Consider the following 126,961-nt stretch of genomic DNA (forward strand, 5'->3'; position numbering starts at 1 on the left):
CTTGATTTAACCCTAAAAAGACGGGGGGGGGGGGGGGCTGATTTAGCCCCACCCCCTCGATATTTTTCGTGATAAATCCGCCCCTTGATATTTTTTGACCCCGTCGCTCGCTGAATTTTTACTTTCAAGTCTCACGCAACTTTTGAGACCAAAAATGTGACCCCCGGGTACGCGGTTCCGAAATTACGCAACATTTCGTAAGTGCATGCAGACCCAAAATTACTCAAAAACGTGAATTTGTGTACAAATCCAATGCAAATAGTGTTTTTAGCCAAAATTCATAAATGTATCATTATTTTTCCTTTTACTGCTTAAAATCAATTAATTTTATCTTTTTTATGGTCAAAATAAAGTCCCCGACAATTTCCATTGAGAAAACAATAAAAAACAAAAAGTCGAAAAACAAAGAAATACATAAGAAATTTATAAAACAATAGAATATATAAGAAAATAAATGTGATGTTGAAATTTTATCAGATGCCTATCTAGAGTTTGTGAAACAAAAATTAGCACTTTTCTGGGCATTATTTTATTAATTAGAGCAAACTAATGATTTTACGCATAAATTGGCATAATTAATGAGCCATGAGATTTTTCGCAGAATTTGATATTGTACTTTTGTAGATAATGTCATGGGTAACGCGCGTGCCAATTTTTCGTCGCGATCGTGCAATCGACGGCAGAGATCATTAGGTCTTAGGCGTTAAAATAGCCCAGTCTATTTAGGGTTAAGGATGGACAATCAATTCAGTGTCCCTTATTTTCAGAATATTCTCATATAAATAAGTTCAGGAAGTCCCTATTTAAAAATAAAACAAAGAAACTCTCTCAATTACTTTTTCAAATTGACGTTACCCATGTCCATGTAATTATCAAACTTATTAATATTAGGGGAGGGAACTTTTGGAAATGAAAAGAGTACTCCTCAGGCAAGAATGACATAACATGGGATATAAATATTTATCTTCCCAGAAAGTTATCAAATGGAAATAAATGATCAGTACATTTTTCAAAAAGAGAAAAAGAATTTTCATTGTAAGGAATGATAAAGACATCACTTTATTTTTTTTTAGTAGAAAGACAGGTAAAACAGAGGCAAAATATGAAACACAGGAACAGTTGAATAGCAATAATTACATAAATTAGGGCATTTACACAGTTGACTGCTTGATTGCATTTGAATAGGGTGTGATCAATGGCATGGACTACTGTTAAAACAGGTTGGCTCCTATCTAGGTCAGGATAAGCACATGGAGAAGGAATTTGAAATATGTTGTTACAGATGAATTGTATGTCTGGCATACCTGAGTGGGTATATTCCATTGGCCATGAGTCATCATTTAGGGGAGGACAGGTCCCTGGTTAATTTTAGACTTCCACATTTACATTGTAAACCAGTCTATTCTGGTTTTAACAGATGTTTAAAAAAGTAGAATCTTCTACCTATGTTTTTTTTATTGATGTTTTATTTTGTGATTGTACTTTGGGAAAATTCAAAAGCCTGATGCTTTTTTGTTGACCTTTGAACTATATGATTCTCAGAGGCTTCGTAGGACTACCTGGTTAATGAAGGAACTAGATTAACCTGTTGTCATTCCTATAGGCATTGTGTAGGGACAACCTGGTTCCAGTTGGCAATGGGTTAATTATGAGAAAATGCTGAAGAATACTTACATGTAAACCAGGGCAAGGTAGAACTTAAGACACAAAAAGAGAGATAATGTACTGTTGCTTCTGAACAAGAATTTTAAATCAGATGCCTAATCCATATGAAGAATCATGTAAACTTTAAAATAGAAACAAAAATGACTGAATATAGAAATCTATCTTATTAGAAAGTGTTCATGATCATACTAATGAAGACATTGATATAGATATGAAGGTAAAATCCACCTTCATATCAACACTGCAATTAGTGAACTCTTACTTCCCTGACACAATTAACCACAGGAACAAACTCAGAAGGGAAATTTATACTTCAACAAGCACTGAAACCTTCAAAGTCAAATTACAACGGCCCCCTCAGAAAAACCCCCAAACCCCCAAATCAGAAGTAATATCACCACTCTCATCAGCCAGGAGTAATACTTCCTGGTGGAAGACATGTGTGTAAACAACAAGGTGTTCAAGGTGAATGGTAGATATTAAAGTCTAGCAGACTGCCAATCTTTGTCCTTTGTTCCTCACTGTGTCAAACATCAATATCAGCATCCTCTAATAAGTCAACACTGTCAGTGACGTACCGTGGGTCATGGCATGGGGGGGGGGGAGCCACCACAAAAATTTTGAGTCACTTAGTGTCCTAATTAAGGACAGTGCCATTTAACGGATATGTATCTCATTGATTACATAATGCGAGCATGAAGCATTATAAGCAAATTATAAGCAAATTTTTGTAATCATGATATGTACCTGTCTTGCTAAACAAACAATTCAAGTGCAAAGCGCAAGCGGAAATTCTTGTATATATTGACCCCAAACAGACATTTTAAGGACTATTTTAGGAATCCATTACAGAGTATACATGTCTCACTTTAGTCATCTAATGCGAGTGCCAAGCGCTTGCTGATTTTGTTAGGATTATATACATCTAAACACATGAAGCACTTTTAGTCATTGTAATTATGATTAACATGCGCATCTCATTAATCAAATATTGTTAGCGCGAAATGCAAGCTGAAAATGTAGGAAATTCAGACCTGAAGAGGGGCATTCTAAGGCTTTTTTGTAGGAATTCATGAACACCATGTGTATTTCACTATTTTTTATTTTTAGATCAGAAAAAGGGACATTTTAACCCTAAATCTCCCGGGTATTTTGATTCTTGTCATTCTGGGGGGGGGCCATTATGGGGGGCCCCCCCTTAAGATCTCGGCCGCCGATCGTGCGAGCGACGCAAAAATTTGCACGCTGGTAGTGTGCGATGTAATCTACAAGGCTGTATGGTAAAATTTTCCAAAATAATGAGATTTTATTTTATATGAATTAATTATGCTAATTTATGCATAAATCATACTTTTTGCTCTAATTCACTATATAAAGCTCCTAGAATGCTGATTTTTGTTAAAAATTTTCTTTGTAGCATTCTTAACAATCGTAATTCAAAAAAACTTTGGTTTGGAAATAAATTTCTTATGTATTTTATTGTTTTATGAATTTCTTATGTATTTCTTTGTTTTTTTACTTTTTGTTTTTATTGTTTTTTCAATGGAAATTGTTCCAGACATAATTCTGATCATAAACAAGGCAAAATTAATTAAGTTTAATCAGTAAAAGTAGAAATAATGATACATTTATGAATTTTGGCTAAATACGCAATTTGCATTGGATTTGTACATGAAATCACGTTTATGAGCAATTTTGGGTCTGACATGCACTTGCATAATGTTGCGTAATGTCGTAACCGCGTACCCGGGCGTCACAACTTTGGTCTCAAAATTTGCGCGAGACTTGAATGTAAAAAGTCAGTGAGCTGTGAGGTGAAAAAATTTCGCGCAGCAGATATATCGCGAAAATTGTTGAGGGGGGGCCATTATGGCCTTTCCCCCCCCCCCCCCCGGGAGAATTAGGGTTAAGGACTGATTTTAGGAATTCATGAAGAGCAGACATATCTCACTAATCCACTAATGCAAACATAAGCACGTACAGGAAATGTTTTATATTAAGACCTTAAAAAAGGGGGCAATCACTTTATGTAGCATATGTCACTACATAATACAATAATAACTCAAAGTGTAAGGAAATATATTTGGTGTATATTGACTCGAAAACAGGAGGTTTTAGTGCAATAGGATTATATATCTCATTAAACAGTCTATGCGAGCACCCGTTACAGCGAAGACATACATGTAGGCCCTGAGCAAATTATGTTTCATAAAGTTATGATTTTTAAAAATTTTTCTGTAATATAACATAACATAATAATAATATAACATTATAATGAATTTTGTGTCCCCCCCACCCGTAGTTATGCCACTGAACACTGTTGAATAATTTTTATCATTTCTTTTTAAGAGGCCTCAAATATGGGCTGTTTCCTTGGTGAATAGAATTGTATTGACACTGCTATTGTACCATCAATCAAGATTTGCAGGTCCCTATTGCAACATTCCTTTTTACTCCCAACAACCTTGACACACAATTCTGTTATGTTTTGATCAAAGAGGAGGATGAATTTATTGCAAAATAATGGCTATTTTGGTAATAAATAAACTGGTATTGACACTTTTATTGTCCAATTGATGAAAACAATTGTGGCTCATTTCAACCTTGGATCATAGTACCTATTCTAACCCCACAGACTAGACAAGATCATAATATAGGAAAACAAAACATCATAAAATGCTCTAAATACAGTACAAAAGGTAACTAAATCAAGATAACAAAAGTTAGAAATTGGGTAATACATGTAGGAAAGTGGAAAATAGTGCTATTACTTTAATGTAAAATTATTACTGAACGTTTAAATTGAATTTATCAAATGTTTCATTATCATAAGGGGCACTTTTTATTAATGGGAATGTGTAATTTTTTATTATCTTTGAGAGGCTTTAGTTACTAGTATTACATTTCCCCCTTTCTCGGCAGCTTTGAGGAGTACATTACTCAGGGGAAAAAAAGGCGTTTGATTTTACAATCTGATATTGCATTGCATTATGACTTCTTATATGAGTGGTTGTTAGCTCAAGGTAAACATTGTAGTGATTGTATTACAAAATCAAGCTACCGGTACTTCTCATGTTCAGAATTGACACGTGCCAAAGGGTTGATATCAGGTCAGAGCATGGGTACCATTGTGAGACACCTCGAAAGAATCTGAAATATTTGTAATGGAACACATGGCTTGGTATCCAGGGTACAGTGATGTCTGCTTTGTGTGCTTCATAGGGATAAGTATAAAGATTGATTCTAGATCCTTGATGGAATCCATCTTCATTTTTCCAATAAAATTGCCATTACTCTCAATAACCACTTAATTTTGGTTTTGATAGATGTTTATTGAGCTAGCAATACCTTCTAGGGTACCCCCCCCCCCTTTAAAATGGTAGAGAAAATTCAAATTTTGAAAAATATTTCTATTTTTAATATGAAATTGGGCACTCCAACATGACGAAAAACTTCCATTTGAGAACACTATACCCCAGTTCCCCTTCTCATCAATTCTCTTCTCCAGCCGTAACTGCCTCAAGCAAGCAATTTAAGTATCAAAACACCTGTTTCTTGACGTTGGTCCGAAGATAAAACAACAGCCCGGCATATACAGTCACAGCAGGGGGCCACACACGATGGGATGCATGCGCAGCGCTGAGTGCGGTCCCTGTAAGCATGCCGTCATTTTTATTCGCTTACTTTCCTTATTCCGAGGTCGATTTTCTTCGTTCGAAATTGAAAATGGACTAACATTGGGTTACTGAATACAATATGCCTTTGAAAACGTGATTAAATATGGAATACAATAATTTCATTCCGAAGGTCCTACTACAGGCAGAGAAGTCTTACGTAATAGCGCAGCTGTTGTTTATCTTTTTGTCCTTTGCTCAACGCTCATATACTGGCCTGTGGGGGTGAAATTGAGACAGCGGGGATTACCCCTGGATTACTTGGCCAAGCGCGGTTGATAAGGGCTTGGAAATGATTTTTAAGAGATCCAAATGGAAAATGGGGTACAACACCGCAGTTCGCAATCTGAACTGCGGTATTTTTTCAAATGAAGGTTTGACGTAATGAAAACAAACTCAAGCCTCATAGAATCTGCTAAGTGTGCAGTCCCACTGGTCTTATCCAGACAGGTAGGGACTAGCACTAATTTTGATAAGGGATTTGGTCAGAAACACAGATCCGTGGGCTTGATATTGAAGAACCAAATGTTTAATAAATGCAGCTGCCTCCTCACAGGTGGTAGCTGCATCTGATTCATTGTAGGAGGTTATAATAACACTATATCACTGCTGTCAATGCAAAATGATAATATAGGCAAGTTTTTACGCAAATGAATCAATTTGATATCAAACACTTGGAAAATTTACCTGCATGAATTATTGGAGGATGTGTTTAACAGGTGTTGGACAGAAAGAGGATTGAGTCGATGAAATTGAGTTTCAAAATTCAATCACAGCATTTTAAAGTCTTCCATTGTTAGACTGATTGTAGGCTCAAATTGGATAGATGGTGCTGTAATGCAAGACAAGTGTTGCTTTTTTCCCCTGAAGTTAAAAAAATACAAAGCTCATACATGTATTTTCCTAATTCTTGTCTTTTATGTCTTTAGAATATTAACGAAGTGTTTTTATTTAATTTCAGGGCTGTGTTACATTGTGCATATGTAAACTACATGTGGGAGGAGCATGATAAATGGTTTATTTACAATTCGTCTAATGCCAACTTATTTAATATCATTTGGTATACCACCAGTTCTTCCACTTTCCACTTGGTCTAATTGCCGATTCGTCCACTCACCATTTTGTCTTATAATCAGTTGGTCCAATAGCAATGTATTTCATATACCATTTGGTCTAATTGTACTAAGTGTTTATTGTGCAAAATGATTGAAGAGCAAATGTATATTAGAACAACTTGTTATAAGACAAAATGTTCATAGACAAATGATGATTAGATGAAGTGATGATTGGACCGATTGGTTATTGGGCAAAATGGTTGTTAGATGAAATGTTGATGGACAGAATCAGAACTGCCAACCAGTACGTTTTTGGCGTATTTTAATACGTTTTTGCAACCAAAATACGGCAGTACATTTTTCTTTTAAAAATATGTTTTTGTAAAAAAATATATATATTTTACAAAATCTTAATTTATTGAGAAAAATCATCTCTATATGTCTCTTTTTCATGAAACTTACACAAATATGGTTATTAGATCAATGTAATTTCAGGTGACTTGTTTTTTTTTCAATCATTTTGTTAAAACCAGGGTAAGATATACACATACATGTTTAAATTTTTTTTTAATCTGCAAGAGCAGTGCACATTTTAGCTTTCATGCTGCTTGAGCATTGTTCGAAATAGAAATTAGTTGAATAATACTCACATTGATGTGCATAAATGTATAGCCTATAAAAAGTTTATGTCTACCGTGGGAAGTGGTTTCCAATGTTTCAAGTTTGACTGTATGAATTTGATAATTTCAGGTTGGCCCAAAGACAAATATTCAAATTTGCGTAGTTGGGAAGGGACCCCATCCCCTTTTCCGACAAGTCTTGACTCTTGACAATTCCTGCAACAAAGAAAAAATGATAAAATTATGTTTTACAAGACAATTTTTTTTGCTTTTGCCATATACAGAAAAATTCTTCCAACAAATGGGGTTATCAAATTTGTATAGGTGGCAACCAATTCATTTATTTAAGTTTTAAATGTAAGAAAACCCCTTTGTTGCATGAATTTCTTTGTTGCATCAAGGTGGTTTCATCAGATGGAGTAATAGCAAATAAAATCTCTTTGAACAAGGTTAAAAGCCGCCAGCAGAAAGTATTTAGGCCTACACTTTGCTCAACATCTCTTGCAATTGTGTAGACAAATGATTTCCGCATGACTCCGCAGCTATAGATCATACATAAAGGGAAATATGCTTTTGAGATGACAATTACATTTCGCTGCATCTTGGTTTTGGTATATGTGTAGTACATAATTCGGAGGCATGCAAAAATAAACTACGCAATATTTCCTGAAATATGACTCAGATTTGCTCGACTGGGCATGTGTGGGCACTCGTCTGGCATAGACAGTCATGAACAACAATATTTTACAGACCACATTTGAAATGTTCATTAGCCGCAAACGATCAAGTGTTAAAATCTGGTTTCAGTAAAGGTCAAATTCTTTACTTTTTCACTAAATACAGGTTAATTGATATAATCTGAGCAAATATCTCGTCATAATAGTGCTTGGTTATTGATGTTTTGTCATGCATTCAAATTTCAGTTTGTTTATTAATATAGGTTTTCCAGGTCAAATGTCCGCAGATTGGAACCAATCGTCCATGTAGGTATTTCAAATGTCCGTGTACATGAACAAATGTCCGAATAAGAAAATGGATGTCCGATTAGGGATTTCAAATGTCCATGTAGGTTCAAAGTGTCCATATAGCCAAATCAAATATCTGATTCGGGAAACCAAAAGTCATATAGGGAACTAAATGCCCAATTAGAGAGTGTAATATCCCACTTGTGAAAACAAATGTCGTATATAGATCTCAATTGTCCACGGTTTGAAATAATGATGACTCGAGCGTGATAACTTCATTTTGTCATCTTTCGCTTTTTTATTTTCTGTCACTCAGCTTTCTCTTTTTCTTCCTGCTCGATCTATCCATTTGTTAGACAAGGGATTCCCCCCTCCCTCGTTTCACAACTTCGCTGACCTCCTTAATTTTTATCGTTATTTTTATTTATTTATTTATTCATTTTTTATCTACTCTTTTTTTTGGGGGGGATGGGGGGGGGGGGTCTTGGCCCAGTATGTTTTCATTGTCTTATTTATTTATTTTTGTAAACATTTATATATTTCTTCCCTTTTCATTCTACCCTGCCCCTATTTTGGAGCCGTTTATGTCTTGGTGGAGATGGAGCGCCTTTTTGTATCAGGCTCTTTTTTCTTCCCTCCATTCATTCCACCTTTTCAACCTTTCCTTCTCTACTCAGTTAGGCAAACAAACAAATGTCATATAGTGATTTCAATAGTCTCTATGGGTGTAAAATTTTAAGTTTCTTGCATATTCTGTTGTTTATTTATCAAATAACTACATTCCTTCCACTACATATCCAACGCCACACAACATGATCTACAAACAAAGTATGGATATTATTTACAATATTTTTTACTCCAACCCAGAATATATAAATTTTAACATGGCATTTAATTTCATAATTCATATGAAAAACTCATTATTTGTGAAAAGGTTTGTTCCATACAGTTATGAAACATATTTAACTCATAAAAATAATTATTGTTCAATTCTTCTTGTAAAGTATCAGTTTATATATAAATGAATTTTCTCAGTCTCTCACCCATCCCAAACATGTCATTCATCTTCTTGCAGGCACAAATGAAAATTATTTCTATTTATGTCTGTATTTTTATGATGAATATATCTACAACCTTATTTTTTGTGTCATATACTAAATCATCTCTTCATGAAAATGCATGATATTAATTCAAAACGGTTACATTTCATACACTCATTTGCAATACCGGAGGCATAGCGTGCAACAATCTTGAATGCTGTTAGAAATCCTCTTAATTTTATTTTGGTAATTCAGATAAACATCTTAGACAATATAATTTTCAATGTTGGATTTGATTTTGATTACTTTAAGTCGCTTTGATTAGATGGGGTGTGTAGGGTGTATCTACATGTAATTCGATAAGAAGTAATTATTTTGATAGGCTCACTCAGGCAGGGTAGCCATTTCAAATTCTTGTTGTTAAAAAAATCATTATTATGCAACTAACCTTTATTTAATAAAAGTACTTCCTATTCCTTAATTGATTCAAACAATAGTTCTGTCATAAATAATGATTATTCATTTTTTATATCTTTTTAATCATTGGTTAATAACCTTGTTTCGGATCCTCCTGCTATATGGAAGACTAGCAGAGTGATGCCTACATTGTCAATTTTTGATGAGAACAGATATTTAGACATAACAATCAATTTCAGTGCATTTTCCTTTAAATAAATGTTATTTATGTTACACTCTCGATATAAAGCATTTTTTTTCTGTTAAGCTTTCAAAAAATTTTCAAGTATTTTCCCCTTTTTTTCCCAATAAACCAAGTTGTAATTGGTTTTACCCTATTGATTGAATAATCTTTACTGCTGAACAGAATTTTGATACTTAATGTGTACATTTGTCATACATTATAAGAAAAATTCAATCTCTTTTCAGCATCATAAGCAAATGAACATTTGAATTACCTAAACGACATTTGATTTACCTATGTACGACATGATGTCTTAATTTATGCATGATTATGTAACATTTGCTATTGAACGGATATTTGAATTCCCTATGGACATCTTATTTACCTATTAGGACATATCATTTGCATGATGGACATTTGATTTACCTATTGAAAATAAATTCTATTCCACGAGGTTGGGTCAAAAAGTGTGACAGAGAAGTGCAAAATTAAATTCTTCCAAAACGATTCCTTACTGATCTACATGTTTTCCAGCACTATTGAACTAACTGATTTCAATAAAATTATGTGTGTTCACCTTCATACTTCTATGTCATGCATCATAACAATCGGAATGGAATAACAACGTTACATGGACTTTTTTTAACAACTAGTATATTTTCTATTCTAAAGTAACACAAAATGATTATTATAATACTTTTTCTCATGGAAACTATGGTCATGACAGTAACATTCAATGACAATACTTCTCAAATGAATTTTACAACATTATAACAATGATTATAGTAACTACACAAACATCAAGTAGTTTCTCACCTATTTAAATTTTTCATAGCTTAACTTTTCTGTGATAATTTTTTTTTTTTGACAGATAACTGACCCAAAACAGGTTTATATAAACCTTGAAACATGTCAAATATAGAGACAGGATGGAAAAACTTATAATCCTCATGTACTTTCTTCTATGATGTGGAATAATATTTGTAACTACGTTACATGGACTTCTTGTCCATGTAACAAAGGTGCAATGTAAATGACTTGCTTATATTATACTCTAGTGACACAAAAAGGTTTTCAAAACATTTTTTCATAGAAACTGTGGTAATGATGAATAACATTCAATGACAGAACTTCTCAAATGCATTTGACAACATTTTAACAATGATTATAGAAACTACACAAACATCAAGTAGTTTCTCACTTAGTTTTTGAATTTTTCATAGCTTATCTTTTCTGTGATAATTTTTTTTTGATAGATAACTGACCCATAACAGGTTTATAAAACTTTGAAACTGTCAAATACAGAGACAGGATGGAAAAACAATATCCTCATGTCCTTTTTTGAGTTTTCTCTATGATGTGGAATAATATTTGTAACTACGTTACATGGACTTCATGTCCATGTAACAAAACAGAAAAAAAGGGTTTAATATCTGAAACAGGTACTGTTTGTAATATGTACATGTAGATGTGGCAACATTTATATGAAACAGAAAATAACAAACTTTCTAAACTTATTTTTCCTCCAAGTTTAAATATAGATGGTAACAAAACATATCTATGAAGTAAACTTTGAGCATATGTAAAATTTTGAGGGTAAGTATCAAATAAATACTTTGTCTTCAATAAATGGTGTTAAACATTTTTTTCTTTGGCACCAAGATAAAAATGTAGCACACTAAAACAAGTTTCAGCTTTACAAATATATGTCAAGTAATAAAAAGTTGAATATTCTTTTTCACACACTGAGTTGTAGAGTCATGTTCACACACTGAGTTGCAAGGTGATGTTCACACACCGAGTTGCATAGTAATTTTCACATACTGAATTGTAATAGTTTTGAAATTTTAATAAGAGGTTAATTGTCTCTGCATTTGAGAAAATGTTTGGTTTACTTTCTGATAAATTTCTTACATATTTATTTCTTTTGCTCAAATACTATGTTTACATTTGTAAATTTCAGAGCAAACCACCTAACTTGAAGGTTATAAATGTTATGTTTAAAAAACCAGCAAAGACGTTGAATATTCTATTGCTAAAAAGAAAAATAACACACTTTCTTGTCACTTCAAAAACTTGAGATTCCAAGTTTGATCACCCCTATCATGACTATATTGTATATGCTTTACAAGATAATTCAAGTTTGATTTCTTTTTCCAAGTGATTAGAGCTGATGTAAAATTTGATAATTTATAAAAAGACTGCCTTTTTATATTTATCTCTTTTTTTTCTTTTTATTTCTTTTTCTTTTTTCTTTTTTTTAATGATACAATATTTTGTAAATCTGTTGATGGCTTGTGATTGTTTGTGATTTGTTCAATAAAAACATTAAAAAAATACATAGTTTTGAAATTTGGCAAAGATAATCTGTACTGGAAGATGTTTTTGAAATTTACCTGAAATTACATTCATCTAATTACCAAAGTTGTGTAAGTTTTATGAAATAGAGACATATAGAGATGATTTTTCTCAATAAAATACGATTTACTAAAAAAAAAAATTATATACTTTTTAAAGAAAAAAACTTAGAATCTACAGGCACATTTTGGTTGCAAAAACGTACTAATTACACTAAAGACGTACTGGTTGGCATCTCTGGAATATATTAATATTTGATGTTGCTATTTATTATAAGCTAAAGAGAGAATATATTGGATTGGGTGGCACAGCTGTAGTATTCCTATTTTTAAATCGGGACATTAATCCACTCCTGTCCTATTAGATTACTGGTACTACTTGTCGGGTATAATTTTATTAATAAAAAGGGGGCCAGCAATATAATCCTAACTTCATCTTGAGCTATAAGTATAGTCCTAAGTTCTTCCACCACTGAATTAAAGGGGGATGCATTTCAAGTTTATGCAGTGGCATACCTAGGATTTTCCACAGGGGGGGGGGGGGGGTGGGCAAAACCGGCCGAAAAATTTGACGGGCAAAAAAAAAAGAAAAAAAGGTCTTCAATCGCAGCAGAAAAAATTTGACAAGCAAAAAAAAAAGAACAAAAGGTCTTCAATCGTACAAAAAAAATTCAAGAGCTTGTCAGGGGGGGGGGAAATAGGTCTTCAAGCCCCCCCCCCCCGTAGGTACGCTAGTGTATGAGGATAATTAAATACCAGATACGATCACAAACCAGAATTTATAAGTTGAGAAAATTTCTGTAGCAAAAAGGCCAACTTTTGACATCACATCTTCACTGATAAGCTGCTCTTAAAATTTATGAAAAGTACGGTTAAAACCTCATGAAGATGCATTTTTTTATCAACAGAATCCTCACCTAGCTATTCAGCATATTCAATGTTGAGTTCAGATATTGAAAGCTACATTTGGAAGCGAGAAATCTACATTTTTTTAAACGAAACGTTTTATCCAGCAAAAAATGCAATAGGTATGACTGTAGTAACATATTTTCCATATATTAGGATGATTTATGCTGACAAAATCGGAAAAATTCATGCATAAATTGTAAGTACTAAAGCGAGAACGAATGTTCCTTTCAGAAAAACACAACAAGGAACAAGAAAAATTACCACGCGGTGAATATTCAGATTAAACCTTATACGACGTTACACAGGACAGAGGCAATTTCGCGGCTCTCCACCGGCCAAACGAAATAGGAGATCGACCGATAATGGTTTCCTGCTATTGACACTTAAATAGCTGATAACTTCAGCACACACCAATGAAGCTAGTCGCTTAGTACAATACGATAGCCGTGATTTTTCTTCACAATGTTACAAATTCACGGCAGACTTTCTTCAAATTTTGAAGGAAACTTCGTCCGATTAAATATACTTTTTTTTTAGTATGTATTTAGTGATGTTTGAATAACATATTCAGATGAAATTTGTGAGAAAAATACTTCACAATTTTGTACACCGATGTGCAATAACGACGTTACAAAAAAAATTTTGGCGGACTTTTTATGTCCCAACTTTTTGAAACGGGATTTTATAATGAATTTGTGTCAAGCCAAGACTCTCATTTGGGGCATGATGAGGGTTTGGTGTGGGTCATATTTTGTACTGATCTTACTTATTTATGATGCTTTGTATGAAAATGAGAGCATTCTGATTTTTTGATATTTTCTTGTCACAAATTTTACTCACATTTTAGTAAGACATCCACACTTTCACTCTTAAAAATAAAAACACATGACAACCAAGCTGTTATTGTATTATATATTTGTATCCTCATATATATCTCATAAAAATACAAAATTTGAATACCCAATATCATATTACTTTGACAACAATTGATGATGATACTAAAAATGACCCATTTATCTGGATTGATCCCAACCTCGTGGAAACACCCTTCTCTAAGGACATTTTATTCATCTATTGGGATGCAAGTCTGGCTAATGGGACATTTGAATTCCCTATTGACATTTGAATTACTTAATTGGATACTTGCTCTGACACGGCGGATATTTGACCTGGAAAACCTATATGAAAGATGGAAAATTGATACAAATGGATATTCATAAAATTTCACCCCTCTGCTTTCTTCACTGAAACTGGTGGCTTCGAAGGCAGACATGAAAAGGTCCTTATTGCCGTTCTTTCTTTTGTGCTTCTTTGGAAATGAACAGCTGGTTTGTTGCCTGTTGGAACTCCAGTCATAGAATCGTCTTGGTCCATGAATTTCTTTGTTGCAAAGGCATTTCCTATGTCTTGTGGAACTCTGCGGAGCCTGGCAGCCTGCCAACAATTTCTATTGAATTGAGTTGATAGAACCTGCTAATATTAACATTGATTTTGTGGGGGTGGATAGTACTGAATGATACATGTATTTAGCAGCCAGTTTCTTTGTTTACCAAATGTATGATATTTTCAACACTGAAAAGCCCTATTATTGTTCAATGTCAATTTTTTTTTAGCAATGCGATGTACATGTAACACCCCATATTTTTTCAAATAATAGAATGGTATTTTGACTGTTGTCACCATTAGGGTTTTATTCTTCGAGGCACATGACCCCTTTGGCGTTAAATTGACTGGTTTTACATCGTTGAAAAGTTAAAGCACTTATTTTTCTTTGTGAATGCTATTGATAATTGTAGTCCAATGACTTTTGCCCAGAAAAGGAAGAAATGCCATTTATATTACAACAATATTAATAGAATATTCAAAACATAGTTAAATACAACAGACATGCATACAGTAGACCCATCTTTTATGATTTATTTTCTTATCTTATTAACATATACAATCACCCCCCCCCCATTTTTCAAGACAGAAACAACATCTTCTTTAAGTTTAATTCAAAATTTTCAACTATTCATTCTAAAAACGCAAAGTTTCTTGTGTGGTCGCCCCACTCAGGTGCTAAATCTTTCATGTACCCCTGAATTAAGGATGGTTCTCAATATCAATTGATATTTGATATGTTTGATTATACCGGGGTAATCAATTTTATGTGTAATATTAATACGTTGTCCCTGAATACATGTGCATGTATGAAAGTAGAATACTGTTATCATTGAAAAAGTAGAACAGAACTTAATGGCACTTGGTATCATTACTCTTTTTCTTTTAATTTTTAGCTGATCCAATGGATGACTTCACGGAAATGGCCGGCAAATTCCTTCCAAATAGGGAGCCCTCTGTCATCTACATGGAGAAAACAGCCGAGGAATGCGCCAGATTCTGCGTTTCCGCCATGACCTTCATATGTCGTTCCTTTGATTACATTGCTGCCGAACGAACATGTAATTTATTTGACGTTAGCAGGTCGCAAAACGGAAGACTTTTCAGTCGTCAGGGTGTTACGCATTATGAGAGGATTTCTCAGACAAGTATGTTGCATTAATAACGTATTGTTCAGATAATAAAAAGTATTTGGTAATACATACATGTACATATGTAATTCTTGGAAACCATTTAATATTTGTGTGTATATGACATTCCAAATTGTTTTGTACAAACAAATTGATTTTCCATAATATATTAGATTGAATCATGGAAAATAAAAATATCTGAATTTGAATCTGAATCCATCCATTAAAAAAAATTGCTGTTAATATAGGAGCTATATTAAGTTAATGGACAACTTTGTTTGTCCCAATTGTCATTGTTTTGAAAATAAAAACATATTCATACAACGTAAACAGACAAAGAGCAAGATGAGACAGTATGGGGCTGTATGTGGGTCAGGGTTACAAAAGAGAAATCCTTTCCTGTTGCCCAGAGGCATTTGAACCCTCGATTATTACTCTTTTTAGCTACATGTATAAAGGGAAACATTTTTTTGTTCAAACTTTTTTTTTTGGCTGTAGTGGTTTTCCATCTGAAAGCTATTATTATTATTCATGTCATGACACAAAGACATGCCATTCCTTGTTACATGACCAAACAGCATATTTTTTTTTTAATTCTATGGGACAAAGAGTTTCTGGGTGAAAGGTTTTTTTTATTGTCTATTAGAGAAGGAAATTGTGTTGCAAATGTGCAAGATTCTATTATGTGTATTGAGTGTTGATAGAACAGCCCTGGTAAAATCTGATTTCATAAGATTTCATTGTTCCTTTACATCCTGGTTCTCCTTATGTCCATATTTGCTGGTATATTACTCCGCTTCCAGTTTAGTATGAAATTGAAATAATTTGTTTTCAAAAATAAGTACATGTAAGAACTTTTTTGTGGAGTTGAGTATAGGTTAGTTTCCATTGTCTACAGATTCCCATGGGAAACTGATGACAAATTGATTCCTGAGATATGTCATATAGCATTTTTCCAGCAGTAACAATATTGTGGGGTTTTCTTTTGTCTGAATGGTACTAAGAAAAATGATACCACCCAGCCCAATGGCTAGGATAGGCTAATACATGCTCGAGTACAGCCATAATATACTGTCATATCATCAGCATTCATGCGAGCTGTGGTATCAGTCAATTTTGGTCAAAACCTCGATTATGAAATTTTTGCAGAAAATAAGAGTTCATAACTAAATTCCTAGGCAGCAATTTATTTCAGTGTCTGAGATATTAGGGGATTTCCACTACTATGCCATACAAATTGTTGATAAAATGCAAAATCCCATTGGAAACGTATACTGTAGCAAATACATATTATAATATAATAAAGTCATATTAGACTGTCATATCATTGGCATTCATCCAAACTATCATATCAGTCAATTTTGGTCAAAATATTCATTTTGAGGTGCTTGCAGAAAATGAAAGTATAAGTCCTATTCAATTCATAATTCCTGGCAGCAATTTGTTTTAGTTTCTGAGATATGAGGGGATTTCCATGACAATTTCTTTACAATTTTCATACAAATTGTTTGTAAAAATGCGAAAATGCCATTGGAAACGTACTGTAGCAAAGCAAACAATAGCTGTGCGCACTTAATAAGCAAATTAAAAGTAGCAGTCAGCCAAATCGTTTTATCAACACTGCATAGACTTTGCACATGAAAAAGCGATACAACATTTTGCCTGACCGCGTGCATTGAAATCGCCGTCAGGTTCGTTGTATCCTCTTGGCATTTTTGTACAGGGGAAATCTAAACTGCTCAAACCAAAATTACAAGCATGTACAAATAGTTCTCTTGCGATTTTATCTGATCCTTGGTTTTATGTGAAAATAAAGATACCAATGTCTAGCAATTGTCTTGGTCTTTCCAACCATGTATTTTTCTCACAGTGAATATGTTGTAAGGCTGGGGAAGTGTGAAAACTTTGAAGTTGATTTTCTCTGAAAAAAGGTTTACGCTGTCGTATGTGTGATTTGGATGAACGGCAACGATATAATAATAATAATAGCTAGATTTAAAAATTTTCCAAGAAATAGGCAAAATACGACAAAAGGTGGGGGTGAATTTAGCAGGCCCTGAAGGGGGTAGGCTTTAGTTTGCCAGCATGTGTTTGTATGTAGCTGATAGAAAAATCCTACTTTTTTGTCTCCAAATGGTTATAAAACAATAAATGTGGCCTTACTGCAAAGCAGAAACGCCTTTTGCCTCAATTACATGTATGCCACATTGGGGGCTCCAAAAAGCACAATATTTTAATAGTCAAGCTATAGATAAGGGTGGGGTACCTTTGACAGGCCCTTGCGGGACTATGCTTTGAGGTTCCCAAACTTTATTGCATGCAACATGCAGAGCAATGCCTCCTCTAAGTTTTCCAAGAGGTTCCATTCACATAAAAGTTGTTTTAATTGGTAAAAATGCCTTTTGCCTTCCGATACCATCTCAGTAATATATACTTTTCCAACGCTTTGCACAATACATGCTTTCTGCGTGTACGTCACACCAACAAAGGTGATACAATACCGATTCAAGCCATTGTACTCTCTTGAAAGGAATGCCAGCGATCGCACTTGTAGCAGTATCATTAGTGTGACTAAGATGCAGAGGTTGCTTTTTGGTGTCACTTTGTAATATCATGTAATACCATAGAAAGTATTTGCCCTTTGTCAGGGATTGCATATCCCTGGTCTAAGCATATAAATACATTAATGCTGTCATGAAGCACATCAATATTCTAATTAATATATCCTCTTTCATGTCAAATGCTGGTGTTATGCATTAGTTGTTGTTTATAATAAAACAGATAAATATCAATGCAAATGCAAATTCTAGACCAAAAACATGAAAATTTTGGCATAAATTCTCGTTTTTTTTTTTTTTATAATTCGGACTGTCCAGAAAACAATTGCAATCGATTTCTACTATCTAAACTATATTAAAAAGCACATTTATTTAGAATTTTCCTTTTGTCTACTCGAGAGCAATATTACCATTACTGGTTTCTACTATTGTAGATAATGTATACATTAGGGTATGTTAAAATATAATCTTGTTTCACATATTGTTGTTTGCTTCAGATGTTTGCATATTATTTGACTGATGGATATGTATGTATGTATTTTATTATTTTTTTACCATATTCCAGTTTTGTTACAATATGTTAATGTTTTGTACTAACTATAGGACCCCATTGGAAATAAGCCTTTCAGCTTTCATGGGCTATCCTGTCAAGGTTATCTTCAATTTCATTGTAATCTCTTGTGATATTCTTGACAAATACAATCAATCAATCAATGAATCAAAAATATGAAAATAAATCCAAGATGGCTGCCTAAATCGCCAATTTTTAACCCCGTGGGACACAATTTGGCTAAGGGAACATTAAGATTCATTAACATGGCTATTACAATAATGACAAAGTTACCAAAGTTGTGGTAGGCTCTCTTGAGACTAAAAAAGATTTCTTTGTTTTACAGCTGATTGTACTAATGTGAATGGAATCCAGTATCACCCATGTCCATCTGGTCGATGTATCCCTAATGATTGGTTATGTGATGGAGATAACGATTGTGGTGACTTTACTGATGAATCAAATTGTGGTATGTAGGATACTTTATTCCATATTTCTACATTTGATCACAAATCTTTCTGTACCATAATTCAAATTGATTAAGTGTTTCATACCGCAAAACTGTAAAATAGCCTTAAAAGGGACACACTGAAACTTTTGGACATGCACTCATCAGAGTGAAATCGCAAACATGACAAGAACGCTGGAGCGAAAGAATATATAAATTCCAATCAAATAACTTGAATTAAGCCCTTCAAAATGTATTTCAAAGCAGTATCATTTGTTGGAGTGTTGAAGAATTTTTTAGAAATAGACTTCCTCAAATAGATTATACTTCAGTGTTTAACTTTATAAGAATGCAGTGATCGGTTGATGCTTTGATGATTATGGATTTCAAAAGTTTCAAAACTCTTCATGTATTACATCTACCAGTCGAGCACCAGCTAATCATCTAATAAGATTTAATGTTATGTCAAATAAAAAAGAAAATCCCAAATCAGATTTTATTCCAAGTATCCCGTATTGCTTTATTCCAAGCCCCTTAATTATCCTTTTTTATCTTTGGATAATTACTTTAGGTACATCAGCGGAAGCATTTGAAGTCCGTATCGTCAACGGGACTGCGCCTAATGAAGGTCGCGTTGAAGTAAAGTACCGTGGCGAGTGGGGATTGGTATGCGACGATGAGTGGGATCTGAATGATGGACATGTCGTTTGTCGGCAGTTAGGATACAGCAGGTATTCACTCATATTATTCTCAGGAAAATGGCCATTTAATCCTCAGATCTTTGAAAGTCTTCCAAGAATCAAAGTCCAGGGGTTGTTTGCGAGAAGAGATGCAATCAATCACAACTCTCAAAATCAATCATTATTGATTTTCAACCAATCAAAAGTGTGCACTTGGGACTTGCAATTGATATTTTGACTTATTTCTAATTGCAATTCTTTTTGTAATGGGCCCCTCAGCTTGCATGTTTACAATAAGTAGCGAGACTGACCTATTTGTTACAAAAATCTGTAGAGTGGTGCTAATAATTTAATGAACTTAACCAGAAAATGAACATATTTGAAGTGTTCACATCCTGCCATGTTTGGATATTCAATTGTGAAGTCAGGTGATACAATATTACATTCAATGAAGTTTGTTTTTCTGGGATTGGCGGATATTGTATTGCTGTTGTCTTTATTCAAATCTCAGCATGAAGGAGTGCATTTACTGTTGGGGATTACTAACTGTTTTGCACCACTGTACATGTACATGTATGTGTAATAAATTCTGTTTGCCATAACTTATAATATAGAAGGTGGTAGAAAGGATGACTTCCACAAAGTAAGATGAAAGATGTTTAAGATTGAGTTCAGGGAAAATAAGTTAAACAAAATTCTAGGTGCTAATTTTTTGCCTCACCCAAAATGTCTTCTTTCTATTCCAGTTTATATTGGATGATATTGGGATTGTAGGTGCTCTTCTTCGTTTTCTTATTGCTTTTATGGGAATGTTATAGTCAAATTTGGCCTGAGCCATGATGTATATCCCCCCCCCCCCCCGGAGTTACTTAATATGATTAATACATGTATGAGATTGAAAATCATATACATTTTAGTATATGAATAAGCAAATACTGGGGATACTCAAATCCCCAGCAGTTGATGAAAAAATGAGGATGGTGATAATGAGAGTTCGGTTTAATGTGTATAGCACTTTTTGCCACAGGATGCCGAATACAACTATTATTATCCTGGCTCAAGCTACGACTTTGTCAGCAGCAATCAGTGCATTCTAGGAATTAAACCTGCCGGTCTTGCCTGCTAGGTACAGTAGATTATTCCTAACATCATTATCTGTTTTCATTTATGTCAATCACCCTCCCCCCCCTTAAATCAGAGGTGCATCAGATGTCTATATTGTAGGTGAATTTGGTCATGGAAGCCTGACAGAAATCTTGTTGGATGATGTACAATGTACTGGAACTGAACAATCCTTAGCAGACTGCACCCATGCTGGATGGAACTTACATAACTGTGTGGTTGGAGAGGCTGCAGGTGTACTCTGCAAACCAGATCAAGGTCTGATATGTTCTATTTGAAGTTTGATTTTTGTATAGGGATACAAACTTTCAGACAAATATATGTAACCCTACTTTTTAACAGGTGTGGAGGTGTCTTGATGTAGTTGTTCAGTCACTTGACTCTTAACCCTAAATAGACTTGGCTATTTCGACGCCTAAGAAGACTGGGGGGGGGGCTGATACAGCCCCCTTATGACCTCAGCCATCAATTGCGAAATCGCGACATAAATTGACACACACGTTATCCGTGGCATAATGTACAAAACTGTAAGATCAAATTTTGCAAAAAATCTCATTGCCAATTAATTTTGCTAATTTATGCATAAAATCAAAGTTTGCTCTAAGTGACTAAATAATGCCCCTAAATGCTAATTTTTTGTTCACAGACTCTTTATAGGAAGCTGATCAAATATACCCAAAAATACCTACTTTAAGCCCTGTTTCAATTTTATGTGAGGATATACATGTAAAGTAAATAGATGAACTGTCCTAATAACTCAATTTGTCAGTTTAGGTGGTAAAACCAATTTGCCCTTGCACTGACTTTTGTTGGGAATACAAACCGCACAGAGGAGTGGTTTTGAATTGAAACCACAGACCAAATCTTTAGTGTCTTCTTGGGTGAATGATGTTTGATCATCTAGTTCCATTCAAGCTTGAAATGGTCTGAAATATCAATTTGGCTATCAAAAAAATTAAGTCTTTTAACCATAAAGTGGGGGGGGGGGGCATGCCATCAGGCCCCCCCCCTCCCCTCAATGCTTCATGCAATATTTCTGAATCGCAAAAAGATAGGGGTGCAAAATTTTATGACTTTTTTCTTTGAAGTCTCACGCAACTTTTGAGACCAAATTTGAGATGTATGGGTAAAGTGCTGTGACGCCACATGACTTTTTATGAGACAATGTCATGCCGAAAATGGCTAATTTTTTATACATGTACAAAGGCTATGGGAGATGAAATTCATAAAAGGTTGATTAGCTTTCATTCTTATTGATAATTAATTTAGGGTTTAATTTAGTTAAATAGTTTGTAATTGTTTCCATAAAAAAAACAAAGAAATACATAAGGAAAAATTTGGCTTTTGCAACAAAGGTGATATTTCTTTATTTATTTATTAGAACATATTTATTCAGGTACAGCATAAAACTTTTTCATCAATGACCTGATAAAAACATAAAGAACAACATAAATCATCAAATCATACATGAAAATAAAGTCAAAATCTAAATCAAAGCTAACAATACTTAGTAACATTAATAAACAAATATTGTTACTTAAATGATAATATGAATCAAACTAAAATATATTAAGTTATCAAAGGGAACAGTTACTAATTTTAAAACTACTAATTGTATGATTTATTCATTGATAAAACGCTGAACAATAAAATGATTATGGCATTATACAAAATCGAGTGAAACAATTGGCAATCAGTTATAAATATATGTCTAAAACTATAAAATATCGAAGGGTTAATATCATTACAAATAATAGCAACTTGACAACAATGTTAAAGATGAATAAGGGAATTGTATATTATAACAAATGAAATATAATATAATTAATATATATTTATTTCGATGCCATCATGTGAATCGCGGCTGAGATCAGAAGGGGGGGAGGGGCCATCATGGCCCACCCAGTTCTCAATACATCTCAAATAGCCCAGTCCTTTTAGGGTTTAATTTCCGTATATCGTCCCTAAATGATTTGCCCCTTTAGACTAGGCTTGTGCGGTTCTAGTCTTGGCGAGAGTCGACTCTGATTCTTGCCCCAGGCGTCGGTTCCAAAGAGAGTCGACTCCCAGTGCCGATAATGAGCTTTGAGACAATGCCTCAATTATTCCCCTACCGTATAGACATACCCCTATCTCAGTGTGCACTCGCTTCGGTTCTTCTCCCAACTCCCTGGTCCTTCCATTCTCTCCCAGTTATCACATATCCAACTCACTGCAGACATTCTCTCCCCATCACAGGCGCATAGCCAGGGGGCGGTGAGGGCGGTCGCCCCCCCAAAAAAACGTCCCCAAAAAGAAAAAAAGAAGGGGAAAAAGAGAGGAGAAAAGGAAAAGGGAGGGAGGAAAGGGAAGAAAGGTAGCTTTGTGTTTTTTTTTTCTCAAAAGACAAACTCCTCCACTCTTGCTCTAAATTTATATATGAATTTCGCTTAAGTGCTGCGTGCGGTTAAATGACAATATTGAAGTTCTCGATCGTTTCCCCCACCCTTTCTCTGACCCTGTTTTTCCACCTCTGTTATATGTGTTTCTTGCCAGTTAAAGTTCAAATGTACAGTATAAGAATTTTTTTTTAAATTGATCGCGCAACTTCTGGTCGGGTCGGCTGCGTGCGGGTAAAATCTTTATATCAATTTCTGCCGTCACCTCCATAAAGTAAACTTTTCCTGCTTTTCAGCTCATTACTAAACAACCATAATTTTGTGGCAAACAAGTTCCTGATGTGAAAAGAGGAAGGTATAAAATTTGTGTCGTATTAAATAAAAAAGTACAATATTTCATGTTATTTCCCTGCACATTCATCTCCTGTCCTGTTTTGCACCCTCAGTTTGAAATTTTGAATCTCCCTAAAGTTCTTATAATTCAAAATGAAGCGCTTCATGATAAGTCAAAGAAATTAGGCATCCTTTTTTATGTAATTTCAATAAATCACAGAAGTTTCAACTTTTTGTGGATTATTTTCCTTGTAATGAAGTTTAATAATCTTAGAAAATCAATTGAATGAGAGCCGATGTGGTATTAGAGATATCTGCATTTGATGAAACGTCCGCCCTTTGAAATTTCAGAGTTTCATTGCTCTGCGCGGGGAGGAATATCTTCCTCCCGGCATCTACAATTCTCTGTTTTGCGAGTTAAAGATATCCACTGTCGCTAAACTGTTTGTAATCATATCTGATCTTTCCAAGGGAAGTATTTAATATATTTTTGAGAATACCCTTTTCTCGGGACCCTTTTCATGGCAAAAAAAATGATAAAACGCTTTAGCTTTGCGCTTCTCGCGGGGTTATTATCATTTTAATTTCCTCTATTGTATTCTTTTTTTGTGCGTTCACAATCACTTTTGAAAACAAGGTTCAAAATCACAATATAGTCAACTGAATTGGAGCTGATATAGATACTAGAGACAAGAGAGACGGCTCTTTTTCATTTCAATTTATGAAACACCAGAAGATTTGTGCTTCGTGAGGGAGGGGGAAACACCCACCCCCTAGGGAGCGCGCTCTGTAAGTGTTGGCATGCTTCGCGTGCATTTACCGCCCCCTCCAAAATGAAATCCTGGCTACTTGGTTGCCCCATCATCACAAGATCAACTCACTGTAAACATAACTACTCACACAGGACACATTGCAATTTGCAAGCACATGTTTGACCGTGGTTTGACCCTGGCAATTGTTTCTTCGAAGCGATTGTTTATAATTTTTAGTGTTGTGATGATAGAGTGACTTCTCTGCTTGACCGATATCTGATTTGATTTAATCCAAGTTTGAATGTGTGATACTTGGATGACGTGAGTTTTGTGTGTTTACTGTATAGCATTTTAGCCCATCAAGTTGTCAAATTAATCGAGAAAAATCTGCATTTGTGTCCAAATACAATGTAAGAAAATAACAAAGTTCTACTTCTGTACAATTCTGAGACAATAAATTTTATCATACAGTATACCTGCAAGCCTGCAAATGTTATGAAGTTGAACAAATATCATTCATATATATTTGACTGAAATTATTTAAATGATGCATTAAAAAAAGACCTTTTAAATATTCTTAAAAGTTTAAGTCATGAAGGTCATTGAATTCGTATTGACATAGATTCATGACAAATACCAAAACTGGCAATTTCCGAAATGCATCATCCATCATAAATGCCGTCTAACGCCTCTCTTTGCAATTAAATTTGCCCTGACCTAATTTCTCAATACAGTGAGAGGCAAGGTTCTAACAGTCATGGAAAATCCTGGAAAAATTTGTGGTCCTGGAAAGTCAGGGAATTTTGAAAATGTGTGAAAAGTCATGGAATTGCATTTACCTCATAGCTATGGCAGCTTTCCGTTTTGTTGTGTCTCGCAAAGTTCTCTCATACTTAAATATCATACCTTGCTATTATAATTGGTGTTCACAATTTCAATTTTTCCCAGTTTTGTGACATCCCAAATTCTACAAAACTTCTGGGATATAGTTTCCAGTGGAAAGCTGAAAGGGTGTGGCGTCCCTTGCCTCCAGAGCTTTCACTATGATTGCAGTGTTACTTACATGTAGTTTCCAGTACTACTGCTAAATGATTTGTTCCCTGCGGTTTAATAGTGTTAGGGCTAACAAGGTTGTATAATAAAAAAGGTTTTTGTGAATACATGTATAACACAGCCACAATCCACATTCCTCACTCAAAATACTCCTGGCCATTTAAATTTCAAGTTTTGTACAATTTTACTCAACATTCATGGCAATTAGTTGACATATCAAGTCACAACTGATCAAGCACTACCAGCATGGCTATCAGAACACAATACATTCAAAAGGTTCTGAATCTCTTAGTTACACAAGATGTTTCAATTGCTATTTTAGCGTCAAATAATGTGTCCTCTCTGGAAAAGTTACTTGAAAATGAAGTTTAATGAAATACCAAAATAGGCATCAAATGTCCAATTTTCAAGATATCCTCATTTAATTTTGGAGCATATAGAGAAATACACTTATTAATTTAGCTGGTGTCCTCAAGTTGTATCACAAATGGCCTCATTTTTTGTAATGTAGAGTGAAATGCAGCACTATGTTGAGAATTTTAGGATGAGGATGTCTTTGTTAGCCTTTTTTTCATGTCACCTTATTGTAAAACTTAAATGTCACTCTTTTGTAATAATTTGCTCATGTGTGACATATGTAAAGTGTTTCATCTTCATATAATTCAGGGTCCCCCAGAAATTTGAAAACAGAATTCCATGACTTTTATGTGGAAGTTTTGTAGTAAAGGTGAATTCAGGATCCTAATTTCAATATGCCTGGAAAATTTGACATTTACATCTATTGTATAGTTCACTTTTGTGACAAGATCTGCATGCTATGCTCTGAAAATTTGGAAATAGTTCATGGAAATCTGTCAGTTCAAGAAATTACATGAGTTTGTGTTCAAGACTGAAACAAAAATGGTACTGTACCCTGGACAGAAACAGACCATATACCAATGATATGTAGATGTACATGTCATGAGTAAGGCAGTGGGTTGAATGGATGGCTGTGAGGGGAGGTCATCATGATGTGTCTGATTTTGGAAACTGTGCCAGAAAACAAGTCATGGAAAGCAGCAATTTAGTCATGGAAAAGTCATGGAATTCTGTTTTCAAATTTCTGTGGGAACCCGGGAGAGGCCGTGTATGTAGCAGCCAATTTGCAAACCCAACACAGAATGAATAGGGCTGCAATCTTGTAACCCCCCCCCCACCGCAAGAATGTCAGATTTCCAAACGTGCTTCTCAAGATTGTGCAATACTAGCGGTATGTAAACAAATCACGGAGGGTTGATGTTCCTGAATGAAGAGACTACGGTAGTCTTTGTTTTCAGTCACTTAAGAAATTGGCGAACTGGATAAAGGTGAAATACATCATTTAAAAAAAATGATTGTTTGGATTGAAAAGACTAACTTTAAAGGAAATACGACTGAAAAATATCCATAGTTTTATCGCTACTATCATTACTGACAGAACAGTAATAATTTTTATTAACTTCTTGTCAATATTCCAATAAGCCAAGCCTCCCATTTAAGACTAGCAAGCAAACATTATTGATGGGGTTCCGGAATGAAAGTAAAAAAAAAAATTCTCACACAAGCCACACACAATCCCAATACACTAATTGATGATACAATCACAAGTGTTGCTCAACACAACGCACGTGGTCTCTACTGGCATTGTACGGTCAAATACACAGAAATACACATAACACCCGGGCATAACACACACGATGCATCACCTTACACTGCAAGCTCCAAGCAGAGAAATGTGTCTGCTCAAAGTACATGACTCTGGTCTCAGTGCTTGGATTCGGCGCTGGGAGTCGACCTGGGGCCGATTCTTGTCCATGAATGAGAGAGCACGGCAAAGACTCGAGCCCATAAATACTATTTAACTCCATGCTCGAGCCCCTTTACATGTATCTCAGAACCGCCGCCGCTTGGTACTCGAGTCTCCAGAGATTAGGGTCGAATCCCCAACTCTGGCATTGAGAATCGGGTATACTCGAGTACTCGGCGCTGGCTCCCAAGCCTACTTTAGATGTGTATATGCCCTATATAAAGCAATGGTCTTGGATCAAAACTTAATTGTTGTCCTTTGTTAAAGGGCCCAGCAACTGACAAATCATGGGAAAATTGAAACAACACGAAATTTGCAAAAGGCCAATTGACTTGCATAATATAATCCTTCCATCATGAGCGCCCGTCGGACTGATGCGATAAAAGTTTCGGACAGCACGAATTTGACCGAACTCGTGATACTTCGGATCATCGCAGTTCCACTTTCCAACAATCCCAATTCCTAGACTCATAGCAGGTCTCTTGATTGCTAACCCAAAATAAATAACCAGTGTGAAGGTACATGTTTCAAAGTGAAAACACTCAGTTTACTTCTGGTTGGTTAGTCTATGAACTATTGCTCTCCTATAGACCTCCCAGACATGCTGGTGTCTATTACATAACACCCTCAGGCAGCCGAGTGAAAGGCAGACTTGAATCCCTTTGAGATAATTAAACCTTGATTTCCCCATGATTTGTCAATAAAAGGTCGCTTTAAGGCAATCATCCAGTTGCAAGGGCACAAGTAGAGGTCACCAAAACCAAATATTTTGTACATTTTGCTACAAGATCAATTAAAATCAGTTAAAAATTCAATATTTTCTTATCTTTTATTGTTTTTGCTGTTTTATGCTTCCAACAGATTGTCCAGCGAATCACTTTGAATGCAACAATCTCAAGTGTGTTCGTCAGACGGTCGTTTGTAATGGTGTGGATGATTGTAATGATAGATCTGATGAACTGAATTGCTTCCAAGGTAAGTTTGAAAGCTGGAGAATGTACTGAAAATATCTATGATTTTTATGAATCCCATGAAGCATGTATATTGTACTTTTTCCATATGTGGTATTGAAAATTTGAAAAAAATTGAAACATTTGATACCTGTACATTAACATTATACATCATACAGTGCTGTTAACAATGACATTTGCATTGATAATGTGATGTTAGCATTTTAACACTATATTTTCTACCTCTTTCCTCTTTGTCATATGGAATTCCTGTAGTCAAATGCCATTCAGGTAGAAACAAAGTTGTCACAAATTGTACAAATATCCATCCCTAAAAATCCATTTGGTAAATGCTTTTGATCCAAACAGAATGCCCAATGATTGAGAAATAATGTAGGACATCTTTTCTTTCTCACTCAACTATTTTGCAATGAACTGTCTGGTCATGCATTTGGCCTTCAAGTCAGACAATGGGCATAATTAGCATGAAATATGTTAATATGAACACACTGTCTGGAATTAGCACACGTATATATAAAGGAAGTTACTGAGTTTCTTCAAATTGATTGGTGTGATCATGTGCGTTCATGATTGTACATTCAGGTGTGCTATAATTGAACTTAACCTCAGTCTAAAAGTAACACAGAGATTGAAAAGTTGAAGTTAATTCCATTTGATTCAAACTACATTTATTTTGTTCTCAATTTTGAAAAGTACATAGTGCAAGACATGGGAATTTATAAACAAATTAAGGTAACTATTTTGGATGGAATTAGAACTACGAACATATTAAAGCCAAAAGACACTTGGCATTGCATTATCGATAACAATGTAATTATCTTCAGGTTCAACCTCATAAACACACATTTTAATGTTAACAATTAAAACAACGTATATTCATTTATAATACATTTGATGCAAATGATTCAATAGCTTGATTGAATGTAAATCGGATATCTTTAGCAAATATACATGTCTTTTATGTAGTTTTTATTTGATATACTCCTTTTTCTCGTATAAGAAATTACTTTTGAAGAATCTAAATTTACATTGATATATATTTTGTAACGTTTTGATGAGATCACTTCAGACTTTTCACTCACTATATTTCTTCATATATTTAAACTCAGACTGAATAAACAGTGATCTCTTTGACATGACAAATATATATTGATATGTCTCTTTTTTCAGTATTAGTTACATGTATTTGACTTTGAATTCATTTGACAAAATGCATAATAAATAGCAACATCCTTTCTTTCAATTATTTTCGTTCACATTCAAACTTTAAGAGCACCGTGGTATTAGGCACAACATACAATACTTGTTCCTTTCAATACATCTATATAACACTCTTTGGTCATGCTACATGGGTGGATGATTTACATGAGTTAACTATAACTCAAATTGCATAATAGAACTTGATATACTAGTTGTAATCTCACTGTAAACTGTTGAGTACATCCTATGAGCATTATTTGACCAATGCTGTGATGCATGTGTATACCATACAAACTGGGAATTCAAGTGGATTTTTTTGGTGGAACATACCCCCAGGGCCAGGCCTGTTGCAATGTATACGGTATACCTGTAGTCCGTGCATTTTCAACAGAAAGTATTTAAGTAGTCTGGCTTTATACATATCCACATAATAACATATAAAACAATTCTAAGAAATGTGATTGGAGGAAGAAATTTATGAAATAAAGAAAATTGTGATTATGATTGTGATTTGAAGCATTATATGCATGATTATAAAGTTGGATGACTTTTCCGTAGTTGAACATTACAAAAAAAAATGCTAAACTTTGTTGCATCATATCTTCCAGTAAACAGTTTTCATATTCCATGATTCTTTTCGTCTATATTATATGCATTAAAATGGTGAGCTGTATTGCTGAAATTATACTTCTGATGAAACTTTTAAATAGCAATGGAAAGTGTCTTTCCCAAGGAATGTACATCGCTACTGGTTAACCCTTTATTTTCAACTAAAATGCGACAAACCTTAGTAAGGAAATGCAAATGCATGTACATGTAGGCCATAAAATATATATACATTGTAACATGTACATGCATATGAACTAATAAACAAGCTTTAGATTCCTCACATACATGCACAATCAGCTTTGTAGTCTTAGTAGAAGATTCTACAGAATAAGTTATTAAATATGAGACTAGAAAACAAAATAATGTCATGTGCAGTTTTCAGCCTTAAAAAACCTACTGGCCCCATTATCTATCCACAAAAAAATACAGCAAATGAATAATGATATTGCTATGAAGTTAGGAAGCACTTCCACACCAGTACCAATGCTGATACCTCGCCATGAAAAATGCAATACTCAGATAATATTTATTGCAGCATCAGCTGATAACTGCAGTCTGCTATGACCACAAACATCTCTTTAAGAGCTCATGACGAGCTAGTCATGACCCCCCCCAATTATTCAGGGTTCAAAGGGTTGAATCAATCAACAAAACAACAATATATATATGGTAGCTCTTTCAGCATTTAAACTGTCTAGTCCAAACATCCATCTAAGTATTTACAGTGACTAAATAATGTTATAATTTATATTGCTAAGAATTTTGCACACAAATTTGTCCACTTGTTAATTCATCTTATTAAAATAAAAAATTTTAGAAAAGGAAAATGGGTGAAATTGAAATCATACATGCTAATTGTTATTTGGTTGTGTTTTCGATGGCGCCACAGCCATTGCATCTTGCCAACATGAGTTAAAAAAAGAATTCCCCAAACAATTCTTCATGTGTTCATGGTCTAGTGTACATAGCATTGTCTAAATCTGGTTTACCCACAGTTGAATACCATTAATAAATAGCACTTCTGCATCTAAACCATGTACTAATGCTGTAACCGATTTTTATTCCGATTCCCGATCCGATCCGATTTTCCCCTTTTTTCTACATTTTTCCGAACTCCGATTTTTGACCAGTGGGGAAAAAATCGGATCGGAAAAACCAAAACATAGCAAGACAAAAAAAACATGTTGCGACATGTTTGCCGTCAAAATGCGCTGGTGATTTGTTTTGATCTCAGACAAAAGCGGTGGAAGGAAAAGAAGATAAAGGGGAAGAAAATTATGATTTGTTTTTATCTCCGATATTAGCGGAAAGGCAGGTGGAGAAGAAGATTATGATTTGTTTTGATCTCCGACATAATCGGGGAAGAACAAAACGATAATGATGATAATTGGTGATAATTTGTTTTGATCTCCGACAAAAATGGAGGAAGAAAAACAACGAAAAGACGATATGTTTTGATCTTAAGCGGAGGCAAATAAGATTTAGTTGAACACGCTGACATGCGCGGTAATATTTACAACTATCTGACTATACGTCCTCTAAGAGTTTACGATTACCTCCGCCATCACTACAATGTTGTAGAGAAGGTGAATATCATGGTAAACAACTCTGGATAATAATGCGTCTTTTTCGGGAGGTCATGCGACCTTTAAGAGTTTACGATTACCTCCGCCATCACTACGATGTTGTAGAGAAGGTGAATATCATGGTAAACAACTCTGGATAATAATGCGTCTTTTTCGGGAGGTCATGCGACCTTTAAGAGTTTACGATTACCTCCGCCATCACTACGATGTTGTAGAGAAGGTGAATATCATGGTAAACAACTTTGGATAATAATGCGTCTTTTTCGGGAGGTCATGCGACCTTTAAGAGTTTACGATTACCTCCGCCATCACTATGATATTGTAGAGAAGGTGAATATCATCGTAAACAACTCTTGATAATAGTGCGTCTTTTTCGGTAAGTAATGCGGCCTCTAAAAGTTCACGACGGACTCCGCCATCACCACGATGTTGTAGAGAAGAGGCCTATCGTTGATCGGCGGTAGTGTCGCGCGCTGGAACGTCATTATCTTATTTTCCTTCCTCCGATTATGTCGGAGATCAAAACAAATTCTGCCATCAGTGTAGCGTGCCGCATTTGTCCACGCGCCGGCCACATACAAATTTTAATGTATTTTTTTTGTTTTTGAATATCTTCCGATCCGATATCCGAACCGATTCCGATTTTAGGAGCAAAACTTCCGAACCGAACTCCGATCCCGTAATTGCTCTAACTTACAACATTACCATGTACATGTACATACCCCAACAGATAACAGTATTTTGTCTTTTGAGGATCAATGTAAACCAGAACTTATTCCTAGTCCACTTGAGTATCTTTGCAAAGATATAAAGTGACTCTACCTCATAATTGTTAAAAACATAAAATTTGGTTTGTGCATAGTAAATTTCATTGGAAGAATAAATATTATGTATGCAGAAAAAAATGGGTTTTTTTTCTCTGACTCTTTGCCATTTTAGGCAAGCGTTAATTTTGAACTCTTGAGAATGATATCATTCCATAAATGTGCTCTCATTATCATGAGAGGCCTACTGAGACAACAAAATAGTGATATGGAAATGAGTACTTTGGTGATAATACTCGCTATTTCTTTTGTATATATATTGTCTGAATAGTCATTATTTCATTTTTGTGTAGATTTGAAAATGAGAACTTCTGTGTTACAATATTTGCAGACCCACATTCTCAGGGAGAATTCAAACTTTGCCTGCTTTACACTATAATATGGAGAAATTTAAAATATTACCTTTTTCAAATAATAAGATACAATAGAAAAATATTGAATGGGTGACATCATCAGTTTCTCCATTTTCATACCAACCAGGATATTCCTTCAACTGTTTTGTAAAATTAATGTATGCAATGGGTAAAACTAAAGTAGACTCCAGATAGCTTGAAGGTCCTTTAAATCTTCCATATGAAATTGATAGAAACCTAGGTGAGGTAAATGGTTACCCGGCAAGATTTTATTCCTTGAATCCAACAGGCACTGCTAGCAGCTGGAGCTACAGCCAGGATAATATATAGTGCATCATTGAATAGGAAAGTAGATAATCACCAATATCGCACACCGAGGCACATGGGTTCAAGAGTTGACCATTCACAATTAGATTAATATTCATTATGACATCAGGCAACAGCTGGTTTATTGCAGAAACAAGGAATTGCAGAAATCTAATGCTGAATATCAGTCACACATTATAGCTGTACCTTCTTGTTTCCTACATCTCAAGGTTTCTTTCTCCTCTTCTTCCTTATCCAACTTGACTGTCTCAGGACATACCGGGACTGGTAATGGCAAGGTACACTTATCTGGAAGTACATGTTGCTTACTTTCCTGGTCCAGTCCATCATCAATGAGCCTTCCTCCACAAGTTTGGCAGATCATTGCCAGACCACACCGTTGACGTGAAAAAATGACTCCCATTTTCCTGTATGAATGGAAGGTTATACAAGAATTGATTTCTCACTTTGTGCTCCATGTTTATAACAATTGGTCTACACTAAATATCTACTGTCTAGAATTTTCAATAGAAGACACATTTTAGTATCAAAATGTTTTCAAAAGTACAAAATGACTGCCCAAAAAATCTCTTTGCAGCATTCAGTATCTCGCAGTAAGTACACATAATGGTTCCATGAATATCCTCAGAACAAGTGGTACAATACATGAAGTGATTTGCTTACTATGATCAAAGTCAATACATGTTCTTTTGCAATTTATGCTTTTTGCTCATTGAACTATAACTTGGTTTGTAAAAGAGCTACCTTTGCACTCTAATCATTCATTTTAATATTTAGCTTGCACTTTAGCTCTTACCTTGAATAGTGATCAAGCGGTGTATTTGTGTATTGTTATTACACAGTGCACTATGCATAACATGCTCCCAGATCGTTCGATGGTGATCCAGAATGCCGTGTCTCGACGAACGCATTGGGTTTTTATACAAATTCTGTGCGTGCGTTTCATTCAGATTGTGCTACTCGAGAACATTTGATGATTATCCAGAATGCCGTGTCTCGACGAACGCATTGGGTTTTATACAAATTATGTGCGCGCGTTTCATTCAGATTGTACTACTCGAGAACGAGCGGTCTATAGCATTAATCAAACCACTGCTTATAACATTCTAGTGATGTCAAAACATAAACATAATTGACATCATAAACCTGACTATTGGCAATCAGTGATCTAACAAGATTTTGATTCATCACTGACATATGAATTTACACCCACCTTTTTCTAATTGTGATTTTTACATGGTTCAATGTTTTGATTTTGTAAATTTAATATTTGTAAAGTTTCCCCTTCTTATTCCCATTGGGTAAATAGTGTTCAGATTTGGATGACCTAATTAAAAAGAGGAAAAGTTACAAAAAAAAGCAGTGCTATTTGCTTATCTGATAAATATGTAGGAATAAAGAATGTGCATATGAAATAGATTTAAACTCAATATACACTGAACTTTGATTAACTGATAAAATTATTAATATATACACAACAAAAAAAGTAAGTCCCCCTAAATCAAATTGCTATAACTTTTGAACGGAATTATTTTGAGATATGACATTTCGTAGGTGAATTTCTACACTCATTAGGCAACTCCTGGAGAAATATGAAATTGATCGGTTGAGTCATGCATGAGTAATCAAAGATTGAATTAAAAATGACCATTTTTGAAAGTCACAAGAGTCGTGTTTCAGATTGTGCAAATACAATGTTGGACAAAAGTTTTTTTTAGGTGAATTTTATGGTGTTATACTGGTTTACTATCCATCATTTAGCCACTCCACACACAATTTTGATATCGTATGTTCATGGTTGAGTGAGCACATTGTATTGCAGGGGCCGCGGAAGCGGGGGGAGGGGGTTCAGCCCCCCCCCCACTTTTTCAAAAAGCATGTACAAAAATGTAAAAATGACCATACGATTGTGATTTTTTGCATGGTCAGCCCCCACCCTCCCACTTTTGGCTCAACTCCCCCCCACCCCACTTTGAAAACCGTTCCGCGGCCCCTGTATTGTGATGTATCATCATAGGGGGTTATGGTAGTATCCTTAACAACTTGCTATAGATCATGTTAAAATTTGAAAATGTTGGTGGCTCCCCCGATTATAGGCCCCTCCCCCATTTTAAAATTCTGGGTCCACCACTAATTTGCCCATAGATTAAACCGATCATGAGAAATTGTTACGAAAAGAATACATTTCTGCCGTATAAAGAGTATTGATTCCTAAGTTGTCGAATGTGCTCGCTCAACCATGAAAATGTTTTAAGTTCGAAAAGTGTGTGGTGATAGAAATGATGATTAAACAAAAACATTTGAAACCAAATTTGCCCTTAATATGCACTTTATGACCCTTTAAAATGAGTCTGTGACATTGAAAATACCAATTTTCCCACTTTGATGCGTGCTTACTCATCCATGAATAAACATATCGATTTCATTTTTGCACAGAATTCTACCCATAGGTTAATAAACATTACTGCCAAATGACATTGCTAAAGACAGCCTTGAAAAAAAGTTCCACCATATTTAATGAGGGGTTACTTATTCTTAAACGTATGCACTCATAATGTACACAAGTCTATGAGAGAAGAAGTCAAAATTTTCACAAATATGAAATGAGGGTTTGTTTCATGGATGATTTTTGCTACTTCTGCCTAAGCCTGAGTCATGTCGATTATTTTGAAAACCGGTGTTCGACAGCTCTAATTCGATCGAACATCGATGCATCGAATATTGAAGGCGGGGAAAATTTAGTCTTTTGTTTTTGCGTCGATGCGATGCGCTTTGCATATGCACTACGCACTGACGGTATGCACTGGCGCGTTGGCCGGGTGAGCGTTGCACAAGCAGATGACAGAGCAAAGTTCGTTTGTATTTTCCGTGATCACAAAACACACAAAAAAGGCCGGGGACCAAAGCAGAATTCTTCCCAAAATATCTTCAACAATGATATTTGCAGATGACAACATATAAGTTTAAAATGAAACAATAATAAAGACATGAATCACGCAGAGTCGATCCGAATGATTTTCGGTCGACTAGCATTCGCAGTCCATTCACCAGCCCCGTCCGCAGCTCCGTACACTCACTCTCCCGAAACGACAGGCGAGCTTGACGTCAGCGCCAGCAAACAAGTGCAATCAACGGAGAGCGCTGTAACTTGCCTGAGATTGTGTAGTTGGATCCAAAATGAGCTCCAAATAAATTTATGGGAATAAATACGTAATTTTCTCTGGATGGTCATTTGAATTGCTATTCAATGCTGATATAACGATTGTGAGAAAAGATTGTGGAATATGAGTTATGACGATGTTCGAGAATTAATCCTGATAATGACAATCCAGTTTTTTAGACGCAATTGAGCATGCGATCAAAATAAATACGAATGTTTCGAATCGAGCCCTAAATTCATCTAAATTATTACGATTTAACAAGATTTTATGGTCATACTAAGAATATTGATGATGTTAGCAAAGTATGTTATGTTCATATGGAAGAAATAATACTGGGATTATTTCTATTGTTATTCCATCTCTGGACGTCTCCTCCAAGCTCCGAGAAAATAAGCACAATGCGCATGCGTGTTTGATGACGTATGACATATTTTCCCATTCATGAAATCAGAGCCCAAAGTTGGGCACAAACTAGCTTCAAATTGATGGGAAAAAATATCAAACGCAATTTTCTCTGTTTTGTCATGTAAAATGTTATTATATGGTGATATTACGAACTTGAACAGAGTTTTTGCATGTAGACAATGTTCAAGAATCAATCCTGACGTGATGATTATTTTTTTTAGACATGTGCACTAGCTCGACTCAAGAAGTCAAGTCGATCGTCATGAGATGTCCGCCATTGAAAATTGAAACGAAATACAAACGTTTCACATCAAGCTCTAAATTCATATTAATGATTATCATATGCAAATTATTGTTAAATATTACGATTAAATAATGTTCTATGGTCATGATTTTAATATTGTTCATGAAAGCAAGATTTATTTTATGTTGATCGCGTCAATTTCCGGCCATTTTCTGGTTTGATTAAAGAACAGTACTGCGCATGCACGATCGATGGCCATGACTTCCATTCATGAATTAATCGTGCATAAATTATCTCGGCACGAGCAGACGAGGAAGACTCGAACTATTATCGAAATAAACTTCAAATTAATGGTGAATAGCATCATTATTACTCATTCGGTTTCATTTTGGGGGCAATAGAAATCAAGTAAGTAGTAGTAAAGTTGGACATTACTGATATTTTGATGATTGATTGTGTAAACCAAACGAATCGGCCGGCCGACATATTTTTTTTTTTTTCGATGCAACGATTTTGCAAAATCTGCACCGGTGTTCGATGACATCGATCGAACACCGATTTTAAAATCGATTCGCCTCAGGCTTACAACAGTTTTTTCATGAAACTTCGCACATGGCTTCAGAGTAACACTATCCAAAAGGCGCGCACACCAAAATAACCATTCAACGCGGCACAGAGTGGGGCCAAGGCTTTAAACTATCTTCTCATTTTCATAATTTTCGAATATAATGTGCTCACTGATGCATTAAACATCGGGATTTTCATAAAAATCAAATCAAATGAACTATGCCAGGAAGTTTTTAACAGATATCCATAGTTACGAATTGCATTTTTTCCAATAACGTAAAAAAGAGAGCATCACATTCCACATGTTCATTCAAGCGTGAATGTTTAATTAAACGCCTTTGAATCATTGAAGCATGTTAAATGGTCGTGAACATAACGAAAAAGTTGAGAAAAGATCATTTTCAGTTACCAAAATGAAACAATCCTTGCCTATGATATTTGAAAATCGTATTTTTTGTTTTTAATTAATGTTCATTGAACCGTGAAACAATGAATATTGTTGAAGATACTCTTCCCAAAAATAACTGTCATCATATTCTTTCATTCTTACTGATATAAATGTGTAAAAAATCCAATTATTGCAAATTTGGACTTGTGTTTATTCAACCATGAATTTAGCAAAAAAAAGTTGTATCGTACTTTAGAAAGTACCTTTTACAAGCCTTCTGACTATTTTTCATGATGAGAATGTCGAATTAGTTCCAGTAAAATTGAATCAAAGTTATGATATTTGGCTTGTGACTTTTGAAAAGTGACATTTTTCCTTCTGACGGTGCTCACTGTAGCATGACGCAAAATAAGTCCACAACATTCACTCAGAGGGTAGCTTATAAAATTACCTACACGCTCACGTAAAATATACTAAAAACTCGCATTGGTTCGGAAATTATTAATGCTTGTTTAAGGGGGACTTACTTTTTTTGTTGTGTATATTACTGAGCAGTGTAGTGTAAAGTGAAGTGAAGGCAGGTTTTTATTTGTATTGTTGGATTGGTGAATGGAGTGAGTGCTGTGGCCGGAATCGAACCTCTGACTTTCATGTCTCTAGTCAGATGCCTTAGACTACTCAGCCACAGCACTCACACAGTGTTGTGTTGCGCTATGTAACCTTTCGAGATAACCCCCCCCCCCCCTTGACTCAAAGTATTGTGCTTAGAATGGAGCGTTCTACACAACACTTTGAGACAAGGGGGGGGGAGTCTTGAAGAGTTGTGTTAACCTGTTTTCCACATCATTCATCTACAATGTAAATGAAAATATTGAAGTACTGACAATGGAATTCAGATGAATATAATAATGAAAAAAAGTTTGCTTAATAAGCAAGTTCGAGGGGGGGGGGGGGCTGGCTAGGGAGGGGCTTTTTCCAATACCATGGACAAAAACATACAAATTACCATCTAATTGTGATTTTTTTTATTGCACAGTCAGCATTTTTTTCCACTTTCAAAACTGTTCCGCGGTCACTGCTACATAAGACATTTTTCAGTAATTAATTAATTAATTTGATTGTGTTTCTTATTATACAAGATTAGATATTTGTAAATTCCATATACAGAAAGATCTAGATGATTTTTTTTCTTTTTTCATTAACTGGTCAGATAGTGCTGATGGCATTAATCTACTAAATGGTATGTTGGGTATAGGAAGCTGATCAAGAAATGTAGTTGAAAAATTAATCATTTAGACCTATGACAGCCAACTTTAATTTATGCATAAAGCATCAACCAACCATTTTCTCCTATCTTGTAGAGCCTGAACGATTGCCAGTGCGACTTGTTGGTGGAAACGGACAAACGTCTGGAAGGGTAGAGGTCTTTCATAACAACCAATGGGGTACGGTCTGTGATGATTATTTTAGTGAAGCAGCTGCAAGAGTCGTCTGTAATCAGCTCAACATCAAGTAAGAAATTAAATTTAAAAAAAAAACTCACGTCCCACTTCTAAAAAATACTTTCATTATGAAATAACAAAACAAAGTGATATGTACATAAATGTTTTGGCCTTTAATTTGGCCATATACAAGTATACATATTTTCTACATCTTTTGAATAAATACTCTTATGCAGTATACATATATTGCAAGGAACACTTTCTTTAAACAAATAAACCCAGAAACTTGTCTGCAGCTCTTTGTATGATTAAATAGTTAAAATACCTCATGCCTCTCTGGTTTTACGATTTATAATCTATACTGCACATCGATTGTAGAAATTTGCCATGACTTGTATATTGAAGAACAAGGGGGGGGGGTATGTCATTTATATTGTCTTTGGCAGTCTTATTAAACCTGCAATACAGCAAGTCACAGAAATTCCAGGGGCCTGTTGCATAAAACTTTTTACCTGAGAAAACTCTGGTAAAAACTGAAAACTAAGGTTAGTCTGATTTCTGCCATTGACTTTAACACAGGGCAAAAAAAAACAACCTGAGTTTTCTCAGGTAAAAAGTTTTATGCAATGGGCTCCAGGTTATCATGGATTATAATGCTTAAAGTGTGAAGAATGTAGACAAATTTGGGTTAACAACAGAACTTCAAAACAGTAATTATTGGATTATTGGAAATATTTTCTTTCCAATTATGTCATTCAATAGAGGAGATGTTCGTGTGTACCCTCAGGCCTCATTTGGTGAAGGGACAGGACAGATTTGGCTTGATGATGTGAGATGTTCTGGTACGGAACCATCGTTACGTCAGTGCACCACTCCTGAACTCGGTCGGCATAACTGCCAGCACAATGAAGACGTCGGTGTTGAATGCGGCTTAGAGACACGTGAGTTACAGATAATGTTAACAATTTATCTTGTCTAACTCATTCATGATATTCATTGCATCAATCCGTCAATTTGAATTCAAATTCATTTTCGACTCTTATATATCAATATATAGTTTTTTTATTACATGTTGTTCAGGACATAGTTTGCGTGTATGTTATACTTTTTGTGAAGCATCATAAGTATTGAAAGGTAGACATGTACGCCTTATAGGTAGTCACACTATCATCATTAAATCAAATATGTACAGTTATGAATATCTATTGTCACTCTAAGAAGAAATTTTCTTCAATGTGCTCGCAGTAATCTATCACATTGTTACGTGGTAGAGCCACTACTTTGTTACCAGTAGATGATCAGCTCAAATCCAGTGCTTTCAAGAAAATTCAGACTAATATTTGAGAACGGTACAGTAGGGAGAACACTGCCTTGAAAAAGTCCAGGAATTTATATATTTTTAGTATCTATCTTTGATGTCTAGTTTTATGAAACAGTTCCACTTTTTCTTTGTTGTTCCTTGTGGAGAACGAAATATTTATGATATTATTGCTAGAATATATGGGGGTAGCACTGCGAAGAGAGGCAATAAATATCTAGTTTAATGAAACGGTTCGTTTCTTTCTTGTGAACTTGTAGTTCCTTGTGGAGTCCGGGGCATTGAGAATGGTAACATCATGGCAAGGATCATTGGAGGAAGTTCTGCTAAAAGAGGCAATTGGCCATGGCAAGCTCAGCTGATCTTAAGAGGGAGCGGTCACTACTGTGGTGGGACACTCATTGATGAATCCCATGTGCTTACAGCAGCTCATTGCTTTCAAAGGTCAGGTTTTACTTTTGTTTTTCAGTGTTGGAAGCTTACAAGATTTAAGATTAAATCTAATGAATTTGTAGAGAAGAAGGTATCCCATGGTGCCTCATTGACTTCAATTCAGCAAGAAATTTTATCCACATTGTGCTGCACTCAACCCAGGTGAGGTGAATGGGTACCTGACAGGATTAATTCTTTGAATGCATGAGCGTTTAAGGCAGCTTGCGCTAAAACCGGGGTAATAGTAATAATAACGCGCCTCGGAATAGAATATTTCTAGATAGATGGTACTATATAAATGCCTATTAAATTATTATTATAGAATTTGTGTGATTCCAGAAATCAATTATGAGGAATGTCATAAAGCGTGATTTTTGCATAGTTTGCAAACGTTTTGCAAAGGATGCGAATGTAAAAATAAAAAGGGCAAGGTCTCTGAATATTTTGCAATGACGGAGTCCTACAACAATTGCTAAACTGCAGCCAGCCAGTAGACGTGGAGTATACAGAAAGGAAATGTTAATTTTCAAATCATCACAAGCTAAATATTTGAGGAAACTTTGTGGCTTTCATGAAGCATACAAAGATTTACTTTGCAAACCTCAGTATATTCATTTGTTTGGTGGGCTTATTGTATAAAAAGGGTAAGTTTTTTACTGTTCCATGTTGGGGCATGGAGTTCTTTGGATTCATTGATTGGTTCCCATCAACAAACAGTGAAGAAAAAACACTGAGCAAACTCTTTGGTGAAATGATACTTCTTACAGTATGTTAAATCCATTGAATTAGAGCTTAGTCTGACAAAATACAATATAATCATTCAAAATTAACTATTACTTATTTTTTGCTTGCATAGATCAGATGCTCAGCTTGTTCTCTTGGCTATTTTTACAATACTTATAATTATGTAGAAGTGTTGTCAGTGATGTTGGTTACTTTTCATTTCATTGCTTAGGTATTAATGACAAATGTGTATTAGTTTTATTGTGTTTTATGCTAATTGACTTTATTGATTAATTGCCTCTGATTAGGTATGGTAAGAGCTCCTTCAAGGTCCGGCTAGGTGAACACCATCAATTCATCAATGAATCGTCTGAACAAGACTTCCGTATTAGTTGCCTGTACAAGCATCCTGAATACAACTCTAGGACTACCAATAATGACATTGCTGTAATAAGATTGGATCGGCCCGCCCAAATCACATCATTTGTTACACCAGCCTGCCTACCGACAGAGGGAGAGTTTGGGAATAACCACCAGTGTTGGATTTCTGGTTGGGGTAATACAGGTAAATAACATACACTTGTTAATATTGTGTATCCATAGGGTTTACTAATAGATTCTTTGATCATCTTAAGACACTTGGACTCCTTTCATTTGGTCTAACAACCACTTGTTTTAACCATCATTGGTATAAACTCATTTAGTCTAATACTAATTTTCACTTTAATCTACTTATTATTTTGCACTTTCTCAAATGAAAATTTGGTTTATCTAATCATTAGACCAATTTGCTTTTGGACAAATTAGCAGTAGCCTAACTGGTAATTAGCCAAAACTGTAAATGGACTAAACGATAATCATACCATATTGGGTGAGGCAAAATGGAACGTAGACTCAGGTGGCATTTTATGGTTGTAAAGAGCAATCAAGATCATGTTATCAATCACACTTCAATATTTATAGCACTCAGATCAATTGGTTTCAGAGTGATGACATTAATGACCTTATGCTGGTTCATTGAAAACCATTGATTGTTTTATTACTTTCACATGTGGCTGCTGGATCCACAATCAATTAGACAAAATGAGTTTTCTGAGTGTTTTTCCAGCACAGATTTCAATTGGAACAAAATATTGATTTTTTCTCTCTTTTGTTGATGAACATTTAATGTAAGCAGAATTAATAGAGAAAAAGAAAAGGAGGAAGAGAAGGAGTCAGGCTTTTGTGCTTTTAATTTCTATCTGCCCCATTCCTTATCTTTACAGTAATCTCTTTACACTTTTATTAAGATGTGAACAACTCTTCTTCTCTCCTACCTGACCAGGTAATGACAGGTATCCCAGTCGATTACAAGAGGCTAGAGTTCCCCTCTTACCACGGGACACCTGTACTAGAGCTAACGTCTATGGAAGGAAGCTTACCGATAAGATGCTATGTGCTGGGTATCTACAGGGCGGTATTGACAGCTGTGATGGTGACAGCGGTGGTCCATTGGTCTGTGAGAATAGTGAATCCATATGGAAGGTCGTTGGTGTGACATCATGGGGGTATGGCTGCGCTCAGCCTAATGCACCAGGCGTGTATGCAGTGGTTACTCAATACTTAAGTTGGATTAATGAGAAGAAAATTACCCGGACCTGTTTGTAATGTGGTCCTTTGAGTGAATTCAACCATCATCTTCATATCATGGAATTCATATGACAGTTCAATATGTATATAAAAAAATATGTTACAAATCTGAGCAAGTTCATAAGTTAACCCATGGGAGACTGATCTAGCATGTATGCTGGTTGGAGTATAGCGAGAACATGTGTTATATCAAAATCATAGTCTTTAAATGGTTAAGAGGTCAGGGAATTTTATTGATAGCATTTTTCAGATAACATTTGATAGAATAACACGTGATCCTAGTAATCTTCAAGCTTGCAATTTGGATGCGACAACTTAGACTACGATCCATGAGTTAAAAAATATAGAATTGAGATTCATGAACTTCCAATGATTCAATCAATACCTTTTCTCTTTCAGCAAGATATACTAAATTCATTCAAAGGCTTACAGGATGTTATTAAAGCCCCATTCACAATTGTTTTAGCACTATTTGAGAGGGTGTGTGTGAGGAATAACTTAATTGTCATCATAATATCTCTAATGTAGTGTAAGCATGTGTTCCATGCATTCAAATGAAGATCCCATTCTGATTTGATTTATTCTTCATCCATGTATGTTTTTTAGAGATTATATTCTTTGCAATGTAACTATTCATGCTTTTCATAATCAGTGCTTTTGAATCCTGGGTTTTGCATCACTGCCTTTGATGATTGTATCAATAATACATGCTGCTCTAAGATATCAGTTTTAATGTTGACTTACATGTAGATGAATGGGTAACACATCATAGGGTATAATCTCATGAGATCAGATGTTACACATGCCTTCATTCATTGATTTAGGAATGTACACGTGGATCAAAATCATTGTTGAAGTCAAAATGAAATAGTCCATTTACCTCATTTGCCTGGATATTTGTTTCTATCTCATTCTCTTTAAGTAATACATAAATGTTTAAAGAGTGGGTACAAAAAGTCTTTTTTATAAAACAGTGCATATCATAGAAATACATAAAATCAGAAAATTAGACAATAAATATATTTTTGTATTTCAAATGTGAACAAATATTGAGTGTGACCACATGTAAAGATAATTTTGCAGAAAAAGAAACTTTTCCCTAAAAGTCCAAATATTTGTATTATCAAGCAATAATAATTGGGTTTTAGCCTATTTGTGCATCTCAGCAGTGTACCAGTTGTAGCTGTCAGATTATATTTCATTAATTGTAAGTTATTCCTGCCTACTATTGTTTTTAGGAGAGGAGAAATTAGTAATCTGGGCAAAAAAAGCCAAAGTCTTGATTTGATTTGTGTCCTTTGTCATTATGTCTGCTGGAATCATACCAAGGGACTTGTGCCATCCATCACAGATTGTATGACTTTTAGTGTCTATTCATACAGAACCAATAGGTTACTGTAATTGGCCGATATTAGTTTTATGGGAAGTAAATTGTGTCATTATTCAATGATTCAAGGTCTCTGTGGCAATTGTGAGTTATTCATGAAAACATGTTTTGTTAATGCAAAGGTGGTGTGGTTACTTCTTTGTTATATTTGAGAAGTAACACATTTCTTGCCTTTCTGGGCAGCGGAAAGATTTCCCTCTTGTGTAGCTGCTAATACAAACACATTGTGTTTGTTGAATAAGTGACTAAAGTGATGAAAGGCATATCAAACTATTACAATAGGAGGAAAAGGTAAGCTAATTGGGAAAGAGGAGAGGGACGTTGCTAGATAAATACAACCATCTAAAGTTTATGATCTAATAAATGTAAATAGATATAACTCTGGCACTGATAAAACGGTGGTCCCTTGCATATCTCCTGATTACTCACATGGATTTGTCTAGATATACTGTAGTCCAATTTAAAATGTTTTTTCCTCTATTCTAAATACTGGAATACTCTAAAAAGTCATATGGATTTTGTGCAAAGTGTAGGCAGTCCTGCTGTAATAATGTAAAATACCCCGATGAAAATAACCTCATTACGTTTTCTGTTGAATTGTTCAGAAGTCTTCTCCCATTGTAGTGTGTATTGTAGATTATAGCAATATCAAACTGTTAATACCATCCTGCTTTTTTGTTTGATTCTTGATTAAAGAATAAGGCTTTTTTATGTAATGATGTAGAAATGTTTATCAGTGGAAGATGTTGCTCATGTGCCTGTAATTGTTTTGCTTCTAAACAATGGTTAACATAACATTGACATGATGCGAAATTTCAATTAAATTACAATATTAGGATTTGAACATTAATTGATGGTAAGATTATTTGTTGAAATATTAATGAAGTGATCATGTGAACTATATTTGCAATTATTTTAATATTCAATGTACACATTATATTTTTAATACACTGTTTGTTTGTTAGAACTGTGGTTGACTCTTTCCCCATTGGAAACAAATGAAACATTGTGATCTTTAATAAAAGGCAACTGATTAAAAAGTTATATTTTTTTCTGTTTATTTTTGAAAGATAGAAAAAGGAGATGAATTTAAGGGTTATACATGTTTATATAAAAATGTAACAGTCTAATTTTAGACAGATCATCTCTGTTTAACCCTAAAACATCGGGGGATTCAGCCCCCCCTCGACATTTTTCGTGATAAATCCGCCGCGCAAATTTTTTTTACTGTGTCGCTTGCTGACTTTTTACTTTCAAGTCTGGCGCAAATTTTGAGACCAAAATTGTGACCCCCGGGTACGCGTTTCCGAAATTACGCAACATTTTGTAAGTGCATGCAGACCCCAAATTACTCAAAAATGTGAATTTGTGTACAAATCCAATGCAAATAGTGTTTTTAGCCAAAATTCATAAATGTACCATTATTTTTCCTTTTACTGCTTAAAATCAATTAATTTTATCTTTTTATGGTCAAAATAAAGTCCCCGACAATGTCCATCGAAAAAAACAATAAAAAACAAAAAGTAGAAAAACAAAGAAATACATAAGAAAATAAATGTGATGTTGAAATTTTTTTTAATTTGATCAGATGCCTATCTATAGTATGTGAAACAAAAATTAGCATTTCAGGGGCATTATTTTGTTAATTAGAGCAAACTTATGATCTTATGCATAAATTAGCATAATTAATGAGACATGAGATTTTTGCAGAATTTGATGCTACAGTTTTGTAGATAATGCCATGGGTAATGCGTGTGCCAATTTTCGTCGCGATCACGCGATCGACGGCCGAGATCATAAGGGGGGCTGAATCAGCCCCCCCCCCCCGTCTTCTTAGGCGTTGAAATAGCCCAGTCTATTTAGGGTTAATACATGCATTATGAAATAAAGATTGTTTGCATGTTGTGAAGTAAACACCAAACACTGACTGATTGCATTATTTGTACCTTGTGTATAAAAGGAGTTGAACGAGTTATGCTAAACTTACTTCAGACAAGACTTGGGCAATAAAGTATATAGGGAAGAGCATTTGGACTGTATACCTGTAAATAGAAGAGGGGGTCAAACTGACTAATCTTGAAATAATTGAGAACCTTTCTGCCAGATCAGGAAATATTAGAACAATTCCCTTCTTTCACTTTTTTATAGTCTCACCTGAATAGCAGAGCGAGACCCCGGCGCGATATGAAGTTCAATCATATTGAATGAATTTCTGATCACGTTAAGCGGGGGCATCTGAGTCCTTTGGACAAGTCAAATTTTTAGTTCCACTCAAAATAACTTTCCATTTTGTAGGATTTAATCCAGGTCTAATCATATTGGTTCTCACACCCAATCGTGAATTGTTTTGGAACCCATTCATGATTGAAAACTCCTAAAGAATGTAATACAAAGAAGAAAAGAATATTCATACGATTGGAAAGTAATCCACTTTAGAGGTGGAAATATTTGAAGAGGAGTTAATTGGAGAGGAAAAACATTTTCTTATATTAACTCCAGTTCAAAAGTCAAATCAAACTACAAAAATATTTCCTATCATTGTATGTGTCCTATATTCTACATATAGTAAAGATCTACATGTACATTGCTAAGTGCATCAAACCATTGTAAAGTTCATGTTTGCTCTGGTAATTACATTTTGAAACATGACTTGACAGCTTTGATGAATTGGTTTATTTTTCTAGATGAGACAATGAAAAAGCAATCAAGAAATTCTAGTTCTGCTTCAAAGATTTTGGGTGTGATCGTTAACGCATGGCTTCATTGTTCCTCTACAATCACGTGACATTACATGCCTCCAGGGCAAATATTTCCCTCCACAGAACTATTCCTTTGTACCGATACTATCTCTCTTTCACCTCCTCTCCCCTATGCATCTCCAGTTCTAACATAATTTTATTTCTTCTCTCCACCTCTTATTCTACTTCCTCAACTTTTTTCTATTCTTTCCTCTTAGGCCCGTATTCTGAAGTCACGGTTTAATTTAAACTCTGATTTAAAGTTGTGGTTTAACCATGGATAGCCAATAGCGGGATAAAACAGAAGAATTTAAATGTACATGTATAGGCTAATTGTTCTCTCAAATCATTCTTTACTGTTTTTAGGATAAATAAGATTTTTGTTCACCATTCAGGAGTGAGGAAAGAGCACAGTCAACATAAAAAACATATTATGTAAGGAAAATTGTGAAAATGTTGCTTTCCATAATTTTAACACAGAGATAGACCATGGCCCAAGTCAAACCTAACAGCATACTGGCTAATGTCTCAATATACAGTACTCCTTTCTCCTTGGCTTGCTCTTCCCTATTGGATCAATACCCATTACACCTTTTACTCTTCTCCCCTTTCACCCTTTGAAGCCTGTACCCCCCCCCCCCCCCCTTCACTATGGATAACATGTATTAAACAAATCACAGTACAAGAAAAGAGATAATCTAAATTGAAAACTTCTGTTCAGCAAGACAAAAATTTAATGCAGAAACCATGGATACAGCTCGAAACACGCAAGAGTACACATAGATACAATGCTACAACTTGCAAGTTAAAACATCAAAGAGAATTGGGGCTCTACAAGTCCCATGCACACACACACACTCACACACACTTCATAAGCATACAAACAGGAGAAGACTCAAATATATGCATCCACACACAAACATTCATAAAACTTTGCTAAACCATCTGGGTGCAGCCTTACAAAGAGCTATGATTAATCCAATCAATCTTACCAATGGAAATCAATGTCATAATTATTCATCTAGGATATGTACACAATGTCCTTTTAAAAATAAATTAAGGTGCAAATTGAATTTTCAAGAAATTAATATATGCATGAGTCTATTTAAAGCAAGCACAAATCCAGAGTCACACCTCAATAGGGTGCGAATTGCCTGAAATATTTGACAAGCCCCCCCCAAAAAAAATTATAATCATTAGCCCCAAATACTGGACATACATGTATCTATCGGATAAAATTCGACAAGCCAAAAAATGTATTAAAAATGTCAAAAGGGTTCTCGCTGTTATTACGGGATGCGCAATTACTGCATTTTTCACATTTTACTCTAGACCTGTGCCATACAAGTAGTAATAAGTCATCAAGATATACACTTTAAACAGTCATATATATTCTAGATGTAAGCATTGCTAGCTTTCTATAGTTGAGATTAATCAGATCACTTGTAGCTCTTTGTAAGACAGTGACCTGGTGTTATCTTTGGTTGTTTCATTCAAACAAAGTCATGCTAATTCTCAAACTCACTCACATTTTACTATCATACTTAAAAAGAAGACATATATCTATATATTACACATTTCTATTGTATTCATCTCGAGTTTTGAGTAAAACATGTAAAATAGACTTTTTGTTTTGTTTCCTCCTTACATTGGGGAGCTAAAACACACAGTCATGATTCAACATAAATGCATCATTCATGGTTTCATAGTTTCATTTTGTTTGAATTTTGAGGTAAAATTGTAGGATAGGAAATGAAATATAACTTTGAAATCAACTAATAACAAAGTCAGGGCGGAAAATTCAGTTTTTAACCAGAATTACCTTAAACATGTATCCAGTGATAAATTCAGTGTGTAATTAATCTTATGTAATTTGAACACAGTATCATGCTGTGTAATTGCACGTTTAAAATGTTGTATGTACATCTTTGTAGATAGAAAATGGTGCATTTTGCTAAAAAAGTGAAATATGTTGTATATTTGGGTAAGAAGTGCAGAAATTCATTGCCATCTCTTTCAGTTGCATTTTTTTTAATCATAAAAGATTGGGCTATTTTTATGCCTACATAGACAGGGATACAAGAGTCTTTCATTTTTTTGAATGATTCTTTCTTTTCTTAAAATAGGACAAATATAATATGTTTCAACTATCCTATTTAAGAAAAAGGAATTATATTTTTCTCTCTTTTCAGTGGTTTTCCGAATCATACAGATGAATGATCCTATAGTGATGCATCCTTGTAAGACCAGAATTATAACATATCACATTCAAAGACTAAATGCCTAAGGGCAAAACTTGTTTCCTTTTTATGCAAGCCAATTCTGTTGCCATTCATCTGCACCTGCCCTGCAAAAAGAAGTGAACACTCTGGTTGTTATGATGACAAATGTGTATGAATGACAATCTTTACAATATATTAGACTCTGTATTTGAAGTTCATGAAAATGTGAAAATCAAGTTGGTTCTCCGGGTGTTTCCGAAATGGTTTCAAAATCCAAAATACAGTTACATTTTCAATAATATGCTCTAATAAAATCGTGATTGAAATCCTTATTGCTCCTGTTGAGTATTCTCAATTCTTGTTATTCCAACAATTAGAACAATATAGCTTAGGGAGTAATTAGGGAGTTTTCGATTTGTACATTCACCAGTGGACTGCTACGTAGTACATGTATGCCATACATAATACTCCACATTCTGCTTAGTGGTTCACAACATTCAAAGTTGATTGAGCAAAGCAATCTGAGACAATCATCATGCCCAGCCTTGACTAATGTATCAATGTATATCAACTGTTTGCTATGACATCTTTTAACAGGATAATATGCTAAGTCACAGAGTTCCATTAAAAAAACATTGTATGGACAAAAGCATATTGTTGCAACATAATGACATAGCAAAGTGAACAAGCAAACCGAAAAGTCCCTACTATAACACAAACCACTGTTATATTGCCCTGGTTCCCTGGATGTATATTTTTCAAAATTGTATTCAGAGTCTAACCAAAATAAAACCCATCTTTGGGCAGAGACTACATAGATGACAATAGGAGCATTTGCAGTGTCTCTTGATTTTCAATAAAGTCATATACTTCTCTACATAATATTGGTATTACATGTACAACATTGCAGATTAGTGGATCAGTGTCTAATTTTACACACACAGATCATATGTGGGATCATTTTAAGTTGGAAATCCCACCGCAGAGCTGATGCAACATAGTATTTCATAGCTAAAATTGCAGGTAACCGTAGGAGTATTTCATAAAACTGTGTGTACGTTAAGAACAATTTTACAAACAAATTGCATTTGGAAAGTCAAGTAGGAAACCTACAATTTTTTTGTGAAAATACTAACAAAGTGTGTTGTGGTATTTCTGATCATTCTCTAGAAGGATTGGCAAAATACGCATTGAATAAGAAATGTTGATAATCTGTAATTGTAATAATGTTCCTTCTCATTCTAACTCAAAATATCATCAGAATCCTATTGAGCTTCCCAAAATTCAATTCATTGTAAAGTTAAGTTATTCTCATCTAGTACATAAAATGCCATGAAACAAATCGCTTTTTTAATTTTCCATACACATCATAGACCATAGGTGGATTGAAAATAAAGAAACCAAACAAAATCTATAGATTGTGTTAGATATGGAAGAGATGAACTGACACTCTTCCATACATTTACATAAAATCAAGTTCTATTACAGCTACAAGGAGAAGCTTCACAGAATCCACATGAGAGATCTAATAGTGATGTATATACAGATGAGATCAAATAGCTATTTACAGCAACATCTCAAACACATATATATGACTTGTGACAATGAAACAAGTTAAACGCTGAACCTTTTGCACATATTTTTTTGTAACATTAAACAACAATACTTCTAAAAAGGTAGCTTAATATAATCCTGAGAACAGAGGGGTTAAGATTTTTTTTCTCTCGTTTAAGTTTATACATCTAGTTATACACATATTACACATAGGAAAACATTGAAAAATATACATTTCGGAAAAAGATCTCTTCAATAAATAAGTAGGAAATTGACAATTTAAAAAATAAAAAATGAAATGTGAAATACTTTAAATTTGTAGCAAATAATCTTAAGATTTTATTTAAAAAAAAAAATATTTAAGCAAACTGTGACTGAATTTCATTCTTTGTCAATAAACATTGATGATAACATGATGATTTCTGAGATTATATCTACTTGTAGTTACTGATAAAGGTCAGGATCTGAACTTGATTTTAAGTGAAAAGCGAAAGAAATAATGTATGTCAGGCTAAAGGAAAAAAAATGAAGATTTAAAAATCAATTGCTTTGTGTTTTTCGTTTTACCTTTGTGAATCATTTGAAACTCTGTGATGTGTTTTGTGAGCTCACATTTCATATGCCCTGTCAAAAAATATATTTTGTATCTCCTTCATATTGATGGAATATACAATGTATACCGGCATGCCGTTTTATATTGATAAAATCCTTTAATCAAGACATATATTTGAAAATATATGAAACATTCAGATATGTTTCTCTAATATTCTGCTTCTTGACAACCTATTGACTTTTTATAGATAAAATAATCCTAATGGTTATAAACAGGGACCATTAGTTCCAGTAGCCAAAGGGCTAACATAAAATCATCAATAGCAACTGAAATAAGAGAAATAAGTTTTAAACTCAAAAGGACAGAGGCTATTGAGAAGATATCTACGATTAAGCGGGTCCATGATCCCCCCTTCTTATCCTGACCAACAACTACACTCAAACTTGACGTCCACATTTCTTTTTACTGGTAAAAGATTATCATTTTTATACCAATTTCACATGCAAATATTATTTGCATATAAAAGACCACATTCCCTCAAAAAAAAAGGGGGGGGGGAATGCCATGTTGGTAACCACCTAATAGGTTTTCTTCATGGCAAATTATAGATGTCAATTTTTTTCTTAAATGTTGTTCTCTTTAAATAGAATTTCTTATGTCATTCTTTGCTTTTATATCTTTCTTTTCACATGAACATTAAAACCAAAACCATCCCTAAATTACTTAGGCAGACCAAAAAGTCAATATCTGAAGAGATGGGACAATTCATTTCCAAAATTTGTAAATGTAGAATGAAATGAAAGTTTTGGTGCAGAATTAGAGGTAAATATTCGGAAAATTGGGAATAGAATGATACACAAATACCTCTTTTCATTTACATGCCACAAAGTAATTCCATGGTAAATCGCTACTTGTCTTAACACTAATAAGATTTCAGTTTTTTTTATCTTGGCTCAAACCAAGGATTTTTTTTTATTGTAACAGAGTCAAAACCGGTTGCTCTACTACAATTACAATTGATTAATCAATCTTGATTTTAAATCACTTTCACATCTCATTCTTTGAATAATTTCAAATACTCCATATTGCAATCAAATTAATTACAATCCCAGTGTCTTTCTCCTAGTACCCAATCTTTCACTTATTATATACAAAAACTTATGTCCTTCAAATTAGCTTGCACATGGATGTAAAACAAAAATAAAACATATGAGTTTCAAGTTATCAGTTACAAAAAAAATTTGAAATAAATAACAAAGGTTGAAATATTAAACTGTACATTGTTTCAAAAAAATACATTTGGGTGGGACAAACGCTCTCTTGAATGAAAATGGATAAGAAGTAAGAAGACCTGCTTTGTAAAAGAACCAGTTTATCCAGTATTCACACCCCATAGATAACAAATGAGAAATATTGTATTAATCCTTTATAAAGACTTTTGGATTATCAAATTCAAAAGAAAAGCAAAAAAAGATAAAATAACATTCATTTACCTAGAAGTTACAAAGGAAGCATTGAATTGCTTAAATATTTAAAATTTAATTACAGAAATATTGAATTTAAAGAAATACTGAGATTTGATTCACTGTGTATCAGTTGACTAAATGGCACACACATCCACAAAATGAAATTGAATTTGGCTTTCCCTAATCTACACAACTGACAAGACAGGAAGATAACATTTACACACAATATCCCATCATTCATAGCAAAGTAATCGTCTCTCACTCCTGGTGTCCCCCAAAGATTTTTTGCCAACCAAACATTTCAAAGACTATTCTCGATTGGCTAGACCTGCCCGACTGTGAATGAGACACTGTCAGTGATTGGTTGAGACAGTAGTGGTGGAAGGAGAGGAAGCCGAAGAGGAAGAGGAATGCTCAAAGAGGCTTGGTGAGAGCGTAGCCGACAGCCGAACCCATAAATCATGCTTGCACCTAGGCAACCTCCGTAATGACTGAATGAAGTCTTTAAACTGTGCCTGTCCACCAGCCTGCATTGAGAAGGCTTTCTGAGCACTCTGAACGACACTAATGAAATCATCATATTCAGGTGGTGTTATATGATACATCCTCTGATGTATACACTGTATATACATCTGAACGCACTTCTGTACGATGGGACTCAAGATGGGCGATCTTAGATTAGCCTGAACGGATGTGTGGTTCATAGATGCCAGGTAATGAGCGGCCTCCCAGGTTATTGTATGTAGAACAAACGGACTCACCACCACACTTAGTACACATGCACAGAACTGTTGAACATAACTTACACCTGGAAAAAGAAGAGAGTATTCAATTAATGTCAATACACATTCAAATAAACATGTACAGTGTACACAATCAAAATATTGTAAAGAATCAATTCAAAAAAAGTTTTCATTTAATAAATTACAATTACATTTTTAAGAAATGCAATGATATATAACATTAAAATTCAGAATGATTCTAATATATTAAAAAAAAAAAACAGGGCTCAATGCACTGTGGAAAAAGACCCTGTCTCTGATATATGAATGAAAATCGAGGTAAGATTTCTGAAAAGATACTGTAACAATCAAATCATTTTTCAGAAGCATATCTTTGGAGAAACCGATGCTACTTTCCTTGCCAATTTTGAAGAGTAAGACTTACCTAATCTTTTAGATATCTCCATGAGCCACTTGATATCTTCACCATACGGAGGATTAGGAGAGAACCTAGACTGTGTTCTCTCATCATGGACTCTCCTAGCCAAGGTATCAATACCTAACATACCAACCCTATAGGTAGCATGAAGATAAAACAGTCCTGGGTGTTGCTGAGGGGCTATAGGTTGGGCCATGTTAGGGATAGGCTGCACAGGGTGCTGTTGTTGCTGCTGCTGCTGAATCACGTTAGGCCGTGCATGGATGATGGTGGGAGGCATTGGGTACTGGATGATAGGTCTTTGAGCCATGGCCTGTCCTGGAGGAAGCTGCATGACCTGCGTAGGTTGGAAGGCTGTACGGGGTACAGACACGGCCATCCCTGGCATGGCTACGTTGGCATTGTAAGGACATGGACCGTGGTATTGGTGATGTGGAAGCCACTGCATGTTGTGAGCATCAGGAGGCATCGGCGGCCGATGTTGTAACCTGTGATCTCCGACGGGCATCGCGTGAGCTGCATTACCAAATTGATGTCTTGCCATGTAAGGATCAACAGCAACATACTCCTGGTATTCTGGATGATGATAAACTATTGGTACAGCATGAGGCTGTGCCAACCCATACGGGAGACCAACCACCCGCTGCTGTGGTACGATACCCCTCACAGGTGCATTGACAAAAGGAACCACTGGCCCAATCTCCTCTCCTGTACCTTCGTCTGCTGCGGTTGATTTGTCTTCATCTGAATCATGCTGATGCTGCTGATGGTGGTGATGATGCTGATGTCTTTGGTTGCTATGGTTACCCTGTCCTGTAGAGTTGTCATGAAGCCACTCCCACTGCTTAGCGACATTGAACAGTACTTCTGGGTAGACATCTCCGCCCTTGGCGGCGCTTTCTACTGCTACGCATGCCTTCTGTAACATCATGATATCCTGCTCCTTACACTGAAAAACAATGGTGCATAAGCCGTCATTAGTTATGGGTCCACTCAAAGGCAAAAGATTCACAGAGGAAGAGAATGACCCCCCTGTCTAAAATGGCATTGTCTAAAAGCCCCCAACTATTGCTACTGTGTTTAATGTGAAAAGTCATTTGGCATGAACAGAAGAAAAAAAAATCCCCTCTTTTCATTTAATTGTTTTTGGGCCATGTTAGTCAAATTTTGTCTGAATTGAAGTCAAGGACTTGATTTTAAAAATGCAAAAGAGATTATTAATGTATATCAGAGTCCTTGGAAAAGACAGATTTCATAAACTACTCTGAAGTAAAAAAAGAAAAAAAAAACACACATCAGCAAACCTGAATCATGACAGCCTCTTTTGTAGTGTAAACACAATTACATTTCTACATAAATTGAGAGAAATAACTTTCAGAGAATAATATGACAAAGACATATATATCTATAATATTGCACACAATGTTTCCAAGCACTGAACATATTTAGAGCAAAAATTACTATCAATTAGAAGCAACTTTAAAAAACCAGTAGCTCCAAAACTGGAAGAAATCCAGTTCAACTTTGAAATTATGTTGTATCTGTATAACATATTACACTGTGCTAGATGACAGAGGTATTGATAGAAGTCTTTGTTTTACTTTAACACAAAACTACATCTCACAATCTCAGTCTTTTAGTGAAAAGAGGCAAAACAAAAATAGAAATTGATAAAATTTTTACTTGATGCATCTAAGAATTAATTACCTGCATGAGTGCCCTGTTCACATCAGTTGGATTGAGAGCATGAGCGTGACTGAGACAAGACAGAGCTAGCTGGGCTGCTGCTCGTACCATGTTAGGATCACGACCTCTGGAAGCACGGTCAGCCAATGAAGCAGCTTCTGTAGGTGTAAGATGCCCCTCCCAAGTTTCAACGAGAAGGTTGATAGCTGCACTCCCAATCTCCATAGCTTGACCTAAAAGTAAGATACATTAAAAAGATATGAGAGAGATTTCTTCAGTAGAATTGAAGTTGCTCTGTCAGCTAAAACGACTTTTTATAATGAATTCAAAATACAGGTAGAATCTGCTCCAGCAAATTGTGCAATAATAGAGAAAATACATGTATGTAAAATATCAATAACAAAACTTTTTAAAATAAAATATTCCCGACCATGAGTGATTAACAAGGTCAACTAGGATGCATGTGAAATACTGTATATACTGTACCAAATTTCTTTTATTAATATCTTCTTATTCTAATAAGTGTGTTCCTCTTTGGGGTTTAAGTTCATCAATTAAGAATTAACTACATAGATATGTTTGGCATGTAACCATAGCATCAAATTGATATCAGTGTAAATGACAGATATACATTACTCAGGCATGAGACAGAGATATGTGTAAAAAGTATAAAACTGATGGCTTTGAGGGAGCACAACAACTGAACCTCCAGAAAATTTTGCAATTTCAGGAATTGAAAAAGCATTACAGAATAACATTTTGAGGGTATAGAAATACACCTACTTGACAGAAATAACTTATTTCTCAGGATTTATTGATAAATTCAGGGAGGAAATAATCGTTGTTTCAATTGACAATGAAAAGAAAATTAGAATATACCATATTTAATAAAATAAAAAACAAAATAAATAGTGAGTGGATGACGTCATCAGTCTCCTCATTTGCATACTGACCAGGATGTGCATATAACTATTTTGTGAAATTAAGCGAAACTTTAAAATGTCATAACTTTCTTATTTTACATCTGATTTTATGAAATTTTCAGGATTTTTCTTTTTTATTCAAATTAACTTTTTATTGGGGTGGTCTTGTCCTTTAACCAACCTGTAATCCATGAAACATGAGATGAATATGTCCTTGATAGCCAGTTAGGTGTAACAGCATTATGAAGTCTCAATGCATACAATCCAATCTCAAACGCACAAAGATGAAGACCTCTGTGAGGTCCGGAGTGATTAGAGTTTGTACACTCCTGGGTGAAGAGTGCCGTGCTGCTTGAACCACCGGCTCGGTTTAACACTGTCTTGGCCAACTCAAAGAAGAAGTGTGCTGAAGCCTCGCTGGGCTGGTTCGGAACGGTCGGACAGTTGTCGTTACGACCTCCTTTACGACCCCTTCTGCAGGGAATATAGGGGATGAAAATGACAAAGGTGTTTAGCATCAACACTTGAGTAACATTATGTACAAGCACAATATAGGAGATTAAAAATAAAGGTTTTTAGCATTAACACATGATTTACACTGAATACAATGGATGGAAATGACAAAGGAGTTATACATCAACACTTTGACGTAAACTGAATATACTTGTAGGGGATGCAAACGACAAAGTGTCAACAGGTGAGTTACACTGATATATTATGTACAACTGCAATATCAGACATGGAAATGACAAAGAGGTTAAGCATCAACACTTGAGTTACACTGATCTCAGAGATGCCAAGTTCAAAGACCAGCTGTGCATGGTTTCCATGACTTGGCATGAAATCATAGGCATTGCGTATAGGGATAGGCTGTGATATAGGCGTGAGGAGATATGGGGGGATGAGCAAGGGTCTCAAAGATGGCAGTCTCATGCCTAAACCATGAGACTTGGTATGTCTCATAACTATAATTTGTTATTTATTTCAAGGGACTCAAATAAACAAGCGATGCTAATTAGTGAGTTCCCTTTTTTTCATTTCTGTTATTCATGTTCTGATTTGTTCCTACTTACTTTGTCGATTTGTTTGAAATAAAGAAGAATAAATTCAATCAATCAATCTCTAGTCTTAATTCATTCTCACAACATTGGATCAAGTCAAGCAAAACTAGAAAACCTATTTTTTTCTAATATCCTAATCATGTATGCACATAACTTCATATAGTACATTGTCTAGACTCACCTGTTTGCTTTGCCTGCTGCTATACAAGCCTTGTTCTCATTAAGATTCTCTGGAGCGACCGGTATACTGACTGGGTTAGCACGCATCAGTGACACTGGTATGCCTTGACCTGGACTTCTACACATTTATTAAATGAGAAAAAATAAGGAGTTGAATTCTTATATATAAACAGACGGAATAACTTTGTTTTAACTTGGATGAACTATGCCCATTTTCTATATATACTTCTTGACTGCCAACCATATTTAGAGTGTACTGGGATTACTAGAAAGCTAGGTTATATAACAGGTTCTGATGAATGATTTATAAGAGCTAATAAGCACTACAGGTTTTGATGAATGTTCTTCATCACACTAAAGTTGTTCAGCCATTGTGTTTTACAGACTTTTGATTAGTCTCTTTGCCATCACATCACAAGAGTTAGCGAGTAGAGGCAGAACTGGTCATAACTGCACATGCCCAATGAATTATACAGAGCTCTGGCAGAGATTAGTGTTTTCTACTGATATCATTGATAACATGAGCACCAATTGGGTAATCATTTATTCATGAATATTCATAGAAGGGATATACATATTAATATCCAAGGATAATTCTATGGTGTACTTACGGTTCAGCCTCCCTAAGCTTGGGCCTTGCACCTGATCCTCTCTCTCCTGAACTACTAGAACTGACTGAATCACTTGAATTACCACTGCTTCCACTATCACTACCTGGTCCATGATACCTTCCCCATCCCCCTGGGGGTACTCGTCTTGCTAGGGTGGGGGAGTTATCACTGGAGGTTGTCTCCGGTGCACTACTGTCTATACTAGCCATACCTATATGGATAATTGCATGAACATGATTTAGAGGAAGAAGGATGGAGGTGTGGATTAGTATTGGCATCGAAATATTTAATACTACTGTAGCATAGACTGATCGTAATAACATACCTTATTATAAAAATGAAAAATGCATCTTATGACAAGTGGAATGCCCCTGGCCGTCTCACCTGCATCACGCAGTTCAATATAGCAGCAGTGCTGACTTTGAATACTACTCTAACTCGCACAAGATGTTCAGTGATACATGGTTACTCTTATGTCCACTTTTTATGAACTAGACCAATAAACTTACAGAGATATGATGGTTATTCAACAAAAAAGATGTTCAGTGATACATGGTTACTCTTATGTCCACTTTTTATGAACTAGACCAATAAACTTACAGAGATATGATGGTTATTCAACAAAAAACCCCAACATGGCCAAAGTTCATTGACCTTACATGACCTTTGACCTTGATCATGTGACCTGAAACTCGAACAGGATGTTCAGTGATACTTGATTACTCTTATGTACAAGTTTCATGAATCAGATCCATAAACTTTCAAAGTTATGATGGTAATTCAACAGATACACCCAATTCGGCCAAAGTTCATTGACCTTTGACCTTGGTCATATGACCTGAAACGTGCACAGGATGTTCAGTGATACTTGATTACTCTAATGTCCAAGTTTAATGAACTAGACCAATAAACTTTCAAAGTTATGATGGTAATTCAACAGATACCCCCGATTCGGCCAAAGTTCATTGACCCTAAATGACCTTTGACCTTGGTCATGTGATGTGAAACTCATGCAGGATGTTCAGTGATACTTGATTAACCTTATGTCCAAGTTTCATGAACTAGGTCCATATATTTTCTAAGTTATGATGACATTTCAAAAACTTAACCACAGGTTAAGATTTCGATGTTGATTCCTCCAACATGGTCTAAGTTCATTGACCCTAAATGACCTTTGACCTTGGTCATGTGACATGAAACTCTAATAGGATGTTCAGTAATACTTGATTAACCTTATGGCCAAGTTTCATGAACTAGGTCCATATACTTTCTAAGTTATGATGTCATTTCAAAAAACTTAACCTCAGGTTAAGATTTGATGTTGACGCCGCCGCCGTTGCCGCCGCCGTCGGAAAAGCGGCGCCTATAGTCTCACTTTGCTTCGCAGGTGAGACAAAAATGAAATAAGGCCACTCTTACTGAAAGCTTCAGTATAAAAATGTTACTATCACAGATTTAACACTAAGACCAATAAGAATATATCACTTTAGAATATTCCTATACATACACCACGATTAATACAAATCTAAATCAATGTCACACAAGTGGAAAATTTATATTCATGGAGGCATCAAAACATCCATCTGATTGCTGCTTATTGCCTCTATAGCCAAGTAATCAAAACTTCTCAAAGTCAATCTTGTGCAAGTTGCTGAGTATCTTAAGCACTTTGCCTCGTATTTACTCAAATGTCCCAATTTATACATGTACAGTGTAATTATCTTGCATACTTGAAAAGAGAAAAAATGGAAGAAATGAATTTCTGCATAATCAAGTAACTAATGAAGTATTGAAAAAAGGGGAGATTTTGAAATTATTCTTCCTCACCTTTACTTTTCCTAGGATGCCTTCCAAATATTCTTCCCCAGTAACCAATACCAGTGGTAGTTGATGGGTGGTTGCTTGCCCCTGGTGGACCATGGGTAGAGGGGTGATGACTTCCATCATCCTCCCCACTGATAGTAGGGAATTCCCCTCTATTCCTACCTCCACCAGCCTGACTGATATTAGGTTGTCCTATCCTACACATGGCAGGATCAAGATTGGAATTGCCAGAGACTGTCAGAGGTGGTCCAGAGGAAACAGGGCGTGGTCCCGGAGCCTCTAGTCTAGACTTGGATTTCTTATCCTTGCGGCTGTTGCTGTCAGACCCGCCCTCACAGCTATCATGGCCGTCTTTCGTGCCACCTTTACCTCTCTTAACATCTTGAGGTTTGATTCCTGTGGGTTGACCAGGAGGCATGCCAGTCATTGAGAGTTCACCCATGTTCTGTGCGATACGGGCGGCTATGTCATCCCCTGTGGCTGTTTGTGGGTGGGGCATGTGACTTTGTGGGTGGGTGTGGTTATGGGCATGGCCATGGCCATGAGTGGGGACTTGTTGAGATGGTCTAGATACCACTGGATTAATAGGATTAGGAGCAGCACATGGTGTCTTGTGGGTCTTTGGACCTTGCTTATCTAGAAGGGCATCCAGAATCTGAGAAAGAATGGATAACATAAAATTATAAATACCTTGCTTCTATGGCCGTTGCCCAATCTTAAAAGAAATGTGTTTGATTCAAATCATTAAATAGTTCAATCTCTTAGGTAAAAGATCAATCTCAAAGGTTAATTAATATTATTTGCATTGGTCATAATTCTAGATAAGACAGAAATGTCAATCTGTTGCATATAAGTTACTGTCACTAAACAATTACCCAAAGATTACCCAAGTTCTTTAGAGGATTACCTTACGTGGTGAATCTGAAAAAGTTATCATTAAGTTACTATTATGGTAATGTTGCTAAGCAATGGTATCTGCCATAGTAAAAATTCTCAACAGCCAATCAAAATCAAGGACTCCATGAAAGATACTATTGAATGGAAAAGTAACTTTTATAGTAAATTATAAACGAGGTAATAGGCTATGTAATATAAAGAGATATTGACTTTTTTTCTATCTGGCTACTAACCTGTCTGAATTTTCCTTGGTCTTCCTTGTAATGTGATAGCATAGCTAGAGCCAAGTCTCCTCGTTGTCTTCTTGTACCCTCACACAGTAGAGGATGATCAGCTTCACTTACATTAGCTTTCATTGCCATAGCAGCAACGGCTGCTTCAAAGCCCATCTTCTCATCGTTGGGAGTACGTTCCCTGACCAGGGCCAGACGAACTGAAGTGCGAGGTATGTTTGCAGCTGGTTGACCTAAAGAGGGAGAAAATTGTTCAGTCAATCTCTGTAAATATCATTGCTACATGGGTCAATACAATATACACTTTCTTTCTAACTAATTACATGAAGATTTCTATGTTCATCAACACCTGTTTGGAAAAGATCATTTGCTCACACATGTCCAACATTGAGCAGAAACCTCCCTGAAGGCATCAGCACTACTTTACATCTTATTTTTTAAACTATTTCTATCTTCTTATTTTTTATGTACCTTGGGCAAGCTACGAAACAGATTTTGTGCTTATATGTCACATTATTCTTAATCAATTCCATATACATGTATCATGTAAATTCCCAAAATGATTTCTTTCTTCTTTTTTTTTGTTGTTGGTCATATGAAGGTTGCATGCCTAATGTTCACAAATTATCACAGCTTGAGCAAATAATGAAATGAAGAATAAAAAATTGAAAAAATTGAAAAGATGCTATGAAAATGCTGCGTTATTATTCATTATCATTTTGTTAATGAAGAATATGGGGGTCAAAGTAAAAAAAAAATTGATGACTTCATGGAGATGCCAAACTTCAAGACTTGCAGCATAATAATGAAATCCTTATTAAAATTATAAAAACAAAAGTGATTTTCCCTAAAAGAAATTATGACATGAGCCGTTGTCACCCAGGCCTGCAAAGAGATGATTATAATCAAGCTGTGTGAACATACCTGGTAAGCAAAGTGCATCAAAGATAAAGCTAGCAAGCATTATAGGAAGCAATGCCTCTCCCCTGGATCGTAGGGTACCTTCTTGTAGCTTCTGAGCTCTCTCCCGGATCATACCAAGCTCAGAAGGTCCTAGAGGTATCCTCTTCAGTAAGGTAACCAAGTCAGTCTCCTGGCTATTCAGCTTTACCTGTGGGTACGATGGAGAGAGCGAGGGAGATACAAAGAAGAAAAATAAGAAATGGAAAGAGAAATGAACAGAGGGAAAGAAAGAAAGTGAGAAAGAGAGGGGGAAACAAAGATAGATTAAAAAAATATTGTATTGGATTTATTAGGGGATATTAAAAATCAACAGCAAAATCATCACAATCCAAAACATGTAAAAATGATGAGCCAACACCTATCAAAAAAACATGATTGTGAATGAATAAACAGATAGAGCGAAAGAGAAATATTGTGAAAAAGAGAAAGAAAGAGAGTATTAAAGAAAGAATGTTTAACCAATTTCTTTTTTTAAATTCAAAGTTACGACTGAGAAAACAATTTAATTCTACCATTCTTCTTCTGTTAGAAAAGACATAAGCTTGACTTTACAATAAGCAGGTTCATGGACTCCTCCCTGGATAATAGATGTGACCTAGATGGTATGAACCCTAAATATCTTTACTGACCCATGGGTTTATGCACACATGTTAGATGTGTTGTTTGAAAGAATAAGCTACCCCTTCCCCTACCATGTCCAATGACTTTTCTTCCATGATTTTCTGATTTCCTCTTCCCATCATTTTTGTGTCATAGCTTGTAAAATATTGTAATGTCAGACATTTCCTGCCTAATATCACTTCACACCTTATACATATTGTGACCAATAATTTGATAGTATGCCACAAGCCACAGACATGAAGCTGTCGAAACAAACATCAGCTAACAAACATCATAAAGCTGATACTCATCACTTAAAGGGAAGTTCAACCACAATTTTTTTATTTTTGAATGGTTCGTGGTGACTTATGTTTGTTTTCTTTTTAGGAATGGGTGTGAAATAATTTGTCTATTGATAAACAAAGGGTAAAGTAAAAGCCGTTTTCACTTTTCTGAGAAAATGAGACTTCATCGATTGTTTACTATACAATATGTATGAAAGCTGCTCGCATAGGACATCACAAATAAAATTATTCAGAATTCTAAGAACTTCTATATTCTTTGATGGATTTTTCTCAAAACTTCCGCAATATTCTTCTATCATATTTTCTGCAATTTTTGCAATATACTTTTTGTCAGAGTGAACTTTCCCTTAAGTTGAACAATGAAACACTTTGAATTTTACATCCAATTACTTATTTTTTTTTTTTATTTTTTTTTTTACTTTTATTCGCTCTTTATCCTTCCCTGCCAATATCTCATTATCTACTTATCCCCCCATTCCCTTCCTTCTCTATGGCTATTATTCCGTCCTATGTACTCCCCATCCCTTGATTATGATTCAACATATGTGTCTCTCCTTTTATCTTTTCTCCATATTTTTCTCTCTTCCATTTCCTTTTCATATTCTACAAGGGTCATGCTTGGTCACTAATGACATTCCCTTATATCCTATTTCATTTATCTTCAAAAACTTAAAGTGAATAAGTAAAATCAGAAGAAATTCTTCATTCTTCAACTGTGATTTACATCATTAAACTATTTCAGGAATTGTTTGATATTGATGCCATATGGGGGTACTTCCTACCTCAATACAAAGGCATTAATCACAAAGATAAGATCAAATTCTTATCATGCGGAAGGTTAGTGACGCCTACAACAGCCCCACCTACCAAGATGCTACAAGATTGCACAGATAAAAATCACCCGTAAAGGCTGCTGCTTACATTAATTCAGTAAAGACCAAAAAAATATATAATGTTCAAAATGAGATCCCATCACTATAAAATTATTGAGATGTATACTGTATGAAATTTGTCAATTGATTTTTTGAAGAGTGAATAGACCATTAAATTTAATTGAATGCATTGAAAATAATAAAATAATGATGAAATCGATACATATTAATCTTTAACCATTTTCATGCATTGATACGTATTCTTATTTAAGGAAAGAATAGACTACAGTGAGGATTATCATTAATTGGTGAACATAATTGAATAATACAAAACTATTTCTTTTCATTGCATCATTTCATACACATATAAAGATGATTTAGAAGTGGCTGTACTGGACATGGATATTACATATCATATTTTTAAAAGTGTAAAATATTGAACATAAACAAGGGGAAAGGTATAACAAATACAAAGATAATACTAATATGCCACAATGTTGCAAAGTGTTGCATAATTACCCCTGCTTTAGCATGGCTACCTTGATCAGATGCTAGAGCATTCAAGGAATTCATTCCCACTGGGTACCCATTTCATACACCTGGGTGGAGAGAGGCAAGTGTATAAACACCTTGCCAAAGGATACAAGTGGCATAGTGGGATTTCTACCCCAGACTCTGTGGTTCAAAGTCGGAGGCTTATCCATTGAGCCAACACAGGTCCATCAATATGAAAGCACCTTCCCCTGAAAATTCCAACCACATGTTAGACCAACCCCGGACCTCTTGAATAAAACTGTTCCCGATAAAATCCCTGCATCACCCATGCCATTCAATGGGATAAGGGAGGCTGTCACTGATCAGTGGGAGGCATATGCATCAGTTAGTCCTGGGTCTCACTAAAAAACCTCTTAACTCATTTATTGTTCTCTATAAGGTTCTCTTTGAAATCGACTTTGGGATTCTTGATGAAGAGCAGGGCCGAGAGGAAATGGACTCCTTCAGACTGCATTTCCGTTCATATTGTTCGGATTTGATAAGAATCATCCACCAAAATCCTGCCCACCGGCCTCTTCCTGCATGTAGGTAATTCAATTAGGAAGCCCTCTTCAAAGACAGTGAGGGCAAAGAAGACCATCTTGACACAAGATGTAGGTGAAAGGTCAAACAAGGGTCCTCACAAATGGATTGCTTTGTGTACAAGTATATTGGAATTCCTTTACTGTTAATAGATATAGTGTTGAATGCACTGTGATTGATTATGCACCATGAAGATGGGTTTTGTGTGTGATTCAAAGGACATATTCCACTTGTAAATAATTAAAATTCATTATTTGGAAATACATGTATGGATATAATGGACATGGAAATTTATTCTTCTTTCTTGTTTTCTAATTACAATTTTTGACAATCCATTTGTAAGCGGGAGTACATATAATCACCGATCAATTTCATACTACAGTCTTATAAATAGATACAGGGTTAAAAAATGAAAATACCAGATTGCAATGTTGAAGGCTTGCTGGAAAGATTGAACAATTTAAAGATATTTCCATTACCCAATGAATGTTCAATCTGAAAAATAAGTCAGAAAAATCTTGGAACTGAATTTGAACCCTTCATCCACTCATTGCCAGGTAGTGAATCCCACATTACTGGTCTAAAGAAGAGTCATGTTGAAATCAGAACAGAAAAAGTTCACAAAAACCTACCTCTAGTGCTTTGGTAGATGCTGGTTGCCTTGGCAACTCCAAGCCAAACATTCCCATCCTGAACGCAAGGTGATGACATTCTGACTGCTCTGAGAGAACGCTACAGAGGAACGCTGCCTTAGACAAAGTCATACTGGTTAGGACACTCTGAGAATGAACATGCTTCTTCCTTGCCTAGGAGAATAGAAAAAAACACACATGTTAATAGTTGTTTCCCTCTTTGTTTTACCCTCCTACAGTGATCTTTGATTAAACAAAGAAACTCATGACAAAAAATTTTCTTGATACGTTTCACACTATGAACATTTTATTTTCCCATTTAATAATTTCTTTTGGGACAAAAAAACAGACGTAGGGCAAACACAGCTAGTACTATACACTAAAGAGCCTGACAGTCTTTTCCTAAACAAGTAGGGCGAACTCGGCTAGTATGCTGCACTTGAGGGCCTGACATGTTGAATGTAGTTATTAAAATGATAAAAACACTGTAACATGGCATGGAATAATTTCTTTCTTGATTGTTTTTTTTTAATATTCATTTACTGTGCCCTCTAGCAAAAAGAGATCACAGTGAAACTTATGATCAATAGCACCGTGGTCTGTCATCATACAACAGATATCAATTAAATGCATCTTTCACATTAAATGACAACTAGACAAGATCATCACTGAGGGAATGCCTTAACTTATTTCTACTGTATTTTGGATATTTAATGTTATTGACATATATTACTGTATCAAACAGCAGTATCATAATGTAATGTGATTGTAATGTATAATGTACTGTGGTTTATGTATGCTCTTATAGTGTAAAATTTAACCTGCCGGCTAACGTAATAGGTTGCAGGCCTGGTTCTTTATAAAGACATGGTGTACTACTACTTGAAAAACTGGAACTTTGAGCATTGAACAGAGGAAAAAAGATTGTAACTTGAAAATATGAAATTTTTCAGAGCTTAAAAACTTTCTTTGTCAAAGAGCTAAATTGATAGACTTACTCTATTTGATAGACCAGTAGGAGGAGGTGCATCTAAGACAGGTGGTTTGTCTAACATCTCTTCAGCTAGCTGAATGGCCAGTTTACATGCATGCCTGGTATAACCATGAGCATGTAATGCTTCTGCTCTTGAAAACATGATCTGATAAAGATAAAAATAGATATTAAATCAATTATGCTTTTATTCATTTTAAAGATAATATCTTTCAACTTCTTTTAAATTGAGATCTGTGGTTCACACTACAATATTTTAAGTGTAGGTCAAATGTACAATGCATGGAATAATATAAGCAAATTGAAGTACAGTACCATAGTTTACATTTCAAATTAAATTCATCCATTGGACTGACTAACTTTCCTGGTTCCTCTTTTCCAAAGTGCTACATTTCTTGCATATTAGCATATTAGAGTTAGCATATTTTTCCAGACAGGGTTTGTATTACTTAGAACATGCAAGTCGACATCCATGACTAACTATTTAATGGGTTTTGACAATGAATCACTAGAGATGCAATACAAAATGGATTGAGGACATAACCAAATTACAGCATTCCAGCATTTATTTATCTAGCATTATAAACTCAACTTACCTCTATCCTATCTTCCATTTTCTTAATACCCACAAATGGGTTAGGTGTATCATTCTTCTTCTTAGGTGGGGTTGGTTCCGCTGCTTTGGCCTGTCTGGTGTCATAATAATACATCTGATATTCATCACTAGAAGGTTGAGACTCACGCGATTCTCTCTGTTCAACTTGAAGCGCTTGCTTTCGACCGGCCCTTGCATCATTAGAGGAATCACTCTCCTGCTCTCTCCTGAGCGGTTCAGCTACAAGACCAGCTTCACTGTCTGTTAGATCAGAATCACCTCTATCAACATGCTTGCTCTTTGTTTTACGCTTCCCGCTGGGTTTATCCCCAGCAGCGGCGCCCTCACGAGGTGAGTTTGAACCCTGACTACCAGTGTCTTTGATTTCGGCTCCATGAGGTTGTAAATGTTTGCCATCCGATGACTGCTTTGAAGCAAAGTTTGAGACAGTCTGCACATCAGAGTCTGTATCATCAGAGTGTGATAGGCTTGCACCAGTCTGGTAACCTTCGACCCTGTCACTTGATGAAGACATGGAGGAATCAGAGGAGTTCGCACGCAGGAGAGTCTCACTGTCCGACTCAACCTTCACCTTCTCTTCCTTAGAGCCTGGCGATTCCGCTTGAAGACTACTACTTACAACTACATTTACCTCCTGCTTGCTACACTCTGGACTCGATCGGCATGTCGGTGTTCCCGCTGTGGAAGATTCTGGTGTTTTGACTAGGTGGTTGCTCCCTGAGGGTTGATTGTTCGAATCACTACCTTGATCTACTTTTACTCGAGGGATGCGTGTTTCTCTGTGTGTAACACCCTCTATGGGGAAATCACTCCAGTCCAACATGCAAGCCTCAATAGCAGGCTTGAACCCTGCAAAGACCTCAATGTCAACTTTACGAAGATTATTATTGTTCCCACCCGTGCCGCCAGCCCCCACCCAATGTGATGGTCCCCGGGCTTTCCTTGCCTTCTCGATCACCTGCAGATGCCACTTGCGGAATTCTTGCTCGTGATTGCCACGGTCTTGTCGCGAGTTGATAGGGTTGAGAGCTGCTAGACGCCACAGAGTGACAATCTCTTCACACATACTAGCGCATGCATGCTGAGCTGCAGCTGTACTGCTATTGCTACTTGCCCGGTGTCCATGGTTTCCATGCTGTGAGTGGAGGGCTGAGGTACGCGTGGTGAACCACCAAATTACAATCTGAAAATCAACAATAAAAACATGGGTGAAAATATATTACCTTAAGAAAAGAAAATCGGGAATCACATCCTATATATTCATAGTATACAGAGTGCATAACATAGGTAGGGGGGGGGGCAACATAATATGTCAATATTTACTAAATGATTGTAAGTTATCATGCATGGTTTGCCATAATTATGCTCAATTGTGCAATTATCAATTGGAAATTTGTGTTACATGCCCCTGCTCTGCTTAAAGCCAGTGTAATCATGCTGCATTAGTCGAAGAGTGCTTTGAACAGAGACTTCAGTAAAAGTAGTGTTAAGCACTATATAAGCAGGTATAAATAGTATAATTACGATACTACTTGCTCATGGTGTTATGAATTACACTTGTGTTACCTGTTTTAAACAGAAGATATACTCATGAAAACAAAATAAAGAGACTTATAATCTAGTATATACCCATAGCAGAGAAACAGAAGGAATCAGTCATAGGAAGGTCTGTTGAGAATTACTTGAGTTTTTTTTTTTTAAGAATAAGTCAATTACAGTGGTGCTCAAAAGTTAGTGAACCCCAACAGAAAATGAAGATATTTGAAGTATTCACATTCTGCAATGTTTTTAATATCAATTGTAATGTCAGGTGATAAAATATTACATTCAATAGTTTGTTTTTCTGGGCCAGCCAAACATTGTAGCGTTGTTGTCTACATTAAACACTCGACAAGAAGGAATCAAATTTGCTTCTTAAAACACCCGAAAACGTGCCAAAAGCAATATCTATGTTAGGAAAACTTCTGAACCACTTTTTCATTTATTCAAACTCGGGGTCATATTCATTATACTTTGCTGCACTACTGAGAAACTATTTTGAAATTGTAGAGGAATAAAAAAAAAATGGTCCATGGAATAATTCCAGTTTATTAGCTCCATAAAATAACACATCAGATCTGCAGTTAGTGCAGATAAGGAGAATAATCAGCTCACATTACCTACAGCTGGTTAAATCACCAGTTCATCCATTGTGACGTCAGCGCGCAGAGTGCAAAGTTTGCGCAGATCATAATGCGCACAAACAAAACTGTGGAACGTCCTTAATCAGATAGGAAGATGCAAAATGTAATTAGTGGGCGGTCCAAAAGAGCCTTGGAAATTCAATAAAGAGCCCTGAAAAATATGCATTCCCTTCCATGTTAAAGCTTACCAATGTAGCATATTTAGGCAGTAGGTTGTGAACAGTAGCCCCCTGAAAGTAAAAAATATTTTTTTGCCTGCAGGCAACTGCATTTGCACTTCCTAAGCAACCCCTACTTGCAGTTTCTTTGTATTCATGGCTTCTTTATTCTAACCATAGCCATTTAAGCTCCAACAAAGGCAGGTAAATAACAAAAAAAATCATACATTTTCATTTCTTACTCTCACCTGATCACAAATGATACATTCTTCTGTTAAAATACGAAGCAATGAGATGGCATTGCTGTCACGTCGACGGTACATTTCCCTGACAATAGATAGCAGGTTCCAGATACCCTCAGGCATCCGTCCCCTCAGGGGTCGAAGCAAGTTGGTCCATTCTGCAGCTGCTTGAGGTGCCGTAGAGGACAGGTATAAAGAGTTGACATCACTACAGTCGGAGAGAAAGGATTGACAATGAGTATGCAGGTGAATTTTAAGATTACAAGGACTGCAATGAGGGTGGCAGATATGTTCAGCAGCTTACCACATTCAAAATAACAAGAAAACAATTTCAAGGTCAAAGTTGAAAATTTCACTGAAGATACCCCAGCCCACATTGGGTGCCGCATCTTGTTAGCATAGGATAAGAATTTGTTTGATCTGCAAGATATTCCCCTTATTTCTTTCCAAAATATATGGATATATATGGGGTTGCCATGCAGTCAAGATTAACTTATAGTAGCAAACCCTGCAACCTTCTAAAAATTGATATGTAATAGAAAATGCAATTTTGTTCAATATCTTCTTGTCAGGTAATATATTACGTGTATTATTATTGTATTCTTTTTTTAAATTTGTATACGAAAAATATTGCAGAAACTAATAAATGAAATAGAATGAAAATATACATACATACATGTATGTACTTCCTTCAAATTCTGATTGTTTGGTACATGTACTGTAGGTACAAACTTGTAAAGAGAGATATTACCTGAAAACAATGGGTGAAGGGCCACTGAACCTGATCAAGGTTTTCTTGATGTTCTCATGAAGGATGGCTTCATCTAAGAACCAATGAGTCATCTCGGTAGCTGGTGGTCCTGCAGTGGGATCAGGAGCACCACAAACCTTGTTGATAGCACTACCTTGTGACAATAGCAACTCATCAAGGAGTCGCTGAGCGGTAGGTAGGATCTATAAGATTGAACAAAGATAAAGATCGAGAATTAAATTCTGTAGATATATCCTAGGATCAGAAAGACAACAAACCCTTGTTGGTGGCACTCCATTGAGAGAAAAAGCAATTCATCAAGGAGCTGTAGATGTAAATACTTACAAATTATATTGAGAATTATACTATCATCAAGTACTTTTACCCAACTTCAAGTACTAGCCTCATGCTTCTTCTTCAGTGAAGAAAGAAATGCCATCTCCTCTCCATCATGAAAAGAAGTGTCCCCTTGCAAATCTATCTATACGTAATTCTTTTGTGATTTGACTCGATCCAGAGTCATTAATACATTTTCACATATTTACATTATTTAAAGCATAACACGCTTTATGTTTCTGAGATACAGTTGCAAATAAAATTGAGAATGTAAGCCTTCATTGTCTCATTGAGCTAGAAATGTCAACCAAGTTTACAATATTCTGCTGACAACACAGACCTAGCTGTTTATCACTGAGTCACTGCATCTACAACAACACCAAAGCAATGCAAACTGACATACCCAAAAGGGAAAAGACAGTGTTAGTGTAAAATAATGATTTCAGGGATGTTTTGTAGTTGGAAAAAAAAATTCATTCAGACTTCTAAATTTCATTGATCCTAGTCCCATATGTTTTGTGTGTAACACATGAAATAAATCAGACTTTCCCACTGATAGCATCGAGTATTAAAAAGTTCGTATAAAAGGAAATCATGTTAAAAGTACACATGTAAAGGAGAAAATATCTGTTCCTAGAACATGCAGATACACTTGTAATTCTGTAAGTTCTGTCAAATGCCTTTACAAGCAGTATGTCAAATAAATATCAAAAGTGATGAGGAATCAGTATGATTGCCAAATGAATAAAACATAATCCTCTTTAACAGTGCATCTCAGCTTTCTTTATCCAACATTGTGCTTTAGTCTGCATGCTCCATTTGCTTCAATATCTCCATACAAATTCAGTTTAATGTTTTTGTAGTCTAAATTGGCTTTGGGATATGCTATTGGGCAGGTGTATGTTTGCCATATGTCAAAAATTTGTTTTACATCTGTGTTGCACATCAAGAAATGAGACCTCAGAGAAAGTGATGGAGCCTTTTGTTCATGATGTACATGTATTAATGAAAGATTACTGCCAAAGACATAACCCCCTCCCCCCCCCAAAAAAAAAAATAAATAAATAAATAATAATAATAATGATAATACAAATACTTAAATTGAATAAATAAATGTATAAATAAAATAAATGAATAAATATTGAACGAACAAACAAACAAACAAACAAATGAATGAATGAATGAAGAAATGAATAAATCAAATACATAAAGATTCTGAACTTAATTTGAGATTGGTAACTTCCTCAGCTTTCCCTATCATAAAAGCCTCTGGAAAATTCAAGAGCACTGAAAAAAGGTATCAAAATATTAACAGAAACAGCAATGTACATGTATATCACTACTACTACACGTTTGAATGGTTAATGGTAAAAGATTAAATGCTGAAGTGTAAAATAAATTCTTAATTCACAATCTAAGAATTAGAGATCAAACAGACATACCAAACGAGGGAATTCACTGATGAGATATTGGGCAAACTTTTGAAGCTGTTCTCTATGAAGTCTCGACAGGGATTCTGAAACAGGAGCACGAAGACAGACGGACGACGGATGATGGATTCGGTAGAGACACAGCGCCACCACGTGACTACACCATTTACTGGCCGAACTGCATGTACAGCTGCAAGAGGAGATGCGTCTACGGTCAAAGGTGATGGCGACGTTGAAGGTTGCGCTTGTACCGTGCTGTTGGGTCATGGGATGGGATGGTACTACAGTCCCACTCAGGTGAAATCCTGTAGGGAAAATCACAAACATTGTGAAGATATCTAAATATTTACCATTGAAAAAGTTCATGCATATCATAACTTCCTATAATACATACTAATAGTCACTCTGAGCAGGTGAAATAATACATGTCGCTTGGGGCGAATTTGCTCCCCAAATGCCCTAAAACTATAAAGAGCAACAAAAAGAGCCCTTGAAATTTCTGTACAGCCATATGGGCTGGCGAGTTGATAAATACCAACATATTTTTTCACCTCTTTACTAGAGTATTAGATTTGAAGGATGGATCACTCCTCTCCTATGAACTTCTGAAATGAAATATTAAAAAACATAAAACAAACACTTCTTTGTAACTGGAGACACTATGGAATTTAATGAAAGCACATGCACTATCTCTAATTTAGAACAAATCACAAGGGTATCATAGTCATTATCTTTATCCTGATCCTAATATTTATAAACAGTTCCTAGTAAACAGGATATGCTATTGTGCTGGTACTTATGACACTTTAATAACTTTAGGGAAATATGTAAAGAGAAACATGGAACACATGTTTAAGACCAAATCCTGCTAGTGCTATAGCATTTTACAAAGGAAATACGTTTCATCAATCTTTATCTTGTTGTCACACCTGTAAAGCATTATAAGACAATGATTATAGAAAGCCAATCACCAGAGACAGCTGTTTCATATAAATAAAGCAAGATCTATATCAAAGACTACACAGCTAAAAGTTTAAACAAAAAGACAAAAAAGATTGATAGTAAATATACAGGTACATCTATATGCCTGTTATTATTTTGTTTACAATAAATTTAATTTTCTTGTGTAAGCCACAGAAAACAAAGGAGATAAATTCCTGCAAATGGGATGGATCAGCACTAATTAGGTCAAAGAAGCATTTCATGATAGTTTTATCTATGTCAGCCAATCAGATGTAAAGATTTCAGTATTTCAGTAACTGTTTCATGAAATACTCCCCTGTTTGGAAGTACTGGCTTACCAATTTGAAGAACATCTTTGACGGCTTTGTTCCTGACCATATGCTCACCCCTCTGGAACTCATCAGGGCTTCCATTAGCAAGGCAGGAGTATAGTCTAAACAAAGACACAAAAATAACAAAGATTTGATAAAAAACCTTATCTACACTAAGTAGGATATGTGCCAGATAGGTTAGTTACCATAAAAGGCATAGGTAAGGGCATCAAATTTAAAAGTGGTCTACTGCTGGTTTAGGAATGGTAGCCTTTTGACAAGGTCCTACATGTATGTCCGATACATGTAGGCCTATAACAAAAAACAAGTGACTCATAAAAAAGAGACTAATCGCTCAAACCCAAGTGAACAAGGTAGCCACATAGCCTTTAACGGAATGATCTGGAAATATCTCAATGAATAGAGTAAAATTCACAGAGCAAATTAGCAAAATGCTGATAATTTGATCAAAATCGGAAAATAACAAAGTTATTGAATTCTAAAGACTTGAATTTTTCCGTTGAAACAGTTCTAGGCATGTCTTTAATATGAATATTCATTTACAGGTACTATCAGAAATTATTCAAAGTTAAAATAATAGGTGACCATAACACTGGAAAAGGGCGTGCCCGATTTGACCTCGCTTTCCTGCTCAACGAAAATTATGATGTGAAGCCAGCTGCAGATCCCGATTTCGCCTCCGAAACACTAAGCATGAACAGCACTCCCACCATGTTTGCGATCGGCGTTCTGAAACAAGGTTTGAAAACGCTGATTTTGTCTCCGCAATGGAAGCATAAACACACCCTGAGAGCTGCCCTGAGAGCTGCACTTAAATGCCGATGCATACATGTACATGAATTGCAACGATTTTATTTATTGATATACGCAGTAGTATGCGTTCTCTTTGCATGATCTGCCCATGGAGCTATGATCTGCCTATTGAGGTTATGTCTTTTATACCGTATGTAACAAGGCATTTAACTGCGACTGTAAGTCATACTTACACCACCAGGTTTGAATTATGAATGCTTGCCGCTGTTCCCAGCTTGAATCTACTACCCGAGAGGTAGAAGCCAATCAGAAGGCGTATCATTCGCATTAATGAACCCTTTACCATAGGAACCAACGTATCATTCCCATGATGTCATCAATGTCGACAGCGCATATTGGCACATCACAAAGGTAAATTGCCAATTCGTCTACTGCCAACTCGTCCACTAACCACATGGTCTGATTATAAAGTCTAATGCAATTCTGTCCTTCAACATTTTGTCTAACATCCATTACATGTAGGTCCTGTAACCATTTGGTCCAATCATCACTTTGTCTAATCACCATTTTGTCTCCGACCATTTCGTCTCATACCCAGTTGGTCTATTAACATCCATTTCATTTTCATTCATTTTGCACAATTTAACACTTAGTTCACTTTAGACCAAATGGTATATGGACTAGATGGCCATTGGACCAACTGGTTATTAGACGGAATGGCATTAGACTAAATGAAAGTGGACCATGTGGTGAGTGGACGGACTTATGATAGAACAAATGATAGTAGACGAGTTGGCATTGGATGAATTGGCATTAGACGACTTTGTTGGAAGTAAACCCATCAATAGTTCATAGCAAGCAGTGAAAGCTATATGTAGGTTCTAAAAAGCGTCACTCGCCTTCACCCAAGGTCTGAGAGTCTCACCAACCGAAAAATCGTTGCCTTCCCACATAAATGCCATTAGCGTGCACTGCGCTACTACATGTAAAGAAAGTTGACATTTTTCTTTTTTTATTTGCATTTTTTAAGAGAAAAAAGCATTATCTCACTACATCGTCATCTCTCTCACATACTCATGCCCTAAGAAACCCTTGAAGTATTGAGCTACTTTTTATGAGTCCTTACCCTCTTCACACACTTGACTGCAGTTACAAAGCAACATCAATTATAGTTTCACGGTGTTGCTGCTTCAACATACAAGTATTAAAAGGAAATTGTACAATTTGTTGAGTTGCAGTGGTTGTAAAACAAAATTCAGATAAGTTAAACTCATACAAATTGATGGCAAGCTTCAAACCTCTGTCAAAATGTTTGGACTTAAAAAAGAGAAAACTTTCAATATGGGGATTAGACAATATAATTTCCATAAAAAAGATTTTTTTAAATCAATGTATGCAAAAGTGAAAAATTTGTTATGTGAGTGAGAAAACATAATTTGTTCACATACATGTACACTTTGACATTCTCCAACCAGGTGTCAAATGGCTACCCAGTAGGATGTGAAAAACTGTGTGCCTAGCAATTGAGTATTGAGATTCTTGTTGGAATGCTCCCCAGGGAGTGGAGAAAGTACATAAATATTGTGTTTAGGCATGCCAGGATCCGATTGCAAAATAAAGTGCTTTGAAGTATGTATTGTAGCGCTATACAAATATAACTATAATATAAAATATAATGTTAATATCATATATTATTATATTATTATTATTATCATTATTACTCATTATTATTATCAACAATGCAATGGGTTATTTGAAATTCAGTGTTGACCTTTTGGTGTCCATGTCAGGTCAATTTTTACACATATTTACATGTAACACCAAATAAAATGAAAATGATCCTGAAAAGTCATTCACAGTCACGGGGTGTTGAACTGTCAATATTGTGATCTGTATTATTATTTGTGTGAATTCAGAATAGGTTTTGGAGCTAGGAAACTAAATCCAAATTGTGCTTCCAACACAAACACCAGACTTGAGATCACCCAATGTAGCAGTTCAAGATATACAAGCCTAGTACTAAAGAACAAGTATACAGCATTGTTTTGTGTTTTCAGAAAGTCACTAAAATGAGACAGGAGGTCCTCATAGACAGGCATAGGGTGAGAGGCCAAAAGGCATATTGAGTTTACACCAAATGGCTTCACTCTATCAATTCAAAGTGAGAGAAAGTTCAAGGCAAGTTTGTAATATGTAGAGTATCTTTATTGGTTCAGCTTTGAACATTATGATTTACATTGGTGAATCCAGGATTTTGAAATAGAGGGGGCACAAAGAATAAAATTTTGAAATACATGTACTTTACAGCTATAGATGGGCATACATGACAATTTTCTTAGAATTGGCTATATTAATACATGTATGTACTGTATGTTCTGGACAATATCAAAATATAGGGGGGGGGGGGCGTGCATCCCTTGTACCCCATATCTACATTGTACCCTCCACTGATCTGTACATCATCATTTGAATGAACAAGAATAGAATCTAACAATGTGTGCAGTCTACCAGAATGGTATATGATTTGGCTAGTCCTATAATATCATCTTTGTGATGTAGTTTTTTTTCTTCTATTTTCTACTACTTTATTCCCTCTCTCTTTCAAATAGGTCTTGTTCTTTGTTGCTACCTCCTCCTTCTCCTGGATGTTGCCATCCTCACTCTCCCTCTCATCATTCTCTGTCTCTTTACTTCTACTACAGTGTATTCTATAATAATTTTATTCTCACTGGAAATAAAACTCAATGAAACATTTTTGTTAATATCACATAAAAGTTGTTACTTTTCATGGAATGAAAACAACCTAGGACCTTTAAAATTTCTTTTAAAGTCTACCTGTACAATGGCATTTTCTTTCCTTCATGAAAAAAATCAACACATTATTACAGACTATTTATTGTCAAAGGGTATTTTTATTGAATTGACCTCTTTCTATGTGTACTATTATAACAAAACCTACAGAATTGGTGACATCTACATGTATATATGTTAGTGTTGTCACACAGCCCTGGCTATCTAATGTATGTACAATGTGATATCATCTCTCACACAGAATATTAATCCATTGCCTGTATCTCAGTCCAACCACAAGCCTATATATGAGCTGGATTTCAGAAAGTGAGACAGCTTGAGAGAAACAAACAGCAGGAAACCAGGTCTTGACTTGGCCTGGTCTGTCACCTTATGAGGTCATGTTTTGTCTGCAACAGTTCTTGAGGGGGGTAGGTGATGGGTGGGGGGATCAGTAACTGATCTTGTTTATCATAGGCTGATGGGTTTATCTGCATTACTTGAAGGGTAGGGGATGGATGGGGGGGGGGTCAGTAACTGATCTTGTTTATCCTACATGTAGCATGATCCTATGCTACTGGGTTTATCTGCAGTACTTGAGGGGTAGGGGATGGATTGAGGGGGGGGGGGGGATGAGCAGTGCATTGCTGATCCTACCCACTGGATTTGCCTGCAGTACTTGTACTTCAAGGGATGGTCCGGGCTGAAAGTATTTATATCTAAATAAATAGAGTATAATTCACTGAGCAAAATTCTGAAAATTTCATCAAAATCGGATAACACATAACGAAGATATTGAATTTTAAAGTTTATCAATATTTTGTGAAAACAGTTTAAGGAACATCGTCATGAATATTCATTAGAGGTGTTGATGATGTCACATCTCCACTTTCCTTTTCCTTAAGTTATCACATGAAATCATAAATGTTTCATTTTTTCATATATGTGTAAATGATGTGTCTCCATTATGATGAAATAAATTGCAGCAATAGGCCTAACTAATGCACTTAATCAGTTGCCAGTTCAATTGTTTTAGTTCTTGGTATACCAAAACCTAATTTCATATAATGAAATACAAAAGATCAAGTGGAGATATGACATCATCACCCCACCTAATGAATATTCATAAAGACATGCCTCGAACTGTTTCACCGGAATAATGCAAATCTTTGAAATTCAATAACTTTGTTATAATTTGTTATCCGATTTTGATCAAATTTTCAGCATTTTGCTCTGTGAATTTTACTCTGTTTTATTGAGATATAAATATCTCCAGGCTGGACCACCCCTTTCAGGGATAGGGGGTGAAAGGGAGGGATGATAACGGATCTGCAGTACTTGAGGGGATACAGGATGGAGGGGAGGGAGGGGTAGATACATGTAAGTAGCAAACCTTGTTGATCCTACAGGTAAAGGGTTAGTCTGTACATCATACATGTAGTATCAGATCGGTAGGGATAAGAGGTGGGGGGGGAGGAAGTTTGCAGATCAGTAGTAGACGTTGATGATCCCACTGGTCATACATTGTACATGTACTGTACATACAGGTATCACATGTACATGTACTTGGGCCCCTACCATGTTCTTGACCATGAACGCTACACATCTTCAAGCTCCAGCATAATTTATGTCCGCACACTTTCAGTATACCTTTGCACATAGATTCACACCTTATGAACACTGTTGGCCCATAAAATGTGCATACATGCATACACATACACGTACGCAATTGTACATGTACAGAAAATTAGTGACACTGAATGTGATATTCTGTACCGAAGGGTTGTTATTATTGTATTGAATATCCACTTTATATTTTTTTGTGATAGTGATGGTATAGGCCTATACAATGCACAATATATAGGCCTACTCACATTTCAGTCTCACCCATACATTGTACTCTATCATACTATGAACAGCTCATATTACATGATGGCCTACATCATGGACCATGTACCTAATCTTCATGATGGTGATCCTGTGCAATGATGACCTTTTCTTCTTCTTTGTTTGTCAGATTCTGACTAGAAAACTCCACTGAATTCTCTTATGCTTGTAAGAATATTCTGAATATTGGCAGACTTTTTAGTGACTTGATTTTCATTGTTGCCAACAACAAAATTGTATTTTCAAAGGGGGCTATTTTGTAGCCTCTGTTCATTAAAAAATGCCTTTTGCTCTGAAACCAATGACAATTTGACTGGAATGGGTATATTTTGCAATCTAGAGCAGTTTTATATATAGGCATGATTAGGAATATTAAAGGGGTACTCAAGGCTGAAAATAAAAAGTTACATGAAAAATTTACCAAGCAAAAATGCTGAAAATCTCATCATAAACTGATAAAAAATAATGAAGTTTAATATTGAATTTTAAGTTTAGCAATATTTTGTGAAAACAGTAATACGCACATCGTCATGACTAAGTTTATATACACATGTAGTTCGGCTAATGATGGCATGTCTCCACTTTCCATTTTCTCATGTTATTACATGAACTCATAAATAATTCATATTTTTCATGTGGGTAGGGTATGTCTTCCTTGTAATAAAATAAGTTGCAGCAATGAATAGGAAATGCATCAAATCTGTTATCAATCCATTTCTATTAATTCTTGGATGAAAAAAATTTGAATAAACATAATATCAAATAATAAACAAGTGGAAAACAACATCAGTTTGCTCACTGAATGTGTACATACATAGAACAATTTTTACCGAAAATGCCATAACTTTGTAATTCCCATTAAATTTTGATTAATTTTTCAGTGTTTTTGTTTGTCTGATAATTTTTTATTTGTTCAAATTCTATCATTTTCAACCTACATGTAGAGTGCTTACATGTACCCCTTTATATAGCCCCCCCCCCCCCCCCCCCCCCAGTTCAATATCTCTGTATGCAAGGACATTTACCTGATATCCTCCTCATTCTCAGGAAAGCTCCAGAAAGCAATGCGGAGCTGAAGATTTTCAGGAACAGGGGGGTAGACACGTTCCACAACTTCAAACGGGATGTGGAGGGCGGTAGTCTTCGCTGTCAGCTCAACCAATGAGGGGACTAGAAAAGAAAACACAATCAATAAGAATTAGAGAGCAAAGAATGAAGAGATTGAAGAGATAGCATATTAAAGGTCAAGTCCACCTCAGAAAAATGTTGATTTGAATCAATAGAGAAAAATCAGACAAGCACAATGCTGAAAATTTCATCAAAATCGGATGTAAAATAAGAAAGTTATGACATTTTAAAGTTTCGCTTATTTTTAACAAAATAGTCATATGAACGAGCCAGTTACATCCAAATGAGAGTCGATGACGTCACTCACTCACTATTTGGTTTGTTTTTTATTGTTTGAATTATACAATATTTCAATTTTTACGAATTTGATGATTAGGACCTCCTTGCCTGAAGCACAAAATGTTAAAATAATGGAATTCCACATGCTCAGGGAGGAATGAAACTTCATTTCACATGACAATGACGAGAAAATCAAAATATTTCATATTTCATATAATTAAATACAAAAGAAATAGTGAGATAGTGATGTCATCAGTTCCCTCATTTGCATACCGACCGAGATGTGCATATCACTGTTTTTGAGAAATAAAGCGAAACTTTAAAATGTCATAACTTTCTTATTTTACATCCGATTTTGATGAAATTTTCGGTGTTATGCTTGTTGAATTTTTCTCTTTTTATTCAAATCAAATTTTTGTTGGGGTGGACTTGTCCTTTAAAGAGTGATGCCTCTACAAAGTTACATGCATATTACTTATGATGAATATACCCAGTGGGTGTTTTGAACATAAAGCTGTTCGTTAAGTTACGAACAGCTTTACACATGACTGGAACATGTTCTTAGGTCATAAATCAATTAAAAAGGGATATCACATAGCACAAGAAAGGTTCACCAGTCGTGCGTAAAGTCATTCGTATCTTAGGAACAGCTTTATGAAACACCCACCAGTATATTTTTGTTTTCATTCATTTCATTTCAATAAATCAAATATAAAAAAAACAAGTATAATGATAATGATAAAATACTGATAATAATAATGTAATAATAATAGTAATAATAATAATGATACAGGGAATAATTTTCCTGGTATCGCGTTGCAATTTGCTCCATATAATTGTGTGATCGCTACACAAAATTTCATTTGTGTAGCAAGTTTTGACATACATGTAGAACTGTTCAGAGCATAGTTGAAAGCTTTTCTCTTAGTATCACCTTATGCTAATCAAATATGAGAAGTAGAATTATTCCCTGTCATAATAATGATAATGAAAATACTATAATAATGACTTTACATGAAAACATTAAGACAAAATATTGTCTTCACCTGTAATGTGGATTTTATTCCTCCTTTATTTATATCTCCTGCCCTATTGTTAGTGGCATAAATCCATTGTTCTCCCCAGGTTCTTCCTGATATTGATTGCCCTTTATATAAATGTACATGTAGGCCTACATGTATACATTCATAACAATTATGAGTGTCTGATGATGTCAAATGACACCATGCCAATTTAAAGAAAGGAGAGCAATTTTGAAAGTACACTGTATACTGTAGCTCTGGAAACATCTGAAAAGACAGGCCCTACAAGTACATCACATGTTAAAATGTATTAAAAAAAGGGGGGCTACTAATGCCCATGCACATACATGTACATGAATGTTGACATAAACATATATTAACTGGGTATGTACATGTACATGCACAATGTATGTACATGTACATGTAGGCCTAAACTGGCTATGGAACAAATTAATTTCTGTAGATTTGTAGACAAGGACCAAAGAATGCATGCACAGGTACAGGCTATCATATCAAAACGTAAACATGAAATTTAATAATTATTTCAGGTGTGAGCACAGACAGTAGGCCTACATGTAGATGTAAACAAAATACAGTACCCCAGTATACATGTACAGGTGTATACAGAGAGCCTCCTGCATGTACAGACAGAATCAGGTGCGCAGAGACACACCCACCCAAGGGTACATTCATACATGTTCACACACTCCACTTGACAGCAGTACTCTATACACTACAAGGGTTACCATGGTAATTTCATTATCCATGCATGACCATGCCAGCCAGACTTTCTGCATTGGATGTGTATATATGGAAAAATGTGATGAGAAATATTGACACAATAATCACAAATTTTATAGGATGGTAATGCGGGGGTTGCATGGCTTGTACTGCCTACTTATCATACAATATGTATAAATGTGTACTGTATACACACAGAGTAATACCTTGTTGATTTTTTTTCATAAAACTACAAGCTACATGTACATGTATACCACAATATATTCATAAACCTGATGATAAATTAATTATTCTTTTATTATGTGGTTGATTGTACATGATGTAGGTTGTATGTGTATAATAATTTAATAGGCATTTATATAGCGCCATCTATCTAGAAATATTCTATTCCGAGGGAGTTATTATCATTATTACCCTCGCTTTAGCTTGAGCTGCCTTTCACCGCTCATGCATTCAAGGAATTAATCCTGCCGGGTACCCATTCACCTCACCTGGGTCAAGTGCAGCACAATGTGGATAAATTTCTTGCTGTAAAGGAAATTACACCATGGCTGGGATTCGAACCCACGACCCTCTGTTTCAAAGTCAGAAGACTTATCCACTGGGCCACAACGCTCCACATGTACATTGTACATGTAGAAAATTAAAGACCAAATCCAGCAAAACAAAAAGTTGATCAGGAAAACAGTTAAAAATCAAACAAGAACTAGAAATGCGGCGGGTCGCGCAGCCGAGCACATGTACATGTATCCCCCGAACCCACCGCATCATCCATCATTGCAATAATAGAGCTCACACAGAAATTTGACAAATAAATACAATTATCATGGCAACAATGACCCTGCTGCCCACATTTTGCCTCTGGGTACCAAATTTGATGACAATAATATGACGCAGCAGCGTGGCTCTGCAGAACCTAAAATATTCTCCAGTAGCACCTCCATCAAAATCAGTAGGCGGTTTTGCTTTAAAATAATGGACCTTCATGACAAATTTGAAGATGATCAGAGAAGAAACACAGCCAGTAGAGCACTCACAAGGAAAATCCACAAAAACTCATTACCATGGCAACGATGTCTCCGCCCACACCAAAATCGATAGACGGCTTTGCTTTGCCATAATGGACCTTCATGCCAAATTTGAAGATATTCAGAGCTGGTAGAGTGCTCACAAGGAAATCTCTGTGGCGGACGCAGCCAAATCCTGTATGTACTGTAGTATCCTCAAAACACTGTTCAGGGGATACAATAATGCTGACACCTATAATGCTGAAAATGGAACTTCAAAACAACAATTTTGTGTGAATACAGGCCATCTGTAATATGCATATCCTGGTCTGTCATGTCAAATCTGCCATAAGGATGATTTTCTATTATTCTTTGATCTGAATTTTCAGATACACCTGCTACAATAAAGATAAGCTTTTAATATGAAGATTTCATATTAATCATAAGGTTTACATACTAAAGTTTCAATACAGGCAGGGGCGGCAGAGTGAAGTTGAAAGTGGAGGGGGGGAGAGGGGAAAAGGGCACGTTTTCCTTTGAAAAGGGCACTATCTTTAATATTCCAAAGAAAAAAACGACTTAGATTAGATATGTCATATCACATAAAATTTATAAGAAGCTGCGAGACAAGTACATGTAAGCAAGCAGAAATTTTGACATTTTTATAACAAAAATGTTTTACTGGCAATACATGTACATGTACATGATTGGCAGCCAGTGGCTGAAATATACATGTACATGCTTACAAAGAGTACACCTTAAATAAATAAATGATGAGCATTTCAATACATACATGCAAATTACACAAAAAGATTATAAAAATATATTCTTTATTAATATATCAAATTACAAAAAGATTTTCATTATAACAGATCAAATTACAAATTAGGAGTTTTGACTTTTGAGTGTAAAGTGAATTGTAAATTGCATTCATTTTATTGCACAAAATAGACATGAAGAATGCGTAATGAAATCAACTGGCAAAAGAAAAGAAAATCATATTCAGGAGGTCAAAATAAATCTAATTATACATCAGGTATTGATGATTTATGTACTGATTGTGGCCATAATGTGCTACATGTACATTATATTCATAAATTAAAAACAAAATCAATAGAAAGATAAATTCAAGGCGACACCATACAGTATATGGTTATTATAAAATTTCAATAGCCTTTGTTTAATAGAACAAAGGAAAGCAAATTCTAACAAGTGGAATGCCTCTGGCCGTCTCACCTGCATCACACGGTTCAATATAGCAGCAGTGCTGACTTTGAAAACTACTCTAACTCACACAAGATGTTCAGTGATACATGGTTACTCTTATGTCTAATTTTTATGAACTAGACCAATAAACTTACAGAGATGGTTATTCAACAAAAAACCCCAACATGGCCAAAGTTCATTGACCTTACATGACCTTTGACCTTGATCATGTGACCTGAAACTCGAACAGGATGTTCAGTGATACTTGATTAACCTTATGTCCAGTTTCATGAACTAGGTCCATATATTTTCTAAGTTATGATGACATTTCAAAAACTTAACCTCAGGTTAAGATTTGGATGTTGATTCCTCCAACATGGTCTAAATTAATTGACCCTAAATGACCTTTGACCTTGGTCATGTGACATGAAACTCTAATAGGATGTTCAGTAATACTTGATTAACCTTATGGCCAAGTTTCATGAGCTACAAATGTAGGTCCACATACTTTCTAAGTTATGATGTTATTTCAAAAACTTAACCTCAGGTTAAGATTTGATGTTGACGCCGCTGCCGTCGGAAAAGCGGCGCCTATAGTCTCACTCTGCTATGCAGGTGAGACAAAAATCACAAGCAATCAACCCAGCAAGAGAGTGTATACAGTATTTGATTATGAAGAAGTTTACATTATTACAAAGGTTTAAAAAAATGCGTGTTAGAGAATGGGTGAGCAAAACCAACTAGGGTTATCAAGTTGGTTTTTTTTTGCCATTTCAGCAGATCGATGAAGTAGGGGAGTGGACTACATGTATAATGGAATCTTTTGTTTTGCATTTGAATTATTAGACTAAATTGACAGAGTTGCTTGACCAATTTCTTTTGGGGGGTCTAGCCGGTTTGAACAGATAGGGTATTTTGATAGGGGCATAGAAGGCAAAGGGGCACTTGCTAACAGCATAAGATGGGTCCTTCTCAGCAATCTCAGGTATGAAAGGAGCACAGAACTTGTTTGTGAGGAGCACTTTTCTTGAGTCAAAACAGGCACTGATTCAAAACAGGGCACTTGCAAGAAGGCAAGGGGGCACTTGCTCACACATAAAATTGGTCCTTACATGTACATGTAGGTGAAAGGGGGGCACAGAACATGTCCGTGAGGGGCACTTCTCTTGAGTGAAAAGGGGCACTGATACGAGAAAGAGAACTAACAAAAATGCAAGGGGACACTTGCTCACACATACACTGTAAAATTGGTCCTTCTTGGGTGAAAGGGGCACAGAACACGTTCGTGAGGGGCATTTGGGGGTAAAGTTTGCACTGAAACGAGAAATGGTACAAGTACTTGCTAACACATACAAGTGGAATGCCTCTGGCCGTCTCACCTGCATCACGCGGTTCAATATAGCAGCAGTGCTGACTTTGAATACTACTCTAACTCACACAAGATGTTCAGTAATACATGGTTACTCTTATGTCCACTTTTTATGAACTAGACCAATAAACTTACAGAGATATGATGGTTATTCAACAAAAAACCCCAACATGGCCAAAGTTCATTGACCTTACATGACCTTTGACCTTGATCATGTGACCTGAAACTCGAACAGGATGTTCAGTGATACTTGATTACTCTTATGTACAAGTTTCATGAATCAGATCCATAAACTTTCAAAGTTATGATGGTAATTCAACAGATACACCCAATTCGGCCAAAGTTCATTGACATTTGACCTTGGTCATGTGACCTGAAACGCGCACAGGATGTTTAGTGATACTTGATTACTCTAATGTCCAAGTTTAATGAACTAGACCAATAAACTTTCAAAGTTATGATGGTAATTCAACAGATACCCCGATTCGGCCAAAGTTCATTGACCCTAAATGACCTTTGACCTTAATCATGAGACCTGAAACTTGCACAAAATTTTCAGTGATGCTTGATTACTATTATGTCCAAGTTTCATGAACTAGGTCCATATATTTTCTAAGTTATGATGACATTTCAAAAACTTAACCTCAGGTTAAGATTTCGATGTTGATTCCTCCAACATGGTCTAAGTTCATTGACCCTAAATGACCTTTGACCTTGGTCATGTGACATGAAACTCTAATAGGATGTTCAGTAATACTTGATTAACCTTATGGCCAAGTTTCATGAACTAGGTCCATATACTTTCTAAGTTATGATGTTATTTCAAAAACTTAACCTCAGGTTAAGATTTGATGTTGACGCCGCTGCCGTCGGAAAAGCGGCGCCTATAGTCTCACTCTGCTATGCAGGTGAGACAAAAATCACAAGCAATCAACCCAGCAAGAGAGTGTATACAGTATTTGATTATGAAGAAGTTTACATTATTAAAAAGGTTTTAAAAAAATGCGTGTTAGAGAATGGGTGAGCAAAACCAACTAGGGTTATCAAGTTTGTTTTTTTTTGCCATTTCAGCAGATCGATAAGGTAGGGGAGTGGACTACATGTATAATGGAATCTTTTGTTTTGCATTTGAATTATTAGACTTAATTGACAGAGTTGCTTGACCAATTTCTTTTGGGGGTCTAGCCGGTTTGAACAGATAGGGTATTTTGATAGGGCATAGAAGGCAAAGGGGCACTTGCTAACAGCATAAGATGGGTCCTTCTCAGCAATCTCAGGTATGAAAGGAGCACAGAACTTGTTTGTGAGGAGCACTTTTCTTGAGTCAAAACAGGCACTGATTCAAAACAGGGCACTTGCAAGAAGGCAAGGGGGCACTTGCTCACACATAAAATTGGTCCTTACATGTACATGTAGGTGAAAGGGGGGCACAGAACATGTCCGTGAGGGGCACTTCTCTTGAGTGAAAAGGGGCACTGATACGAGAAAGGGAACTAACAAAAATGCAAGGGGACACTTGCTCACACATACACTGTAAAATGGGTCCTTCTTGGGTGAAAGGGGCACAGAACACGTTCGTGAGGGGGCATTTGGGGTAAAGTTTGCACTGAAACGAGAAATGGTACATGTTTGCTAACACATACAAGTGGAATGCCTCTGGCCGTCTCACCTGCATCACGCGGTTCAATATAGCAGCAGTGCTGACTTTGAATACTACTCTAACTCACACAAGATGTTCAGTAATACATGGTTACTCTTATGTCCACTTTTTATGAACTAGACCAATAAACTTACAGAGATATGATGGTTATTCAACAAAAAACCCCAACATGGCCAAAGTTCATTGACCTTACATGACCTTTGACCTTGATCATGTGACCTGAAACTCGAACAGGATGTTCAGTGATACTTGATTACTCTTATGTACAAGTTTCATGAATCAGATCCATAAACTTTCAAAGTTATGATGGTAATTCAACAGATACACCCAATTCGGCCAAAGTTCATTGACATTTGACCTTGGTCATGTGACCTGAAACGCGCACAGGATGTTTAGTGATACTTGATTACTCTAATGTCCAAGTTTAATGAACTAGACCAATAAACTTTCAAAGTTATGATGGTAATTCAACAGATACCCCCGATTCGGCCAAAGTTCATTGACCCTAAATGACCTTTGACCTTAATCATGAGACCTGAAACTTGCACAAAATTTTCAGTGATGCTTGATTACTATTATGTCCAAGTTTCATGAACTAGGTCCATATATTTTCTAAGTTATGATGACATTTCAAAAACTTAACCTCAGGTTAAGATTTCGATGTTGATTCCTCCAACATGGTCTAAGTTCATTGACCCTAAATGACCTTTGACCTTGGTCATGTGACATGAAACTCTAATAGGATGTTCAGTAATACTTGATTAACCTTATGGCCAAGTTTCATGAGCTACAAATGTAGGTCCACATACTTTCTAAGTTATGATGTTATTTCAAAAACTTAACCTCAGGTTGAGATTTGATGTTGACGCCGCTGCCGTCGAAAAGCGGCGCCTATAGTCTCACTCTGCTATGCAGGTGAGACAAAAATCACAAGCAATCAACCCAGCAAGAGAGTGTATACAGTATTTGATTATGAAGAAGTTTACATCATTAAAAAGGTTTTAAAAAATGCGTGTAGAGAATGGGTGAGCAAAACCAACTAGGGTTATCAAGTTTGTTTTTTTTTGCCATTTCAGCAGATGGATAAGGTAGGGGAGTGGACTACATGTATAATGGAATCTTTTGTTTTGCATTTGAATTATTAGACTAAATTGACAGAGTTGCTTGACCAATTTCTTTTGGGGGGTCTAGCCGGTTTGAACAGATAGGGTATTTTGATAGGGGCATAGAAGGCAAAGGGGCACTTGCTAACAGCATAAGATGGGTCCTTCTCAGCAATCTCAGGTATGAAAGGAGCACAGAACTTGTTTGTGAGGAGCACTTTTCTTGAGTCAAAACAGGCACTGATTCAAAACAGGGCACTTGCAAGAAGGCAAGGGGGCACTTGCTCACACATAAAATTGGTCCTTACATGTACATGTAGGTGAAAGGGGGCACAGAACATGTCCGTGAGGGGCACTTCTCTTGAGTGAAAAGGGGCACTGATACGAGAAAGGGAACTAACAAAATGCAAGGGGACACTTGCTCACACATACACTGTAAAATTGGTCCTTCTGGGTGAAAGGGGCACAGAACACGTTCGTGAGGGGGCATTTGGGGTAAAGTTTGCACTGAAACGAGAAATGGTACAAGTACTTGCTAACACATACAAGTGGAATGCCTCTGGCCGTCTCACCTGCATCACGCGGTTCAATATAGCAGCAGTGCTGACTTTGAATACTACTCTAACTCACACAAGATGTTCAGTAATACATGGTTACTCTTATGTCCACTTTTTATGAACTAGACCAATAAACTTACAGAGATATGATGGTTATTCAACAAAAAACCCCAACATGGCCAAAGTTCATTGACCTTACATGACCTTTGACCTTGATCATGTGACCTGAAACTCGAACAGGATGTTCAGTGATACTTGATTACTCTTATGTACAAGTTTCATGAATCAGATCCATAAACTTTCAAAGTTATGATGGTAATTCAACAGATACACCCAATTCGGCCAAAGTTCATTGACCTTTGACCTTGGTCATGTGACCTGAAACGCGCACAGGATGTTTAGTGATACTTGATTACTCTAATGTCCAAGTTTAATGAACTAGACCAATAAACTTTCAAAGTTATGATGGTAATTCAACAGATACCCCGATTCGGCCAAAGTTCATTGACCCTAAATGACCTTTGACCTTAATCATGAGACCTGAAACTTGCACAAAATTTTCAGTGATGCTTGATTACTATTATGTCCAAGTTTCATGAACTAGGTCCATATATTTTCTAAGTTATGATGACATTTCAAAAACTTAACCTCAGGTTAAGATTTCGATGTTGATTCCTCCAACATGGTCTAAGTTCATTGACCCTAAATGACCTTTGACCTTGGTCATGTGACATGAAACTCTAATAGGATGTTCAGTAATACTTGATTAACCTTATGGCCAAGTTTCATGAGCTAGGTCCACATACTTTCTAAGTTATGATGTTATTTCAAAAACTTAACCTCAGGTTAAGATTTGATGTTGACGCCGCTGCCGTCGGAAAAGCGGCGCCTATAGTCTCACTCTGCTACATGTATGCAGGTGAGACAAAAATCACAAGCAATCAACCCAGCAAGAGAGTGTATACAGTATTTGATTATGAAGAAGTTTACATTATAAAAAGGTTTTAAAAAATGCGTGTTAGAGAATGGGTGAGCAAAACCAACTAGGGTTATCAAGTTTGTTTTTTTTGCATTTCAGCAGATCGATAAGGTAGGGGAGTGGACTACATGTATAATGGAATCTTTTGTTTTGCATTTGAATTATTAGACTAAATTGACAGAGTTGCTTTACCAATTTCTTTTGGGGGGTCTAGCCGGTTTGAACAGATAGGGTATTTTGATAGGGGCATAGAAGGCAAAGGGGCACTTGCTAACAGCATAAGATGGGTCCTTCTCAGCAATCTCAGGTATGAAAGGAGCACAGAACTTGTTTGTGAGGAGCACTTTTCTTGAGTCAAAACAGGCACTGATTCAAAACAGGGCACTTGCAAGAAGGCAAGGGGGCACTTGCTCACACATAAAATTGGTCCTTACATGTACATGTAGGTGAAAGGGGGGCACAGAACATGTCCGTGAGGGGCACTTCTCTTGAGTGAAAAGGGGCACTGATACGAGAAAGGGAACTAACAAAAATGCAAGGGGACACTTGCTCACACATACACTGTAAAATGGGTCCTTCTTGGGTGAAAGGGGCACAGAACACGTTCGTGAGGGGGCATTTGGGGGTAAAGTTTGCACTGAAACGAGAAATGGTACATGTACTTGCTAACACATACAAGTGGAATGCCTCTGGCCGTCTCACCTGCATCACGCGGTTCAATATAGCAGCAGTGCTGACTTTGAATACTACTCTAACTCACACAAGATGTTCAGTAATACATGGTTACTCTTATGTCCACTTTTTATGAACTAGACCAATAAACTTACAGAGATATGATGGTTATTCAACAAAAAACCCCAACATGGCCAAAGTTCATTGACCTTACATGACCTTTGACCTTGATCATGTGACCTGAAACTCGAACAGGATGTTCAGTGATACTTGATTACTCTTATGTACAAGTTTCATGAATCAGATCCATAAACTTTCAAAGTTATGATGGTAATTCAACAGATACACCCAATTCGGCCAAAGTTCATTGACCTTTGACCTGGGTCATGTGACCTGAAACGCGCACAGGATGTTTAGTGATACTTGATTACTCTAATGTCCAAGTTTAATGAACTAGACCAATAAACTTTCAAAGTTATGATGGTAATTCAACAGATACCCCGATTCGGCCAAAGTTCATTGACCCTAAATGACCTTTGACCTTAATCATGAGACCTGAAACTTGCACAAAATTTTCAGTGATGCTTGATTACTATTATGTCCAAGTTTCATGAACTAGGTCCATATATTTTCTAAGTTATGATGACATTTCAAAAACTTAACCTCAGGTTAAGATTTGGATGTTGATTCCTCCAACATGGTCTAAGTTCATTGACCCTAAATGACCTTTGACCTTGGTCATGTGACATGAAACTCTAATAGGATGTTCAGTAATACTTGATTAACCTTATGGCCAAGTTTCATGAGCTACAAATGTAGGTCCACATACTTTCTAAGTTATGATGTTATTTCAAAAACTTAACCTCAGGTTAAGATTTGATGTTGACGCCGCTGCCGTCGGAAAAGCGGCGCCTATAGTCTCACTCTGCTATGCAGGTGAGACAAAAATCACAAGCAATCAACCCAGCAAGAGAGTGTATACAGTATTTGATTATGAAGAAGTTTACATTATTAAAAAGGTTTTAAAAAATGCGTGTTAGAGAATGGGTGAGCAAAACCAACTAGGGTTATCAAGTTGGTTTTTTTTTGCCATTTCAGCAGATCGATGAAGTAGGGGAGTGGACTACATGTATAATGGAATCTTTTGTTTTGCATTTGAATTATTAGACTAAATTGACAGAGTTGCTTGACCAATTTCTTTTGGGGGGTCTAGCCGGTTTGAACAGATAGGGTATTTTGATAGGGGCATAGAAGGCAAAGGGGCACTTGCTAACAGCATAAGATGGGTCCTTCTCAGCAATCTCAGGTATGAAAGGAGCACAGAACTTGTTTGTGAGGAGCACTTTTCTTGAGTCAAAACAGGCACTGATTCAAAACAGGGCACTTGCAAGAAGGCAAGGGGGCACTTGCTCACACATAAAATTGGTCCTTACATGTACATGTAGGTGAAAGGGGGGCACAGAACATGTCCGTGAGGGGCACTTCTCTTGAGTGAAAAGGGGCACTGATACGAGAAAGGGAACTAACAAAAATGCAAGGGGACACTTGCTCACACATACACTGTAAAATGGGTCCTTCTTGGGTGAAAGGGGCACAGAACACGTTCGTGAGGGGGCATTTGGGGGTAAAGTTTGCACTGAAACGAGAAATGGTACATGTACTTGCTAACACATACAAGTGGAATGCCTCTGGCCGTCTCACCTGCATCACGCGGTTCAATATAGCAGCAGTGCTGACTTTGAATACTACTCTGACTCACACAAGATGTTCAGTAATACATGGTTACTCTTATGTCCACTTTTATGAACTAGACCAATAAACTTACAGAGATATGATGGTTATTCAACAAAAAACCCCAACATGGCCAAAGTTCATTGACCTTACATGACCTTTGACCTTGATCATGTGACCTGAAACTCGAACAGGATGTTCAGTGATACTTGATTACTCTTATGTACAAGTTTCATGAATCAGATCCATAAACTTTCAAAGTTATGATGGTAATTCAACAGATACACCCAATTCGGCCAAAGTTCATTGACATTTGACCTTGGTCATGTGACCTGAAACGCGCACAGGATGTTTAGTGATACTTGATTACTCTAATGTCCAAGTTTAATGAACTAGACCAATAAACTTTCAAAGTTATGATGGTAATTCAACAGATACCCCGATTCGGCCAAAGTTCATTGACCCTAAATGACCTTTGACCTTAATCATGAGACCTGAAACTTGCACAAAATATTCAGTGATGCTTGATTAACCTTATGTCCAAGTTTCATGAACTAGGTCCATATATTTTCTAAGTTATGATGACATTTCAAAAACTTAACCTCAGGTTAAGATTTCGATGTTGATTCCTCCAACATGGTCTAAGTTCATTGACCCTAAATGACCTTTGACCTTGGTCATGTGACATGAAACTCTAATAGGATGTTCAGTAATACTTGATTAACCTTATGGCCAAGTTTCATGAGCTACAAATGTAGGTCCACATACTTTCTAAGTTATGATGTTATTTCAAAAACTTAACCTCAGGTTAAGATTTGATGTTGACGCCGCTGCCGTCGGAAAAGCGGCGCCTATAGTCTCACTCTGCTATGCAGGTGAGACAAAAATCACAAGCAATCAACCCAGCAAGAGAGTGTATACAGTATTTGATTATGAAGAAGTTTACATCATTAAAAAGGGTTTAAAAAATGCGTGTTAGAGAATGGGTGAGCAAAACCAACTAGGTTATCAAGTTTGTTTTTTTTTGCCATTTCAGCAGATCGATAAGGTAGGGGAGTGGACTACATGTATAATGGAATCTTTTTGTTTTGCATTTGAATTATTAGACTAAATTGACAGAGTTGCTTGACCAATTTCTTTTGGGGGGTAGCCGGTTTGAACAGATAGGGTATTTTGATAGGGGCATAGAAGGCAAAGGGGCACTTGCTAACAGCATAAGATGGGTCCTTCTCAGCAATCTCAGGTATGAAAGGAGCACAGAACTTGTTTGTGAGGAGCACTTTTCTTGAGTCAAAACAGGCACTGATTCAAAACAAGGCACTTGCAAGAAGGCAAGGGGGCACTTGCTCACACATAAAATTGGTCCTTACATGTACATGTAGGTGAAAGGGGGGCACAGAACATGTCCGTGAGGGGCACTTCTCTTGAGTGAATCAGATCCATAAACTTTCAAAGTTATGATGGGAATTCAACAGATATCCCCAATTCGGCCAAAGTTCATTGACCCTAAATGACTTTTGACCTTGGTCATGTGACATGAAACTCATGCAGGATGTTCAGTGATACTTGATTAACCTTATGTCCAAGTTTCATGAACTAGGTCCATATATTTTCTAAGTTATGATAACATTTTAAAAACTTAACCTCAGGTTAAGATTTCGATGTTGATTCCTCCAACATGGTCTAAGTTCATTGACCCTAAATGACCTTTGACCTTTGACCTTGGTGACATGAAACTCTAATAGGACGTTCAGTAATACTTGATTAACCTTATGGCCAAGTTTTATTAACTAGGTCCATATACTTTCTAAGTTATGACATCATTTCAAAAACTTAACCTCAGGTTAAGATTTGATGTTGACGCCGCCGCCGCCGCCGTCAGAAAAGCGGCGCCTATAGTCTCACTTTGCTTCGCAGGTGAGACAAAAACAGGTCCTTCATAGGAGAAAAGGGCACAGAACGTGTTCGAGAGGGGGCATAGTTTGGTAAAAATTGGCACTTATATGAGAAAGGGCACTAGGTATTACATGTACCTATTAAAAAACACGGGTCCTCCTTAGGTGACAGGGGCACAGTACACGTTCAGGGCATTTTTCTTGTATAAAAAGGGCACTTTTCAGTACTTCAAAAAGTGGTGGGCACTGTGCCCCCCCCCCCCCCCCCCCCGCATAATCTCTGCCCCTGCTCATAAGCCACATTATGCATCACCTTTCTTTTTCATATGAATGAACAACTCTTAAGTCTAAATTAACTTTCAATTTCTTATTCAACTTTGAAGTTTCATTTTTTTTATTATTTCGGATTTTACTCTTCAAATTGAATTTTAGATCATGTACATGTACGTGTAGGTCTACTATCTACATACTTTTACATACAAAATACACAGTTCCTTTGGGGTAAAACTATTTTAACACTACGCGTCCTGGTGTTGGGATAATCAACTTTAATAATAACTTTTCTTTCTACATCATTGCTTCAATAACAAAGCTTCCATATCAGTGTGAACTCTTGTGAACTTGAAATGACCTCCATTCCAAACAAACTTAAGCCTTTTCAAACAAAGGATTTCAATCAGTAATAATTTGATTATTTCCTTCCATATGGAGTCCAGCTTTTCTTTTGATAATTACTCCCCAGAACTTGCATCTTGAGACACTTTGCACAGGCCTACTGCATTGCATTTTTTTTTATTTAGGGTTTGGTTTAATGTGCCTTTAAAAACCAGGGCTTGAATGATGATGCCACTTTTTAAAAGAAGTTTAGCATATGCCATTGTATTATTTTCCCTTATCTTGTCCATATTCTTTCTGTCTTTCTTTCTTTTCTCTCCTCCTCCTTTTTATATATATCCTTTCACTTCTCATCCTCCTTCTCCTCCTACCCCTCCTCCTACTCACCTCTTCCTTCTTTTCTCTCCTCCTTAATTACTCCTCCTTACCTTCCCCCTCCTCCTCTTCCTCCTCCTCTTCTTCTTTCCCCTCCTGCTTCTTCTTCTGCATAAGTCTTCTTCTCCTCTTTCTTCTCCTTCCCCTTTCTTCTCACCCCCCCCCCCTTTTCTTCCTCTTCACCCTCTCCTTCTTCTCTTCTCTTTGTCCCTCTATTTCTTCCAAGCAATTACATACATGTATGTGTCTCTTGCATACACTGTAAGATCGATCCAGTTTGTCCCCCCCCCCCCCCCCATCTTAACAGCAATATCAATTTATTGCCCACATCTCAAAATGCTGGCTGCTAAAGTCCTTAATCTGGTCTTGAACAATATAAATGTAATCTGACCTGACCTACATGTACTTACTGGCCACTTATCCATTATCCATGACCTTTGCCCATTCTCTGAGATTGAGTTCATTCTGAGGACACTTCAACACATAAACAAACTGACCTCATAGTGATAGAGAGACTCAATTTCTCTTTTTACAAAAATCCTAATTTTGTATTTTAAACTCTGTATTTTTACAATGCCGTTTAAATACTCAAAATCATGTAAAAACATAGGCCTACAAGTACATTTTGGTCAAATGGAGCAGCAGTATTCATTGTATTGGTAATGACTATTAAAGGTACATGTAGGCTACATGTGTAGATGGCAAGCAGATCCCCTCCCCCCCCCCCCCCCATTCCAATCCTGATCTGCAGAAGGGTTTGGCTAGAGTTAAAATGTACTCTCATCAGAATCTCATGTATAATTTGATTTCTAAAATAATTAAATGACTACTTTGTAGTTCATTTTCAATGTGTATGATTTCCAAAATTCTATGTTACATGTACCTGTATTTTATAAACTCAGAACTACATTTCAAGGTTCTCCTCTCTCTTTCTGCATCATGGAGGAATAGAGGCCTTGTCAGAATAAATATGATATGTTCATTTCACTGACCTTCTATGAGGTCAAGACTGTGTCCATACATAGCCATGAACACTTCACATAGCTGAGCAAACCAAGGCCAGGCTATCCATATCAACAAACTGACTCACTTACATGTATCAGTCCAGTCTGATACTGTGTCATACCAGTAGGTCCATGGTCATACAGATTTGCCTATTTACATCAACTTGTACATGTACTTGATGACAGTAGGCAGCAGCCTACATACAAAATATTATATAGCGCATCAAAGTCTTTATAAAATTACATTGTAATTTCTATCTTGAAACATCATTTTCACTGGAAGAGTAGGAAGACATCAAAATAAAATAAAAGTTATACATGTATAAAACATACATATACATGTATATGAGAATGGACTAGATGTATTGTAATGCTTTGCATTGCATGGGTTCTCCAGGGCTTTCAATCTTTGATCAAAAAATATTATTCTTCACAAACTTGCTCTCTCGTGTAAGTAAATGTAGACCTATTTTATGTGGTGTACCATAGGGATCATTAATTGGCCCACTTTTATTTATTGCCAATAATACTTAAAATCACTCAAACATTTATTTGGACTAATCCTACCAATGCAATTTTTGTTTAAAGCATTAACAAAATTTGTAACAATACATATTGTATGTACTGTATGGAATAATAAAGGAAACCACATTTGATGACCATACTGTACATGTACATGTAGCACATACCCAAACATATTTATTACACTAATTATTGGCAAACTCAATAGAATACTTATTTATGCAACAAGTGTTTTACAGTGTACTCATATATTCTACACCCACACTTAAACACACTTTATCATGTAAATGCCCCCCCCCCCCCTTTCAAAGAGCCAAACTACATGTACATGTACACTGTACATAAAATGTATTTAAATGACAATAGCAGCATACATGTAATGTACAAGACCACTGGAACAATAAGTAACAGCAGGGCTGAGTTACAGGTTTTATTTTAGAATATTTCATTCTTGTTATTAATCATCCTCCCACATGGAATATACTGGCCTGCTGTCATATTATTTCCTCTGAGAATGTATTAAAAAACATGTTGGATTTATCCTTGGTTTGGGTCATGTGACGTCTAAGAACATGGATTAATCACAACATCATGGCAATGACCAACTACAGTGTATCCTTGGCCCACTATCAGGTTGTTTTTAAAGGACAAGTCCACCCCAACAAAAAGTTGATCAAATAAAAAGAGAAAAATCCAACAAGCATACTGCTGAAAATTTCATCAAAGTCAGATGTACATTCGTAAAAGAAGATATTTATGACATTTTTAAATTTCACTTAATTTCACAAAACAGTTATATGCACATCCTAGTCTTTATGAAAATGAGGGGACCAATGATGTCATCCACTCACTTATTCTTTTGTACTTTATTCTAAGAAATATGAAATATTTCTATTTTTCCCCTCTTTATCATGTGAAGGAAAGTTTTATTCCTCCCTGAACATCTGAAATTACCATTGTTTTAACATTTTATGGTTCAGTCAACTTGGTGCTTCTTGTCATATTTAGAAAAATTGAAATATTGTATAACTCAATAAAAAAACAAAAGAAATAGTGAGGGACATCTTCGACTCTCTCTCATTTAGATGTCACTGATTTGTGCATATATTTTTGTGAAAAATATTGAGGATATTGTGTCTGTATTATGTTGGCGAAGAACAATAAATGGGTAAATTGGTACCAGTAGGAAGTAATTCCTTAAAAAGCTGTGTGCGCTATGAACGCCTAGCTTAGCCGGGTAATATAGGGTAGCACCTTGAGCACCTAACAAGGTGGATATGTGCGCATTATAAATACCGGTACCCTATGTTATTATTATTATTAAAAAACAAGATGGCGGTGTAAACATGAACAAGTCCCCCCCCCTGTCTTATCATAATATTTTTCTCATTTTTTAAAATGCATTCTTGTTTAAAAATGAAATATTGTAGAAATGTCGGAAATGAAGTTATTTCCCACATGATTTAGGGCTACATTGTAGATCTTTTACAAGGAAAGTAGAAATCTTGGGGGCAAAAGTTTCATTTTTTTTTGGTACAGCACATGAATGGGGCGCAATCCCTTGCTCTGTGGAGATTAAGCCTTTGTTGTAGGAGAATGATTTTTACTCTCCAGGAGCCTCCTGGCTAGATGTTGGCCAAGCGAACATTCTAAAATTTGTTAAAATTTCAATTCTGAATGGTACAATACTGTAGATTGAAACCACTATAGTGTCTATAGCCTCACAATTTAATCAAAAGAAGGGAATACACTCAATAATCGTGCATTATAAATCTATTTTTGTATAAAATAAAGAAGATACTGTAGTTCAGATATTTACTCATTACAGCCCCACCTCTTGCATGGAGTGCTTATTGTTCTCTGCAATAGTGAGATATCCTTTGTGTTTCTTTTGACCACAGTCCCCAGCATCAAACACCACAACAATAACACTGTTTCAAGGAAAATGTGTGGAGTGATAACCTTTGGGAACTAAAGGTTTCATTATTGGCCTATGACTAACCCTTCCATTGACAAGGAAAGGGCTTTCTTCCACTTTATGTGCACAAATGTGGTTTCCAAGATATTCCTTTGTTTTTGGAGCTGTATAAAGCTTGTACAAGAGGACCGACCACATGGGCACAAATGCTTTGTTACAAGTTTAATATTGTATACATTGATACAGGTACACTATACAGGTACATGTACCTCAGTATCCTGAGGTAATATACTTTAAAGAAAAAATAGGTTGACACATGCACAGTATGGAGTAAATGACATGATTGTGCACGAATGATTAGAACATACCCAAACATTTGATTTTTGTTAAAATCTTAATCTAATTTTTGTTTATCAACCCCGGTACATAAATTATGAAATGGTACACTTGTTTGGTGTCCTATTGTGCATGTATGCACAAAAGTTCATGGGCTTTGCAATGTAATGTACATGTTATTCATATTTCAATTTAACCAATATTTTTATAAATTTGAATCCTTGTACTGGGCTTCTGAAAATCACCTCAGCAAAAAAATTGTATGCCGCCTGGAAGTTCAAAAGCCATGTGGAATATTACGAATCCCATTGTTAATGCTTTAGAACCCATCAGTAAGCATGAATTTTAAGAGTTGCAGCTTCTTCAAGTCTTTAAACAATTCCCTGTTCTGATTGCACAATTCTATGCTTGTACATGTAGGCCTGTACACGCACTTTATATATTCAGACTTCCAAATCAAATAGCAGGCCTTCTTTCAATACTTTTTCCAAGTAGTTAGGACTATCATGAAACTTGATTTGAGAGCAAATTAGAGATTACATACAGTGTACATATGTACACTACCTGTCACAATTCTTTGACTACCTGTTTACCTGTTTCACCAGAGAACAATAGATTTGTAAATTGTGTTTCAATGCACGTGTACACTTGTATGGAGTACTGCATGAGAAAAAAACTTTCAAAATAATCATATGATGTAGTATATTTTAGAATTTTCATCTCATACAGTTTATAGTGCATTGAATAATATAAAATCTGAAGAGAAGAGATGCTATCTACACTTGTACTTGGTGTATCAATTAAATAATCTGTTCTGCCGAATGGGACTACAGAAGGAAATAGAGAGCTTACACTCCTCGGAAGGAAGTAAGACCCTGGCTACCTATATCCTGTACAACCGCTATTTAACGAGCTTTGGGAAGGATGGAGTAGAAAAGGAAATAGATGCAGGTTATAAAAGAAACGGCACCTACATGTATCCTTCATCAAAGTTCAGTAAAGCCATTGAAAAATGACCCCATCAAAATGAAATAAACATAAATACACATGTATTTTACATGTACATGCAAACTGTAGTACCTCGTCAGTCATTCAATTTCAATTAAAGTCGTACTGGTATGTTAACTTATGAAAAGCTTTATGAAATGTGTAGATATGTATGTAAAATATGCCTGGCAAATGTTTTCCATCCTCATATGATTGATATAATTACCTTCTGTTAACGATGAAGAGATTCCAGTGGCTGGCGGGACAGCAGACGTCAATCTGTCTCCTCCTCCTGTTCCGTTGCTGTTTTTCTTCCATCCTCTCCAGTTATTATTACATACACTCTCTGCCTCACTCACCCAAGAACATAATGAATCTTCCTCAAACCTATCGCTATCCTCAAATGAAAACTGATCTCCTTGGTCATCCCAGTCATATATAAAATCCATTCTACAAACACGGCGTATATTTACGCTTGGAGTAATTTAAAATGACAGACCTATTACGGGTTTACTTTCCCCTTAGTCTTCATGTAAACAGTACAAATGTAGTTTCTTAAGCTCTTCAATTTTCAGATAAATCAGGAAAAATAGACGAAGCTTTAAAAATAAAGGATGGACTCAAAAAGTTTGTTAATTCTCCAATGAAATCATATTTTCTGTCATGTAAATGGGGAAACCCGGTCGAAAACACCTATAAATCTACAAATAAATGAAGCAAATTGAGGCAGAATCAAGACCAGTAGATCTACAGATCAGCTGCAGTTCTTCGCCTGTGCTGTGAAACCTGCACTTTGCTGCCGATCCCTTTCTTTGTCAGGATTGCTTCTGACTGTGTTGTGATCCTCATTCGGTGTGTGTAGTGTGTGTTCCACTGGCACTGACTCCGTCCAGACAAAAAAAAGGATCTCGCTCGTCATAAATTCACTGCTACACTCAAGAGATCATTCGCTTTCAATCCTACTTTGATCTGGATAAAGTCCTACAGCATCGGGAAACACATCCATACTAGTAATTTTAATATTTCAGTTAAAGACGCGAATATTTCCCTTGTTCTTTCATTTGACTCCCGAGTCCGTACACTGTCTTACTACATTGATCACAGCTGTTCAATGGACGTCGGACGTAAACAACACACATTATAGGAATCGGCAATCATCGGAAAATATCCGAATATATTCGGATTATACAGGCTCGAGCAATATTCATCTACAAAATTAAACATTTTTTTTTCATGTAGCTTAAAAGATCACTAAATCATTTTTGATTTTTATTAGCTTATTCAAAAATTATATTTTCGTGTTTTTTAAAGATGTACAATTTTCCAATATGTTATTATAGCCCTGTGTATTTTATTCACTCTTTTCGATCCAAGTAGCCGGATTTACTAGAGTAATGAAATATTTTATCATTTAAAATCCCTTGAAATCCACTACGAACACTTATGGAATAAGAATTTATTCTTACGAATTGAATCGCATGCTTATTTTTGGTCATCACCATGAATTTTAATGGTTTTATCAGTCGTATTAGTCCATATATGGTCCTCCGAATAAGTTACATATTACCCTCTGTGCGATGAATGTTTATCTTGTATATGTTTTGTACATGAACTAGTGTTGCTGGACGTCCGAATATGGACGTCCATAAAAACAACCCACACACGTTATTCAGTTTGGTGTTAGACATTAAAAATGGTCGAATATCAATTAGGCCCATGCGCCTAATGCTATAATAGAATATAGGCCTAGTGGGGAGTAGAATTGGGGCTCTTGCTTACCAATTATGTTGTATCTTGTGCATGCATTGATTCAGGTCCGCTAACCCAGCCCGCAAAGCGTGCTGGAGCCCAGCCCCAGGACTCGACCGTGCAAAACGAGGGACACACTGCGGTAGATTGGGGTCTCAATAGTAATCGTAATGTGGTAACAGAAACTATGCACTTACCATGATTATAATAATTAATAGATGAAGGTCCATCGTGACACAAATCCTGACATCGAGGCACAGACATGACAAGTGGAACTTCAAAAAAACAAGTTCTGTGCCTGTGGCGATACGAGGTAACCCAGGGTTGGGAAAGCCGGTCCGGCGCCCAGGAGCTTACCGTGTATTTACCCATACTCACGGGACAAGGGTAGATTATGGTCAACATAGTACTGTAGCAAGATAAATTGTAAAAACAGAAATAATGCACTTACCATGAATGATTATATATGATATGGATGAAGGTCTAACGAGTGGTAGAATCCTGACATCGATGCACAGACTGGAACCTCAAAAAACCAAAAAGTTCTCTCCTACCCCAGTCTCGATCAGCCATTTTGTTATGATTCACAACAAAAACGGATCGAGACTGGGGAGGAGAGAACTTTTCAGTTTTTTGAGGTTTCAGTCTGTGCCTCGACGTCAGGATTCAACCACTCGTTATACCTTCATCCATATAATCATGGTAAGTGCACAATTTCTGTTTTTACAATTTATCTTGCTAGATATTTTGACCATAAAACACGCTAGTCCCGCGCGTATGGTCAAATACACGGTAAGCCCCTGGGTTAGGCGTTGTGTTGATATGGACTGAAGTTATGCGACTAAAAAATTCTCATGCGCCATGCTGACAGTTTCTTCGCCACATGTTCGCATGATTTGGTTGCTAACTCCATATCAACATTACGGCGCACAGCGAAACCAAGCGAATCATGAAGCGATGTCTACGGATTAGATCAATGGCGTCGAGATCGAAGCCGAAATACAGCCGTTTCCGATCACGATATTTTGAGAAGCAGTGGGTATATTAACATCGAAATGTGACTGAGAGACTTGTCATGATATTTAGCCTGGCCTGGAGGCTTCTGTTCTGGGGAGTAAAAGTCATCTACTAACACGTAGGCTTACTCCCCATTAAGCCTGGTACGACAAAGCATAGGCACACATGCAGGCGAGTATTTGGAGACAAAATACTTGATTTGTTTAACTTATCACAATTTTGTAAAAGGAAAAGAAGTTCATTTCCCCCCATTAGGCTTATAAGATTATTTTACACGAAAAAATAATACAAGTATTAAGAAAAATCATGTAAGAAGATGAGCAGATACTCACCGATGATCTTGTCGCCATATTTCCGTCTTTGTTCGTAGCCTAGTTTCAAGACAGGTATAAGAGAGGGTGACGATATCATGATCAGTGCAAATTCATTGAATTGTAAAATACTTGCATTGGCTAATGCAAGTATTTTACAATTCACGATATTCATCGGCCAATTGAAGGTGTTTTAAATTTTTTTTATTTGCTCTGCTCATGGTATCGTCGCGCTCTCTTATACCCGTCTTGTAACTAGGCTATGAACAAAGACTGAATTTTCTAATTTTTACAGTAAAATTTATTTTTTATGATGGACAGGTTACACTATGAAGGGCATCAGGCATGAAATGATAACTAACCTGAGTAATACATTTTTTTCCATTTAATTGCAGAATATGGCGCCACGTAGAGGGAAGGTGCAAAAGCAAGAAGTGCAGGTCAACCTTGGCCCCCAGGTTCCAGAGGGAGAGAATGTGTTTGGGGTTGCCCATATCTTTGCCTCATTCAACGACACATTTGTTCATGTGACTGATCTGTCTGGCAGGTAAGATGCTCTTTCTCACAGGGAAAGTCACATTAAATTAAGAGTGGGCTATAAATGGGTGATTTTTGGTTTTAATGTGGAAACAGTTTTTTTGTGTTCCTTTTACCTTAACTCAACATGAAATGACAATATTTTTTGTCTCGGGTCCGAGAAAAAAGTGTGCCAAGCCAAAATCCAAAATGGCCGCCCAAAACCCCCCAAAATCACAGTTTTGGCCACAACTTCTTTATTTGGTGGTCTCTTTCTCTGGTTTTGGTGGCTATTCATATGTGTTTGGGGTAGGCAATTTGTTTTTCCTATAATTAGTACTTTTAAACCATTATTTGTAGAGTTAAAAGGTAATTATACCTAAATTTTCCAATTTTTATAGCCTTTTTTTCAGCCAAAAAGCAGGTTTTATCGTCCTGGTGTTCTTGGATTTTAGATGGTTCGAGGTCAACAATAGAAAGCACCTTCATAGAGCTATATCGCTTTTATTCCTCTTCTATGGGTTTTACGGATATTTGTGAAATATATCTTATTAAATGAAAAAATGTTTATTATCTGTAGGGGCTATACAGTATACAATGTACTGTTACTGTACATACTACACTGCATATATATCCATGCATTGACCACCATGACATATGACAAGGCCTGTATATAAACTATAGTGTCATACATTAGAAATAAGCTCCTAAGGTTTAAAATTAAATTGTGAATTGTGAATTTGATTGCTTGTCAGCTGATATACATGATGAAACCAGCAACGTTAATTGCACATAAAAATATCACATATATATCATATATGTACATCACATATCTAGCCATATCTTCTTCATTTGGAGGCTTCTTTTAACCTGGTTGTGGTGTCTAACTGGCCTATGTTTATGGGGTCAGGTAACTATCATGGTAATATTGATCAACAGCCAATCAGAACCAAGGATTCCATCTACTAGTTACCATTAAGTTAACATAATGGTAAATTTTTATGCAACGGGGCCCAGAATAGCTACAGTGTAAATGCCATGATGTGGGGTTAATTACCTTTCTCCGCCCCCTGAATTAGAATATTTGACAAAACATGTCCTCAGTTTCTGAGACAAAACATATCTTCAATTTCTGAGGCATCTTATTCTAAACCTAAGAGCTCATTTCTACAAATGTACATGTATAACACTGTAGTTTATACAGGCCTTGTCATGGTGGCCAATGCATTTATGCAGTGCAGTATGTACAGTACATTGTATACTGTATAGCCCCTATGGATAATTAACATTTTTTTTATTTAATAAGATATATTTCACAAATATCCGTAAAACTCATAGTAGAGGAATAAAAGCGACATAGCTCTATGAAGGTGCTTCCTATTGTTGACCTCGTACCATCTAAAATCCAAGAATCCCAGGACGATAAAACCTGCTTTTTTGGCTGAAAAAAGGCTATAAAAATTGGGAAATTTAGGTATAATTACCTTTTAACTCTACAAATAATGGTTTAAAAGTACTAATTATAGGAAAAACAAATTGCCTACCCCCAAACACATATGAATAGACACCAAAACCAAAGAAAAAGACCACCAAATAAAGAAGTTGTTGCCAAAATTGTGATTTTTCGGGGTTTTGGCGGCCATTTTGGATTTTGGCCCGGCACACTTTTTTCTCGGACCCGAGAGAAAAAATATTGTCATTTCATGTTGAGATACATTACAAGGAATAAAAAAAAACTGTTCCCATATTGAAATTACAAAAGTATTTTTGACCCATGTATAGCCCACTCCTAATTAAATTTCCTATATTGAATAGGGTAAGAGTTCCATATGCACCCCCACTAAAATTGAAAATACAAACATAGAGAATGTTCAGAATTATATATCTAGCCCTAATATAGAACATATATGATGGGGGAGTGGAAATTTATACCAAAATATTACTTTATTCCGTCAAATTTTGAGCAGGATCTAGTGCGTGTAATTGTCCATAGACATTGGTTTATTTAGTCAGTAAAGGGTCTGTGAGTCTAGACTAGTTGAACTATTGGCTGATAATTGTTAAAGGACAAGTCCACCCCAACAAAAACTTGATTTTAATAAAAAGAGAAAAATTCAACAAGCATAACACTGAGAATTTCATCAAAATCGGATGTAAAATAAGAAAGTTATGACATTTCAAAGTTTCGCTTCATTTTACAAAAACAGTTATATGAACGAGCCAGCTACATCCAAATGAGAGAGTCGATGATGTCATTCACTCACTGTTTCTTTTGTTTTTTATTGTTTGAAATATGAAATATTTTGATTTTATCGTCATTGTCATGTGAAATGAAGTTTCATTCCTCCCTGAACACGTGGAATTCAATTATTTTATCATTTTGTGCTTCAGGCAAGGAGGTCCCAATCTTCAAATTCGTAAAAATTGAAATATTGTATAATTCAAATAATAAAAAACAAAAGAAATAGTGAGTGAGTGACATCATCAACTCTCTCATTCGGATGTAACTGGCTCGTTCATATAACTATTTTGATGAAATCTTCAGCATTGTGCTTGTCTGATTTTTCTCTATGGATACAAATCAACATTTTTCTGAGGTGGACTTGACCTTTAAAAAACCCCTTTGGGTATTAGCGCTTCTTGCTAGCATAGCGGGAAGAGGTCTTGATGGCAGATAAAACGAGGTGAGTTCGAGTCCCAACTAAGGTAAGCAAGAGTGAAAAATGATAGAAAAATCTGAAGTGAACAAATCAGAAGTCTCAACAATCTTTTTGTCATTTTTGGTGGGGGTTGCATATGGAACTTTTTCCTTGAATAAGCTTGTGTTATAAGTTGACCTTCACTAAGTCAAATATGAGGCAATTCTTATAATTTATTGTGCACTATGTACATGTAACTCATATTTATGATCAATTTTTCTACTCCTTTTTGCTGGGTAAGTTTATGATAATATTGTTATAGAAGTGTGATTTTTATGGTAATTTCAGGGAAACCATCGCCAGGGTTACTGGTGGTATGAAGGTAAAGGCTGATCGTGATGAAGCTTCACCATACGCTGCCATGTTGGCTGCCCAGGATGTTGCTGTCAGATGCAAAGACCTTGGTATCACAGCTCTTCATATCAAGCTCAGGGCAACAGGAGGAAACAAGACCAAGACCCCTGGACCTGGTGCTCAGTCAGCTCTCCGTGCCCTGGCGCGCTCTGGCATGAAGATTGGTCGCATTGGTAAGAACCCTCTAAAATTCTCTAGTTGGCTGTTAGGTGGTATATTGTGAAACTTAGTGAAGGATTATCCATCTCCCTGCTGGTACAGTATCAGGGCTGACGGTGAATAAGGTCTACTGATATGATATTCGTCTCTTTTTTTTTGGGGGGGGGTATGTGACCACTAAGAAAAGATTATGACATTGGAGTAAATAAAATACTTTCAAAATAAACACCAAAAGCTGATGGGGGGAAAGTATATGCAAATGGTACAACAAATCTCCAAGGCCCATTGGGGGTATCAAGGCCAGACAATAGGGTATCCATTACCATGGCCTTGGATTTGAGCCTTGTATTGTGTTGACAATTACAACCAAAGATAAAGAACAGGAAGTGCTTAATTAGTGGACCATGTTGGATGACAATAAGAGTGAGACCCCTTCCCTTCCTCTCCACTGTCATAGTTCTATAGAGATATAATCAATCTTTTGTCACCTTTGCTGAACTGCTAAGAGTCCAAAGTTTTGAAAAGACATTTGATTTCAGAATTCAATTCTCTCTAGAAAGTAGGTACATGTAAATGTGAGACTGGTAATTCTTATCATTTGTTAATCAGTTACGAACTATCAAAAAGTTACACCTAGCTGTAGCCAAGCTCGCTCAATGAGGTATTCTTTTTTTCATAGTTTGGGTTTGAACAAAGACAAAATCAGATATCATTTATTTTGGTGGTTGTTATTGAATTTATTTGATTGAATAACACTTTTGAAGAGCTGGAAAGGACACATTTCAGCATTTTAACATTGTGAATCATATTTTCAAATAGTCAAATATGTAAACACATTGTGAACCCATAATGTCAAGGTGTCCATAGTAGGGGGAGACCGGGGTTAGTTGGAACATGGGGTATGTTGAAACATTGTAATTTTCTTTAGAGCCTGTAAAATAAATTTATGCAATACTGCCCTCAATTTATTGCTATTAATAATACAACAATGTTGAATCATTATTGCAATAAATTGAGGGCAGTATTGCATAAATTTATTTCACAGGCATTAAAGAAAATTACATTGTTTCAACTTACCCCATGTTCCAACTAACCCCGGTCTCCCCTATACAATCCAACAGTGTGAATTACATCTTCACATAGTCTTCTCATGAACACACTATGTGATACTGTTCTTTCCTGTAGGGAGTGTCATTTCATTGGATAATGAAATTTTGGAACAAGTGAGATGTGTGAAAGCAGAAAAATGCTAGTAAAAGATTGAGTAAAATTGGACATACAGTCAGAAAGTTATGAACATTTGAATGTTGTGAAGAAATCTTCTTAACGCCACCTATGTAAGGAGATCAACAAGAACTGTGATGGTACGACTCTCCTTTGGACTCTGAAAAGTGAAAATGTACTTTTGCACATTCTAACGATAAGGACAAATAATGCATCCATGATATGATGTAGAACCTGTATTACATTCCCTCTCATGAAAAAGAACACCTGATGTTGTGATTGTAGCTAACAGCAAAAATTAAATGAGGTACAGAGAACTAAAGTAATGGGAAACTAAAGTTGTAGGTATGTAGCTTTACCAATCTCCCAATTGAGGATCTACATTCGCATAGCATTAGTGTTTCCAATATTTAAATACTTATTTATTTTTCATTCAATCTTCCTCAAACTTCTGTTAATCTGTTTCTTTGTTTTTTCTTCTTTGCCTTTTTTTTTCTCTTGAAGTAATTCTCCATTTTTTTTTCCTAAAAAAAAGAATAGATTTCAAAGACTAGGTTATCATGTGTATGGCAGTAACTATATGTAACTAGCTAGCAAAGTAATTTGAGTCCATCGCAATTTGTGTATTGATTTATTTCTTTGCTTTGGGGCAATTCTATGAAATAAATGGATACAACCCCTTATATATTGGATCTTCCTGAATTGATTTGTCACTGCTTACAAGGTCATACGGCAATGCATCTTGAACTCGCCCCCATTTGTGTTATGTCCCCTAAATCTTATGACAGCGCACTTATACCATGGTCACATTTGATCTACGGCGGCCGTATGGCGAGTCGAAAACAGCCGTTTCAACATTTTTTGTACCAACTACATATAGGTGGTTTTAATTGAAATTAAAACGGCTGTTGTCGACTCGCCGTACGGCCGCGGTAGATCAAATGTGACCAAGGTATTATCAATATATAAATGGTCATAACTTAAAAAATATTCACCATATCCATACAAAAGTATACCTTATCTGAAAGGAAATTTCATGAGGATTCCAAAAATGAGGGCCTTATGAATGAAAATGTCCATATTTTAGGACCCCCTGAATACATTATGTCCGACGTCCTTTTTAGTTTTCTCTTTGCCTGTCCCATTGATTAGTTACATGTATAAGATTTGTAATGCTCAAGAATTCCCTTCCAAATGATATACAACTTACAGGTATTCAATAATGTCATAAAGGTTATTTCAATGTGCAAATTCATGTTAATTTCAAATTTCGAAAACCAACATTTAAAAAAATTGACCTTAAATTTCTAATAAATCATAATTAGTTAAATTTTGTATGAAATGTGTGTAGAGGTGTATTATCATACCTGTTTTATTTAGCAGTAAAATGAGACCAAAATGAAAGGTCCAGCCCCTTGGAAACCAGTTACAACAACCTTTCTTTTATTCATTTCATGAAGCAAAATGACTCAAATTGATCATCCCTATGCTATACTCAGCTTTCAATTGACACCAATTTCATCATCATATGTCTCCATCCAACCGAAAAGTCATTAAATGTTCCTATGCGAAAATTGTTGGTGTTTTTTACAGTGTATGTTGAATTTTAGGGGGTTTTTAATTGATAATCACTAATTAAAATCACTTAATTGAAATGAATTGTAAAAGAGTGTCGGATTATTATAATACTCACTTAAGGCTTTAAAATGAGACTAAAATTAGCACCCTGTATACCAAAGTTATTCATGTTTAAAATATGAAACATGATTTTCCAATAGACTTTGTGTGTACCTCCCCCCCCCCCCCACAACCTCGCCACTTATCGTTCTAACAATCATGGTGTTGCGAATTAACATGCTATTTTGCTCATTTTTTCAGATGTGATAGAGTTATATTAAGCTTTAAGATGATACCATTGTCATGACAATATCTCTCCATTCACTGAGATATAATGTGTTAAACCGAATGAAAATTGAAAAAGCGTAACAAAACCTTTTTTGTGAGGTGAGTTCAAGGCACATAGCCATATGATTTCTTGTTATGCTCTCAAATTATAATGGATAAACGGTTGATGAAGTGATTGATATAACATTGGAGATAAAGTAGATTCATTGAGCTTCTCTTTTAATTAAAAAATGGATGTATTTTCTTTTCTATATGTATTAAACCTTGATTTTAATAAATTTCTTATTTTTGTTTTTTTCTTCCTAAATCCTATCGTTCTCTTTCTATACTCATCTCCCTCCTTCATCTTCCCTTACCCTCACATTACAGAGGATGTAACACCTATCCCATCAGACAGTACTCGTAGGAAGGGAGGTCGCCGAGGTCGCCGTCTGTAGGCTCACAACACCAAGCCACTCATCGTCGCCAATTGTAAAATATGTCTATCAAATGCATCTCAGAATAAACACCCTGAGGACACAAAAAAAACATAGAATTTGACTTCTCAAAATTGTAATAATTTTGGTTTTCTGTTTGAAACTCGATCACTGCATTCGTAGAAGACATCGTTTTGCAATTTTTCCAACCATATCAGGACCAACCAACCTGTATCAGTAATAAAAGCTGATTTGTTGTTTACAACCGTAGTTAAGTACTCGGGTTTATACTTTTTATTGCCTTTGAGCATGTTGGTGAAAGCTTTTGGCTATTGTTATTCTTTGGTTGAGTCATACAAATAGGCACATCCCAGAAATTAGCTTAGTGTTATTGTATTAAAAAAAAATTGTGCCCAATCGGAATTCATTGTGCATATTATTTGGTTGGAATTACAGAATGGTTGAATGAATGTAAAAGCAATGTCTTTCTATGAGCAGACTGTTTATTTCATGCTACTGTAGCAGAGGAGAGCCATAGGGGCTGCTATTTCAATGGCAATGATGACATGTGGGAGTGTGAGAAATTAATAATGAGCACAAGAAAGATGAGTTTATGAAATGTGATTGTAAGAAAGTACAGAGCTGCCAATTAGTAGAATTTTAACCAAATTAGTAGGATTTTAAGGGGAAAATTACTCTTAAGTATGATTTTTCACCTAGAAAAAAAGATTATTGAAACTTGAAAAAATTATGACTTTTGGTGTGTTTTTCAAAATTTTAAAGGAAATATGATTTTACTTTTCTTTAGGCTTGAAAAGCAGGATAAGAAGAAGCAAAGAATATGAATTTTTCACAATTAAAATTGGCAGCTCTGAAAGTTATAGAGTACTGAAGTGTGACGTCATGAATTTTCCAAACTTTTAGAACCAGGCCAATAATACATTGACTTCAAAGGGACTAATTATATATTAATGAGGTTATAACTCAGGCACCCATGGAAAGATTTGCACCAAAACTTGGTAGTGCAGTTATTTCATCATGCTCTCCCAAAATATGGTATCAAAATTTCTGAAGTGCAAAAAAAAAAGTTTTTTGTGACATCATCACTTTGGTACTCTAGGTGAAGGAGAATGAGACTTGCATGCTTACCTGTTGGAGTATTCCATGTTGAAAATAATCTGATCAGAATAGATGTATTCAAATCGAGATGAACAAAATTCTGAAATTTTATCAAAATTAGGAATAACAAAGTTTTGCATTATCAGAGTTAAACTGTTCTGACATCGTCGTGAATATGTAATTAGTGAGCTGATGCCATTTCCACTGCTTGTTATTTTGTATTTTATATTTATTCCAATTTTGTCCTCAAGGATGTAATGATTACATGTCAGAAAAAAAGATAATCATTGCTGCACACTTTGGGGAGATGTGTTTTACACACATGAAGTCATGATTTCATGTGAAATTTAATATATTACATCATCACCCCACCTATTACAGATTCATGCATATAACTAATCTCACAAAAAAATGGCTGAAAAAAGATAAATTTAGAAGTCAGTTGCTTTGTTATTTTTGTTTGATTTTGATGAAATTTTCAGCATTGAGCTTGATTAGTTTTTACACTGTGACCGTTTATCATTTTCAGCCTGGATGACTTCTTAGACGTCTCTTGATGTGAAAGAGAAAGATTATTTATGAATTAAGATTGCGGAAAAGTGACATTTGAAAGAGATTGAGACCAACTTTCACTTTGATAAGAAAGAGAAGGATGGATTTGTGAAATAAGATTGGTAGAAAGTTCTAGGTTTAAAGAGAATGAGACTTGTCCAGCATAGTGAAACCTTATTGCCCCCCCCCCCCATGAAAGCCAATAGGATAACACTTTTTTTCAGGTGATATAGAGATAGAGGGCATGGGAATATCGTAATTATCAGGTATAGTGAAGTGCACTGGCATACAGAAAGCCCCCCCCCAAAAAAAAAAAAAAAATTGACATTTTTCCTGTAGTGGTGTTCCACTGTACCCAGGCGCGGAACCTTGAAAAGCAAAAATTAAAATTTGTAATGTAAAAATGCCATTGAAACCGAGGTGTGCCCCTAACTGTACCAATACTGAATGTGCAAAGAGTTATCCGATATATATGAAGTTTTTGACTAAAGATACAGGGGCGGTATTCTGAACATTGTCTTTTCTCCATATTTTATCTTATCTCAGAGATATGACAAAATCGGTATTTTGGTGGATGTCATAACTTTTGTCACAAAAATTGTCATAAATTTTGTCTTTTTTCTGTAGCGCGCACCAAAAATACGCGGCTTTAAATGCGCGTAATCCTTTTATACAAGCAAAAGATATGACAAAAGTTATGACAGGGGGTAGCAGTCATAAATTTTGTCATATCTTTTAGTACCAAATATCCCGATACCCTGCCGACTGAATGTCAAGCAAATAATTATATTATTTAGATTAGATTGTGGTATTAGTTTCACTCATCTTCCATGACAATTTTCAAAATTATTTTTTCATGCTACAATTAGTTAGGCCCTACATATTTATTCCTCCTTTTTTTCTCTGTTTTCCTTACTTTCTACTTCTCCTCTAAATTCCATCACAGCTCCATGTCTCTTTTGTAATTAAGCGCATCAATATACGCGTAGTTGCGCGATGCCAGCAACTGTTTTAGGGATACGCCCTACATGACACGGGCTTTCCTATTGGCTAGAAGGGCTCCAACTGGGAACTAACGATGATTTTGATTGGTTTGCTTCCGAAAAGATGGGTGGGAACTTTGAGAGATATGACAGGGAAAAGACAATGTTCAGAATACCGATTTGTGACAATCATAGCGGTGTCATATCTCGGAGAGAAATGACAAAATTTATGACAAAAGTTATGACAAAGTTCCAGAATACCACCCCTGGTTATGTCATAAATTTTGTCATTGACAAGTTGTCTTTCACTGATAATTTGAATGAAATCCTTGATTTTGATTGACCGACAACACTAAGGAGCATTCATACTCCCCTAAGATATTGATAACAATCTGTTGGTGATGAGGGCCAGGTTTATATGAAGAAATGGGACTACAGTAGAGATGGAAACATTACCTGCGTTTGGGGCGGTCAGATGATGATTGATGGGGGGCAAGATTTCAACCTGATGTGACATTATTTTGATCAATGAAATACGACTTCAACCAGAGTTACCATGTATACAGTGCGTCCCAGAATAAACGAAACCGAGATTGATCGATGATTTATCATAACTTATTCTTCATCAAATTTCATAAATGACCCATCATTTTAAAGCTTAGGGTCTCCTCTTTCATGTGAGGAAATCAATATGACACGTACGTCAGACATGAGTAAGTAAAAACAATTTGAAGAGAGGAAACCAAGAAGTCGTTTGGCGAGCGGTATCTGAAGTTTTCTTTAAAATTTACATATTCAGAAAGTTCATTTCCTGCCCTTTCATATGACACCACAACCAATAAAGATGCATCAGAAATAACAACAGTTATGTTCATTTTAACAAGTGCTTGCAATTCATTAATTTCATTCAACAAACTCGTTCAGGGCCGTCACCAGCTTTTTTCTAGGGGGGGTGCTTTTTATGAAAAAAAAACACAAAAACAAAAAACAACGTATTAACTCAATTTCATGCAGTTATATAGCCCGCCGGCCAGAATGGATATAGAAAGTACATACTGGTCAACATGCCTATTGTTCCTCAATGCAGTTTCGGTGTCTGTGTGTCTTTTTTTTTTTTTTTGTTCTGAAGGGGTGCGTTCGCACCCTCCGCACCCCCCTGACGACGGCCCTGTCGTTTGAAAGTCATTTTCAGCTAGCTTGATTAAGATCGACCAACCAGTTCCTTTCATTACCGATCATCCATGCATATATTCTTTTACCTCTGTCTAGTGCGAGGAAAGCATTACAGTCAAACATAGTTTATCGAATGAAATGATTGAAATGCAAGCACTGTTTCAAACGAACATAACTTTCTTATTTCTGAAGCATTTTTATTGGTTGTGGTGTCATATGAAAGGGCAGGAAATGAACCTATCGAATATGTAAATTTTAAAGAGAATGTCAGATATCGCTCGCCAAATGACTTTTTGGTTTCCTCTCATGAAATTGTTTTTAGGTATTCATGCGTGACGTATGGGTCATATTTATTTCTTTAATTGAATGAGGAGACCCTAAGCTTTAAAATGATGGGTCATTTATGAAATTTGATTAAGAATAAGCTATGATAAGTCGTCGATAAACCTCGGTTTCGTTTATTCTGGGACGCACTGTATTTTGGCGTCATAATCAAGAAGGCTCGTGCATCGTGACGTCACAATTAAAATACGCATAGCAACGCACTTTGTGTTCAACGCTTAAAAGGCAATGCAAACTGAATCATTACGAAAATAAATGAAACTTATGAAAACATATTTGAATTTTAACTGATCAGGTTTGAAATAAGTAAAATAAGAAAAAAAATGTTTACTGCTGCTATAATTCTGATGGAATTAAAAAGATATCGTGGACAGCAACATGGCATAAACGGCATCAATATATCAAGGTAAGTATAGTACTTCTTGCAACATTGGCCCTGAAGGTCGAATACATGCCTAGTTGGTTTTGAGAAACTTTGCATAATTATAAATAACACTTTATAGTGACTTGACCCTACCTTTTGTAGCAAATACGTCAAATGGGATGGAAGTTTTAATCAATCCATGATCGGAGACAGTGGCGTAAAAATTGAGGTGTCGGTCGGGAATGGAGCAAAAGTTCTAAAAACTTGCAAGCGAGCAACAAAAAAAAAAGAACCCATCATGTTAATATAAATAAATATCTTTTAATAGATTCTGACATAATATTCAAAATAATAGTACAAGAATATTATTCCAATCTTCCCCTTCCTACTTTTTTTCACATTTTCTTATCTACGGTGAGACATTTTTTTTTCGGAGGGGGGTACCCAAAGCCCCCCCCCCTCCATATTTGATCACCAATGATCGAGGATAATAGGACTACATTGCCTCATAACATCTTGATGATGATGATGGTAATGATGGTGATGATGGTGATGATGATGGTAATGATGATGATGTTGGTGATGTTGGTGATGATGGTGATGATGATAATGATGATGATGGTGATGATGATGGTGATGATGATGATGGTGATGATGATGGTGATGATGATGATGATGATGATGATGGTGATGATGATGGTGATGATGATGGTGATGATGATCATGATGATGATGGTGACGATGATGGTGATGGTGATGATGATGATGATAAGCATGATGATGATGATGATGATGGTGATAATGATGATGATGATTTTGGTGATTATCATTATAATACCTTTGTACTCCATGAATCCAGATTTGAGGATATTAATCTACAATTAGCTCATAAGATCAGTACAAATGTAGTTTAGGCATATTATTGTTATTGAAAACATGTCTTTTTAAAAAAGGGGGATAGGAGCTCTCGAGACCATTGCCAATGTAGTATGTGGACAATGCCCCCATCATGCCCATCGGGTATAGTTTTTCTTCCGTTGGTAGTAACCTCGGTTTATTTCCAATTCGTCTAATGCAAATTTGTCCACTTGCCAATTCGTCTACTCACCATTTCGTCTAACCAGTTGGTCATAGCCATTTAGTCCAGACTCCATATACCATTTGGTCTAATCGGACCAAGTGTTAATTGTGCAAAATGACTGAAAATGAAATTAATGTTAGACGAAATGGTGATTAGACGAAGTGATGATTGGACCAAATGATTATTGGACCAAATGGTTGTTAGACGATAATGGACGGAATGGCATTAGACTGAATAAAAGTAGACCATGTGGTGAGTGGACGAATTGGCAATTTACCATACCCTCACCTTTCCTTCATTTTCTAGAGTAATCCTGCTCCTTCCCCCTTATCTGTAATCATCTTTCACTTCTCAGGTATCCTGCTAAAAATATCGGGAATCTACGGATACCGGGTGAGCACTATGTTCCTTCTACATCACGTCTAGACAGAAGAACACCTTCAGATTACTTTTGTAAATCATTACACGACATGCACGATAAGGATTACACAGGACTCGCCGTCGACAACCTAGCTTTACCAAATATACAACCAAAGACGAAATCAACGACAATAACTGCCACTACGGCAATCGTCAACCCTGTTCTTATTAGTCAATTGAATCCTTTTGATGGACAAGCAGGTGGCAAAAGCATGTTTGCTGATGGGGATGAACGGACCAAACGTCTTTTTGGAAAAAGCACAATCGATGATATGACGAAGAATGCTAACGGTAACCTCGGCGAGGACGGCGACCGTCTTGCGATGTTGCAGGATGAGATCGCGACTTCGAAAGACAAACGACGACTAGTCTTGGGGCAGATCCTCAAACTTGAAGAAAAGAAGCGTCGTTTTATTCGAAACACCCGGAACAACCAAGGTAAACTCCGGGTGGCCCGGCAAAAACGACACAAACTCGAAGACCTCAGTCATTCCAATGTTGATTTTCGACTTCAACAAGTTCTGCAGCTCGAGAAGGAAAAGACTGACATGGAAGAGAAATTGGATAGATTCGAGGACATTGGAATAGCCCTTGCTATGCAGAAAGAAGAAAAACATCGACGTCTGCTTGAAACTATCGACAATGCTCCGGCACTTTATCGCAAAGAGAGTGAATTATTTAAAGAGCGCCACCATCAAGAGGTTGTTCGCTATCAAGTTCTTTTCGGATTGTTTCTTACTCTCCTCGCTGTTCTCCTCATTACATACCTTTGTCGCTATGGTGACAAGGAAAAACCAATAGCAAGCAAAGAAGGCATTTTCTATTAAACGGTTATTAAAGCTCATGAAATGAACGTCATAATAATGTTGGATTGTTTTACGGAGAGGTATTTCAGATAAAAGAAAAGAAAAATTTCCCCAACTGAAGATGAAGATATTAAAATTGATTCACTGATTTCAAGAGGATTTATTTCGCTTAGAGAAGGAAGATTCACTTCGATAATTTGCTTCGTTGCATCGTTCAAGATACGGCTTCGGCATTGATATAATGGTTGTCATCGCATTACAGATCTTACATGCTGTTCATTTCATCCTAAAATACAAGATCTTGAAGAACAAAATGCGGACTCGTCAACTTGATCCTGTCATTTATAACTTAAAAGGAACTTTAGAAATTAGAAAACTTTCAAAATTGGTTTTCATGGACCATGTCTGTGAATATTTTTATCATGAATAATTCTGAAATAGTTGGTATCTTTGAAAGAGAAATGAACCAGTAATACCTCTAGCGAGAAGCGATTAATAACTCAATGTTTTCATTGTGAAAAGTCTTAAAGTTATGAATAAAATAAACGAAATTAGATGATTTTACGTCGTAGATTTTCTCGCTCTCAGTATGTAATTCATGAAAATGGAGTCACTGATCAGTAGCATGGTGAGATCAGCATCAAAATGAAAAGTAAAAAAATAAAATTACAGATATTTTACTCCAAAGAATAATATTCATTGAAAATTACTTCAGCACATGATACGAATAGAGAGATTGGGGCGGGATAGGAGAGAGGGAAAGAGAGAGAGAAAGAAAGAGGGCAGGGTGGGGACTAAAAGGGATACTCCAGACTGAAGATAATATATATAAATAAATATAATAAAATTTACACAGCAAAAAGCTAAACATTTCATCAAAATCGGATAGCAAGCAATGAAGAAGTTATTGATTTTTAAAGATATGCATTCGTCTGGTAAAAAGGGCATATCGAGGCAAAGAGATAATCAAAACACATGCACCTTGTGCATATCGAGGCATATCTTCATGAATATTCATTGGGTGGGCTGATGATGTCAAATCCCCTCTTTCCTTTTTCATATAATGTTATTACACATTTACTTTTTTCATAAATGTGTAAATGATGTATCTGCATTATCATTATGATGAAATAAGTTGACTAATAACTAATGCATATAACCAGTTTTCAATCCAATTTTTTTAGATCTTGGTAGAAAAAAATGAATAAACCAAAATTCATATAATACAATACAAAAGAACAAATGGGGATGTGATATGACATCATCAGCCCACCTAATAAATATTCAAGAAGACATGCCTAGAACTGTTTCACCTGAATGATGCAAATCTTTAAAATTCAATAACTTAGTTATCCGATTTCGATCAAATTTTTACCAATTAGGTTCGTGAATTTTACTCTATATATTGAATAAAAATATCTTTAGCCCGGAGACTCCTTTAATTATAAATACAAGAGCGGGGGCAGCGATTGTAAGGGTGGGGGTTGCAGGGTAAGAATTTCCTGTACTTATGAATATATATTACGAAGAGGAACTATAAATTGGCCCGTATTCTGAAGTCGGGTTTAACTTAAACTCAGGTTTAAAGTTGTGGTTTAAGTATGGGAAGCCAAAAGTATCAAAATTTTTATTAAGTTGAATGTTTCCTATGTTTAATGTGCTCTTTCCTGATTCATCGATGGTGAAGACAATCATCTATTTATACTTCCAAGACAATTATGAATGATTTTATAGCTAAATGAGCTGAAGTATGATAACTCTACTGTAAGTGATTTATGTAACAATTGGCTATCCACGCTTAAACCACAACTTTAAACCTGAGTTTAAGTTAAACCCGATTTCAGAATAAGGGCCATTTTGTTTTGTTTTCATGGTTTCTCATTCTTACGTTCTTTCACATTTTGTATGTTTTATGTATCTTTTGATTTTGATTTATTGTTTTACATTCCACAAAAGCATACATATTGAACATAATGATGACAAAAAATACATTGTAATGTTTTACAAAGAAATACAATATCGTGAAATATGAGGAACCTATTAAAAAGCATAGCTTGTAGACATAGGTTTAAATATAACTCTCCTCTTGGCACGTATCCTCCTTTCCTTGTATAAAACGATCAGATCATCAGCTGATCAATGTTATGAATGCACGAATAAGATAATAATCATCACTTAAACATGATTTATAAATTAATAAAAACTATAAAAGTTCAAAGGTTGATTTACGTTTTCTTCACTTTCATATACTGAGACGAAAGTTTCCATGGTTATAGTTTGACAGCAACGTCAACATTTTTAGATTCCATGATTATGATAATGCACCCTTTTCACTTATATGTGAATCACATACACTGCTAAATTACAATTAAAACGTGGACTATGAACCCATTCATCAGTTATGAATTCTGAATAATCTGACATCAAAATATCCAGGGCTCGATCTCAACCGTCGCCATCTAACTCAAATGACCATTGTTATTATGACAAAAGAAAAGGGCTTATTGGGGAGGATTCTATCATAAGCAATTAACGAGGACAACGGGAGCTCTGTTACTCTCTCTTATCGACGAAAAATATGACATGGATTTTCTTTTCTTCGTCTGACAAACACACAGCTTAACGCGTTTTTATGAATGTGATAATCCACCATAAAGTCGTAATACTGAGGGGATATACAATACTTTTTTAATTCCCCAAGAATAGATTTGATTCTGTTGCTTAACCATAATCCATCGAAAGGGAGGTATAATGCAATTCGAGTCATTGTGCACTGGCAACGAAAAGCTGGTTTAGGCAACCAAATATTTTTTATCGCGCTCATATGGCTTTCGTCGTTCTAAATACGAACATTCTTTTGATAATTCAATGCGCTTTTCTTTCTTACAATTTGACCGCAAAAACGCGTCGTTTGCATATTGGAATAGAGTCTAGCATTGTTGTTAGGGGCTGAAAGATATTTCGATTGAAGTCAACAATTGGCGATAATAACATCAGATTGATTGACAACACAAAATTGTAATAGATCATAGTTCAAATGGGAAAAAAAATCATAAAGATGTATTATAGAAAAGTGTTTCTATATCTCACTCTCTGGCCAAACGAAAACACATTTTTCCACTACCTGTTCCAAAACCTGTTCCACTGCCTATTACAAAAAGAGAGTAAGATACAGATAGGAGAAGAAAAATGGTTGAAATTTGTAGACTAATGATATATCTTGACGAATTTTAAAGTGATTTTTTGTGTGAATATTTTAGATAAGAAAGAAGAAACATCAAAAGAACAAAAATAAGGAAATTGGTTTGAGATCTACTTGAATTGGATAGATTTTTGACCTTTTTCAATATCAAAATCTAATTTTTGGATAGATTTTGACATAATATTCAGAAAACAATATAATATTCACTCTTTATCTTCCCTTTCTTTTCATTTCTCAGGTTTTTTTTCTTGGTTGTGTAACTTGTGTAACGTTGAGTCTTCAATTAGCCCTTGGTTGCTGCAAATTTCATTACATTTCTATATCACATTCAGGTCAAATCAATAAAAATCAAATAAAAAGAATGGGTGTAGATATTGATGCCGAACTATTCTTTAGAAAGATGCATTGTCTAGATATTCACCTCTACAAGCCACCATCACCACTCTTGCCAGAAAATCATCTGCAATCACGTTTTCCCTGGGTCTTTTCTTTGTCGCAACGATTCGTCCAGATGAAAAAAAAATGGGAATAAAAAAAGCTTGCACTTTGCCGTTTTACTGTACCTTTTAGAAAAAAAATCACTACATGGTCGAGGCCCTGCCCATTCTTTTGTTATCGGCCATCAGATGTGGCAATGGATCTAAGCCCATGACAAAGTTATCAACATTAGTTTGTGAGTGTTGTCGATATCACCCTTCCCCATCTATATCCATTTCTCCTAATCTCTTATACTACTGCTTTGATATTTCCCTCTTTCTTCACTCTAAAAACAAATCAGTCAAAGATGACTTGTTTCTAGTCATGTTTGACTATTTTCTAGTCATATTTAACTAGAACAGAGTTATTTCTGACTAGAATATATGTCAGAAATGTGAATATCAGTGATTGCCATATCAGTTGCTCCCACCTGACTACTTCTCTAGTCAATTTGACTGATTTGTTTTAAGAGTGAATTGTTAGGTCTCGTTGCACAAATTAAAGTTACTATCATGGTGACTTTGCCATCCAATGGTTACTACCATGGTAACGCTCATCAACAGCCAATCAAAAACGAGGATGTAACTTCCCATTGTATGGCAAAGTTACCAATGCATAGTAATTTTTATTCAACGGTTCTTTACTAAAGGGGAAGGGCGATGGGGGTGATCAAGAATCTTACAATTTTATTTTGTTTACAAAAAAGAAATCTTCATATTTTCCACTTTAAATCTGCATTGAATCTCGAACCCAAACTTCTTTTATTTTCAATTCAAATAAACATTTATTTTCTTCCATTTTCACAATACATCAATTTTCAATGTAATCCATACAGAATCATTGATCATAATATACTGTAAATATATACAAGATTTGTTAACATAATTGAACCTCCAATTAATTTGTTATGTGTTTTATGCCCTGTTTAATTTTCACCGAAGAATACCAATTATAGACTTCTCTTCAAATAAAATTGCTCGTTTTGCTCGCTCCCAATTTGAATGAAATCGTGCAGCTTTCCAAGGTTAAGTCTAGACCCTCAATTTTTTGTCTCCATCTTTTTCAGTGTGATTCGAAGTTCTCTCTTTTGTTCCTCATCTGTATGTCTACCTGCCGATCTGTCTATCTGTCTCTCCCCCCTCTCTCCCCCCCTCTCTCTATCCTCTACTCTCTTGTCACTCCGTTTGTCCATCCCTTCTCTCGCTGATCTCTCTCCCCTCTCTCATTTTGTCTGCCTGTATATAGATCATAATAATGATTAACACTTCCTACTTCACTTTACATGTTTATAATTCATATTTTCGCGTGATCAGGAATTTTCAACTGACTACTATCCTTACATAGCTAGAATTCTGCTATATCATGAACTATATACATGCTATCTCACAACAGTATATAATGACGTCAAAAAGTAGCCGACATATATTGGAGTCATCATTTTTTGTAGACGAGACACTTTTTGAAGTAATTCGCCGTATTTAGTGATGATCCCCAGTATTATTATTTATGAGTAAAATTAATAACTAGGGAAAGGGCGCGATAAGGGGGAGAATAAATTAATGTAACATGAATAAATGAGGTATGACATCATATTAATATTATCGTTCCTTTGTGTCTTTCTGTCTCGTATCCATGGTGTAGGGGAATATACAAATTATGCTAAAGCTCGTTCTTTTATAATTGTAACAAAACTAAGTAGAGCTGTAGTTTATTTAAAGACAGTCGAGAAAAATTGAGAATGGGTGTTGTAAAATTTCTTAATTTAGCATTATATACTCTGGTGTCGATCCATGACGTCATACTATTCAAGTGGGGGCGAAAATATACCCCCCTCTGACTTGAACAACAGATTTTCAATTCAATTCAATTCTTTATTTCATTTCCAATCAAAACATAATACAAGGTAATATTAAGTAATACAAATCAAGTACAATTTTACAGAAGGGCATTCTTACTTCGCAAAACAAACATAAAAAAAACAGTATAATATAGAGCATATTAAATGGAAATGAGGGGATCCACTAAAAAGCAAAGTTTGTAAATTCACAACATGAATGGCATTATAATTGGTTGGTGACTGAATTTGGTTGTGTATTTTGAAAAATAGAATACAAATATGCTAATCAATAAAAATTACAAGTCCCCGAAAAGAAGGAAAGAGTTGGGCATCCTTTCTTGTGTAGAATGAAACTGAAAACACTCTTGATGCATGTCAATAAAGCACCTGGGGCCCGTTGCATAAAACTTTTTACCTGAGAAAACTCAGGTTGTTTTTACCGGAGTTTTTGCCCTGTGTTAAAGTCAATGGCAGAAATCAGACTAACCTTAGTTTTCAGTTTTTACCAGTTTTCTCAGGTAAAAAGTTTTATGCAACAGGCCCCAGGTGCAATAGTATGACTCTAAGGCATTTAATAGCTTTTAATCACAATGCATTCGTAGTTGGGTATTTGATTTAAAAGCAATTTTACGGCAACGATAAGATTTACAGCAGATGAGACAAATTGGTAGTTACAAATGTCATCAATGAAAAAAAACTCTGGTCACAACCTATAGTGCAACATTGCGTCACAATCTGAATCGTTATCTTATTACAGTCTTTATTGATCATTCTTCCGCTCTCATCTTCTTTTTTTTAATTTCTTTCTCTTTCTTGAGCCCCTTCTTTCATAGCAACTTCAGGGGATTGTTTCTGAAATGACTTGTTGGACGCTTTATCCGACCATGTAGTTCCATGATCCGAGAAATCCCGTTTTATCTGACAATTGCCACAGTAACAGTGTCTCTCAGCTTATCAAAATCTAGGCAAGATATCAGATCTGACAACTTGTCGGACAAAAAATGTCGATGAAATGAAACGCTTCCCTGTTCTTAAGGGTATGGTGTCAGATTTTGTGGCCGCACACCCCTATCCTTTCTTAAATCCGGGTGTCCCCCTTCCTCCGGGTTAAACCATTTTTTGTTTCTCTCCCTTTCTATCCGCTTTCATATCCCATTTTTCTCATGTCTCAGTTAAGTTTCGTCTTTTCTATTTCTGTGTTCCTCTCTCTATGATCTACGGGCATGGTGGCTGAGTGGTATAGCGCCCAACTCAATGAACAGGTCGTGGGTTCGATCCCCCGCCAAGTCATACCGAAGACTTATGAGACCTTCTGCCTTTACCATGTTTTTGCTAATCGCTCAACATTTAAAATTGAGAAGGGTAATAATTATAATTACATATAATGATGTACAGGGTTCACTGGTAGAGCAGTTTCCTAATTGAAGAGGCTGCCCTTTATTGGTAAATAAAACGTAATTATTATTTTATTTTATTATTTATTCTTATGTTTATCTGATCATGCCGATATCCCTCCCTGTATATCTCTATGTACCTTTGTATTCTCCTCTCTATCTTCTCTTATTTAAAGTCTCTCTCTCTATCCCCTCCACCCCCCCCCCTGGAGGGGCAGTGAAATGTATTGCTGTACACATTTCCAAACACCCCTAAACGAGATTTTTCTCTAGGGGCAGTTAATGTATTGCTGAACACACGTGTTGCCAAATTATCTCCAAACACCCCTAACGAGTTTTTTCTTTGTGTGCAAAATAACCCCCTGGACAAGTTTTTTTTCGTGGGCTCCATTTACACATTTGGCCCCTAAACGAGTTGTCGCCAAATTACGACCCCGGGGGAAAGCTTGGGGGAACATACCCGAAGCACGATTGGCTAGTCTTAAAAAAAAAGCTTTGGGGAAAAACATACCCTAAACACGTTTGACCCCGCGATTGACCATTGACTAGTCTTTCAAAACCACCCCCTTTTTTTAGGAAATCGGTGTTTTTGGTACCCTTACGAGTGCATAATGCATATACATGTACATACCAAAGTAACTTTCTGCATAAATTTGGTGAAAATGACATGGACTTCATTTAAACCGTGGAACGTCCTTAAACTCGTCTCTATTTTTTTTTTTTTTTTTTTTTTTTTGGGGGGGGGGGTCACGCATGTGTACAGCAATATTAATTGAGTGCCCCCCCTCGTCTCCCCCCTCACCCCTCTCTCTCTCACCTTGCTAACTTTGTCTCTCTCTATCTCCTCGCGTGATGCTTCATTTCTTGGAAAGCCTTTATTAGCCTGCTTTCCCTCGCCCAGCTCAGCCAAGATTTACCTCATGACTATGGCCTAGTCTACCGTCTGTCAGAAGTCATTATTACGTGCAAAATGACTGCCCCTCAGATGGTTTATTGTTTTGAGGAGAAAAAACAAGAAAGGATAATCACCAGGCTTTAAAAGAAGTAATTAAGCATTCTGAGAGAATAAAATTTGATAAATTAGCTGTGGAACTGAAGAAAAATAATCCAAAATCTTTCTGGGCTGAAGAGCGTAAGCGTAATAGTAAGTCAATGAATTCAGTTATTGATGGTATTGCTGATGAGTTGTTTAACATTATTGGATTTGATGGAGAAGAATTCAGAGCAGACTTCATGAGAAGTGTACAGGTCACGTACTGCCCAATGTGAACTTTGCATGAGACAAGTAGAGTCGAAATTGAAAAAGCAATCATCTCTAAACCGAATTTGTCAAAATGTGATGACATTTTCTGGGGTTTTTTCGGATTATATAATTCATGGTAAAGATTCTTTAGCAGACATTTATCCTTGTTATTTACCTCTATGCTATGACATGGGTTTGCTCATGTTGATATGGTTAAGAGTACGGTGGTTCCATAGAGCTATTATGTGCATGAGTTGCACCATGGTATTGGAACCACCATGGAGCTAACAGCTCTATGATTACATTAGGAAGTATTCTTGTCGTAATGAGAGAGTCAGCTATATTATATTAAGATGACTTACATTTTGTTCTTAAGTTAAGGATTTTAACCGCCAGTGTAATATGTTGTGGGCTAGCTTTAAATATGCTAATGCCTATCTAAAAAAAAAATATTTTTTAAAGAAATATTGTTCAAGTTTTTATGGAACTCAGATATTTCCTTTGTTTGATCATTGTTTGGATATATTATGCAAGTATTTGAGGATAGCAGTTAGAAGAATATGAAAAATCCCTTGGCGAACTCATAATCGTTATTAACCTCACTTCAATAGTGGGTGTAGTGGATCCAATCTTGTGGTTTGAAAAAAACGCTGCATATTTTTTAAAATAAAACAATGCATTCTACAAATAATGTGGTGTCATATTATGTATTTGGCATGGGTAAATATGGAGCCCACTCTGTAATGGGTGGTAAATTTAGATACTTACATTACAAATATCATTTGCAGATAAATGAGATTAACAAAAAATGGTAAAAGG

General features: G+C 35.8%; 4 protein-coding genes across 5 annotated transcripts; 3 read left to right on the plus strand and 1 right to left on the minus strand.

Moving 5' to 3' along the window:
- The first annotated feature begins 15,185 nt into the window (after window positions 1-15,185).
- LOC121431718 (neurotrypsin-like) lies at window positions 15,186-45,747 on the plus strand. The gene is made up of 10 exons (XM_041629380.1): window positions 15,186-15,456; window positions 18,893-19,015; window positions 19,566-19,725; window positions 20,873-21,054; window positions 27,999-28,112; window positions 39,134-39,284; window positions 39,977-40,155; window positions 40,793-40,976; window positions 41,996-42,252; window positions 43,012-45,747. The coding sequence occupies exons 1-10, from the start codon at window positions 15,213-15,215 to the stop codon at window positions 43,332-43,334; spliced, it is 1,917 nt and encodes a 638-aa protein (XP_041485314.1). The 5' UTR covers window positions 15,186-15,212; the 3' UTR covers window positions 43,335-45,747.
- Window positions 45,748-48,152: 2,405 nt separating this feature from the next.
- LOC121431717 (zinc finger SWIM domain-containing protein 8-like) lies at window positions 48,153-101,937 on the minus strand. Of its 2 annotated transcripts, none has more exons than XM_041629378.1 (18): window positions 101,026-101,937; window positions 80,719-80,863; window positions 74,270-74,364; window positions 72,981-73,273; window positions 71,203-71,405; window positions 70,458-70,659; window positions 67,849-69,051; window positions 67,260-67,400; window positions 66,262-66,435; window positions 62,737-62,923; window positions 61,813-62,045; window positions 60,686-61,337; window positions 58,859-59,069; window positions 58,249-58,365; window positions 57,188-57,477; window positions 56,105-56,316; window positions 54,404-55,346; window positions 48,153-54,044 (listed from the first exon to the last, which is right to left on the minus strand). In XM_041629378.1, exons 1-18 carry the CDS (start codon window positions 101,246-101,248, stop codon window positions 53,590-53,592), a joined length of 5,979 nt encoding a protein of 1,992 aa, XP_041485312.1. In that variant the 5' UTR covers window positions 101,249-101,937; the 3' UTR covers window positions 48,153-53,589. The 2 variants fall into 2 exon arrangements, with proteins under 2 accessions (XP_041485312.1, XP_041485311.1); XM_041629377.1 differs by having other exon boundaries at window positions 57,188-57,480.
- A 193-nt stretch (window positions 101,938-102,130) lies between these two features.
- On the plus strand, window positions 102,131-111,265 carry LOC121431719 (40S ribosomal protein S14a). The gene is made up of 4 exons (XM_041629381.1): window positions 102,131-102,190; window positions 104,272-104,423; window positions 107,380-107,618; window positions 111,103-111,265. Exons 2-4 carry the CDS (start codon window positions 104,275-104,277, stop codon window positions 111,168-111,170), a joined length of 456 nt encoding a protein of 151 aa, XP_041485315.1. The 5' UTR covers window positions 102,131-102,190; window positions 104,272-104,274; the 3' UTR covers window positions 111,171-111,265.
- Window positions 111,266-115,641: 4,376 nt separating this feature from the next.
- Window positions 115,642-118,010, plus strand: LOC121431679. Its single transcript, XM_041629329.1, has 2 exons — window positions 115,642-115,724; window positions 117,119-118,010. The coding sequence occupies exons 1-2, from the start codon at window positions 115,642-115,644 to the stop codon at window positions 118,008-118,010; spliced, it is 975 nt and encodes a 324-aa protein (XP_041485263.1).
- The last annotated feature ends 8,951 nt before the right edge of the window (window positions 118,011-126,961 follow it).

This window comes from Lytechinus variegatus, chromosome 18 (genome assembly GCF_018143015.1).
Source record: "Lytechinus variegatus isolate NC3 chromosome 18, Lvar_3.0, whole genome shotgun sequence".
Taxonomy (NCBI): domain Eukaryota; kingdom Metazoa; phylum Echinodermata; class Echinoidea; order Temnopleuroida; family Toxopneustidae; genus Lytechinus; species Lytechinus variegatus.

What these genes read in the sequence shown, in the direction of transcription:
- LOC121431719 (XM_041629381.1), top strand. Translation starts at nt 104,275, where the DNA reads ATGGCGCCACGTAGAGGGAAGGTGCAAAAGCAAGAAGTGCAGGTCAAC. An exon ending in GTGACTGATCTGTCTGGCAG is followed by an intron (nt 104,424 to 107,379) that starts GTAAGATGCTCT and finishes TGGTAATTTCAG; the next exon opens with GGAAACCATCGCCAGGGTTA. An exon ending in CATGAAGATTGGTCGCATTG is followed by an intron (nt 107,619 to 111,102) that starts GTAAGAACCCTC and finishes CTCACATTACAG; the next exon opens with AGGATGTAACACCTATCCCA.
- LOC121431717 (XM_041629377.1), bottom strand. Translation starts at nt 101,248, where the DNA reads ATGGATTTTATATATGACTGGGATGACCAAGGAGATCAGTTTTCATTT. An exon ending in AAATGGAAGATAGGATAGAG is followed by an intron (nt 67,401 to 67,848) that starts GTAAGTTGAGTT and finishes TATCTTTATCAG; the next exon opens with ATCATGTTTTCAAGAGCAGA. An exon ending in TCATGTTTCATGGATTACAG is followed by an intron (nt 56,317 to 57,187) that starts GTTGGTTAAAGG and finishes TCTTACTTTTAG; the next exon opens with GTCAAGCTATGGAGATTGGG.
- LOC121431679 (XM_041629329.1), top strand. Translation starts at nt 115,642, where the DNA reads ATGTTTACTGCTGCTATAATTCTGATGGAATTAAAAAGATATCGTGGA. An exon ending in AACGGCATCAATATATCAAG is followed by an intron (nt 115,725 to 117,118) that starts GTAAGTATAGTA and finishes TTCACTTCTCAG; the next exon opens with GTATCCTGCTAAAAATATCG.
- LOC121431718 (XM_041629380.1), top strand. Translation starts at nt 15,213, where the DNA reads ATGGATGACTTCACGGAAATGGCCGGCAAATTCCTTCCAAATAGGGAG. An exon ending in ACTCTGCAAACCAGATCAAG is followed by an intron (nt 21,055 to 27,998) that starts GTCTGATATGTT and finishes TGCTTCCAACAG; the next exon opens with ATTGTCCAGCGAATCACTTT. An exon ending in TGAATGCGGCTTAGAGACAC is followed by an intron (nt 40,156 to 40,792) that starts GTGAGTTACAGA and finishes GTGAACTTGTAG; the next exon opens with TTCCTTGTGGAGTCCGGGGC.